Genomic DNA, 144,179 nt, shown 5'->3' with positions numbered 1-144,179 from the left:
CATCTGAACCCCATAGAGAGTAGAACACCTAACACGGAGGGCAGTGGCATACATCGCTCTGTCACCCTACTAACCTGTGTGTGCCAAGGAACTAGCAGGCAGAAAACTCCCGACTGTCCCATGGTTTCAGCTCAACCTGGCTCACACTGATGAGTGTGGCTTCATCCACTTGTAATTCACTGGCTTCTTGCTTGTTTTTCCTGGATTTCACTCTTGCACCCTGCCTCTGCAGCTCTACGAATACTTGAGGTTCAACTTAATTCTGCAACCCAGAATTCAGCTCCTACTGCTCAGCACTGTGCCTCCAGCAGTTCTTCAACGGGGTTATCTCATAGCTAAAGTGACTTTTTATGCATCTCTATCATCTCTTTAATTCTGCCTCCCACAAAGCCTCTTAGCACTCATGAAACTCCACTGTGAACTTTTAAACCAGTCTGCCATGCTGTAACTGGCTTTCAGACTGATAGATATATAGATAAAATGAATCACTATGCGATATGCAATGTGTGAGCTGAGGATAAATATTAGTAGTTAATATAAAAATAAAAGAGCCTGCATTTGCCAGGGATCAGTTACTAAGGTTCATCAGGACAAATTGGAAAATTGTAGCCAACAATACCAATAGAGCTTGAGATTTATTATTAATAAATTATTTTGTGGAACACACAACCATACTCATCTGTGTTTCTAACAGCATAGTTGTGACACTTGGGATCCCAAGTTACTGCGCTGTTTATAACCTCTTCCTGGCTTTCTTTAAGAGACTCAATATCAGTGTAAGTTTCTGACTTTTAGACCAATAAAGTTCGAAAGTTGCTTCAACATCTTTACTGCTCTCAACTGATCCATCACTGGGGTAGATGACTGAAAGATAAAGCAAAGAAAAACCTCGACCAGCCTGAATGATATCCTTACCAAGTTGTCATAGAAGCACCCCCATCATAAGAATGTGGCGCTTGGAGAAGCTGTGTCCGAACAGACGAAAATACTTCTGTCTGTACATTATGCTTAAGATCACATGTGTTAACAGTTTACTTACTTATTTTTTTAAAAAAACTCTAATAGGTAGAGTTTGGGAATGAACATATAAACTAAATCTTCTCAAAGTTGTCAATGAATTTTACAATGTATAAATAGTGCAAGGATTTAGAGAATCAGAAAGTTTGGGTAGGTAAATATAATTTTGGAAACACACTTAAATGTGGACAATTGACTTTGTGCCTTCTGGAATCAGTATCTTGTATCGGTGGCTGTTTGTTTCTCTGTATTCTATGCTACATTAAGGGCACTGACTCTGACATAGAAAGAATGGAGTTTCAAAACAGCTTTACTCTTTAGAAATTTAAAAATGCAAAACTTAAAACACAACAAAGCATACATCTAGATTGACAGCTGTGTACCCTCTGTGGAATCGAACTGGGTTCTCTGTATGGGAGACATGGTAAAGCTTGAGCTATATGAGGGATATTTATTTGTAGTGAAAACTGGTTTCTCTATCTTAGCTCCACTATTATTTCTAGTAGAAGCAGTTTTAAGTTTTTATGGCTCAACGGAATGGTGCCTTTAATGAGCATAGAGAAACACTGACCACTTTGATTAGGTCAAGGCCACCCCAGCTGTAAATTAAACAGTGAAGCTATGAGCTTCATTTATATGGAACAAACTGGAAGCTACCATAAGGACCTAAAAGTCCCCTATACCCCAAATATCAGTAAAAACGTGGAGGTGTGTAAGGGAGAATCAGCTTCACCAAATGTAGAATATAAAACTTGTTCCTTTCTATGGCACAGTTGTTCCTAAGTCCTGAGACCCCAAGCAGACCACCACGGAGCCACATACTTCCGAATGCAAAAGCAAGGTTTTGTTTATTATGTATGGGCTAGCACAGGTCCTCTGCCTCACAGTCTGGCACAGCAGATGAAGGGAGAAGGACCCCACCTGCTACTGCAAGGGGTTAATAAAGACACAAAACACAAAGAAAGCTGGGCGGTGGTGATGCACGCCTTTAATCCCAGCACTCGGGAGGCAGAGGCAGGCGGATCTCTGAGTTCGAGGCCAGCCTGGTCTACAAGAGCTAGTTCCAGGACAGGCTCTAGAAACTACAGGGAAACCCTGTCTCGAAAAACCAAAAAAACAAACAAACAAACAAAAAACACAAAGCAGTCACAAGATTACAATCTCAAAGTACAAAATTACTTATCCTATATCACAATAGGCTAAAATTTAGGTAAAGCTTAGCTGTTAGTCTCTGATAGACTGTCGCTGCCTAGGAGTGTTTCTTCTCCACGCCCCCACATCTATCCCCTGGTCATGTACTCAGGACCTCTGCTGACCCTTTGCTAACCACATGAGCTGCTTGGAAACTTATCTGATTGGTCCCTTGTTACTCAATCGATAGGGGAAGTTAGGTGGTCATCTTGTCAGCAGTTTTGTGTAGCTTGGGTTTTTCCCATTAGGTAATATTTCCCCTAAAAGAGGGCTAGCGATCTCTGGCTTTCCTCAGGGGTAGGGGTGAAGCTCGAAGTCCCACAAGGTCCCAGCACAAAAATGGAATCTTTTCCAGCCTCGCAGTACATTATAAAAATCCTGTTGGTGATAACTGAAATATTCTAGGACTAAAGTTGAGAAAATTCTGCCATCTTTCTACACCTACCGTTAACATGGTGAATATCCACACTCCATTAATCCTCTCAGGTCTTATTTTCTTCATACAATGAGGTCTCGAGTTTACATTTCTGAGCATGCACTGTTAATATAGTCAATGTATATCCTTAAATCTGACAGATGAGTAGCCTCACTTTGGAAGCTGTGGCAGTTTTCCCTCACTCCTCCTCTTCTTTTCACCAAACGGTCTTAATAAACGTCCTCTTAGTTGGTAGTCCTAACATTTAATGGCAGAAAACATTTTTGCAAACGCAGTCCGGAAAGAAGATCCCATGTCGTGCACGCAAACTGAGACATTGTGACTCACACGGATTGATGCATCACAGCTCAGTACTGAAGATAAGGAAGAGTTGGAACAACAGTTTGAAAACACTGAGATCACCATTAAACCATTCTCCCACCTATTATTTGTTTCTTCTTCTTCTATTACATCTGCAATGTGCTAACTTCATTGGGATCACATTTGAACTTCCATTTATAATTATATCTCAGTCAATGTGAAATTATTGGACTATATGGGACATATATTAATATATACATATATTTAAATATCATAAATATCATAGATTAATTAAGATGCGTAATTATTACATAAGTAGAGAAAACTTTCCAGAGTTTTTTTCTTACTTTAATTAGACACTCACTAACTACTTATTATAGTACATTATATTCAGAAGTCTTCAAGGTTTTAAAACTGATCTCTGTGAATGCATTTCAATATACAAACCAATAGAGAACCACGTCTCTATATTTTATGGTAGACTGTGTTTCCCTACAGTCTGTGTATTATGTTGCTTTAAATTTTTATTTAATCCAGTGAGACGTTTTCTGCATTGAATGAAAAAGTTACTATTATTGTGCGTTCAAACTCAACAGGCAATATTCTGTTCCTATGATCCTAAATATAGAAAGATGTTCATCACTTTGAGTGAATTAAAGATTAATTAACTTTGCATCCCCTGAAGGCCACTGATTTGGAAGTTCTCTATAATTGGAAGCTATAAGTTCTGTTTCTGTAAGCAGGAAATCATACTCATAGATAATATGTGAATACATCAGACACCCACTCATCTACAGCACTGATGTACACATTTACTTATAAAAAAGCAAATTTTATGCTCAGAAATAAATTGAATCAAACCGATTACATTTAAAAGATTGTATACATAATATTATTTGATCTTTAATGGGAAATTAGATCCCTAAAACTGTTCTTGTCCTATTATAAATTGACTCAATGCCATGCCCCTGTCTCGCCTCACCTTCCTGTGTACCCTCTCATCATGGCAATGAATGAATGCAAAGGCTTCCGCAAGTCCTTGGTAGAACCTGCTGACATGGGTGTGCTTTTGAGATCTGTCTTTTATGACAGTCACAGGGCAAAGGTGTCACAATATTGGTGAAATACCTTGCCTTTATAACTCTGTATTTGATTTCAGATTGAGTTTTGATTATTGAATTTAATAATCATTAATTTATGAGTTTCAAAGCTTCCTTAACGTGGCCTTTTGGCAATGATATTTGTAAATTCCATTAGTAATATGCATATCCAGAAAGGACCATCTCAGCACTGGAAATGCTGATCTTAATTACTCCCAGTTACAAAGATAAAAATTATAAGAAGTATCTAGATAGATAGATTTTCTCTGGGGACAATGGAAAATTTGTAACAAGAAAGCTAGTGACCAATAGCCTACAAAACTCTTTCTCTGGTATGCACAAAGGTATTGAATGTCTAAGAATAACAGAATACCAAGCCACTGAGAAAAAAGTTACATTTTTATCCTTTTGGCCAGGGAGTGGCCCTAGAATTTGGAGTCTACTAAATAGACTATGCTTTGAATATTTTATGGTTCTTTTACCTTCCCTTAGGACCTGTTTAGACCCTGTACTTTCTTATTTTTAATTGTATTATAAATAAGATTCCTCTAAATAGGCAAATTACTTTTACTGAAAGAATAAAAAAATGCATAACTATCACAGGAAGTGTTAAGAAAAAAATATGCCACAAAATTCAGTAATCATCCATGATAAAAATAACCCTGTATTTATATATCCAAGAAATATGCATCAATACAGTAAAGAAAACATATGTGGTAGGACCAGAGCTAAAGTAATATTCGACAGTGAAATTTTTGCAAATTTTTCCTTAAGGTCAGGGATAGAAACAGGCTGCCAGCTCACATTTCTATTTCATGTAGTTTCAGAAGTCATGGTCTAATCAGTTAGACAAAAATAAACCAAACAAACAAATCAAAGCCATCCAAATAAGGAAGGAGTATGCAAAATGAGCTATAATTAAATCAGATCCAGTGGAGATGGTGTTAAAGAGCTCAGCCAGGACTGCTGGAAGAGCAGGGCCTTCTCTCAGCCCCATGTTTTCATATATGAACAACAAGCAACATAGTATTTTGGGAGGCAATAAGCATATCTGTATTGTTGGTTTTTTTTACTTTATTTTGTTTTTAAAATACCTATATTTTTTTCATTTTACATACCAATCCTAGTTCCCACTCCTTCTCCTCCTCCCATTCCCACCATCTCCCCCAGCCCCATCCACTCCTCAGAGAAAGTAAGGCACATTGCTTTGAGGAAGGACCAAGGCCCTCCCTACTATATTTAGACTGAGCAAGGCATCCATACAAACAGAATAGGTTCCAAAAAGCCAGTACAAGCAGTAGTGATAAATCCTGATCCCACTGCCAGTGGCCCAGCTATACAACTGTCACACACAATCAGAGGGCCTCATTTGGTCCTCTGCTGGTTCCTTCTCTGTTGGGTAGAGTTGGTGAGCTCTCATTACCTCACATAAGCTGTTTCAGTGGGCATCCTCACCATGGTCTTGACCCCTTTGCTCATATTCTCACTCCTCCCACTCTTCTTTGGACTTTGGGAGCTCAGTCCAGTGCTCTGCTGTGGATCTCTGCCTCTGCTTCCATCATTTGCTCGATGAAAGTTCTATGGTGACATTTAATAGTCATCAGTCTGACTACAGGGCAAGGCCAGTTCAGGCATCCTCTCCTCTATTGCTTAGGGTGTTAGCTGGGGTCATCCTTGTGTATATCTTTCTCTAGTGTCAAGTTTTTGCTGGCCCTATAATGGCTCCTTCAATCAAGATATCTTTTTCTTTGCTCTTCGTCGTCTCTGTCCTTCCCCCATCTCAACTATCCATATCCCATTTGCTCAGGTTCTTCTCCCCCAATCCCTTCCTCCTTCCCTTCAACTATCCCTTCTCCCCCCATTCCCATGCTCTCAATTTTCTCAGGAGATCTTGTCTATTTCCCTTTCCTAGGGGGAATCTATATATGTTTCTCTTAGGCTTCTCCTCGCTACTTGGCTTCTCTGGGGTCTCACTATCCTTTTTCTTTACAGCTAGTATCCACTTATGAGTGAGTACATACCATGCCCATATATCTAGGTCTGGGTTAACTAACTCAGGATGGTTTTTTCTAGTTCCATCAATTTGCCTGCAAATTTCAAGATGTCATTTTTTTTTTTTTACTGACTAGAAAATATGCCACATTTTCTTTACCCATTCTTCAGTTAAAGGGCATCTAGACTGTTTTCAGTTTCTGGATATTACAAATAAATAAATACATCTTTTTTAGAGTAAAAAATAATTATATAATTTCTCTCCACAATTTTCTCCCTCCAAAGTCTTCTACATTCTATTATTTGTTCATTTCTGACTCCATGTTTTTTTATATTTATTATTATTATTATTATTATTATTGTTATTATTAATTTTTATTAACTGCATGTTGGAGGAAATGCCACTTCTTGGTTCCCGGCTACCTGGCTGGCTTAGACCTGAAATAATCACACAGAAACTGTATTAATTAAATCACTGCTTGGCCCATTAGCTCTAGCTTCTTATTGGCTAATTCTTATATTAATTTAACCCATTTCTATTAATCTGTTTATGGCCAAGTGTCTGTGGCTTACCTAAGTTCCAGCATCTGCCTCCAGTGGCTCCATCATTTCTCTCTTACTCCTCCTCCTTTTTCCCAGAATTCCATTTAGTTTCCCCACCTAGTTCTGTTCTTCCATATGTTCTGCCATAGGCTCAAAGTAGTTTCTTTATTCATTAACCAATAAAAGCAACACATAGACAGAAAAACTTCCTACACTACCTGCATGTATGTATATATACCTATATTAATAAATACAACCTTCTAAGTCTGAATAGTATTATTTTATGTATGTTTTCAATGATGACCACTTGGTACTAAATAACAATTTAAGCAAAAACTCATATACCTCAAAGAGGAGGAGAATATTGCAAATTATTGTCTTGTATTGCTCTGCCACAATTTAGAATTCTGAGAAGTTAGAGCTATGAGATTGAAATATTACAGAATGCTAAATCAAAAATGATTTCCAGCCTAGTACCCAAAGAAGGTTTTATTATCAGATGGTTGGAGCAAAAAAAGCATTCTCCACATTGCTTCCTGGACAGGAAAACAGGCTTCTTTATAGAGAAAAACATCTAGAGAAATATGAAGCAAATAGATACTTTGAAAGGTCAGAGGACCAGAAAAAGAGCAGTACTGTAGCTTTATTTCCTATGGTTAGGTTGACAAAGGCAGGTTCTTTGCCGCTTCTTTTCTTTTGTTCTGTTTTAAATAGCAAGGAAGGGTTTGTAGAGATGGTCAGCAGTTAAGAGCTCCCACGACTCCACAAAATCAGAGTTCAGTTACCCACACCCACAGACACCTGTTTATAAACATTTATGCCTCCAGCTGCAGGGGATCCTACAGCCTTTTCTGGCCTCCTCAGGCACCAAGAACCATGTGCCTATACAAATACACACAACATATATGTAAATATAAAAAAAATCAAATTCTGACTAAAGAAAAAAACCAATGTCAATGGAAAGGCATAAGGGAAGAAGAAAGGGGCTGCACAAAGAGAAGTCAAAACCACTGTGCCCTGAACTTTGAAGTCATATTTGAGACACAGCTTCTTTGCTTACTTTTTAGTTAAATTAGTTCCTGTGGAAACACTGTTAATTGGAGAAACCACTGAAAACCTCCCATAAACTTCAGTTGGAAAATCAGAAGGAAGGACAGATGTTGATGGCCTCTAATAAAGTATCTTGGTTTAATTTCTACACATTGCTTTGACTGAAATTTAGCCAGTTTGTGGCTTTAGTATCCCAGGTTCTAAAGATGATCATAAACCATCTAAGTACGAATGGAAGACACAGCTGACATCCTTTGTCATGCGGCTCAGTCTCTTCCTACCCCTCACCACCGGTCTCCAAGAACTGTTACCCAAATAAAATGGATTTCCTACCAAACATGATTTTAGTGCCATAGTAAAAAATCTGCCAAGATATTCCTCCTCAGATGTCATTCACATAGGCCAAGTGCTAAGGTCTCAGGTGCATACAAGGGTCCAATTTGTTTCTATCACTCTCTGAAGGGAGAAGGACTTGTCTCCACATGACTGGTAACTGATATTTGATGGTAGCGTAGGCTTCATACGCCATGTGTAATCATTTCAATTAAAAGAAGCATCTATGTGTCTTTCTGATTTATTTCAGAGGATAAGGTATGTGATAAATATGTAGCTGAGGTGACCTTACAAGTTTCTAGAAAGTTTAGTGATTTGTAATACTGATTTGAATGATACTTAAATTATTCTCTTTTCTCTTCCCTACACTTAGAATATATGTATCGAGGGGTGTGTGTGTACCAAAAAAGTCTTGTTTGGTAATTTCTGTACTGAACTTAATATGGAATTATATTAACAAACAACAAGTCTAATAGAAAGCACTATGTAATTTGATCAATTGAATACAAGAGAATACAATTTGGAGAAGTGTAATGAAAGACAATATATTGAGAATCATGTGTAAATGTATCAGAAATACAATAAAAATGATTTGTTTTCTGTTATTCATTCTTTTGACTATACTCTTTATTTTGTTTCTTATGAAAGATCATGTGAATAGATATTCATATTTCACCATGTTCTGACACATAATCTTTTACCCTTGTGTTTATGATCTTATGATGTTTATATGATACTTTTTATTTTTCCTGTTACAAGACATTATCATTTCTGATCCATTTACCTAATGCTTGTGTTGCAGAAATATAATAAAGCATAACACTATAAAAATAACTATACATAGTAGTGTAATTGAGGGAGGGCCTTAACCTTCCTTGATGTATGTGAAGCCAAAAACCAAATAAATACACAATAAAGCCAAATAAAATAAAATGAACAGTAATAGACAAATCACATAAAAGCGTATCTCCTAAGACAAATTGCATATCATTCTAGCAAGACACAGCCTAAATCACAGGAATGTTGCAATACTCACAGATTATGATCTTCCTTAAGACAATATTTAATGTGAGCATATGTATGGCCTTGTTTTATATTCTCAGCTGCAGTTCTAATGCTGTGATGGAAAACCCTTAGAAAAGGAACTTAAGGAAAAGGAGTTTGTGTTTGTTTGTATTCCCAAGATATAGCCCATCATTGTGGGGGAGCCAAAGTGTCAGAACCTAAACAACTAATCAGATCCTTGCTCAAGAGTCAAGAGAGGACCAATACATGCATGGTGGCATTCAGGTCACATTCTCTACCTTTAAGGAGTTTAGGATTTCTTAGCTAGGGAATGATGCTCCATACAGTGACTGGAACTTCCCAACCTAATTTATAATAATCAAGATAACACTCCAAAGAGAGGTCCACATCCAACTTGATCTAGACACATTTTTACTGAGACTCCTTTTTCAAGAGATTCTAGATTGTGGCAAGTTGACTGCTAAAATTAACCATCACTTTGGGTGTCAAAAGTAAAAAAAAAAAAAATGCTCTCCTATTGTGGGAAGCTTTTTTATTCCTCAGGAGAAAAGGGGAGGGAGGAGTGGAAAATCACCCCTTTACAGCCTGCTTTGTTAAGTCCCTGAACAATAAGAAGTGGCTTTTGTCTGAATGTGTGTTTGTTTTTGTCAGAAAGGATTAAATTCACATGAGTTGGACATAAGTGGCAGGTTGTTTGGAAGGATCTATACTCAAGCCTCTTCATCAACTGCCTTTGCTGCTTTGTAACTGCAAATGAAGCCGATCCCCCCAGATTTTTTTTTTTTTTAAACAGAGCCTCTTGTAGCTCAGGAATGTGCCAACTTTCTGTATAGTTGCTTGAACTTCTGAACTTCCTGCCTTCCACATGCTGGGAATCCAACCTCACCTCACCAGGCCCAGTTTAGATGGCTTGGACGTTGAACTCAGTGCTTTGGGCATCTGAGATAAGCACCCTACCAACAGAGAAATATTATCAGTCCTAGCACTTCACACGTGCAATTTTGTGACTTGTTACTTTTTTGACTAGTAAAATATGAGCTAGGTGATTCTGTGTGAATTATGATGCTAGGATTTAGGATGAATTGTCTCAAATTGTGGTTTGAGAACAACACAGTCATGTGATGAAAAACATGTAACAGGTGAAGTAAGAGCACATTTGGAGGACATAGATGTTGATGGTGAAGGTCCCCAAGATATCTTGCCTCTCATAGAAACACAAGATTACTTATAGTATATGAGTAATCTCAATAAAGACCCAAAGATCTATGTTCAACCTATGCTGGAGGTAAATATGTCTATAGGTTTTAGACATAGGAGACATGTGAATCAAGATGGAATACACATAATAGACTTTACTACAGTTCAAAAGATGGTTTGCTGCTTTTGCAAGGAGTGTTTACTAGTCTGCCAGTCTTCCCACTGGTTTGTTTTGCTAAATAGAACATAAACAAAGTTGTTATTTGTTCCCTTCTCTGAGATACTCAATATTGTGCAAAACTGTGGATTTTCTTCAGGTTATGCTTGCCCCGAGATAAATTTACAGGGCCCATTTGTAGGATGAATGATAACCGTGCACCTAGGTAGAAATTGAACAGCATGTGTCTAGCAGTACCTATGTTGCACAGATTGGTAAGTTTCTGGGAGTAGGAAGGATATCATTCTGTGACATGAAATTCTTATGACAGGAAAATAATATTATTAACTTTAGTATCTAAAGGCCTTTGAATCATATACTTATATAAATACACACACACATATACATATACAAGAGTTTGAGCCTATTTGAGATAAAATTTACCCTGTTGAATTCCCTAAAATGGCCACTCTCATCCCACCCTCAGGCGACGTAGGCACTTGCCTGAAATTAGCAGAAGTCTTCCTTGAGCCTCATTCAGTTGTCTGATGCCTTAGATTAGAAGTATATGCAATTCTCACAGCTTTCTACCAAACCTCACGTAAGCAAAAAAAAAAAAAAAAAAAAAAAAACGGTTCTATATGTAAAATATTTATAGACATCACTGGAAACTTTTTAAGGGGTAATATTAATATAAATGTCCTGGGAGTCATCTGCAGGCAACTAGGGCTAGAAAAGCTTTTCCCCTTCTTTCAGGCCTAAGTCACTTTTTCCATCTGCTCAGTCAAGACCTTCATTATGAATTCTATATTGACAGGCACCCTAATGTCCTAGGGCATCCGGCTACCACTGTGGAAATACATCATTAGTTGCCATTTATCAAGACATATGAAAGTCAGGCAAAATTAATAAAGTTATAGGGATTGTTTATCATGTTAGCACACGTCTGCAATTCCAATATTGGGTAAATAGAGAAAGGATACTCACATTCTAGGCTATCTTTGGCTTAGTAAGGACCAGAGCTACAGAGTCATCCACCACAGAGAATGCAGAACTCCAGTTAAAGGATTTGTCAATCAAATTCTGAGCAACATTGTAGAAAGTGGTCTGATGATATAAGTGGATAAAGCCGGTAAGTTGGGTGTTTTATAATAGAATGATAAAACAATAAGCATGTTGTAGTAGAAACAGTCTGACATGTTTGTGTGGCAGTTTTATGTGGCTCTTTCAGGGGCAGTTATTTATCATACACTCTCACTTCCCTTTTAGACTAGATAAAAAACATTATTTTATTCAGTTAATTATCATTATTATTAATTTTATGTTACACACTTTATGTCACAGCTAATTTATCTGTTTTATACATCTCTCTATGCATCGTAAAGAATGACTGCAAAGTATTTTAAGAGTCTGCATCAGAATACAGTGATTTCTAAAGATATGGGAAGCCAATGGAATGATTATTTTATTCTTACAAACCTGAGAGAGATCTACTGAAGGCACCTGTTTCTGAGTTAACCTGCAGAGTCACACATTTGAGCTCAGTGTCAGGGTTGAGCTGAACAAAGGGGGAAAACTACAAGATTTAAAATCACAGAGAAGACTAGCACATGAACCAGATGGATAAATTGTCAAATGAATGAATGATAGAAGTAGGTAAATTATCGGGTAATGATCTGACTGCAATTCATGTAGGCCATGCCAACATTGGGGGCCAAGCTTAGCTGACATCCCTGGGACAATTGAGAAATCTCTACTTCTCAGTGCATTAATATGTACACCAGGTGGTCAGATGACATGTTGATGGGTACCTTGTCTTCACAGATTTAGACAGCTTCCTTTTTAGAGTCCAGATAAACGTGTTACAGGATTTCCTCAGTCTGGTAAGTTTAATGAATTCTTGGGCCTGACTTTCCTGGTTTGATTTTTAATATTTCCATATGTTTGCCTGATTCTGACTAGCTACAATAAGTATTCACTTTTAAGAATAAGTAATTTTTATGATCGTGATTCATGGGATTGTTGAGTAGACGGTGATGTTCAATGACCACAACAGTACAGAGTCATCTTTTCTCCATGACTATTCTAAAAAGTGAGCAAAATCGTGCTTTCTAAATGGAGCATCTACAGGGCAAGTCCATGCTGCAAAAGCACTGTTTCATGATATAGGTTACTTTAGATTAGGAACAGTGTGATCAAAATAGAAGAAAAATGATGCTGGTTTTGCTTAATTTAAATCATACTGTAGGAGCAGACAAAATGCTCAAAATTTTTGAGTTCAAGGACATACATCCAAATATTTATGCTATTCAGTAGATTTCTGTTATTGACAAGTGTTGACTATATTCTTTCCAATAGGGAAGCAGGTAGTTTATGGTGTTTAATGCCTAACATTTTTGGGCAGCATTCTGAGCATATGGCTCTGGTGACTTTAAAGTGAATCTTAGATGAGATGACATATGAGAAGAGCACAGTTCTTCATATTTCTTCCTCACAGGACATAAAAGCATCTCATTTCCCTTCCCTCTGAAAGTCTTGATAGTAAACCACAATTCCCTTCAGCAGGCTCTAGAGTTGCTTTTTATTTATAGCAGGTAAAGAAATAGGTAGGGACACTGTCGATGACAAATGACGGCCATTATGTCCACTTTCCAGGATGGAGATTTGCAATATGAATTCGGTGTTGACTGTCCGCTCTGCTGAGTGTGTGTGGAACTGCTTACATCTGCACTTTCCTACGATTGTGATTGTCATTGTCTGGCCACTCTCCAGTTGACTGTGTGAGTGTTGAAGACTCTTCTCCTAGGTTGAAGCGACTTCCTGTGTATCATATTGGTTGCTATGCTACCCAGAGATGATCTTGTTGATCTCATTACAAACTCAAAAGATGTTGTCCTGTAGCACTTTTCAGAGCATCTCTCTGGCAAGTGGAGTGTTTCACAACTTCCAGAAACAGACAGAAAATAATGCCACTTGATCATGAGGCTAAGCATAATTTAAAAGAGAGAAGCAAAAGTAGCATTGATGGGTATGTAAAAATATTCAGGAGGTGCCTCCTGCATTCTATTTTATCAAGATTCATTTTATTTATTCAATAGCAGGATTATCATGTATAAAAATGTGACTAATAAAATATATTATACATTAGAAGCCCCTTCTTAAAATACAATATAATTAGTATATTTATTCTGATAGCAACATAAATATACACAATAGTTAGTACAGTCTACTGAAAAGAAAGCTAAATCTTCTAGAATTTTCGATCCTCCTCATACTAGACTTAAACTGGTTTCTTTATCTCTTAGCACCCAGTCATATTCTTTCCTCTCTTCATCAGCTCAGCCAATGACTGATGTGTTCAATTTGTGATATATTAGTTACTCTCATCTTCATATGTCTGTAGAATTTGCCCTCCCAACCGGAATCACTCAGGGTGGAGGAAGTGGTCCCACATTTTCCATTCCTATTGTATCTGTGTCTGGACATGTGAATGAGTCATCCTGAGACAATAGGAGATGATTACCTATATTTATATATCAATAAATCTCCATTGTAGTCCACCGTGGAACATCTGCTTTGCCAGTACTGTTTGACTGCATTGTCTTGTGTGAAAATGTCCCATGAACAGGACCCAGGACCTGAATCTGGCCTTCAGTAGCTTTCAGTGACAAAAGCACAAGACACAGCTGTGTTCTTTGTTGTTAATCACAGCCTCATCTTTCTGCAGTAACCGGTCCCGGCTTTGGGCCCACAGTAGGTGTTACTGCAACTGTCAACCTCTTGATGGAGTTCAGTTTGCAGTAAGCAGAGATTTTGGCTTTGTCCCCTGCCATATTTGTATTTAGCAAATATGAGGCAATGCATTTGTTTTGAGTTAATTTTGTGATATTTATTTTTTTTAGTAATAGATACTATATCAATCCAGGTTACCTCCTTTTCTGTCAGGATTTATTTCCCTCCCCCTCCCTGCATCTTGCAGATACGTGTGATGGGTGCACAATGCTTTAGACAGTCAACCACTTTGTAGGGAGCAAATATCACTTGTCTTCCTTAAAAGTCACCCCTTCGTGTAAATCAAAGAAGCTTTTGACTGTCATATGCAGACACTAACAGGTATTTAGACAACGTATCACCTGCCTTCATAAATCACCAGCTTGCCTTATGTTATTTATTACTCAGCATTGAAACAGACGAGAAGACTCACCAAATACTTGAGTCCTGTGCTGACAGCATTCCACCCTATAAAGGCCTTTCCACTGGTGAGTGGTGGCTGCCCAAAAGGAAAGAAACTTCTGAAGGTGCTGGGGTGGAGGGAAGTAGAAGAGAAAAGACGAGAGCACCCAAGAACAGAAACAGCAGTATCTTGAAAAGTTTCCTGCTCCCAGGTTGAGTTATTTTTCTCTCTGCTACCTGGAAGAAGAGAAAGGGGTTTTGAGTATGTCGTTCCTTCATCAAAAACCTCAGGGCAACATCTGCATCACAGTGATAAAATTACACAGAAGAAATATGCATCTCGGGAGAGCTGAAGTATTTCATTTACGGCCGCCTGAACTAGAAATGGATTTCGGGAAATGTGGCACCATTTCTTCTTCCGTAATTAGAAATAATTTATACATAGCTATTAAAAATACACAACAAAATCACATCTTTTAATTGCTCACTATTTTATCCGATACACATAAAACATTCAAACTGAGTTTAATTCTGCCCTACTTTTAGCCATCCTTCCAATATGTTCCACGAGTAATATGAGATAATTACTAAAATGTACCCTCGAGAATATTTTCTGCAACAATTTAATGTCTTGGGCTTTTTGTGTTTTGCTACTGAGGTTCACACCTGCAGATAAAAACATAAGGAAAGACTGTCATGATATTGCCCCTGAATGTTGTGTGCAGTTTAGATCAAAGTTTGACATTCTGAGTTGTTTAATTTTCTCGAGGGAAAGAATTTCCCAAGTGAAAGATCTTCAAAGTTACATATCCAGATCGCAAGTCTTTCTGCAACAAATCTAGACCTTGATAAGATTATTTTCAAATACCTCACCACTTGTAGGGAGATAATGAATAAATTGTTTCAATAAGGGCCTTAGGCAAGGATCACAGTCCTAACTCTCTTATGTTCTCTGTGTAGAAAATGTTGAAAAAGCAATGCTGGTATTATAGAATGTCCTTTATCCTATGTCCCATGAGATATATATCATTCTTATTACACATGAAAGATTTTTGTTGAAATTATAAAGTTGATAATTCAAATTCTAGAGTTTGTTTTAATTAATATTTTATTTTTTCTATTGAATGACTTGGCAATCAATGTCTTACAGAATAATCTGTTTTTCAGAATATTTGTTATAAAAAATATCTTCTAATAATAGAACATCAATCCATTAGATACCTTTGTTTTCATTTTAACTCAGATTTGAATATCGTTAAGTTGTTTAAAATGAAAAGGATTGGCAAGTCTGAAGTAGCAAGTGGTCTTCAGCAAACTTAACAGTAAAATGAAAATTCATGCAATTTGCATAATATATTAAATTATCAGCTAATGAAATCGTGTCGTAGAAAATGGTTCTTTTAATTTATTTTTGTTTCCAGCTAGTGATTTCATAAATGAACTTCCTAGTTAATATAGACCAACATTAAAAAAAAGATATGCCAATATTAAACTAAATAATATTTTGAAAGGAATATTCAGAAAAAATGTACGGCTTATTTAATTTTTGATTAGATGGAGTAATGCTAAAATGGATCACTTAAATAATACATGTGATACAGCTCTTTTAGTTTTTCATTTTGGGACTTGTGGACAACAGATGAGGAATGAAGCAGATTAATGACCCTGCCACCTGTGACCCGAAGCATGGAAGCTTAACCTCACTAGTGTGTGGTCAAAATGTCACTGGGAAATTTTAGGATGTACATTTAGAAGTATGAACTGCTATTCTCATGATAGAATCCAAGGGCATAATTTTTGTTATACACCATTCAATAAATGTCATACCTGTTAAGACTTGTTCCCACAGTTCGTGTTACATATGACATCCATGAACTGTGGATGAACCAACAGTGAAAATGGAACAGAGATGGAGGATTGGTACCAGTGTATACTGTGTCAATGAACTGTAAAGAGCTATGATGATTCTTTACCAGCAGGAGAGAGGAGGCTAACACACCACTGAAACCACTTTTATCATCAGAATAAAATACTTGAATCAGACTTGTTCAAATTATGTGTTCGTAAGTGGATTTTATTTGCACTCACCAAAAAGACCTAATTCACAATGTTTTAGTGTACTTGTTTTGGCCAAATTCTACAGCTGTGACTGTGACCTTTTTAATTTAAAGAGATTAAAGGTGCTTAAATGTTATCTGTTTAGAATTGTACTTTCACTTTCTGAAGAGTTTACTTGTTTCGTTGTTCAACATTTGTTTACTTAAAGCATAAAGGTAAAAGAGCCTAGCATTATAAAGATTTTTAAATATATTTTTTAAAAAAATTTGTTTGTATTTAAGTGTGTGTGTGTGTGTGTAAGAGAGAGAGAGAGAGAGAGAGAGAGAGAGAGAGAGAGAGAGAGAGAACAGATGTCCATGAAGCCAGTTACAGATCCTCTGTAACTGGGAATACAAATAATTGTGAGCCACTTAATGTGGGTGCTTGGATCCAAATACAGGTCCTCTATAAAAGCAAAAATCCTTCAACACAGTACCGTCCTTCCAGCCTCTTATTAAGACTTTTATTGAAACTTTACCCTTTGCTACTATGCAAAAAAGTTGATAATGTCTGGATAAATTTTGTAAAAATATTTAACAATTGAAAATAATAAGATAATTATAATTTGATTTATGATTTAACTTTATATCAATAAAACTTTTAAGAGTGTTTTTATAGAAAGACACAGACCTTTTGAAACGTTTCCCTAAACAATACAATGTATACATTTAAAAATCAGAAATTCAAAACATTTAAAAATGTTAAAATGTTAGTTTTGATTTTAATGGAGAAAAAATTTTTATATAAATGAAGTGACAATATAAGAAAATGTAGAATTATCATAAACTTAAAACTAGCATATATTTATTAAAATTTCAACGTTCTATCAAAATTTCTATCATCATAAGATCAATGAAACTAAAAAAGACTATTATATGACAATATTTTTTATGATTCAGTCCACATATTTAAGACTTATTGAAAAATATATTGATGTCATATTATTTGAAAAGTAAATATAACTCATTACTTAAATATACTACTGATGTACAACTGATAAATGATACTTAAAATGTTTACCTGAATTAGAGCAATGTTTGGGCCCCATAAACAGAGGACGGATTACAGGATAATATTTAACAGGCTTTCTGTAAAGCCAACTTTCCTTTCAGTTCATTAACTTCTATTGCCATTCCAAACAGATGTGATTTATATGAATCCACCTATGTAGAAACTAGATCTCCCAACATTGCAGTTTACAGCAATCTCTAGAATACTGACACTTCTAATCAGGCCTCAACAGTTCCTTTCTTCCTTACCTCCATTTCAATATGGAATCATATATACAACATCTAAATGCAAACTCAAAAACCTCAAGCCTTCTTTTGTTATCTAATATGTCAGTACAAACTAGTTTTTTAATAGAATTTTGGCACAAAGTCAAAAGTTATCTGTAAAAACAGAAGAAAGTTTATTAAATGAGAAAGGGGACCTGTGATGACTATTCTCTCTTGTCAACTTGATTACATCCAGAATGAACTAAAGTCCACGTGCCTGGTATGAATCTGCATCTTTTGATGTGAAAAGATACACTTTTAATCAGGGCCACACCTTCTGTGGGAAGTCTAAATAAAGGATGTAGAAGCTGGATGCTTGCTCTTTGCCTGCTTGCTCTCACTCCTGCCGGCAAGTGGATTCTTAATAGGCATTAGAATCTACTGCTTTAAGATTCTGACATGTATTGAAGATCAGCTGTGATATCCAGTCTGGCAGACTAAACTATTAGATTCTTGGATCTTTCATTGGTAGACAACTATTGTTGGACTGACTGGACCTCGGTCTGTAAGCCATTATAGCAATAATATTAATGATAATAAATATATAACATAACAAATAAGTTACGCATACATATAATATTTATGTTATAAATTGAAAATCGCCTACAGGATGATGAGATTCATACACACACACACACACAAACACACACACACACACACAAACACACACATATATTATTAGCAATGCATGGGCAGACCATATATATGGCAGTTCTGTTGAACTTGTCCATATTGGGTTTCATGGTCTAAGTTGATGAGGAAGACTAACGAGGTCTCTTCCTCAAGGCAGCACCAGATCTCACTACAGATGGTTGTGAGTCACCATGTGGCTGCTGGGAATTGAACTCAGGACCTTTAGAAGAGCAGACAGTGCTCTTAACTGCTGAGTCATCTCTCCAGATTATACACACACACACACACACACACACACACACACACACACACCACACACATTCTGTTCCTCTAGATAAGCCTGACTAATACAGGAAGGATCTCCTGACTCACAAATTCCATCCCTAGAAATTCTTAGTACTTTCCACCTGACCATCCTAGACACAGATGAACTGAATGAAGGTTCAGCTTCTACACCACTGCTACTAAAGTTGACTTTGTAATATGCAGATTACAGAAAGCCACAGCAACAGCTAGATATGAAGAAAGCAATAAAAGAGGATATTTGATGGATTAATATTTCAGTGAGAAATAGAATTGTAGTATGAAAGTACTCAAAAGAAATTTCACTTTTTTTTTTTTTTTTTTTTTTTTTTTTTTTTTTCAAGACAGGGTTTCTCTGCAGCTTTTTTTTTAGAGCCTGTCCTGGAACTAGCTCTTGTAGACCAGGCTGGCCTCAAACTCACGGAGATCCGCCTGCCTCTGCCTCCCAAGTGCTGGGATTAAAGGCGTGCGCCACCACCGCCCGGCTTGAAATTTTACTTTTGAAAGAGTATTTTTAACGTCTTTGCGATTATAATACAACTGTATCTTTCCCCCAAATTAAGTTTGTTAATTTTACACATGCATATAAGGCATTCTGATTGTCCTCACTGCTACAACCCTTTTATTTCTTAACACCCGTGCCACCCCCTCTCCTCTATACTGGTCTTCTCGATAACATTCCTGTATTGATATTTTAATTTGTCTTTTTTTGGATGAAGAACTTCCTCAGCGCCAACTCCTTGCTTATCAAATCCATGTGGTGTGTTAGCCCTGCTTTAACTCCCTTCCCACACAGCAGGAGGTTGATTTGACACTGAAATGCTCATTGCCATTGCTCTGCTAAGAAGGAAGCTGCTCAAAGGCGTGCCATTCTCAGATCCAATGATGCACATCCAAGCTGCAGGCTCCTGACTCAAACTGAAAATATCATTCTTACAAGGATGCAAGCCAGAAGCCAGGTTTCTTCCACGTGAGTGGGGGGAGTATCAGCAACCAGTTCTTGGAAACACATGCTTAAGCAAAAGAAAAGCCACCGCGCTGACCTCGGGCTCCCATTTAACTTCCTAGCTGCCATTTAACTGGTCTCAATGGGACCTGTCAGGCAGCTCAAAGGTAAGTCATTCTGCCTGTCAGTTTATAACAGTTTGAGGAAAATGAACTTCTCAGAAATCGAGCCCAACTAGTGATCATTTCTGATTTATCCTTTGCTGTGGCAGACACTGGCTATGCACTATTGCTTTCTTCAATTGTGCCATTCCATCAAGAGGCTTAGTCAAAAGAAAGGAGTGGTGAAATTGTTTATCAGAACTCTAACCAGTCAAATGTCTTCACAATATATTACAAATACACATTCTTGCCTTGAAATGTTGACCTGGATGTTGCAGAACTGACTCAGTAATCATATTCAAATTAGTCATATCATTGATCTCCTGGAAAAGCCTGAGCAGGACAAAGTTGTTCAGAAACTAGATCTCATTCATTCATGCATGAAACAAAATGAAATTTGGGTTGAAAACAAAAGGCAGTCAAATACACATGACTGGAAATTGGCATAATACTTTTGTGATTATTCTGTTGTTTTTGTGGGGCTCTTTTTATGATGCTGGCATTAAACTGACTACTTTCATCTCATTTGTTTATTTCTAATAATAATGGAGCTACATTGGGTAAACATTTCAAGGAAAATTTCTGTGTCATGAAGAACATAGAAAAAGAATTTAAATTAACACAAATAATATATTTTTATTTATCTAGACATGTCCAGAGACATAATACTAGAAATCTAACTCTTCAAATGATGGATCATGGAATTTTATCTATGTGTTATATAAGAGAATTTATTTTTGCTTCCAATGCCACAAAAATATGTTGACATCATGTATATATGTGTACAAGAAGCCAACTGTAAGTTTTTAGGATGTCATGTAGTTTTGTGGATGCCTGTGAGGCTCATGATGTCAGAGACTTCAGTTGAGGGCAACGTGTTTTCACCATAGTCTTGATTCAGTAACCATGTATATAGCTCAAACAAAGTTTATAGATGTGCACAGAAGCTGATGTTCACTACTGTCTAAGTTTTTGAGATGCTTCTTCTCATGCCTCCACATAGCTTTTACCCAACATTCCTTAGGTTTGTTAATACCAATTCTCATCTTTCAGGTTGGTCCATTTTCAGCCAGAAAGAGTGTTCAAGATAGGTAGTGGCACCACACCTCTTTCATTCAGGTACTAGGGAGGCAGAGGCAGGCAGATCTTTGTGAGTTCAAGGCCAGCCTGGTCTACAAGCAAGTTCCAGGACAACGAGCTGTTATATAGAGAAACCCTGCCTTAAAAAACTAAATAAGAGAGAAAAGGAAAAAAAGAAGTGTCCAATCAGGTTGGTTTGTCTTAACCTAGTAACAAGGACTTCTTAGAGCCTTCACCATTCAGGAGGCTGTAACTACTGTAGACATCATTGGAGTGTTGTTTATCTTTAGAGATGACATGTTATAGAGTTTGCGGGGTGGTACAACTTGCTTAATAATAAGACAATCTAACTTCCCACATGAGCAGAAGGTTTTATCAATATGCTGATAGATAAAAAATATCAAAGACAAAATCCTACAGTAAATGATTGTCACCAAATCTACCTCCTAAAGCTGAGAACTCGTGGGTAACAACAGCAAAAGATTTGGTTCTGTTTTTTTGATGTTCCAGTGGATCCAGCCTCATGGCACAGTCTAGCAACATAGTCACATGCGAAACTTTGAATACAGAGATCATAAAGTGTCTCACCATTTGAAAACACATTTTATAGTCTCTGGCATTAGTATTTAGAGATTATTACAGCTAATATTTTAAAATATCAATGTTTTACAAAGTGAAATTTTTTTCGTATTTATATTTTTCTATCTTTTATGAAAGAAGGCAATAGCAAACCATATAACAGCCTTTTATGGTCACTCTTCTGGGTTTTTATTATAAACTTTTAAATATATCACACAGATGTTAGCATATACACATTTGTTTTTATAAACTAATTACTCAAGCTCTTTGGGGTGAATTTTTAAAGTTATATAATTAATATATTTATGTATTTCTGTGCATGGGGGTACATACTTGTTGGCAATGCATGAATGTAGAGGCCAGAGGACTACCTTCAGCAGTGGGCTTTCTCCTTCTACCATGAGTCTCTGTGGGATCAAACTCTTTTCCTCCAGATTGGTGTCAAGTGTTCTTAGCTGTTGCGATACCTCACTGGTATGTATGTATGTATGTATGTATGTATGTATTTATTTATTTATTATTGAAAAGGGTCTGTGCGTCTAACCTTGCAGTTGTGGTCCTTCTGCCTAAGATTTGGGTTTAATTTAAAATATTCTTTGTGCTCTAAATAATGATAGTAATAATTCATTTAAAAATCCTGATACCAACTTCTCTGGATAATCTTAATGATTATATTAAATTAGGAAAGCATTTCATAAAATCAGTGGCACATATAAAATGTATTTTCCCCAATTAGAAGAAAGTCATCATAGTATTACTGACATAAATATAATTATCTTACATAAAATATATTTAGTTATTATAAACTCATTTTAGCCATTTATCATGCTGGCAAAATCATGGTGCAAAAATCTAGATAAAGTTTCTATTCATTGTGGAAGATAAAAAATTAATAAGTCAAATAAATATAAACAAAATAAGGAAGCAAAATGCAAGTGCAGTGCATCCTTCATATCTGATTAAACAGAGAAAATAATCATTAAAAACCTATTATGCTCTCAGAGCCGTCTATTCTACTCACTGTGCCGTCACTGTGATGGCCACAGACAGTGGAGTCAACAACAAGGAAGTTGTTTTCTCGTTCATTCCGTGATAGTCACCATAGTAATCTGGGAAGTGACAGTAGCTTAAGATAACTTCAGGTTTGGATGTGTATAAATTATAATTCAATGCAAGGAAATGACAGTAAAATGATATATTATTTGTCGTTATAACACAGCATATTATTTAAATAACATGGGGGCTACTGAAACTCTACGCAGGAAGTTTAATCAGCTATGGACTTCTTTTTTTTTTTTTTTTTTTTTTTTTTTTTTTTTTTTTGGTTTTTCGAGACAGGGTTTCTCTGCAGCTTTTTTAGAGCCTGTCCTGGAACTAGCTCTTGTAGACCAGGCTGGCCTCGAACTCACAGAGATCCGCCTGCCTCTGCCTCCCGAGTGCTGGGATTAAAGGCGTGCGCCACCACCGCCCAGCTAGCTATGGACTTCTTATCCCCAAATATACGCTAAGATGACATGTGCTGAAGAAATTACAAGTTTTCTTAAACACAGCAGAATAAGTGAGCAGGATCAGGCACATAATTTGAAGACTTAATCACATGGTTCACCTTTATCTTTTCCCTATGTAATAGTTTACCCTAATCATCAATATTCATTTAGCTATTCCATTGTTATTGTTTTTAAGGAAACTGTGTCCAGATCAAATACCAGTCACTTACCAAATGCCATATCACATTTGCACAGGTGAAGTTTTAACTATTATGTTTGAATATCTATGAGATATACCAGAAGGTGTTTGGAAACTACTCATATTTAGAGGTTGTCTCTTTTAAGAAACTTATTTAATTATATCACCCTTTCTATGTTTGCTCCTTGTGTTAGTGAAATAAGCATCTGGGATAATGAGCTTTAAAAATGGGGAGTTGGACTGCTGAGATGATGATTCACCAGGTTAAAGCTCTTGCCGTACAGCAGGCAAATCTGAGTTTGAATCCCCAGCATCAATATAAAATTCTAAGAGCAGTCAAAGTTGGTGTGATCTTAGAGCATGCTAGAATAGAGGAGGGTCACAAGGGCTTGCTGTCTTACAGTTTAGCTTCAGATTCAGGGAGAGACTCTTTCTCAAGGAAATAAGACGGACATCGGGTATCCTTGTCTGTTTTCCCAATGTAGGAGTATTCCCCGCCCCCACACAAATATATGCATGTGAATACACAGACACACACACACACACACACACACAGACACACACACACACGAGACACACTTGAGAAGTTTACCTTTCTTTAGTTTCTGAGTTTTCAGTTCAGTGCATAATTAGGTGGCGCCCTTGCTCTGGGAAAGGCATTCGTCAGGTTAAGCACGTGCAGAAAAAGGAAAGGAAGGCTCTGACTGGACACACAATCAAGAATCACATATAAAGTGTTTCAGTTGATTAGTTTGGTCTGAGGGCAGGCCTGTGAGAGACTGACTTTATTGATTGATGTTAAAGACGGTTCAGTCCATTACCGGCAACATCATTCCCTCGTAAAGCAGCCGTGGACTGCGTAAGAGTGTTAGCTGAGCATGAGAATGAGAGCGAGCCAACAAGCAAGTTCCCTCTACAGATCCTGCTTCTCCAAATTCCCGCACGCTGACTTCCTCCAATAGTGGTCTGTGATACTAAAGAGTCCACCCAACAAACGCTCTCTTTGGTCAGTGCTTTATCACAACATCGAAATGACTCTATGACATTATGCCTCTCATCTTAGTGTCTACTTGGCTCTCAGTAGCATCGGGACCCAAGGCAAGCAAATGGTCATTCACATTATCCTTGCATGGGGGTCACCATAAGCTGCTGCTTTAGAGAAGGGTCACATGGTGGCTGTATCATCATTTATCCAGTTCACTGACGCCTAGAGTTGCCTTCTCTGGCAGAGGTATCCTTGGATGGGCATTTTCTGAGTGTCTTTTGGCTTCATCGCATGAAGACATCGAATACTGGCATCTTTCTACTAAGATTTTCCTAGAAGCCATCTGCCTGAATCGTTGTTCAGATGTGTCTGTCTGTACAGTTCACTTAAAATGGAAGCTGTGACCATCAAAGCGCTTGAATTATGGTCACATCATGGAAACAAAAGTAAAACTAAAAGTTTTTAAAAGACTAGAAAAGTTCAAGTCTCCCCAATACTTTTATTTTAAACTGGATGTTGACATTCTCCATTCCACTGTTTGCCAGTCACATGTGTCTTGCTATTCGCCAGCAAAACTCAGCAGAACGTCCATGTTCATCACAAAGTGAGTCATTATTCAAGTTTGCCAGGACATTCTAATTTGTTTCTTCCAACCTATGTTGAATTTTAAGGAAGCCTGGAAGGAATTATGATTTAAATTGAAGTTGTGTCTAACTTGTTTGTTCAAGATAAAATCCACCATTAAACCTATTACATGTGAATTGTTCACAACCAGAGCCAGCAACTGATGACATTTCCCTGAAAACCTGAGAAAAACTTATTCCAACTTCTGCTTAGCATACATACATGAAAAATTAAAACTGAAAGGAAATTATGCAGGAAAATATCAGAATATAAAGTAAGAATTCCACAGAGTAGGGCAAATGGCTGCTCACAAAGTGTATGCTAATATTTTTAACTACTCACAGATTCCCAAAAGTATTAATTTTCATTACTTTCAGGTTGTAGTTTCTTTTAGAAAAAAAGCTCTCAAAGAAAGGTATAATGCAAGGAATGTATCTCTTTGCTTACATGTACATGGCTTTAATATTTATGTAGTTTATTTTATTTCATCTATAAACTATTAAAGAAAATTCATATATACTATAAATGTTACAAAATGTTGTTAGATAGAATATGTCAATCTAGTATAGGAAAAATTTTTAATTATTCTGCTAAAGGTAAACAAGTAGGAAAAGTTACCATGATTAGCTAATAAAAATGATAACAAAAATGATACATTATAAGTATATTTCAGTCAGGTAACTTGGAAATAAAAATTATAAGTTAATCATATTTAGTTTAAGATGTATGAATAAGGTTTCAGTACATATAAAAGACAATGCAAAAGTCTGTAGTTAGTACTCAAAAGAGTCAACTCTGTCTTAGTAAAGTGGCATTAATAAATGCACAGTTTTTGAATATCCACCTCTAAAATCTAATTCACCTGCAGGATGGAGAATCCATTCATACAACGAATGCCTGGCTCTCTTTTCACTGCAGTGATAAGCAAAAGAAGGGAAGTCAAGGCAGCCAATGCTTGAAGCAACAGGTCATATTGCGTCAGGAAACAGAGTAAGGAATGCAGCTCAGTTAGCATTTTCTACTCACATCCTCCAGGATCTTGGATAGGGAGAGGCACAACCCAAGTTCTCCCTAAATCATTAAACCTCATCAAGTTAACTTCCTACAGGCAAGACCACAGTCCTCTCTCCCAGGTGATTCTATATTTCTTCAAGATGACAATAAACACTAAACATTGCAGTGAAGATTTAGTAACAGTTTATTATTTTTATTTTGTTAGAAACTACATGAAAGGCCTCTTTTCCTTCCAAAATGGCCCCAAGATATTTAAAAACTAAAAAAAAATAATAATAATGTGAACAACGAAATGTCCAGGAGAATATCATAACTTTGAGAAAATTATCTTCAGTGTAAACAATGGACAGAAGCAGGAATTCAATCAATTCATTTGGAAGATGACCTCTGTTTCTGATGCTGGTAAAAGTTCAAGAAGATGCATCATGGTTTTCATTTATTAATTAATTACTGATGCTTAAACTGTTTTTATTTATATTGAGAAACACTCTAAGTGAATGTCTTATTTTTCTTCCTTTTCTTTGACAGGATAAATCACCACCGAGGGGTTTGGAGTGAGGGCTCACACCTATAACCCCATAATTTTGGACGTGTGGACAGAAGGACTGTAATGAGTGCTAGGGGCAACCGCTGCTGCCATTTAGAAAATGTCAACTATGTTCAAAATAATGAATAGACACAATTAAATTTTAACATTGTGTTATGCATTCAAATACGGTCTTTTCTTTTTACCCCCTATTGTTTTTTTAATATTTTGAAAATAGATTCTTTTCTCAGATACTATATCTTGCCATAGTTTCTCCTCCCTCTAATCCTCCCAGTCCCTCCCCCTATCCCCTCCCCTCTGGATCCTCTCCTTTTCTGTCTCTCATTAGAAAAGAACAGGTTTATAATAGATAACAGCAAACCTGACAAAATAAAATACAATAAGATAAAACAAAAGACATCACACTGGGCCTGAACAAGGCAACCCAACTGAAGGAAAAGAGCTGCAGGAGCAGGCACAAGAGTCAGAGAGCCACTTGTTTAATACGCAGGAGTCCCATAAAAATACTAAGCTTAGATCTATAATATATACACAGAGGACCTGATGCTGCTTCACTCTCTATGAGTTGATATTACCCTTGTTTAGTTGATTTACATGGCTTTGGTGTCCTTCATTCCCTCTGACTATTACATTCTATATGCTTCCTATTCCCAGTGTGTTCCAAGGCCTCTCTCTCTCTTTAATGTCTGGCTGTGGGAAGAAATATTCTATCTTCTAACTGAACAATTTGAAAGAACCGAAAAGATTAGTTCAAACAAAATTGCAACAGCCATTAGTGATTAAAATGTGACCTTCAACTGACTCTGAAAATTCCAAGTCAACATTAGTTGTTAGGTAATGTAAATTTTATGGCTTTTAGTGTCTAAGTGTATAAGCGCAAGTGTGTGTGTGTGTGTGTTGTACCTACAGGTTAATAGTAAATATGAACAGAAATCATAGATTCTGAGGTTCTAAGCCTACTGAAAAGCACTTGAACCCATGGTGTGGTGTAATATACTAACAGCCACACTTCTTTCACATCTTTCATTCCTTCAGCAGGTTTTCATCTTCATATCACCATAGCAAATAATGAAGTGTCTAATTACTCATGTCGAGCCTAATGAGTAGATGCTATTTTCTTGTAATTCCTTTCACTCTAAAAAAGAATCAGCCTTACAAATTTCGAGACGCCTACCTTAAATGAGCTCGTAAGTTGAAGCTGGTGGAGAAAGTCAAAGTTAATGATTCAAGGTTGTTGTACCTTGGTCCCTGTAGGTGTCAGCTCAGCTCAGAGGAGCAGCCAGTGCCCTTGTTTAGCGGGCTATGGAGATGTTTGGTTACCTCTATATGAACAGAGAAGGAGAAGTAGTTTTCTTCTCTTTTATGTTTTCTTTAAGGTATAAAGCATCCGCTTGAGAAGATGTCTATAAAATAAACTGTGTTACATACAAAAAATATTTGTTTTACCTACTGTTTTAAAAATGCTCATCTGAATAATGTAGCTCAGCAGGTGTTGAGCCACTGTGTTCAAATATGAATGTGTGCAGAGAAGCTAGAAGTCAATGTTAGGTATCTATTGTATTTTTCACCAACTTAATCTTATATTTCTGGTTATAAGCCTAGCTTTTAATGGCCAAACTATCTCTCTAGGGCTCACCAATTTATTCTTTTAAGACAGAGACTGTCACTGAGCCTAAAGTTTGGGGTTTCTGCTGTAGTGATTGGCCATCAGCCCCTGACATCTACCTGTCTTTGTTTTGCAGTACTGGGGTTATTGATCCACTGTGATGTTTGCTGTTGGGTTTGGGGACCAAAACTCAAATCTTCATGCTCACATTGCATCTCTTTATCCAATAAGACATTTTACTATACCTCATAGTGCACTATTTAATTAAAATCTTCTGTCATTAATTTTTGGTAAGTTAATGTTTTAGATCATGAAGGTCAATGTTCAATTATTATATTACAAAATCCTTTTAGCTCAAATCTCACAGGAAAAACAATGAGATACATAGCTAATAAATGAAGTATTGGCCCCATTAAAATACTTTCTAACATATTTTTTTAAAAATAATCAGAGTTGTATTAATTCCCAGTTCAATATATTCATATCATAATAAGTTGTTTCTTTTTGCAAGGATATAGAATTTTATATTATTAAGAGAAATCATATGTGTTATCAAAATAAAGACTGAAATAGCCTATAACTCTTGTCTTTATGGTTCATGAGTTCAGAGATCTCTAAAACAGAAGACTGTTATAGTTACACTGGCCACAAATGCTTCTGTATTAAATTTGAGTATTGTTTCAAGATCTCCTTTGAGAATGAGAAAGTACATGATTTGAGACATACATCAGTGCTAGCCTCAGGCTTCAAGATACATTGTAGGTGACTGAAGTGAGAATTAAGGCTGATGTATCCTAAACTTAACATGTTTTAATCCCCTGCCCATAGCTTCAAAAAATGACAAATTCTCTCTAATCATCAGCAATAACTAATTACTATAACATTAGGAATTTTAAAAGTTCCACACTATAATAATGAGACCAAACTTGTTTACATAATGTATTCAAATATATCTACAAAGATATGGACATACATTAGCTTTTATTCTACCATAAATGTAAAGTCAAATGACATAATTGATACTTCCTTTGCAAGGGACAAAAGTATGTTTAATAATAGTCCAACTTTAATTGAAGAATTTGGGATAATTTTACTTTGGCAAAAGTACATTAGGGAAAAGCGGACCTTGTAATGAACTCAGGACTCTGCCCGGTGTTGAATGTTCTAAGTGAAATCAGCATAACAATTGCTTGAATATCTTTGCCACAACCTCCTTATTCCTAGATTGCCACCCAAGGATATTACTACTTAAACATTGACATTAAACATAAATAGAAATCATCTAAGTAGATGAAGATTATTTTTCCTAAAAGTATACGTGCTGTGTAATTTTTGGTCTTAATAAAAAAAAATTTGGAGTCAGATATTAGGGGGTTGAAAGCTGAAAAATCAGAGAAGCAGAACAGCCAACCACTAGTTCTTACCTTTATGAAATCCTCAAAGCTAATGGGCTATCCTTTCTCTATAAGTCCTCAGACTAAATGCCTTGAACTCCTGTCTCCCCCTGCTTTATATTCTTGTGTCCTCCTAGCCATATCCCTTCCTGTATTCACCTCCCTAGTGGTGGGATTAAAGGTGTGACTTCCACGTACTGGGATTAAAGGTGTGAGCCACCATGCCTACCTAGCTCTGTTTTTATTTGAGACTTGTTCAATCTTGTGTAGTGCACGGTAGCCTTGAACTCACAGAGATCCATCTGTCTCTGACTCCAGAATGCTGGGATTAAAAGTGTGTGATAAAACTGTCGTCTGAACTCTGTGTCTAACTAGTGGCTTAACTCCACGTTGTGATCTTCTAGCAAGCTCTATTTGTTAGATCACAAACAATATATCACCACAGATATGTCCCAATAAACTTGGAAATAATGACTCAAATAATGTAGGCTTGAGTTCTATCAATGTGTATGAATGGCTTTGATCAGATTTAAAGATATCTCACCTTACCTGATATACTACTTTTCACCAATAATTGTTTTTAGCTGTTTCAAAGGAAAAATTTATTTTAATCTCAAAGCCTCACAGAGAGATGTTGGGGGAAGCAATCTAAGAATATCACCTATGTATTTCACTCTAACTTCTGGTTTTCAATTGTTATTCCTAGCCTTCTGCAACATATGCTTCAGGTCATCTGGATGCTTCTTCATTCACTTAGAGAGAGTGACTCTGTTTTCTTTGTTTTTATCCACAACATCCATTCTAAAGTTTTCCTCTTTTAATTTGTTCTTTAGTGGTAATTTTAAGTTTACTTCTTGCCTAGTATTAAAAGACGTAGGAGATGGATGGTGGCAATATTTAGCCTCATTCTCTTCTTTTTATCTCTCCCTTTTAACAAAGTATCCCCTTAATTACTATCAATCTCCACCACCTTATTTGCTTTAAACATAGAGGAAAGAATATTATTCATTATGGTAGAAAATTGAATAGTGTAGCACTGGGGGTTTTCTCAAGCAAATGAGCCCCATTTAGCTATGCCAATAATTACAAAAAATATTAAATCATATAAGTAAAGATATGGTTTGTTAAGAGAATGTTATTTTTTCATTACAGATATCATCCCCCCCCCCCCAATGTTCATTAATTTGATTTCTGGTCACTTAATACCAAACTTTCAGTTTCCACTTTCACTGAGTGAAATGACTAAGAGCCAGAAAAACAAATGCTGCATGCTCTCTCATATATAGGTCCTATACTTAGATTTTCATGCTTGGCTTGGACTACCTATAGAAGACATGAAACCAGAGAGAGACATTAGGAAAACATCGACATTTGTAAGGAAGTGGGATTTTAAGACACACATCACAGGAAACGGGGAATGGAGAATAATTAAACCAGGAAGATTAAAGTGGGCTCTTAAAAGCATTTTCTATCTTTGCTTCCTTCATTGTTCGTTTACTTCTTTTGGGATGCATTCTCACTATGTGGCTCAGACTGGACTAGAACTCAGCATTAAACCAGGAGAAGAAAGTAGAGAAGGAGGAAGGAAAGGAGGAGGCGAAGAGGAGAACAAAGAGGACAAAGACCTTGAGTCAGGAGGTAGAGAAATGAGGGTGGGTCTGGGAGTAGTGGATGAGGGTGCATGTTTATGATCAGAACTGATTACACGGAATTCTCAAATTTACATAGTAAAATAAATCACTATTTATGATGTGAGAGTATCCTATAGTGAGATAAAGAGGTAAGCAGAAAAGAGGAAGGAGAGAACGTGAAGGCATAGGAATTAAATAGGAAGCTCCATAGGCAGAGAGCCCGGGTCTACAGGAGGGAGTGGGAATACTAGTGTGAGATGGAGAATTTGAAAAACACTGCGAAAGGAGATGTTTCACAAAGTTGCAGAAAAAAAAATAAACTTCAAGCAATATAGTCTACGTAGGAAGGAAGTACATCACTACTAACTCTATAAAATTATTTTCTTTATTGTTACATTGCATTTCTTTGGCAATCAGTTTCATAGATTAAACCTGCTTCCAGATTTACATGGAAATGGGCTTGGTTTTGTTTTCACTGCTCCACGGTGTGCATATTGAATCATGGTGCCATTTACCATTTGAGCTGCAGGGACTGTAGAGGGAAGTAACTCAGTTAGCTCATGTTAGGGACTTAAAGACTGAGCTCACATGAAAAGGGCAGGAGCTGAGCTAGAAGGGTAATCTGATTGGATTCAATCACAAGCCATTTCAAAACTGATTCCAGGTGTTTTGTCTTTTATATAATCCTGCAGAGGTCTTATGGGAATGATCTCTCTCATTTTTTTTAACACATTTATTTTCTGGTTAGCAACTGAAGATTGCTGCTCATGCACTGTACCCATCCTATTCTATTTTCTGCCAAACGGATACAGATAACTTCATACAATGAGGATTTTTAAAAAGAAGTTATTGCGTACACAGAGAAGATAATAGAATATATTAGGTCAGAGATGGAAATTATCTGTTAGGTTCCTTTTTCTTTCTTTCCCACATTTATGCTTTCTCTTTCATAGATTATTTTGCCAAATATTTAAGTGCTGTGATTTGACAGCAGCTTCAGAAATGACATTGTTCATATTCCCACAAGGTGTTTTCTGGAATCCTAACCTGTCAACTACTAAATATTTTCAGAGAGGATATTTTACTTTAATTTTATTTTGGACTAAACGCCTTCCTGCTCCATTATTAGTTCAACATAATTGATGTAATTACTGAACTTTCTGCTCATGTTTACTTCATACTGTGTTGATCTTTGATTCCTTAAATACATTATATCTTTGGTTGCTCTCAGGTCCAAATGAAACTCCATTTCCCTAAATTCTGTCAGTTGGACAAAAGACAGGATTCGTCAGGAACTTGTGAAGCCAATTCCCCAATACCAAAAGGAGCCATTTCCTTGATCACTCACTAAAAGGACAAAGCGCAATCTGAGGTGCTTATTAGCATACGCACGTGCCTGCTGGCCTTCAGGCTCATCTCCTGTACCAGTTACTCATTTCAGAGACCTTTTCTGGATTCTTGACTCTGCTCTGCTCTTCTCCCCAGCTAATCATCCTATAGCCCTGCTATTTAGGCTATTCTCTCTCTTTCTCTCTCTCTCTCTCTCTCTCTCTCTCTCTCTCTCTCTCTCTCTCTCTCTCTCTCTCTCTCTCTGTCTCTCTCTCACACATACTCTCTCTGTGTGTGTCTCTCTGTCTCTGTCTCTCTCCTTTTCTCTCTGTCTGTCATTCTCAATCTCTCTTCTATGCTCCTACTTCTTTTATGGCCAAGTACAACATGGCATTACCTAATTCTATTTAGTTGTTCCCACCAACAGCCAAGAAACATTTCTGAAAATTCACAGAGAAATCCTTCTTGATAGATCTGCTAAGCACTTTCAAAAATGAAAAGCCTTTGAACATTTTCCATTCCTGTTCGTATCAGCTTCATTGAAAACATAAAACATCAAGCTTACACACAAAGCAAACTAGATTCTCAGTTCATCCATGACAGTAAGTTTTTCAATAACAGAAGTTTAAAATAAAATATACACAGCCCTTCGCAGCTGGGTAAGAGGCAAAAGTTTGTCTTTTTTCATCCTCCCAGTTTTCCAGTAAGATTTCAACATCCTTATAAATATCCCCTTATCCAAACAGATTATTTTTTTCCAAACAAACTTCATCTATATTTCTATTCCTTCTTTAAATGGGAAAAATCAAGATGCACATTTATGGTTTTCTAAACTTCAAAATATTCTAATGAAAGTCAGACATGGAGCCACTTAAATACACTCTGCTCATATGTGCAGCCTGCCTGTATTAAGCTCTGTGCACATTCATGTATTTCACAGGATTTGTGATCAAGAAGAAACAGAACAAATTCAAACAAGAGAGAATAAAGTTAAGAAACCATGCTAGAGCCAGGTGATGATTGCACCTGTGGTGCTAGGTGTGGGCTTGCCTGGTGTGGGCTGAAAGCTTGGATACATGTTTCTAGGAGATAAAATCCAAAGAAACAAAAATAGATGATTCATATTGTCCAATAGAGGAAAGACAAACAGGGAACTCTGTTGAAATAAAGCTATTGTTGATAATAAGTTTCTTTTCTATGGAAGAAAAATTACCTGTGGTTTTTGTTAAGGAGAAAATGTGAATATGAATGCAGATGTGAATATGTATGTGCATGGTAACGAATGTCCAAAAACGTTTGTCATAAAAATGAATTAGAATATAAAATGGAGTGGCTACTGTGGATGACAGTTCATTTTATTTTTTTAAATCAGCATATGATTACCATATAAGCCAGCAACTCTGCTGCTGGAATAGTAGTATTTTTCCCAAAAGAGTAAAAGCATATGCTCAGAGATTTGCACAGTGTTTTCGCTGAACAAAAGATGAAGGGCATAAGCCACACAATGCACTTCTAAGGTTGAAAAACACAACTTTTCACTTAATACTAAATATCACTTAGCCACCAAAAGTGAAGGCAATTCAGACACAGGCTAATTGTCAATTATACTGGAGGGACTAGGCGAATCACAAACAGTTATTGATTGAGATAGTAACAGCACGCTGATTCAGAGACTGGATCATAGTTTAAAGGACTGGGATGAGGGTGGTGAGGGAGAGTTTCTTCCTAACCCTCACAAGTTGGTTGGAAGACGGGAAATCTCTTGCGGGTAGATGGTGGTGGTGGTTACACGGTGGTGAGAATTTACTCATTGCACAGAGCTGTGAGCTCGGAGTGATTCATGTGGTTGATTTCACGCTATCTATATTGAGACACTTTGAAAGTGAGTTTTGTAACACTCTTCATTATGACATCTCTAGGCTTAGGCTCATAAGCAGTGTTCTGAGTGTTGTTCCCTGAGAGCATTTTATGCAGGCTATGACAACATGAGCTGATGATACAGCTGTCAGATGAGAAAACGATTCAATATAGAGATGTGACAGGCATGGTTTTCAATACTGTGCATGAATATATGTGTGTGTGTTATCACTGTGGGTTTAAACAATGTCATAGAGCTTGAATATGAAGTATTTACCAGAGTTTTTACTATATAAAAATAAAAAAATTCACCTTTAACAAGTCTGAATGATAATTTTGTCTTTATGGATATCCTATTACCCTATCTTGAGATCTTCAGCATCAAATGATAAATACAAGACATGAGTGAGGTCTGCTTTGTCATTAGTAAGTTACTTGAAAGGCCACATGTAGACTCTCATATAATGCCATTTTTTAGTAACTGAGTCTTTCATTCCTAGCTGAATTGCTGAATCCCAAGTTCCTTACCTTACGTGAACGGATCACATAGAGCAAAGTCTGTCTAGAAAGAGCTACTTCTCAGAATTATTCATGTTTGGCTTAGTCAAGCACACACCTTAACTTAGCTTTGGTGAGACCTGTCACTATGTGAGATCTACAACAATGTGCTCGAAATGGTAAAAATCACTTTTAAGTAAAAGCCCTTTGAAAAATCCACCCAGCCCCCCCAAAATAATTATCTACTATGCTAGCTCTCACATATTCCAAATATAGATAAATTATGAACACAATCAAAGAACTAACACTACAATAACCTTCCTATGTTTGTGTTTGGCAATTTCTGTGTGTTCTGTGGTTTTTCTAAATAGCATTTAAATCACACCATGGTATAATACAACTATGTTATCATCAAAACCACTAGATTCTTATGTTTAAATGTTTCTTATATCTCCGGATAATCATGCTAAAATCAATAGCCCCAGAGATCTAGGTAACAAAGAGGGCCAAAAGAGAGACACATGGATTTCCCTGGGAATAGAAATAGAAGAGAATTTCTGGATAAACTGGGGGCAGGTGAGAATGGGAACATGAGGTATTGGATTGCAGGTGGAATGGAGGGGGAGATTAATAAAGGAGATGTCTTGACAGTGGAGAGAGTTTTGGGGTCTGGTAGTAACTTGGTACAAGGGAAATGTCCCTGAATCTATGAGGAGAAACCCAACTAAAACACCTAGCAATAGTGGATAGGAGCCTGAACTGACCATCTCTTGTAACTATATTGGTTACTACCCTAATTGTCATCAGGGAGACTGTCCAGTAACTGATGGAAGCAGATACAGAAATCCATGGCCAAGTACTGGGCCAAGCTTGGGAAATCTTATAGAAGGACAATGTCATCGCAAAGGAACTCACAGAAACAACCAACGTGGACTCATAGGAGTTCACAGACAGTGGAGCAAGAGCTAAGGAGCCCGCGTAGGACAGACCTAGGTATTCTACATAAGTGTGACAGGTGTATAGCTTGATACTTGTGGGACTATTAAACAGTGGGAGTTGGGGCTGTCCCTAAAACATTGAAAGACTTTTGGTAACATTTCCTCATACAGTGTTACCTTACGAAGCCTTAATAAGAGATGTGGAGTTTAGACCTACCTCAACTTGATATACAATGCCTTGTTGACACCCATGGCAAAGCTGCCCTCTTCGGGACAGAAACAGAGGAGTAGAAGGAACAGGAGAAAGGGGAGGTGGGTGGAAGGAATGGAAGGAGAGGAGGGAGTAGAAACTCCTGTCATGATGTAAAATAAATGGACAAATTTAAATTAAAAAACAAAAACAAACAAAGCCCCACTAGATTATAAAATTTCGGGTCTTTGAATACAATCTGTATAACAATAACTTAGAGGTCCAAATGGATTCTAATTTTGCTTCCACACCTAGAACACAGTTTATGTATCAGCTACAGGAGTTAGTCTAATAAGGAGACTCTGGGGGTCATTATTTTTAGTTCCAAATCTAGGGAAATAGATGATGTGTAATGAGGGCATTCTAGGAAAATAAGAGCCAGCATCCAGATGCTTATCAATAGGAGAGTAGACACTTTCTGACAAACTGTGGTCAGATGGTGACAGACCATTAGGTACTTCAGAAATATTCACCCTTATGACTTCTCTGCTTTAGTGTGAAATTTTTGCATTAACAAATGCCTTGTCTTTGGGATTTAGATGAGGGAGATGAGCTTATTTGTTTAACACAGAGTAATGGAATGAGAAGCATTCTCCAATGTAATGCAACATCATTTCAGACAAATACTAATGATTAGTCATAGTGGACAATTAAGCAATGTCAATATTTTTATTGGTGTCAATGATATCCCTTTATAGGTACATCAAATTACTGGGAGTGCCACATCCCACACACCTGAGCTTTGCTTGCAATTATTGATTTGTTTGTAACAAGCAGGGCTACATACTTTATTAAAACTGAGTAATATAATAGTCTTCTGTTCTTCTCACTTGTTGCTACACTCCCCTGTTTTCCATTAATAAAATGCCATGTTCCTAAAGATAATAGGACAGTAAAAATTTTTCTATGTTTATAAACTTAAGTTGTAAGGTAAATTTGTTCTTCTTCCCCCCACACCACTTAAATGCTTGGAAATGGCTAGTGAGGCCTCATATTCTCAGATTTCCCCTTGATAGAGTTTTTTCTTCTCACTTGTGGGAATGTGAACAACACTTACAGACAGCTCTATCCAGTGTTTGCTTTTTAATAAACCAGCCATTCCTCAGTCAATTCTACCATTGTTCTTCAGTATGTAACATCCTCTTTGCTCCATGCTTCTTTTATTTCATAAGAATCAGATCCATAGTAGTAGGGCAGAATGTTTGTGATTTGTTTCTCTACTGGCACAAGAATCAGTGAATCGAGAGAGAACCTCAGTATGTAGTTTTCCTGACTGTGTGTGATTTCATCTTGTCCCCTCAGATTTAGCAATATCTGAAGCATAAGTCAGATTAAGTTGTGTGCCCTACTATTTATGTATTTCAATGTGCAAAGGTGATTGCATGCTTCTCTTGACCTTTTACCTTACCTTCTCTCGGTCCCTGTTCTGCCACCTGTGATATATGCTTAGATGGAAGGTTAGATTTTTCTTTATACATTTTGCTGCCCCAGTATGTTGGCACCATGAATCAAGCCAGATTTTCATCTATGGTCATGGTGGTAAATGTGCCTTTGTTAAATGACTTGTAAACTTTAGCTAAAAATCTAATATCCCCCCATGCTCCAATATTAACAACATCCTGAATTTATACGCTAAGCGCAAATGTTTTAGAAGAAAATATAACATTTATTTATAATTCTTTGGGTCTTCTGGGGGTAAGTTTGAAATGTAGTGGTAACTGTTTGAATGGAAAATAAGTTTTATACTCTCTGGAAAAAATAGAAATTAGGTTCTGCCTAACATATCACTATATCAGCAGCTTAAGGACAGTTAAGGACTTGATTGTTTGTTCTTCATTGTCTGTCATCACAATACATTTTCTGCTGGTCCCAGCTTTTCAGACTGCCCTGGATTTGAAAGTGGGTTGCCTGTTCACTACCCCAAGGAGCACCCATCCTTTAAAAGGAACCCACACAATTTGAATATCCTTGCCCCCAATTTCTGATAGTAAGGCAGACAATAATGTTCCTTGATGAGATCATATTTTGCCCAATTTTTCAATGTTGTGAATTAAAAAGTTCACTTCTGCTCAGAAACAATAGTAGCTCTGAAGAACAGACTCCTCAGTCCCCACTTCTAAAATTTAGTGGACAATGACTGACAGTTTTGGTTCTGACAAAATAAATCCAAAATCAGGTCTGATGAGACAGCTAAAAGATAAAGACATTAGCTTCACAAACCGGGTTCCATCCCTAAAACCCACGGAAAGTTGAAAGGAGAGGACTCCCCCAATAAATCTGTTTTCTGACAACATATGATTACACATGCACCATGACACACAAGTCATCCCACACCATATCTAACCTAATAGTAATAACTGTAAAATAAAATTGAAAATCACTATCAATTAGCCTCTTCATTTATGTTGAAGAATCTTCTTATAAAACTGCAGTGAATCACAGGAGTTGGTGACAGCCATGCTTTTGCTGCTATTGAGTTAGTTCCTTCAAGGCATCGTTATGAGTAGTTCAGGGAACCCCAGCTTTTGAGGCATGCTGTTGATGACACACCTTGTTCATTTGGGGTGTGTCCAGGCACAGACCTGAAATTGCTCTTTGGCCTCAGGCAAGCACTCTGAGGAGTTGTGCTCATTCCTTTTGCCTCTCTATAGTTAGAGTACATCCAGTTTCACATTACACATAAAAGCACATTACTAATGTCCTAGCCCAAGTCTTCTAAATGTTAGGCATATTACTCAACACCCTACTAGCACCAAGATATTGACATAAAAAGATTTGTTCACCTTGTCTATCAGATGCCACCCAACAACAGGATTGTTGATCCTACCTACCAAACTGAACTCGGCCACAAGATCATTGTTGCTACCTGTCTTAACAGGTCATGCAGGTCACAGACCACATTTTTGTTGGGTAACACTTCTGGTTTCCTTCTTAATGTTTGACTTGATGTTGAGCTTCAGTAGGTAGGACAGACACCTAAATAATTCTTTTCTGTAGTTTCTGAGCCCCAAGTGCACTAGGGCTGGTTGTAGCTCTGGCAGCTGGCTTTCCATGAGTTGGAGATATCATGAGGATGAAGGCAGATATTAAGAGTGCTGCTTCTGTGAGGGAAGGCACAGCATTTGCCGATTAATAACCAGAAGTTGAGACATTGACAAAACTTCCGCTTCTGCCCTTAGAGGGAGTCAATTCTACTGATAACTTGACCTTCACTTCTAGTCTCCAGAACTCTTGAAAATAAATAAATTGTTTAACCACCCACAGTGAGCTATTTTGTTTTGACAGTTTGGTCAACTACTACCATCCCCATGTGGTATGAGTTTGGCCGCACAATTTTTACATGGCAATGTTATCTGAGGGCTATCTATCACATTCTCACAAAACAGATCTCAGGTTAAACTTAACTCTAATTTATGTACATCCATTCTGCCTTTTATTATTATTTCCCAATAAATATATCCTATGATACTTGTAGAAAAATGCATGTTTCCTAGCAAATTAAAGAAACAATATTTAGGCTTCACTGATAACTGTTTACCAAGTAAAACCAAACAATAAAAGCATGGTTATTACATCTTCTCAGAGAAGATTTATGGAATCCTACAAAATTTGTTTATTGCCGAAGTAATATGAAACTCGTATAGGTTCAGCAATTAGATTTTTCCATGCTTCTTACTCATGATGGATTTACATTTTTATGCTGCTGACATGATATAAATTTCTTTATGAAGAATAATATATAAACTTTAGGTTGTTTAAAATAAGTATGCTCCTTAAATCTCTGAATCTCCATGCCCCTGGTTGGCAATCTTTTACACTTTGTACAGTATTCAGTATTATAAGGTCTTGTAATTTTCCTGTATTCAAAAGTTACTCAATCATTGTTAAACCACAATATGTCTATTAATTCATATTCATGAGTGACATTTGTATCAAGTATAAGGATGTATTTGAAGGAATTAACAATTACAGTATCTCAGTAATTATGGGGAAAGTACAACAAATAATTACTGGTTTAAATAACCAATTAAAAATGTATAGTTATTGAGATAAATATGCTTACATACCAGAAATGAAATTGTTTCAAATGGCTCCACAGCTTCATCCTTTATTCATATTCATACTTTCAGAGTATAGCTGCTTTGTTTATTGTAGATATTAATGTGAAGAAAGGGCCTACATGGAAGTTTATTAAAGTGAATCCTCTCCGAAGGTGCAGTATGGTAGTGAGGCTTAGTTGACCTGTCAGCATAAACATTCTGACCCCTTATAAACAACAGAGACTACTTCTCAATTTCTTCCTAATGTTGTATGCTTATTCCGTGTTGAGACATGTACCTGCTGTGACAGAGAGTGTTGTAGGACAAAGAAAGAAGCCATGGGCCCATGCATGGTCAACTGGCATATTTAGAACATGAAAGCCTTGACCACAATATTGGTAAAGAAAGTTACAGATGACTGTAAACCATTTTGTGGGGGCATGGAATTGAACTTGTGTCCTATGGAAGAGCAAATAATGCTCTTAATCGTTTATCTATCTCTCCAGCCATGACTAAGATATTATTTTTAATGATTGTCTTCTCTGACACAGGTAACTAAAATCAGCTATGATGCATTCTACAGATATCTTTAATTATTTGTATAATCAAATAATCAAAATATATTTGTTTCTAGAATACAGTATGTTTAATTATTTATTCAAAAAGTTTAAGTAGGTTTGCCCCATAAGGGATTTCTTTGGAGTTTGTTTTCATATCCTAAGAAAATAATATTTTCTAAATCTCTATATACACACAAAAAAATCAAGTCATAAGAATATTACTAAAAGTAAAGAAGAACCAATCTCATAATGTCAAGTATATGTCATCCCAGATGTAGTCATATAAATTTATACTAATGAATGTACAAGACAGTAGTCCAAAGGATGGATGAAAGTATTTCATAATAAATATCATTCAAATTATGAAATTGAAATTACAAAGCATTATGTTAACTTGACTTAAAAACTGAAAAAATAAGGGAAGTATTATCAAGCCATATTTCTTAAACATGGTATTATTTTCTAATGTTAAAGAAATGATTTCTTATAGACTTTAAACCTGTTTATGCTTTTTAATTTAAAAAGTGTTTTGTGAGGCAGGGATTTGAGATAAAAACATGTTACTTTGTAGCCCAAGCTGGACTCAAACTTATGGCAATCCTCCTGCCTTAGCCTCCAGAATGATGGGATTATGAGCATACTCTGCTCACCCAGCTGTTATGTTCTTACTTTTGATTACTTTTAACACTAGATACTTTCCCTTAGGAATGGGCAATAACATATAACTTCACAGTTCTGAACATCCAATTTTTTGTCAGTTACATGAGGTTTTGCATTAATTTCTGTGACAGTGTTAGGCCATTGTACACAGTAGTGCTGATGCTACTTTTTGCACTGTTTTTATTTATAATTTGATTCTGTATGTAACAGATGTAATGTTAGCAGGAGTCCTCAGTCATTAAAATGATTTTCTTTAATTACTTTATGACCATCTTTAATTGACAAGGAAACCTTTTCATTGTTGCCAGGTTTACTCACACTGACGCGATTCAGCTGTGCCTCTGTGGAAAACAACCTTGGGAGAACAAAAACTTCTTGCTGAAAATCTGGGTAGAAAAAGCTCATTTAACAAATATCCATGGCTGTCTGATTCTGATTTTTCTCTTCTCCATGACATAGGATCGCTGACTTCTGTGCCTACAAAGTGAGTAGACACATAAAGAGGTCACGCTCTGGTTGTAAAAGCATGTCTAACTGGTATAAGAAACTGTATGTGTGATGTGGTTAGAATCTGTAGTGAACAGGGTTTACAAACATCAGATGGGAAAGCTGGTGGTAATTTAGGTATGGGGGGGGGAGAGAACACATGAATGATGAGACTGTAATCCCAAGCAGATCATCTTTCTAGAAACAATAGGAGGTAGACTGAGACTAGAGCAGTTAAGATGTGACCAGGTTTTGGCAGACCATGAAAGCCATAGAGAAGATTCAGAGTCATAATTAAATGACACAAGGAACTGTTGTATACACACTGAAAAAGTCCAGAAAATAAACTTGTGACATCTGTGTAGACCTGTGAGATGAGAGTGAGACCCAAGATCAAAATATACCTGGGCAGGGTGAGATAATATTCTCCACAGGGCTTTTGTAAAGGGCAGAACCTGAAACAGTACATATTTATGTCCTTTTATTAGGGTTGATGAATTTTAACTAATATTAAAGTGATTTATATTTTGGGGCTTATACAAAAATGTCATAATCAAAGAAAAAGAGTACACAAAAAATGTAAAAAAATTAGTGTTCAATTTCAGATTAGACTAATGTTTTCTATTATATTACTTTTCATTTCATGAAATCTTCATAATAGAGCCTCCCAGGTTTATTTTATGGCCTCATGATTTTTCTTATCTGTTGCTAAGCTGTTTACATCGCTTTTCCTTTCTTCAGCAGAACTTCCTGTCAAATTACCCGGTCCCTATATAAATAGATTCAAAATGTGCTCCTGACACCAGCTTCATTAAATCACTTGGGAACTTGTTCAAACTACAGATAATTTGTCAGCTTCCCTAAGACCTCACAAGTCTGATGATCTGGTAACGGGAGCAATCTGTGTTGTTTTGAATCTTTTTTGACTGAATTTTATTTTGCTCTCTTAATATCTAATGGTAATAGTAACTGCTAGTTGACATATTTTTTAATTTTTAAAATTGGCTTAATAAGATAATTGGCTTATGTCATTCAGAACAGAACTGAGGATCCATAGTCTAAGAAATGATTTTTTTCTTTGAAGACAACTACAGCATTCTATTTGATATTCTACTCAGTGATTATGAAAAATTCGGTGTTTCTACAGGGCTAGAGGTGTACGCCGTGTTAATTACCTTCATAATGCATGCTTCTTAAGTCACTGAGCTTAACATTTTACCCAGTTCTGATTTATTTCACTTGACATTGTTGTTTCATGATATTGTAGCATGTACAGTAGTTTTATTAGTTTTGGTTTTATTCATATTCAAATGTCAATACAAACTATTTGTTTTAAGATTAAACAGGATTCATCTTTATATTGCTACTGACATATCTCATAAAGGTGTGTCTTTCTCTAACCAGCATTATAAAATCTACTTCTTTTGTTTCCCTGTAGGTTGTCTTTTCCTTTGTGGGATGCTGGCTCCCCATCAATAATGACACTGAAACTTATTAATTGTGAAAGTTTGGCCTTTAGCTTAGCCTTGTTTCTACTATCTCTTATAACTTAAATTAACCAGTTTCTAATAATCTACATTCTACCATGTAGGTTATTACCTCTCTTGCATTCTGTACATCCTATTTCTTGCATCTGGCTGGTGTCTCCTGTGTGCCAACATTCCTAATCTCTGAGTTTCTCTCTGCCCTTAAGTCCAGCATAGCCTCTCCTGCCTTGCTGTTGGCCATTCAGCTTTTTATGAAACCAATCCCAATGACACATCTTCACACACTGCAAGGAAATATCCCACAAGGTGTCTCATTTGGTTCACTGTTAGATAGAGCTCTGCCAATACACACTAATATAACCTCAAAAGCACCATATAAACTTTTTTTTTGATTAACATTCTTCATTTGTGGGGAACTTTCTGCTCTTTATTTCAAGACACAGGCAAACAATGCTTACAAATGTTGCCCTTATGGTCATTATTCAAGTGCACTTGGTCTTTAACAAGTCAACAAGCAGCTGTTAGTATTGCAGGAGAGGACCTCTGCTCTTCTGCTCTTCAAGAGTAGGTGTGCTCCCTATGAAGAGAAAACCCACTGAGGCTGTAGAGTACCACACAAGCGATGGATAACATCCACATACAAATCTGAGCAAATCCACTCATTAACCAGAATTTTAAAACTATGTAAGAGTATGAGTTATTTCAATGGTATCATATGAGAAAATGAAGAAAGTCATATTTATACAACTTATCAATTACACTCTTTAATGATTTTTTTCCGAATTTTAATTTATCCATATAACCCAAGAAGAATTTTGATATCTTCTTTTTTAAAAATACATTTGTTTATTTATTTTACATCCAGGCCACAGTTCTCATGCCCTCCTCCCTTCCAGCTATCCCTCCATCTCCCCTCTGTTCTCACTCCCCAATCCACTCCTCCATTTCTGTTTAAGAAAATGGGGAGCCATTTCAGGGTTGGCAGAGACTTGACTCTAGAGGGCTTCCCAGGTGTCCGGGGAGACGCCCCCAGCTAGTTCCTTGGGCAGCTGAGGAGAGGGAGCCGGAAATGGCCAGATCCTATAGCCATACTGATGAGTATCTTTCATATCACCATAGAACCTTCATCTGGCGATGGATGGAGATAGAGACAGAGCCCCACATTGGAGAATCCGACTGAGCTCCCAAGGTCCAAATGAAGAGCAAAAGGAGGGAGATCATGACCAAGGAAGTCAGGACCGCGAGGAGTGTGCCCACCCACAGAGATGGTGGGGCTGATCTAATGGGAGCTCACCAAGGCCAGCTGGACTGGGACTGAAAAAGCACGGGATAAAACCGGACTCCCTGAACATGGCAGACAATGAGGGCTGCTGAGAAGCCAAGGACAATGGCACTGGATTTTGATCCTACTACATATACTGGCTTTTGGGGGGGGGTAGCCTGTTTGGATGCTCACCTTCCTAGACCTGGATAGAGGGGGGAGGACTTTGGACTTCCCACAGGGCAGGGAACCCTTACTGCTCTTTGAACAGGAGAGGGACGGGGAGTGGAGTGGGGGAGGAGGAGGTAAATGGGAGGCAGGGAGGAGGCAGAAATTTTTGATGAAAAAAATAAAAATAAAAAGGTTTAAAGATAAAAAAAGAAAAGAAAAGGCAGATCAAATGAGTATCAATGAAGCATGGCTTATTATGCTGATGTAAAATCAAGCACGTCCTACGTATTAAGTCTGGACAAGGTGACCCAGTATGAGGTGTACCGTCCCAAAAGCCAGTAAAAAGAATCAAAGAGAGCCCCAGTTCCCACTGTTAGGAGTCCCACAAGAGGACCAAGCTAGCCAACTGTAACATATATACAGAGTGCGTAGGTCAGTCTCATGAAGGCTCCCTAGTTGCTGGTTCAATCTGTGAGTCAATCCCAGTGATGCCAGGTTTGCTGATTCAGTGGGTTTTCTTTGTGATTCCTCTGGCTCCTACCATCCTCTCTCCACTTGTGGATAATTAGGGACTAATTTGGTGGGACACACACTGGAAACATACTGTCTCTGATCATTCTGTATATTTGGAATGTATTTGAGAAGGAGTGTAACGCTCTTTGCATACAGTGACACATCTCATTTTTCTCCTTGAAAATTATCAAAGTTTCTGCAATCTTGCAGATTTACATATTAGTCACTTGTAGGTTAAGATAATCAAATAATTACTTAGTTCATGACTGAACTGTGAGCAATGTCTTTTTCTCTGAACTTCTCATAAATTCTTTCTACTAAACTTGAATATATAACTTGATAGCTCTTATTCACATGTTGCCTAAAATGTAGCTTAATTATTAAAAGAATCACAAGGTCCACCCTCAAAGTTATGTACAATGAAACAGTTGCTGAGGAAAGGAGATTTACAGCAGTCAGCTTTTGTAAGGAGCTTGAGGAATGTATCTTTGGTGAATTTTCGTGAGGCTGTGGTGGGCTTTATTTTGATGATGCAGCTCCTCTTGTGTTATCCATTCTCCTGCAAGTAATTCCAGTAAACTTTTTTTTTGTTCATTAGTCTATACAGGGGCAGAGTTATTTGTTTCATCTTTTTCTGAGAGTCTACCAAGGGTAGATAGATATTTGCTTACATCTCCTCAGGAAATGCCATTTAATGTATATGTTCTCTCATGATGATTTTATGCTAATCATCTGCTACTTCATACAACAGCATAGAACTTACGATGCAGAATATTCTGTCACCCTTCACATTTCGTCTCAGATACCTGCTGCTTCTCTAGCTTCTGATGCTGGGGCTCCAGGGCCCTCCACATTTGATGCTAGGATTTTTTAAAAGTAGACAGTGAAAGTGTCATATAAAGAGAAAACAGCTCCCTGGGTGGATTCTATGATACCATCCGCTATGCAGAAAAGCTGTGACAGGTCACAAGAATCTCAGATCCTGTCCCATGCCGGTCAGTATCCTGCACTATTGTCACCACACAAGCTGGTTTTGTCTACTTCCTGCCTCGATGTGATAGAGAATAAGATCTGTATCGAATGCCAAACAAAAATCAGACACATAAATTTGAGTCACTGTTTGCAAGATGCTCAAACTGAAGGAATGAAAGATAGAGTTACAAGTCATAGGGAGGGAGTGTAATCAGATATTCTTAACTTACCTATCTGTTTCCCCAACAAGATTGACAAACTGATTGTCTGCTGATTGACAAGAAAAAGAAATACAGCCTTTGTACAGAGGAAAATTTTGAAATTAAGAGTTTGGAACTCAGAGTCTATGGAGCCCAATTGGGCTGCTTACAGGACCATGTTAGAGAGTGAAGGAGAAACACAGAGATCTATATTAAATCTACTTGAAATGCCCATCAAAATGCTGTTACCGTACCCAAGTATGGAAAGTACCATATTCTGAACAATGATCAATTCTAGAGAATGAAACAAACCTCTGTTCAAGTTCACACTAAAAGTGACAAAATGACCCATAAAGAACGGCATTATAAAATCTTCACCTAGTTCTCAGTAATTTATTCACACTTTATTGTATTAAACTACTATAGAATGACTCAAGAAATAATAAATCTAGACTGTAAAGAGACAGCTTGTTTCTATGTAACTTAACTGTATTCTAGGCACAAATGTAAAAGATTACTAGGGTCTGATTGGATTCTATAAAGCAAAGATATTTAATATGTAGCATAAACAAAGCTCAAGATGTCAGGCTTCCAGTCATAGAAGATGAGAGACACAAAAAACCCCCAAAAAGTCAAAATGGAATTGGGAACCACTGACATCACTGAGAATTGAATATAATGACAGATTTAGCAGACTTGAGATTAATAGCTAATTAATTATCCCAAGAAGAAATGTCATTGAATTTGCATTGATTAATGATTAAATCTGTATAAAAAATAATATCCTAGGAACACAATTTCTAAATTTTGCTAGAAGGGCTGAATTCTCCTTTTAAGCCTCGGGGTTTAAGAGCTGGTACTGCCCTTGCAGAGCACCCAGGTTTAGTTCCTAGCACCCACACCAGGTGGATCACAATGTCACATAGCACTAGCTCCAGGAGACTCTGATATTTTTTCTGGTCTCTGTGGACACCTGCACACATGTAGTGCACATAACTCATCCAGGCACATGAATACACACCTTGACATACACAGTTTCCGGTTTCCAGTTTAGGTACGTGTGAGCATGTAAAACTAGACTTGTGTTTTCACAGAAGCAGCTGTGTACTCACTGGCTTCAGTTGGCTGTCAGATTTTGTTGCTCTTATTTTTCAATTACTAGATGTTTATAACTATATTTTTAGGATCCATAGGTAATCACTATTTTAAAAATAATGTTGTCATTGCTATTGTTATTAATTTATTATTTTTTGCTTACTCTCCTTGGTGCTAATAAAAGAAAGGAAAGGCAAAGCTGCAATTACTGAGGCATTCTGAAGTGGGCCTGGCTGCTGAAGGTTGAAAACATGGGAAGGGAACATGTGATGATTCTTAGAGAGAGTGATGGTGTAGACACCCTCCTAATGACACGAGTCTAATGCCTCTGATACCAAGTTCAATGGAAACAACACCCAGACCATTTTCTTGCTGTAATTTATTGTTTCAATGTATTCCTGTTATAGAGAATCAAGGTCAGAGCCTCACTAATGTAAGATTACATCTGAGTGAACCACTATTTTTAAAAATAATAATAAATATTTTTATGTTTATGATTTTTTTTTTAAAATTATAAATTATAATTTCAAACAGTGTCAAGCAGCTTATCCCAGACTGCCTTTAAACTTCTGATCATTTGTCTTCCTGAGTCCCTGAATACTTAAATTACAGGCTTAAATGAAGATAGCTGTGTTTTTCTTCTATTTAAACCAACAAGTTCTTGCTAAACATTGCCTATTATGTAAAATCCTTATTATCTATAATCACATATGTAAATGAGAAATAAATATATATAATGTTTGGTTTGCAGAAATTATATAAATTCCCTGTAATATCCTTGAGTTCTGTTGAAATCCATGTTTCTCAGATGGCTCATATTTCAGTTCAGCAAGCATCTGCTCATATTATCAGGAGAACATTAAATAAAAGTGAGGATATGTGCATCTATAGGACACTAGACAGGACAGCTGTTTTATATTATCAGAGTCCTTTTGGTAACATCTGGCTCTCCATCAACTTTGAGGTTAAGAGGTTTGGGGAGTGGATGGGGAATGACAGAATGGGCAGCAGGCAAGGAGGTCTATCTGGAAGAATTGCTCGGCACTCTTGTGTGTCCTGAGACAGCCAGGCTGCTGCCCCAGCAGGTGGGCATGCCTTGAACCCACATCCATATCTAGGAAGACAAAACAGTACATGGATCCTTTTCCAACAATGTTTTAGAATGCAAGCAGTGGAATATGGTTCTCAGTAGAGAAAATCCTCGTGGCCACACCATTGTATAATAAATCATCTGGAATATGCATTGATTCCTACAGGGCTGCATGAGCAAACTTTCACACTTTTTCATAGCTGAATGTTTTAAAATTTTTCTGGAATTTATGGGATTATAGAATCTCTGGGTAAATAGAATAATTAGATAAACTATTAAAAATGATACTCCTATCGGCATTACTTACTAAAGCATCTTCCAAAGTAGTTCCACACTCAAAACTTATTTTAGACAGGAATTAATACCATATACTGAAGTGATTTAAATCCATCTGGGCATACTCGTATGGAAGGGAGTCTTCTGTAATGATTCAGATCAGGTGGGTTAAAGTAGGCCAACATCCCTGCCTCCGTTCTATGTACTAATGAATGCTCTGAGAATCATTTATGCACATGCACTTCCAGTTATGACCATCAGGTTTTCATTCTCTGATATAAAAATTTAAAGTGGAAAGACACAGTCTGGTGCCACTGACTACAGAGTTTAATGAAACATAGAATTTCAAAGCAAAAAGCACACATTGCTATATCTATATTTCCTCCATTTCTTTTTGCTTTTGCTAAGCTTTTATTACAATTCTGTAAGTGAATACAGTTACTCCCTTCTAAAAATATTAGGCAGTGTCAATTTCTGTTGCATATAATCCATAAAGCATTACTAAAACATGAATCAATACAGAGGTTTTGCCATTATTCTGAGCCACGTGGATATAAGTTGTCTTGAAAATTAATATTTTATAAACTTTGTTATATGTCAAATTCATACCCTCAATATATTTTCTAGATAAACTTTTTGTCTGAATTGCACTTATTTTTAAACTCAAGCTAATTCTTTTATGAATATAATGAATGAAAAAAAATTAAGAATCTCAAAGATAAAGGTCATGATAAAGGAAATTGGTGAGAAGAAGGAGATACCATTTAATCCCAGAGATCCCAGAAAGGCTTTAAAATATTCAGAGTTGAAGCCGGGCGGTGGTGGCGCACGCCTTTAATCCCAGCACTCGGGAGGCAGAGGCAGGCGGATCTCTGTGAGTTCGAGGCCAGCCTGGTCTACAAGAGCTAGTTCCAGGACAGGCTCTAAAAAAGCTGCAGAGAGACCCTGTCTCGAAAAAAAAAAAAAAAAAAGAAAAAAGAAAAAAAATATTCAGAGTTGATGTTTGTCATGATCAGATTTGTATTTTCAATCAAGGAGTAGTTGGGAGGGCCTGTGAAAGACACGGTAAAAATCGGATGATATATTCCAAATGAGGTTAAATGGTTGCTATGGTGGTATGGATGAGATACCACCCATAAAAAGCCTCTGGTATTTAAATAGTTTGTCCCCAGTTGGTGGCTGTTTGGGGAAGATTAGGAAACATGTCCCTGATGGAAGAAATATATCACTGGGACTCACATCTTTTACCACAAGCAGAAAATTGATGAAGCACAGAAAAAAATGCAAAAGTCTTTTGAAATTCTGAGTCCTCTGCTGCTGCTGTTATGTGCCACCTGCTACCTCGGCTCTTCCATCGCGGCTTCCACCCTCTGGAATTTTAAGGTCCATATTACCTCTTTTCTTCTACACGTTGCCATGGATACGGTGTTTTATCACATTAGAAGAAAAATACTGAAGACAGTTGCTTAACTTGTGCAAGAGGTACAGTAGGGGCTGGGGGTGTTATTCGGTTTGAGAAAGGCATTCCGGTTCAGTCTAGAAGTGATAGTTATGTGTAGGTTACAGAGTTATGGGAAATACATGAATGCAGACTAGCTAGCTGCACTGGCTTCTGGATTACTGATGTATAAATACATGAATGGCTTCTGGATTACTGAATGTATAAATGATCTAGATTAGGAATGAGGCGGAGCAGAAGATAAATGAATAGATGACAGATTTGATGTGAGACATTTTTAGTTGTGTGCTCCTTAAAGATTAATAGCTGAGGTTATTTACTAGGCTGCCAGAAGCTAAGGGTAAAAAAAATTTTTGAGAGGAATATGTGTACCTGTTCCAAACTTACCCTTTTTGCTTGTTATTTCCTCTTAGCTATTGAGCCAACTGCTATTAGCAGTGCTGTTAAATTAATTAGAGACACAGAGGTGAGAGCTTCGGGAAGTTTGACAGTTCCATGACCCCGTATTCTTCCTGTTTGTCATCACAATTTTTGATCTAGTACCATATCCATTTCAAGGAACATTTCCATAGTGCCCAAGTTTACGCTTTGACTTTCTAGCTCTGGGGCTGGGACTGAACTTTGTACAGGCACCTCTTCACTGCCTATGCCTGGAGTTCTCTGAAGTACCAGCTTTTCTCCTAGGACACTACTGCCTTTGTTTCTTCCATGAACCAAGTAACTCTAATGCTAGATGAATATAAAAGGGTTATACAGCAAGATGCTGTCTCCAAAATAAACGGGGGGAATCATAACTTATTTTTTTTTAAAATAGAATTTTTAACGAACCTATCCAGAGCACAAAGGAAAACAGAAAGAGAAAAGATATGCTGGTGAAGTAGCCAGAAGAGGTGATGTCATACGCCATTACAAATACCAGACTTCTGGTAGAGGAGACTGGAGAGACAGAGGTGCTAGAGCGAGCAATCACTAATTGCACTAAAAAAAAGCTGGTGGTTTTCACAATGGTTTCCTAATACACAGTCAAAACCCTGCATTACCTCCACTGATGCATATTTATAACACGGGGGATTAATAGAGAATGCAATAAAGGAAGGAGCAGAGGAAATTCTCATCATGTTTTACATTATTATTTCAACTGAGAACCCAAATCACCAATGCTAACTTCATATATCTCATTTGAGGAGCAGACAGCACTAGCAACCTGGAGGAAGACATGAACTGAGGAGAAACATTTTGTTTCTGTACTGCCTTACCTCCTTCACGTTATGGGATCAGATCAGTCAGGCAGACATCCAGACTCAGAGTCTGGTGGGAATTGTGGTTCACACTCACAATGAGGTCTGCTGTGAGATGGTGAGACGAGGGGCAAGTCCATGCTCCTTCCCATTCCACTATTACCGAATCGCTGAGTGAACTGTAACAGAAGGATGTGGAATTCCAATTCCCACACTAACCTCCCCCCTATAAAATCTGGTTTTTATTAGTAATTTACAGCTAATGTACTTTGCAGAAAGTCCCCCTGTTCTGAGGTTATTCACACCTGGAATGAAATTCTGAACTATCCAAAGGGAGGAATAACTTTACCCAGTCATAAAACTCTCAGACTTCAAGACCTCAAAATTTAACTCCTAATAATGTTTTAAAAGTCTCCTTTTTTCTTCTATTTCTCCATCTTTCTCTTTCTTCATCCATCATTCCCTCCCTCCCACATTCTCTCTTTTTCTCTTCTTTCCTTCCTTTCTTCCTTCCTTTTTCCCTACCTCCGTTTCTCCTTTTGTTCCTTTCTAATGGCCTTCCTTTTTCCCGTATTGTAACAGCAAAAGCCTTGAATGGGGTTTATAGTGCACTAATCTTGTGGTACATATTCAGAATATGACCTCTCCAAAAATAAATTATTAGATGGACTCAGCTAGTTATTTCATATACACAGTTTGTATGATGAATTTAAGCTTAAAAACTCGGTCAGAAAAATAAATTGAAAAACAAAGTTTCTTTTAGGTATTTTGGTTCTCATGGAGATTTCAATAATATAAAATATACCTTAAAATTGAAATTGGAATACAACTCTTATTTATATTTAAGATATGCTTAAGATAAAGCAAAACTGCTATAGTCTTACATTGGATGGCTACAGTTAAGTATTAATACTTTGGGAAAGCAGTTTTCAAGTTTATGAGTATATTAAATAATATAGTGGTCTCTCTCTCTCTCTCTCTCTGTCTCTCACTCTCTGTGTGTATGTGTGTGTGTATGCATGTGTGTGTAATTTCCGACAAAAACAAAACTATGAAAAGTTATCATGTTCAAGAACTGTTGTCAAATTGGTATCATTTACGAACATAAGCTGTTTAATGAAAAAATGCTGAATATTGGAAATTTATAAATTGTGTGTTCTGTTTATATTATGAAGCTGACACACACACACACACACACACACACACACACACACATATATATATATATATATATATATATATATATTTTTTTTTTTTTTTTTGTTTTTCGAGACAGGGTTTCTCTGCAGCTTTTTTGGAGCCTGTCCTGGAACTAGCTCTTGTAGACCAGGCTGGCCTCGAACTCACAGAGATCCGCCTGCCTCTGCCTCCCGAGTGCTGGGATTAAAGGCGTGCGCCACCACCGCCCGGCCAAGCTGACACATATTTGAGGCAAGCATTTTCCTCTACTTGGGTGGTAAAGTATTATGTAAAATGGCGTCCATTTGTGAAGTTTTTAACACAGCACAAATTAACCCTGGAGATAGCTGTCTGCATCAACGTCCAGCTTTACCAAATCGACAGCAGTGCGATTTTAGACAAATAGACACCAATTCTGCATTTGGGGTTAGAACCTCGTATCAGAATAGCCTCATTGAATATTGTATCATTTATTTATGCATTAATATGGTTTTGTGTTTATATATATTACATATGCATTAACAAATAAGAAAAACTCTGACAGCTCTCTTTCTTTTTAAAAAAAAATACATTTTAAATTGAACAGAAATTAGTTATGTAGATTTGGGTGCCAATAATGTGTCCATATCTTTATTTTGGGGGTAATACATTTTGGGATGTTTAAGTCAAACTGATTTACAGTTTTGTGAAGGGAGTAGACTTATGGGGTATCCTTTTACATGGAGATAACTGTGTTAAGTAAAGTATGCCCTCCTTCCATTGGTAATATATCTGGCAGTGAAGCGGTGACCACTATTTGTCTAGCTGCAGAAATGTAAATCATTGCTGGATGCTCCATACCTGTACTGCTTACATCTCCCTTCCTTGGCCTCCAAACAACCAGATGACATCATCACAATCAGCCAGGTGACCTCATCACATCATGCACTTTTCTTCGAAGGAACCTTTGATGATTAAATTGTTCTCATGACCCACAGATGGTCTTTTAATACTGTCTACTCCTCTCTGCTCATTCTGGGTAGGTTGAATGCTTTCTTCTACATCCAGTTTGTTAACAATTAGCTGTTCGTTGTATCCTTTTGATTCCTGGGTAATTCTGAGTTATCAGCTTTAATGTTTCCTCTTTCTAGTCTATTAAAAAGTTTAATAGTCTTTGGATCCTCACCTTCCTAGACCTGGATGGAGGGGGGAGGACCTTGGACTTCCAACAGGGCAGGGAACCCTGACTGCTCCTTGGACTGGAGAGGGAGGGGAAGGAGAGATGGGAGGAGGGGAAGGGGGGATGGGAGGAGGGGAAGGGAAATGGGAGGAAGGGAGGAGGAGAAAATTTGTAAAAATTATAAAATTTAATAAAAAAGGAAAAAAAAGAAAACAGGCAGAGCAAGTCAGTAAGCAACACTTTTCCATGGTCTCTGTATCAGCTCTTGCCTCCAGATTCCTTGAGTTCCTGTCCTGACTTCCTTTGACAATGAATAGCAATATGGCAGTGTAAGCTGGATAAACCCAGTCCTGCACAAGCTGCTTTTTTGTCATGGTGTTTCATTGCAGAAATAGAAACCCTGACTCAGACAGGTAGAGTCTCTTGTTCTCTGCCGTGTAAGCCAGACTGGCTGGCCTGTGAGCACCCATGATTCTCCTGTCTCCCGTCTCACAGCAGGTAAATTGCATATGTGCTGCAATGCCCAGCTTTACATGGCTTGTTCTGCAGCACTCAGCTTTCCGTAGGTCCTGGGGAATTGAACTCAGGTCTTCAGGCATGCCTAGTAAGTACTTCATCCACTGAGCCCAAGATCAAGTTGCTGGCTAAGTTGGGTCCTGATAAGGGCTTTTTTTCTGGATTGTAGATGGCCGCCTTCTTATTGTTTCTTTTCTTGACAAAAAAAAGAGTACAATTGTCTTCTTTATTAATTAAAATGTTATAATAATAATAATAAAGGTTAATTGATTTTTGTTCATGACTAATATTTTTCTAGCCACTAATTTTTTAAAAAATCTATATTCTTATCTCTGTAATTTTCTTGCTTCTACTGGGTTTGCATTCGTATTATTCTTTTTAATACTACCTCAAATCCAATGTCTTGATAAAGAACTACTGCCAATAATTCTCAAACATGAAAAATTAAAAGAAGGAACATTTCCAGACTCATCTCATGAGACCAGCTTAATGCTGATGTGATCTGTTGGTGAGGTTATATTTCGCTGACCTAGACAACACCATGTTTACTGAGAATTATGAATTAGTGAAAAAGTATTACAGTGAACAGGAAGTATCCACATGCTGGTGAGTAAACAAACAGGTGTTAGTATCCTCTACTGAAGGACATTATTTAACAATGAAAAATAAGCAACTCTATGTAAAGTAACAAAAAGTTGGAGCCCTTGGTGAATCGAGATTATAGAAAAATAGCTTCTTATAATGATCAGGTGTTAATCAATAGACGTTTTTTTCAAGGCTGTCATTTCTATGAGCTGCAGACTTCAACTTTGTGTTATAAAATATAATAATAAGCAATTACTCCCCTACAATGCCTTGTGAGAAATCATTTCAAGTTACCCTACTGTTTTGAAATGTTTCTCCTCATTTTCCTTACTTTCTCACAATGGACGCTCTTATAAAATTCTAGTTTTAGAGCTTCCCGGTTTAGCACAGAGGTTATTTGTTCGCTGTACCACAAATTTTGCTCTGGATGCACAGGCTTGATCGCACCTTTTATTTTTAGCCCATACCTCACCCACTGTGCCATCTGGAAATATTATTAGAAGACTAACAATTATGTTTCTGAAAGACTAGGGATTATCTGAAATCTTATCGGATGATGGATCATCCTACAGGATGCAATACTAAAACTGTCGCATGTAGTATCACAGGAGCATAGACTATCGCATAACACCTGCAGGGCCCCTCCATCAAGTTCTGATTACTGTCAACAAGAGGTTAGCAGTTGAGAGGGAGAGGACAATTTGCAGAATAATGGCCTCTGACGTGTCTCTGCAGCTGGCAAAGAAATGGAATAGATGAAAAGCTCGCACGTAATATAACTTTCATTTCTCAGCAAAGACACTCTCTACTGTGGAACATTTCAACAACTGCTTATGACTTCTGGTCGCCTTGACTTTTTCTCCAAAAATGCAATTAAACACAGGAAGGCTGTACTGTGTTTCATAGAAATATTAGTGACATTTCAATCAAAACGTCCCAACTATTCTATTCACATTGGACTGAATTTCATTCCCCCCCCTTTTTATTCTGGGGCAAATGCCCTTAGTCGTACCTGTTCTGGGGTTCCATATTTGTGGATGAAACTTCTCCTAGACATTTCAATTCATTCATCCTATCTCTATGCTATGCTTTCGTCTATCTACACAGAGAAATTGACTTAAGTGGGAGAGAGAGAGAGAGAGAGAGAGAGAGAGAGAGAGAGAGAGAGAGAGAGAGAGAGCAAACAAATTTATTTTTCAGCAAAACCATCAAAAACTTTCCTCTGGTAGCATATTTTACATGCCTACTGGTTTACAACTATGTCCCTTTGGAACTGCAGCTTGCATTTTGATTTTAACTCTTTCTTGGAGAGGCAACTGTGAAATACAATGGAAGAGCATATTCCTCCTTACTATTATAATTTCTATTTGCCATTTTTCCATATTATATATAGAAAATGACTCACAAAGAACCTAAAATACAAGACTCACTTATAGCCATACTTTTCAAGAATGTGCACTGACTATGTACAGTCCGTAACCATGTGTATAGATGCTGTGAGCCTCTACTGTCAGTTTATTGTTTATCTGTCATTGTTTGGAAAATTATTATCAAGAAACTTACTCATATTGCAATTGCCTCGACTATGTTGAGTTTCTGAAAACAGATTTTCTATGTTAAGAAAAATACATTAGAGAGTAACGGTTATAACAAGCCACTGAAATATCAGAAGTTTAAAGCGGCAGTGTTGCAAATGGAATTTGTATTCTTACATTGAACATGTGGTCATGGGACTTTCTGCCAAGTGTGACCTAGAACTTTATTCCTGCCAGCATGCAGCTGTCAAACAGAATGAGTAGATGTTCAGAATGAGCTCTCAGCTCTGTTAAATATGATGCATTTTGAAAGGCTGATAAAGAAACTTATTAATCACATCATACAACATGGGGGAAAAAATGAAGATTTTGCCACAGCGTGGTGAGGAGTTGCAAAGTTAATGTTTTGCAGGTTGATAACCGTTGCAATGCTGCGTTCATGGAGTAGGTGTGCAATATGTGTTGGCAAGCTGTGCTCATAAAGTAAGACAACTACTTCAACATTTTAGACATGGTGTATATCAAAGCCCCGAATGTAACTTTTAATGTTAAGAAGCACCGGTTAAAATTTTAAATATGCTACTAATATAGGTCACTGTTTTGCATGTGATTTTTATGCTCTTAGCAAAAAGAAAAACCAGACCTCTGCCTCAAATAAGATCTTCAAACAATATCAGGAAGGTTTATGGCAAAGCCTTTGATCTCCCTATACATAAAGTAAATACAAAACGTTGCCATGTTTTAAGGATGTGAGGACCTGCTCATACTATGCCTTTAACAAATGTTTAAAGCTGTATTCTGGAGGTTATTGACTTGGTAAAGCTCCAAACACATCCCACTTAGTTTGCAGGGCTCACCATTTGTGCTCAGCGTAGAAGCTTTTGCCCGTAAGTGGGTAACTATGCGTTTAACGCTCCACTCTCTGTCTCGCAGATGCACTGGGTTGGGTTTCAGTGCATAAAAGTAAAAAGCAAGTAAACACAAAAATGAAGGAATGCTTCCAGCAGCTACGATGAAAGCACCATGGCAGGATAAGCCGACACGTGAGGCACAGGATTAGTTATACAGTGCAGAACGCTCTGTAAAATGTGCAATATTTTAGTTATGCTGTATTTTTCAGCCTTAGTAAGCTTAGGAACGTTTTACGGTTATGGGAAAATTTTTAAAGAGATATTTGAGAATACTGTTATCGTTTCTTGGAAGTTATATGTCACTTCATCCTAATTTTTTGAGGACTAGAGTCACAATATTTAGCTCAGGTTTATCAGAGATACATGGGGAAGTTAGCAGCATAAAAACAGTAAGTCCACTGGTCTTTACATGTTTATTCAGAACGTTTTAACAAGTAAGTGTCTCTAAGTATTTAGAAAAATGACTCAAAACATTAAAAATATAATCTAAGGACAAGATACACTAATATGACTTTGATGAAGTATAATTTTTTTGAGTCATAGTTATAGGTGAGACATAAATCATTGGATAGTCTATTGTTATTGTTTTGCACAGAGTGTGTGACCTTCCCTGCAGGGTCTCACGGACCTAAGAGACAGCAGTGTAAGAAGTTGACAAATAAACCAGGCCAGGTCCACAAGTATTTTTTTTTTTTATATTGCATGTCTTGTAATTGAGAGAGAGAATGAGAATGAGACGGAGGGGAGACGTACAGAGACAGACAAGGAGATACGGGGGTGGGGGCATTCATTGCTCAATATTGTGAATCCAATTATCGTCACACTCTTTTTTATTTGTGAGTTTCACACACTTATATGAATCATGTTTGTTTTGTTCTCTAGTTCTTTACTACATCATTCCCATCACCTTCCCTTCGCAACTTCACATGTGCTATCACTCTCTTGTTTTATTAAACCTAACGAATCCACTTAGTGTTTCCTGTTTGTGCATGGATATAGGACCATCTACTGGAACATAGGTTGCCACTTGTGGCATTGTACCCCCAGAAAATAACCTTATTCTCTCTCCATCACATCCACCATTTATTTGTCAGTCATGTCTCTGCTTATGATAGGATTCTATATGCCAGTCCTTGTTTGGGTTTCATTTGGCTTGATTTTTTTTTTTGCATGGATTTCTGCTTTTGTTGTCATTTTGTTTGATTTACATGTATTTACTTTTTAAAAAATAAAAATTGCTACATTTTGCAACGAAGAGCAGGGATGATATCTTTGTGTACTGTGCCAGCTTGTTTAACATTATATTATGGTCACCTTATCCTGCTGTGCATTTTTTTAATCTACATATATTTCTTTAAAAATTTGGTGTGTATAAATTTATCATGACATATCAAACTATTGAGTTTTAAGCTATTTAATGTGTTTTTTATTGAGACAGAATAAAATAACATGAATTTTGATATGCTACTTTATATAGCCATTAAATGAGTCATTATATAGGCTTCTTCTTTAGTAAATGCTCAGAGAATAACTGTAAATTGGGAAAACTCAGTAAAGTAAGTTGCTACCATAAAGGGTTCTAAGAACCAGGAGATAAGATCCACATACACTGAGATTTAAAAATAGTATAAGAGGCTTTATATAATATGAGCATGTGATGGGCATTTAAAGTTGCTAACTACAAGGATGGATACCTGAAGAACAGAAAATGGATACTCTCTGTTCTGTCTAGGAGAGTGTTTCCAGAGAAAACGTGGTGATGTGTCAGTGTACACAGGGTGGGACATCTGTCCCATACGGGACCGTATGCCTCATGTTCTGGGATCCAGGGGAATGAAAAAAATCAGCAAGTGCAGCCTTCCAGAACAAGCACCTCTTTCTAATGCTGAGATCGTCAGTTCTGGCTCTTTCAGGTTTCATCTTGGATTTGCACCTTTGCTCTGCAGAGAGCTTTCAGGCCTTCAACCTAGGGCTAATGCTGCCGCTGGTCTCTGTTCTGAGGATTCTAGCCTCCTCGAGGAAAGCTACCATTTTCTCTGTCTCTCGAGCCTGAAGGTGGCCTCTGTGGGAATATTTGGTGAACCGGGTTAATAAATCTCTTCTAATAAATAGTATTGGTTCTGTTTCTCTAGGGAATCCAAATACAGCTGCAGACTCTGAGCTTCAGCTTTCTAAGTTTCTAAGTTGTAAAATAGAGAAATGAAAATCTACTTGAGTTTATTCAGGCCTCATGTCTCAAATGTAATCAAAAGATTTAAGTACAGTCTATGAGATCCAGGTGGGCTAAGCAGATCAAAGAAGAGAAAACATGAATTTTGGAAGAGTCAAAATACAGAAAATCCTGGTATGTGTTGGCTTATCAACCAAACCGTGCTTGCACCATGAAAGCTGCCCCTTTTCAAAGACCTACAAAAGCATATTCTTTGTGGAATCATACATAAAATCTATTCACCAATCTCTCTAGCATCCATTTAATGGTAGTTTTTAAAACTTTGTTTTAAAAAGTGTTTGTTACTTGAAATTTGGATGCTTCAGGCTGACGGTAAAATGCAGTGGTAGAGTATTTGTCTAGCACACACGAGAATATGGGTTTCAAGTGCACTAGGAAGCATACCTAAATGTTTCATTAGAGATTTATATTGATAGGTCAGAATATTAAAACAAATTAATTTTAAGTCCTCTACTTAAAAAGTTGTGATAACTATTACAAAAATAGAGTGAACAAAGAAAGGGAAAAATTGTAATCAAGGATGTTTATAAATTGTCACGATGTTAACTAAATTTAAGAGACATACGGTTATTTCTACATATCTATTTATATTCCTGTCTGTGTACATGACATGGATAGAATTAAGGGTCTACTGATAATAAATTAAAAATCTCAATTCTAGAGAAACTAAATGGAATGTTTTCTAAAGAAACTTAAAGAAGGCAGAAACATACTTTAATACTTTTGGTAAGTTCATGCATTATTTTATATAATTTCATACTTTTTTATTTCTTTCAGTGGTAATTTATATAACAAGTAAAGTTGAGAAATATTTTAATCAAGTACTTGATTTGTTGAAGCAGTGTGCTTATAAAGGGAACATTTTTTAATTTTTTTTTTGTTAAAAGTTTCTATTGAGAGGTTATTTAATGGGCTGCTCTGCCATAGAGAAAACATTGAAGTTGCTTTCTATTGAATGTGTTGAGAGAGTGCTCTACCTCAACAGACTAAGCCTGGCCTTCCATGAGGACAGTGCCTCATGAGTAGTAGAGATAACAGAAATCAAAATTTGGCGGAAGTTTTTCTCAACAAAAAAAAAAAATCTTTTCTCATTGAGCAGCAGATGTACGGACACAAAGATCAGCTTTGATGCAGTGATATCAGTGGTTCTCATCTGACACCAAAGACAGAAACCATTGTTCTGTGTTTGCTTCCATAGGGATTATGTAGTGGAATCACTGTGTTTGGGTTTAAATGTAAGATCTTTGCTTGTGTGACATGACTTCTTCTGTACATGAATTCAAGCTATTTTGAGAAAGGAATTTAACTTTGAGATAACATTCCTGGAACTAATAGATGTTTAATAAAATAATTTTGTTATGAGATAGTCCATAATTTAGGTTTGGACTATTTTAGGTTGAGGCATTAATAAGTGAGCTACTACAGTGGCTAGTAAAAGTGAGCAGGAGGTCTTGGAGCTAAGTCAAGGATAAATACTGAACTATTTTGAGGTTCGTCTCAGAAGAAAGCAAGATTACTGTAAAATGACAGACATGTTGATATAATTAAGGATGTGGGAGCATTTTTTGATGATGTCTCAGAAATAGGAATGGGTTATATGAAGCTAGAAGAGAGTTTATCATTAATAGAAGCAGCAGGATCTGCGATAGCTGGGTTCTAGTGTTTTGTGGAAGTTAAGATTTGCATGTGATGAGATCACATATTATCAGAGGATATTTCTGAAGAAAGTCAAGGCTTGGTTTGGTCCTCCTTACTGCTTCAAGTTAAATGCAAAGGAGAGCAGTGATTTGAAGAATTTGCTAGGAGGAATGCCTCTTGTAAATCTAGAAAACTGCCAGGAAGCCACACTGTTCACAATGAGAACATGTGCTCAGAAGAAAGCAGTGAAGGTATGGATGGAGAGCTACTTGGAAGATATCACAGATGAGACTCCCCGGAGGCCAGCACTGACACATAATTTAACATACTGTGTCACGTGATGTACTTATCGCTCTGAAATCTCAGCTCTTGGGTTTCAGTGTTTAGATTGTCACCAGCATACAATTATTACTTATATTTTCTAATTCCCCATTTACCTTACTATAATAATTAACATTTTTTCTTTTCTTTTTTATTATTTTTATTGAGCTCTATATTTTTATCTGCATCCCTCCCTACCTCTCCCTTCCCCTTCAACCCTCTCCCAAGGTCCCCATGCTCCCAATTTACTCAGGAGATCTTGTTTTTATTACAGAGATACTATATATTCATATATATGATAATTAAACAAAAATAATCATCATTGATCATGTATGTGCCAGCCACTGATGTGCAATTTATTAACAAATAAGGGAGAAAATGTCCCTGTTATTGTTCATAACACAGCCTTATAATCTCACAAGATAAACTTGTGCTCATAGCAATGATAAAAATATATTATTTATGTTTTAGTTTTTACTATTTTTCATTCTTTATTTTTATTTTTCCTTTTTGTTTTTGCATGCTGATAATGAAAGAAGAAAGTTATGACTAATACTTCTGTTTTAACCAGGACTTCTGATGGACCTGTGCGAAAGCTATAGATTTTATTAAAACAGTTCCCACCCCAAATGGAATGTCAGAGTTTCTGTATAGTAGAATGCAGTTCCTTGAGAGGACACACTGGAAAATGACTTAGAGAAATGAAAAAGGTGGGATATTACTATTTCTGCTGTGGGCAGGGGGAAGTTAAATATTAATATGCAAATTATAAATAAGAGATATGCAACCAGAAAAGAAATATAGGCACAAATACAGAATTCTGAGATCAAGGAAGAGAAATGTTTTAACCTTGGAATCATTAATGTGGCTGTCATGTTTAACCCCTGAACCACACTGTAAACACTGCAGGAAAGTAAGGAATGTTTATCTTTGTGGGTCCATTCAAGACAGGAAATAGAAACAAGGTCATCTGTCTTGTAGTTCTTGTGGGATATTTACATGGAGATTTAGATTATAGATTATGATGGACTCAGGGAACCAGAGCCAAAAGTGACCATAATGTCCAGAATACCAAATCTCCCTGGTCTATATTTCATGAGAAATCAATGAATGAAGATTAAGTGCTTCTTTTTCCAAAAATTCATAAATGACCAGATAAACTAATACTTAAATAGGCTCACTCATGACAATGTAACTTAGGTTACTTATAAGTGTACGTATTTGAGAAATCTATCTGGTGAGGGTATCTCCGTAAGACAGAACATTCCAAAATATTATTTCAGAAACCATTGCACATCAAAGGGTGGTTTGTGGGTTATTTAATTACCACAAACACTTATTAAGAGTTTAACTTATTCAAATTATCAAGGTTGGTTTTGGAATCTCTAACATTCCAAGGAGAAAATGCTATAGGTCTGTTTAGGACTTTGTTTTCTCAGTGATCCATGTCTCCTCTTTTGTAATGTCATCAAGCAACAACAACGCTAAATATTGACTGAAGAGCACGATTACCAATGACTACACTTGAGTTTTTACAGAGCATATTTACATTTTAGACACTTTTAGTGTCTGTTTATCTTCATGGGTTACATGTGTTTTAATGCAACTAGACTAATAGAAACCAAATTAAGTGTTTATTGTTTACCAGCTTAAAATTTAATACATTTTAAAAGATAAAATATATTCTGTCCTTAGTATATAAAATCTAGCATAAATTGTGGGTTTTATTTTTGCTGACTATTATTATATTGTTGTTTCAAATATTTAATAGTAAATAGTACAAATTTCCCAAATATTTTAATGAAAGCTTCTTTTAGAAATTTTATTTTTGTATCATAAAGTGTTCATAGAAATTTGATACAGAAAACTATTTTTTTATCTGATCTCTCCTTAAGCAAACTTTGCTCAGCATTTCACTAATGAATCATTAGCTATATATAAGATTCTGCAAATGAGGTGACTCTTGTTTATTTTTAAGTCACCATTCTCATCATGATATCTATGTGATTGTTTAGGACAGAAGCTGAAATACTGAAATACAAAGTAGAAGGAATCATACAGTTAAGCAGGGAACACACAGAGGTCAATGAACTACACAAATGAGAAAATGTAAGAAGCAAGGAAAGGTTAGAATTTTCCATGATCTAAAGCCCTTGGGTGTTGTCATGCCAAGGTTGCAAAAATCCAGGGCTTGGTGTAGTGCAAACCATTACATTTTAAGTTGCTAATGTTGTCTAATACTTTATTTATTTATTTATTTAATTTATTTATTATGTATACAATATTCTATCTGTGTGTATGCCTCCAGGCCAGAAGAGGGCACCAGACCCCATTACAGATTGTTGTGAGCCACCATGTGGTTACTGGGAATTGAACTCAGGACCTTTGGAAGAGCAGGCAGTGCTCTTAACCTCTGAGCCATCTCTCCAGCCCCTGTCTAATACTTCTAAACATATTCTTCAGAGGAATACTCAAGCCTTTTCTGTGTATCTCCAGTTCATGAGATTCTTTCTTATAAAAATGAAATATATTTAAAGTAACTTGGAGCGGTCCAATTTAATATAAGTTAAATTGGGGGATGGATAGATGACTCAGTGTTTAAGAGCACTGGCTTCTCTTCCAGAACAACTAGATTAAGTTCCCAACATATACTCATGCACATACACATACACAGATACACGTGTGTGTATTTGACACACTAAAATGACATACAAATGGTCAACAAAAGCCATTCAGTCCTAACCAACATTTGGAAATATTGCTTTCCTATACAATCAGAAATTCATAGTTTACGCAGGTATATCTGTTTAGAAATCCATACTACCCTGAAGGCTTTGTAAGATTGTTTGTTCTTATGTATAATTATCAATGAAAAGGAGACAGAAACACACACACACACACACACACACAAGTCTGTGCAATGCCTGCAAGGCTGGAGTATAAAACCCTAATCTCCTATTTCAGTGCAAACTTGTAGACAAACTTAAAGGTCACTCCAGAATTCTCAGGCATGTGCACGCACCCACTCACGGACACACTGTTGTCTGAAACAGGTTCCAACAATTCTATTAAGAAAACATGTTCTGGCGTCAAGCCTCTCTAGTGCACATCTGAACAGAGCTCATAAGGAATACGGATGTTGATCATACTCCTGTGGGAGACATAAAGAGAACGGAGGATTGACAGCAGGCTTGCACTTAGCAGATTGGGTAAAACAGTCATGAATTTCCAGCAAAACTATTTCAGTTTGCAATGTAATATTTTCTTCGATTATTTACTTTTATTGAGCTATTTACTAGTCTTACAATAGGGTTCTATGACCAAGACAAGGTAATGGGCAATGTCTGAGAAAGGGAATGATGAGGATGAAGGTAACACACAGGTGCAGTAATGCAATTGAACCATTTATTACATTTATTAGCTTTTTTTTATTGCACATGCCTATACAAAAGCTTCATTGAAATGAGGGGAAAGTTCTAATACAGGCCAAAAGCAGGCAAATTTACTGTTAAGGATGCACTTTTCCTTTTGAATTGCCCCACTGGAGAGAATAAAGACATAAAAAACAGAATTTTATTCCTCCAAAATGAAAAACAGTGCCTAGAAATTGGATGAAATTACTGTTATAAAAGATACAGTATATCATGAAATGATATTCAATGAAGGTAGGGCAAATTTTATTTTGATATAAATAATGCTACATATTTACATTTGATTTCTGGGATAGCTGACAAGAAGATATATTTTATTTATTTTATCAATTTGAAATGAACTGTCAAGAATCATATTCTAAAACCGCCTGCCAGTCTAAATAAGGGTTCTGCAGTGTACCACGGTTACAGCACGACAGGAAAGGTGATTGCGTGTGACAGGGCTAGGGTGGCCTTCAGCTAGATATTTACCGAGAGTTTCTGCCTCAGTGCCCAAGGTACAGCAAGTGTTAGACCTTTTCTACCTCCAGCCAGCTGTCCACTCCACCACTCCTCCTCCCCACCTTCTGTGTTCCCCGCCTTCTCCTTCCATGCCTCCATTTGGTACTGAAGAAGGAGCCAAGAGTTGTACATCTGGATCCATAGACAGTAGGAAGAGAGAGAGAGAGAGAGAGAGACTGGGCCTGGTTTAAGCTTTTAAAAAACCCAGTGACATATTCCTTCAAAAAAGCCACACCTCTTAATACTGCCCCTCTTTATGTACATTTGGGGGCACTTTTCATTCAAAGCATTACAATATGTGAACTCTCAGGTGAATTTTTATTACATATGAAAAGATGACAGACAAACTTATTCTGCTCATTCCTATATGTAGGTTTTTAAATTAGCATAGTTTTATAAGTAAAATATTAAAAGTTGAAACAGAATAAAATTACGAAAATTAATATTTTCTGAAATCTAAAAACCATACTTAGAAATATTATGTTTACAACTGAAAATAAATCTAAAATTTTATGTATGGCACTTTTTGCAACACCATATTATTGTTAAAATTTCCTTCACTAAGTTTCTTGAAATTTCTGAATGGTCAGAAACTAATTTTTTTAATTAGATTTTTTTAATGGGGTAGTTATGCTGACATTTGGTTGTGTTCTCCCCCAGAGAAAGGGTACAACTGCCCTACTGCAGATTCACTGTGGCATTTATTCCTACATATACAAACAAAGCATAAGATGCACAGATCCCATTGAATACCCTGACTCAATGTAATTTAACATGGATTTCTTTATTTATTTAATAATTTTCCATTATAGATTTTCCATATATATTAAATGCATTTTTAAATAACTTATGATGTGGAAAACTTCACAAAAAACCAACGAAGTTGAGAAAAGTCAATGACACTCAGGATACTTTCGTGTTAACATTAGAACCACACCTCAATAAACAATTTCACAACGCCAACCATCACAGTATAGGTTAATCCCAATTCTACTACTGTGCATCATAACTTAAATTTTTATAGACATCTCTTGCTTCAAAAATTCCTGAACTTTAGAAAACATAATTTTATAACTTTTATATTATCTACTAATCTTTTCTCCCGCTCATTAAATCAGCTGAAAACCTTAAAAGTTGTTTTCACGTATAAAATTAACAGCTTTCACAATAAGCACTAATTGCTGCAGCATTACCAAATTTGAAAACTAATTATACATTTAAACTGCCACTGATGGAAAGGCTTCAACACAGAAAGCCCATTAGCAGGTGTTCTCTGTGAGTTGCTAGGAACTATGTATTGTGAGAATATTCGGCCCTTAATGCTAAATTCAAATGGTCTCATTACTGACACTGACTGAAGACACTTGGCTTTTAATTCCTCGGGCAGTAGGTGGATATGAGGCTGTGTAATAGGTAAAGTTACCCTGCCAACAGAGAGCTTGGAATTCCTAGTGCTTCCAGGGAACCAAAAGCCACACCTCCCAATTTCATCCAATATGAAATTAATCACAAAACCCTTGGGAAGAGATCTGGCTAATCTCAGAAAATGTCGAGGAAGCAAGTTCACTCTAGAGGTTAGACAGTAATTAGCACAGAACCTGACTGTAGCCAGCACTGTGCTCCTCCAAGCAACATCAGAGATGCTTCAGTAACAAATATCTCATGGATTTTAACTGACATAGCATAACTAAATTTAAGATCCAATGACTATATAGACTAGATAATATATTAGCTTTGAAATCATGAATCTTGAACTTTAACCTTTTAATGTATTTGTTGATTTGAGAGAGAAGGTTAGGGTCTTACACTGAAATCCAGATTGGCTTTAACTCACAGCAATCTTCTTGTCTCAAATGTAGGACAGCTAGACTTACAGACATGGTACAGATGCCATGCAGGGTTCTTGAGGAGAAAAGATATATTGGTCTTCCCTGGCACTGGACTCTGCACTACAATACCATTCTACCAGGCTAGACGAGCACACTAGTGCAATGCTGTCAAGATTATTAATGTATATAACCAACTGCTCTGTCGATTGAATTTGAGGTTTGGACCAAAAGAGAGAGTTCATTCCTGGCACCGTAAACATGATCAATGCCAAGGAATAGATAAGCCACAGACCCAAATCACGTTGCCACACCACCTCCTGAAAATGTGTGTCTCTAACCATAAGGTTTGCGTTGTTCTCAGTCTGGGTCAGAGAAGCTTCTCATTAGTGTTGGTAGTGGTTGATACAAGGACCCATGAGTGTTCAAATGTTAATAGATATTCCCATGGAACATAGAAATGGGGACAGGGAGAAAACCATGATAATACTTCAATAGATGGCAATCGTTAACCACCTCAATCCTAGAGAGGAGAAAGTATTAGGGCCCATGTTACTATTTTCCATCAAAGCTCCACAGAAGAAAAGATTAGTGTTAGATTAGCTGTTATCATTGGTGTTTTTGCTCTAGAAGGCACTATCTTTGGACTATAAACAACATGGAGTCTTAACTTTCTACCAAAAGGATGCAGAAGATGAGATCCCGCTACATTCTAGAAGAACAGCACTGAGACAATGAGACAACACGCTGCACTTGTTCTGCCTCTCATTTCCAGAGAGTACTTGTGTTGGTTAATGTCTCTGCCATAGTAATCAGGACCACCCAGTTAGTCACTTTAAGCTTTCAACCCTCTCAGATCTCCAAGTTGTTTATCAAGGATTTTTCTAACTCAGGCGTAAGTCTCAGGTGGGTTTTCAAACCCACCTCTGCCACTGAACAACTGTTGATGAATTTTATTTCCTTCACAACCCACTAGATTGCAAACGAGTCTTATATTTTAAACCGCTTGTAAGACCAAAAGAAGTGTTATAGAACACTCCAAACAGCAACTTAATAAAATATAAAATCAGAGGGTGGGTATAGATCTATGGCTGAGCACCTTCTTATGGTGCAGTGAGCTCTAGATTCAATCTCAAAAATAAGAAAAAAATAGTAAATACAAGTTTATATTCCCTCCAGGACATTTTTTTTTAAATAACTAGTTTTAAATTGGCATTTTTGTGTGTGTTTTTGTCTCCATAGACCATACCAACCCTTTGTTTTCATGTACAATCCCAATAGAATAGCTGTTAATCTACGTGTTCCTAAAGAGCATGATACAATGACAAATATTCCTACCCCCCTTCCTCCAAAATGCAAATAAAAATAGCAGCGCCTGCAGGTAATCTAAGATCTTAAAAGCAAACAAGGAACTGTGAGCATAAAGTTCTTGAGAGATCTTCATGTTGTCCAAGTGATAGGGCCATTTTTATACCTCTGTAAGAGGAGTCTGCAAGTTATACTTGGGAAAGAGAATTGACTTCTAACTCTTAGGAACTCTTGGCACCTAAGCCACAAATATCTGTACAAACTCCTTTCTGTCTGTTGCCTGAATCGATTCTATCCTATCAACCATAATGCTTTCCTATCCAAACCTACTTCTCCAGGTACAAACTCCTCCTCCAGGCAAACTGTATATAAGGAACAATGTAGATCAAAGAGTTTACTGGTGACAGTCAGGGAAGTCTGTCTGCTAGCCTGTCTGCTGACCGTCAGACTTCTGCCTTCATCATCCCAGGAGAGAGCCATTGTTGTAATACTATGGAGATGATTTCCCACACTTTTATTTTATCCTGACATGTTCATCTGCCTAAATCAATCATTTAAACGTTTCCATACCTAATACGGCTAAGGTCTTCTACATGTCCTTTCATAAGGTAATATAATTATGAATTAAGCAAAATAAAGAGATAGCTCTAGTTCACTTTTAAAATTATAAAGCTTCATGAGGATTGGGAATTAATTTCCAAATGTAGAGCTAAGTTAGACATATTCAAAGATTGTATTCCTTATCTTTCTGTTTCTGTGATAAAATACAACCGAAACCAACATATATAATAAAGAGTTTATCTCGATTATGGTTTTCAAAGGGGAGTACTCAGTGATGGTGGAAAAGGTCAAAACAGAGATGAGAGATTACAGCTTCAACTGCAAACGTAAAACAGAAAAGTGAAGGTGTAGAACTCCAAAATAACTCTAAAGCCATTTCTGACAACTCTGAGGCCTCTCAGGAGTAGTGCCCCCCTCCCTTGGGAACCAGGAATCTAACAGTTACCCACACATGTACTGAAATGTTTGGAACTTTCCATTTCCCTCAGTCTTTGTGAATGATCTCAAGAAATTGGGGCAAGATAACCTTTAAGATGTAGACTCAGTTCCTGATGTACGTGCCAGGTGGGAGGTCTCCTGGAGACTTGATTTGACTCAGCCCCTGGGAAAGGGGTCAAAGTGATTCTCAGATGTTTCCTTTTACCTGGCAACTGCTCTCCAGCCAATTATTGGTAGTAGCCCTTTTGAATAAGCCAATCATAATAGTCAAAGAAAAACCGCCAAACAACCCCCTTGCTTCTGTGGTTTTTTCCTTTAAAAGTAGCCTGTACCAGCTATTTGGGGTCTTTCTAGCCTCTAATGCTGAAAGACTCTGTCATGACAGAATTAATAACATCAGCTGTGGTGTGAGAGATGGTCTCTTGGGACTCCTCCTCCTCGGTGATTGGAGTCTAGGGTCCAACAAAGAGAGATTACGGACTCTCAAAGCCACACAATTGATCTAGTTTTCCAGTCTGGCTATCTATGATGAAGGTTTCATTGTTACCAAAACTGGATCACCAGTTGGGGACCAAGTGTTCAAATACCTGGGCCTATGCAGGTTATTTCTCATTCGAGGAACCATAGAAACTCTATAGGTATAGCTAAATGTTGAAGTGCCTGTCTAGCGTGAGCAAGGCCTGGGTTCAAATCTCTAGCACCTAAAAAAGGTTAAGGTTAGGGTAGGACTAACATAAATAACAGGTAACAGTAAAAATAAGGAATATGGAAGCAGATGCAGAGATCCACAGCGGCGTACTAACTGAGCTCCCAAAGTCCAATCGAAGAGTGGGAGGAATGAGAATAGGAGTAAAGAGAACAAGCCCATGATGAGGACACCGACTGCAACAGTTTACCTGAGCTAATTCAGTGAGCCCATCAATTCCAGCCTGACCTATGAGGGAACTAGTAGCAAAGCACCAAACTTGGCCCTCTGAATGTGAGAAACAGTTGCATGGCTGGGTCAGAATGTGAGGCCACTGGCAGTCAGACCAGGATTTATACCTACTGTTTGTACTGGCTTTTTGAACCCCATTCTCTTAGGAGGAATACTTCTGTCAGCCTAGATATAGTGGGGAGGGCCTCGGTACTGCCTCAAAGCAATGAGTGTAGTGGCATTCCATTTGTGTTTTAGTAAATAAAGCTTGCCTGGAGAACAGAGAGTAAAACAGCCCCACTGGTCAGCTTTACAGACCAGGTAGTGGTAAAACACACATTTAATCCAAGTATCACACTAGTTGCCATAGAGACCAGGCAGTGCATGCTTTTAATCCCAAAGGTGCACACCTTTAATCCCAGGCGTAGAGAGGATTATAAGAAGGGAGAAGACAGCTCTCAGACACAGTCTCATCCTGAGATTCCTGGAGGAAGTATCACTGTTTCGGATTGAGGTCAGTGTAAGAGCTAGTGGCTGACTGCTTTGCTTTTTGGGTCTTCAGACTGAACCCCAGTTTCAGTTTCTGAGTTTTAAATAAACAGCTTCAAATGCATTAAATTTTATTGACTCCCCATGGGGAGCCTTACCCTCTCTGAGGAGTGGGCGGGCGTAGGATGGGGGTGAAGGTGGAGGAACAGGACGAGTGGAGGGAATGGGAACTGGGATTAGTATGTAAAATGAGAAAAGATAGTTTTTAAAATAAATAAACAAATAAAAGTAGTAAAAAACTCCACAGAATATGTAACTTTGAAAAAAGTGAGCTACATTGTGTTATATGGAACACATACAGTACAATACATAATTGAACAGATAAATTAAATATAAGATATATAGTTTAAGTAAACACTGCCATAAACTTTACATATAAAATCAACAAAAATTAGCTGGATGCTTAAAGTAATTCCTTAATGTAATATAAGGTAATTCATCCAGAAATGATCTCTCAGGAAAATATTGTCATTTATTAATTAATATACTGGGTAGTACCTATTAAATGTAAAATGCAAAACTAACAGGATTATATAAACTATTTCATTCTAATCATAATTTTACAAACGTGTTATATGAGAATAATACTTTTCACCCACACCAAAAGTATCAAATTCATAAATATGTGAACACAGTTAACGATATAGATCAATCAGTGTTGCAAATAAATATACAGCATGTAGCTGCAACACTAAGCACACATGTACATAACTCTTTCCCACACAAGAACTGAAATAATATGTTCAAATGTCCTGTTTTTCTTTTTCTTTTTCTTTTTTTGTCATTCTAGGGAATGAACCTAAGACCTCTGCATTCTGCCCTGAAATTATGTTCCAAGCCTGTGTGTTGATCATTTTTAATAAACTTATTGTTTTTAGGGTATGGGAAATGAGTTAAATTCAATAAAAATACACTTACACAAATACTATCAGAAATAAAAAACAAACACACCTCCAAGGAAAATGACCCATTGAACAACCCACACTTATATGCAGAAAGTTGTTATGTGTAGCAGAGACTTCAAAACATGCCACATAATTATTTATTGTATGCTTCTATTCGAATACATTTCTAAAAATAGTTTAATTAAAATTACAGAATGAATATAAAAGCTGATCTTTATTTACAACTCCAGTAGACATGGCTCGTCACTGAATATAATATATTTCTCATAATGATTAGCTTAGAATAAATGTTTTTTAAAATTGATTTTGGTAGAGAGATTTAATAACCTGAAAGTTTTTTTCCTTACTAATTACAACTTTATTAAATAATCCTATTTTAGTGTTACTTAGTACTATTTTAGTGTTACTTAGTATGTAAACAATGTTGATATACATGAAAAAGGTACATTTTTAAATGTTTTTCTTTATTCTTGAGATCTTTATAGAATATATTTTCATTATATTCTTTCACCTCCCCCATTTCCTTCAGGGTCTACTTTCACCTCCCTACTTGTCCAATAACATATTGTTTCTTTCTCTTTCTCTCTAAAGGTAGTCTATTTTTTCATTAATTAAATTTAGTTGAAGTCTGGTGTGCATAGGTAAACTATTCCTGAGCATTGACCAATAGTGCCAGGCGGTTGATATATTCCATTTCACTTCATGGAACAAGACCAATTACCTTTCTCCCAGCGATTAATAGCTTCTTAGTGGGGAGACTTTGTGACCACTTTACCTACTCCATGCTGGGCTTTTATCTGTTTGTGTGAGTTCTTATGAGCATCAGCCTTCTTGTTTCTAGAAAATGTTTCCTTGGAGTCATCCACTGCCTCTATCTTTTACAGTCTTTCTGTATCCACTTTCAGATACATCCCTGAGCCTTGAAAAGAGGGTGGGTGTAGTGATATCTCATTTTTTTCTGGTTTTTTTTTTTTTTTCAGACAGGGTTTCTCTGCAGCTTTAGAGCCTGTCCTGGAGCTAGCTCTTGTAGACCAGGCTGGTCTCGAACTCACAGAGATCCGCATGCCTCTGCCTCCCGAGTGCTGGGAGTGATATCTCATTTGTATTTTAATAAATAAAGCATGCCTGACATTCTGAGAGTAAAACAGCCACACCGAACAGGCTGAGTGACCAGGCAGTAGTGACACACACGTTTAATCCCAATAGCCACACTAGATTTGCCATAGAAACTGGGTGGTAGTGGTGCATGCCATTAATCCCATCATTAGAGAGGAATACAGGAGGAGACATCTCTCACACACAGTCTTATTCTGAGACTGCTGGAGGCTGGATCGCCATTTCAGGCTGAGGTAGAGGTAAGAGCCAATGATTGACTGTTTTGCTATTCTGACCTATAGGTTGAACCCCAATTTCTATCTCTGTGTTTTTATTAATCGTGCTACAGGTGGGAAAGACATTCCATTTAAACATGAGCACTCTAAGGCATCCCACTCTCTGCACTTTGTCCAGTGTTTGTCTCTGTGTTAACTCACATCTGCAGGAAGAACAAGTTTTAATCTTAGCATTCAGGATGCCCAGCTAGATAAATCTCTGTGTGTTCTACTAGTAAGTTCTAGCCCATCAATAGCCTCTATTTTACAATAAACAAGCAAAAATAATATATACAGTATTTCAATAAAGGTTATACCACATATAAGCAAGAAAAAGTGATACAAAACTTATTAAGCAGAGGATGATATCTAGAAAGTTGGATACTGGTGCCTCAAAGCAATTATGAAAATTCTATAGTGTTCTGCTCTTTAGAAAAAGGGTTGCTACCGAGTTTTTCTCTAATTAATTTCATTTATAGGTCAAATACAATGGGTTCTTAATTTTGATTCAAATAGTAAAGCTTAAGCTGTTACATGAAAATCAATAATTATTTCACTAATATAAAACAGTTTGTACTTGCAAAATATGATGGTTATGCTTTCTGCAACAACATAATGACCTCAAGTACAATGATCTGGATACAGCAGTAAGTTGATTTTAGCTTCTATTACATTTTAATTGCATTGGATTCATTTCTTGGATTTCTTTTTGCTTGAAATATACCCTTAGGAAACAGATTTTTATACAAGTGAAAAAATATCAGTTGGTTTAAGTGTGCATAGTTCTTTGCTCAGGTCACCTTCTGTCACCTGACTATCACAACTTTTTGCCATTATTTTATGATTGCAACACCAGCCCTCTTTGATTGAATCTCAGGCAGGTCCAGACATATTCAAATTTTGTGACTGTCTTGCCAGCGTTTTGGTCCAAATTCTATGTTTAGGTTTAAATAATATAATCAAATTTATTTGATAAAGTGTTTGTAAAACTACAGTGGGGTCTTAAAGCTTCTAAATTGTATCCAAAGTCAATTTAAAGCACTGCTGAGTGTGTAAACTTAATTTAGAAAGCCAAGGGTGTGCAATTAAATCAGAGTCATTCATTTAAATTAATTGAAAATGTTCCTAACTTCAAATATTTACAGGATGATATTTTCTATGTATGAATGTAGAGATATTTAGAGTGAACTCATGTGTTTTAGTTTTTTAGTTGCAAGAATTTGCTTATTTTGTTTTTTCTTTTCTTTTGTTACCAACAGGGCTCTTCAATTTCATATCAAAAGCTCATAAAAAAATTTTCTTGGTCCCATACATTGATTGCCTCTTATTTTGCAAGAGTTCTATTTCTACTGGTAATGAAGCACATGACAAACAGACATGCTTTTCGTTCTGTGCCATGTGAGTATCATTATTTAATATTTCTCTTTGATCTGTCACCCATGCTGGCCTTCCCTCCACTCCAGTTCCGTGCCATCCTCGTTCTCTGCGGCTCATCCCTCCACTAATTTGGTAACTCTGGCAAAGCAAATAAAAATGTCACCCTTCTTAAGAATCCTCAACATTTTTCATTGATGGACTTTCACATCTCTTTCCAAGGGTTGAAAGCCCTGGGCAACCCACACCAACCAAAAGAATTGAGATTTTATAGAATGTATCATAACTTTTGTACTTTGTGACTTAGCCTTGGGAGAACAGGCTAAGTGAGAGAACTGAGGAATATGCATGGGCATGAGAGGGGAAGGAATGAAGAGAGAGAGAGAGAGAGAGAGAGAGAGAGAGAGAGAGACAGAGACAGAGACAGAGACAGAGAGACAGAGAGTCCTACTGAAAACCAGAATACTAGATCAGAATGCTGAGATCTAGGATGTGCTTGCTTGTTGCTGAACTGTGATGGTTACCATTGTTAGTATAACTGTTCATTCCCTTATATCAGCCACATGCATGGTTACAAAGCTATATTTGGAGAGACAGCTCATAACTTCATGTATTGTCCAAATACTGTTGCGAACAACATAATGCTTGGTTTCAGGATACACCAGTGCAATGCTGGCACAAAAAGAGGCCAGTCACATAACAACCCCAAGCCACCCTAAAGCAAAGGAACCTCCTGGCCAGGTGGTGGTAGTGTATGCTTTTAATTCCAGCACTTGGGAATTAGAAGCAGGTGGATCTCTGTGAGTTTGAGGCCAACCTGGCCTACATGAGCTAGTTCCAGGACAGGCTCCAAAGCTACAGAGAAACCCTTTTTCAAAAAACAAATACCAAACCAAACCAAAACAAAACAAAACCCCGAAAGAACAACGTAACCCGCTGAATTCCCTGTTTTGGAATTAGGTCATGTGCATAGATGCATATATTATATAGCTCTATATATCATGTGAGTTTATCATTACACACGCAGAGATATCATTAAACACATACACACAGAGACACACGCACACAAAAGCTCTAGAAGACATATGCAAAAAAAGGCTCAAGAGTCCAGGTTTCCTGCGTGTCATAGTACTGTAGGGTGTTCACATGGAGTGATTCCTAATGATGTACTTCACCACCAGATTCTGACACTTAATCAATGTACAACTATAATCATATTTCACATTACAAGCAACATAACTAAGTAACAATGATAAGACTCATGAACACAGCCTAAAGTGTTTTCAGCCTATGAACACACATGCTTATTCTTGCAAGTTCTATTAATTAGAACTTAATTAGAAATTAACACATATGTCAAGGAGAAATCAAACTTAACTTATATTACCAATGAAACAGCAAAAAAGTGACTTCTAAACAAGTTGCAATGAAGTCTGTACATGCCCCTTTGCTCAATATGACGTAAGTCTACAAAAATCTAGACACTGCATTACAGTTAGTCTTGGCATCAACATACACATTTTGTCACCCTCCCTTAAGCCTTGGGCACTTTGCATCCCTAATTGAGGAAAAGAATTTAGGCATGGTTTTAAACTTAGTTCCATTGGCCGTGTTTGCTGCTACTCAGTCATTAGTCTACTAAGTATTCAGTTTCAGACAGGAGTTTTATTAATGTGTTCTTATTAACACCTTTGACAACTTCATAAATAACAATTATAAGGTGAAAAACTGCAGTCTTCATCCATGAGAAATGACTAGCTGCTTGGGATGGAAAACAAATTTCATGATTGTAAAGAACAATTTTTTGGGTTTTTTTTGGTGTATAGAAATATTAAGCCTCAAAACTTAAAAATTTTTGGAAATGAACTCTTATTTAGTTTTAACTGAGCAGTATTTTCTTTATGTGTCACTCTTCATTAACTTAGACAGACATAACTCATTCTCTAAAATGTTTATTTAAAGCCCATAGTTCTCATGTTTGTGTCTGCAGAATTAAGTCCATTTTTATTTGACACAAAGTTTAGTAGCCTGAATGTAAACTCTGCAGCTACCAACCATCTTTGCCAAAGAAGTTGGATGTGTTACTGTGTTTCTGACACGCAGCAGAAACATTTAATGTTTGTTATCGATTTGTATCTTTGTCTAATACTACACATTCTAATAGCTGCTTTTTAATACATTTTAATACATTTAAGGTTTACTGATGATTTATAACCGTTTCAAAGACCACCTTCTAATAACTGCATTTTACTCATGCAACCTGCCCCTGAAACTTTAAAATAGAATATGATAAGATATATGCCCTCTAATGGCCAAGAGCCCTGTGTTTTCTCACAGTAATTTTGTGGGTAAAAACCAATGGCAACAAGACTGGGGTCCAATGAAACATGTCAGAGAATAAGCCATACCCCAGTATTTCTGGATTTTTGTGACTGTATGGTAGGCTCTCATTTCTCAGAAAGTACTGGATAGTCAAGTCATTCATTAATTTGTGTATCTCCTCATTCATTCTATCTCATCACCAAATAAACAAAAGGCTCACAATCCTCAAAGGCCTTTCCGTGACTATCACTCTTTCTTTACAGGTACTGTTTGTCAAGAGAAGAGGGATTTCTGCGCACACCAGAGTTCTTTTATGCAAGATACATAGTTTTAATTTGGAAGGGCCACCTTATCCCATATATAAATAAGTGACTTATTAATACAGGGAAGAAAAATAAACTTTGCCATTTTGTAGATAAAGCAATAAATATAACAGCATGCTCATCTAGACAATGGTGGACGTAACAGCGACCTTCCTCAAGAAGACAAAAGAGAAAACCTAGAGGGATGGCTCATTGGTTAATGGTATTTAACTGCTCTTACTGAGGAGTAGGCAGTTCCCAGCAACCATATAGCTGCTTCAAACTATCTGCAACTCCACTTTCATGGCACTGAAAGCACACACACTGTTTGTAAAACATGCAGGCAAAAAAGTAATGGACATACAATAAAAATAAATAAATATTACAAAGATGAAATGGGCGATGACAGTTGGCCTAGGAGGTGGGGTGCATGCTCCAACGTTATTTGGCCCCTGCTTGCTTACAATGTCTATCTCAGGTTTCACATTGTTGGATTTACCAAGGTTCTACCTTCCTTCAAGTGTTTTCTGTTTGCTACTGATGTGAGTTTCCTTGGTAGCTATGGTAATAGACTAGAACCCAAGTTCTGTTTCTGTCTAGCAATTCTTGATATCAAGAATGGATTGAGGGCTTGAAAGTGAAATTTTTGTCTGTTATTTATAATTTGAAGACAGTGGCCTAGGTTTCTAATGGTTTAATACATTTACATTTTTTATGTAGTCTATGTAAGGATTTTTAAAGGATTATGGGTGATAGCTAGTGTCAAAGAGACATCATGGAATGATATGCAGTGTCATGGAAGGAATAAGATATGGCATATTCTTTCTTTTTTCTTTTTTTTAAAGAAAGCATGTTATTTGAAAATGTTATGTAATATGTTTGATTAGATATATTCCCTTTAATATCCGATTCAACTCTTCTTGCACTCTCCAAACTTGTCCCTCAACTTCTTGTCCCCTGGGTTATCCCACTAAGTCTACTTAGTGATTTCAGAATGTACATGTGTGTAGAGCCGTTCACTGGAGTGAAAAATAACCTATCTTTCCCCAGCGGCCATCAAGTACAAATATCTCCTAAGCTAGGGCTCGGACTCTGTGATCCCTGTCAGTTACAGTGGACAGTTGTTGTTTGATTGACATAGTAAATTTTAAGGCACAAAATGGGAGACAAGGATTCTCAGAAAGAAATTATGTCAGAAATGGGAGAATTGAATGACTATACTTCTTTAGTATGCACTTTCTCTAAGAAGGACATTCAACACAAAACCTGCCTTGATGATTGGAAAACACCCTCACCACCCCACCCTCTTTCTCAATATTGTTGCTTCCTCTAGGTGTTGCTTTCCTTTCCAGGGAGTCCCATTCAATCCTTTAGTGTAGCCTCCCTCAGTGATATCTCTCATTCAGACTCTCCTCCCTAGACACTGGTTCTGCTCCCTTAATGAGAGGCAGGGGATGTTGCCGATCTGTTAACATCAAATATTGCTGAAGTCAGATGGTTAATAACTCACACGGGTGTACAAATACGAGATATCCTCTGCCCTCTGCCACATGCAGTTTCCTCTGTCCACTTAATTTCCCACAGGATTCACTAGGCACAACATTCAAATGGGTTTACAATGACCTCAACAATTGAATTGGTGTAATTGTCACCCACAAAAATAGGATAAATTTCTTACCATGGCATTCAGACCCAACCAAAGAACACTTCCTTCACTTCCACATGTCAGCTGCAACTCCTTCATCAGCCTAATAGTGGAATCTGTAAGATAGTAGGGAAGTGTATTGGTTAATTTACCACCGTTACAACAAAATGCTGCCCCCCAAAAATAACTTACAGGGGGGTTTATTTTTTTTTTACTCACACTTCAAGGGTACCATTCTTCAAGGTGGAGAAGTGATGGTGGGTGGAACTTGAGGCTACTGGTCCCTTGGGGTCCAGGAAGGAAAGATAAATGTTCAACTTGCTTTCAACCTTCCATTCTGTTGAAGACTCTAACCCATAGGCTGATGAGGCCCATGCTAAAGAGGAATCCTCTCACCTCAGTTAAGTTAATGTATAAACAACTTCACAGAGATTCCCAGTAGTTTGTGTATCACGTGACTCTATACTATGTCAAACTGGCAATATTATTCATCATGAGGAGACTTAACAGACAAAGAAGGTAGCACCTGGAAGGTCCAGGGACAATGAAGGCATCAATAACAGAAGAGAACAAGACACAATGATGCATATATGAGTGCATAACGATAAAAACCCACTGTGACATCAACTATAAGCAAAAATAATGTTTAGAAAGGAAAAATATTGTTGTGACAGTTTCTGCAAAGATTTGACACTTGGAAGTTATAATCTTTACCATGTCATGCTATCTAATTTGGGTAATGGAGAACATGTTGTCTTAAACATTATGACATTGTAAGAGGCGATAGAAAGTTGCATGGGCTAAGCCTATAGAAACTGGGGCCAAGTTCTTTTCCTATAAAAATGTCTGTGAGCTTGGGTTAAAATGAATCACTTTTCAGGACTTCAATTTCTTCCTCTATCAATTGGGCATGATAACACAGGCAATAATGTCCCTACTAAATAAGATGTGCTGTCATATAGTGCATATTCTGCAAAGAAATAGGATCTTTGAGCTGACACAATTAGTTCATCTATCATAGGGTTAAGAAAGTGAGACTATCAATCAAGGAAGAAAAGCTGCCCCGAGCTTACTTTTAACGGTATATAAATTGATTCTAAAGACAGAAGTAAAAGAGAATCAGAAACTTTGTGAGTGTAGATAGAAGATGCAATGTAAAGAGAAGAAAAGTACTAATTACTGTGATGTGGTAAGTCCCAGAACCAAGAACACACATGAACACTTTGTCATCTTCAGGACCGATCTCTACCCTGTCCTAGTTTCCTCTGACGATCATTTGAATAATTTGCTTGTGAAGTCCTGTAATCATATGGAACATGATTTTCTATTTTCAGAGAAATTTTTTCTATTATATTCATATTTTATTTTCCAGTGAGTTCTTTGTTCACAAGTGTTTGGATAAAAATGCTTGCCTTTTAGACAAACTTGCCGCTGGGAAGAGATGAATGATGGAAGTGCTTGCAGATGAGGTGGCTTTATGTGTAGGTCAGGATTTGAGGATGTATCTGCTTATTTGGGATCAATGATACGGTGTTGCAGAGTGAGCTGGTGTGCATTGTCATTGTATGAGGAGCAGCACGTACAAAAACCATGACTATGGGCAGAGGTTGCATATTCCAAGTGGAGAGATAGGATTGGGAGATATACTTCAGAAGAATGATTGAGAAGACTAGAGATATAGAGTTATCTAAACAATGTAGAGGTTCACATGTCAAATAAAGAAAAAAAACAATATATTATAGTTGTTCCTGCAATTATAAGATACTTTTCCCCATGATATTTGATCTTGTAATGATCAAAACTGATAGTTTTGTAACTGTTTATATGAACAAAAGCATTAGTGGATATTTCTACTTTTAATATTTCTATTAGTAAACTATTTGAAAAGTCTAAGTAAGGGAAGATAAAAGGGTGCTCTATTTTTTTGTAAAAAAGAATTATGATTTTATTTATTCACATAATGCAGATGAAAAATGAAACTATAGTGAAAATTTTAAATTAAAAACACTTTTATTGGCTTAGGATATATCACACTGGCAGATTCTCACCTAGCAGGTGCCGACTTAGATTCCCAGAACCACAAAAGAAAACAAAGATAAATCTGTGTCAAAATGTATGCTATATTTTGTTCTCTGAGGATTTAACATCAAGTAAATAACTGTTTCCATTTCCAATGTAAAGAATGAAGTCCTGTCTCGCAGGAAAATAGATACAACTGGAGTTAATCATACTAAGTCAGATAAACCAGTTTCAGGAAAACACAACCTTTATGTTGTCTGTCAAGTATGGGTTCTAAATGATTAGATACATAATATCATATAGGTACTGATCACACGGCAATAGAAGTGCAATTGTGTAGAGAACAAAAGTTGGGGTTAGTGGAGCATGTTGGTGAACCTCCTTAATTTGTAGGATAAATTTTAATGGAAGTAGCCTTATGTGCATATATATATATATATATGAAATACATATATATTTTCATATATATATGAAAAGATTTTCCAGATAAACTGTGGAGAGCTCATTTCAACATGACATTACTCAAAGTACAAAGTTTAATACGTTGAAGACATACCCCATTCCTTCCGTGTCTTGATTTTTGTTGAAGAGATGCATGGTTTTAGGAATAGAGAGATCGTTTAGTGGGTAGAGAAGTTTCCACATAGACATACAGACCTGAGTTTAGATTATTAGCACCCTCTTATGATGTCAGGTAAGGTTTCAAAATGCTGTACTTTGGACTTGATATGTTCCTGTACTGGTTGTAGACAGAACTGGTTCTATGAACAGTTAAAGAAGGCAGAGGGATTCCAATGTCCACCCCTTTACCTACAAACTATTGGCTACTGACAGATTTCTGGAGATAGAAAAACACTCTCTTTAGTTGTGTGTCTATTTTTGAGCTCTCTAGGCTTCAAAGGATAGGTCCAAACCAAGGATTACACAGATAACCATATTTAATCTTGATGGGTCACAAAACAAATAGATATGAATGAGAGAGAGAGAGAGAGAGAGAGAGAGAGAGAGAGAGAGAGAGAGAGAGAGAGAGAGAGAGAGTGAGTTTGGGAAGGAAAGAAAAGTAAACCAGATGGCACAGTATGGGGGTTAATTTTTTCAGTATTCAAGGTCTATAAAAGTTAAATTATGAGTATAAATACACATATGAATAAATAAATAAGAATTTTTATGTGTCTAATACATTTGTGTCTATGCCCTGGATCTTGTAAACATGAATGAAAAAGAAATGTGATCCAGGTTTGGTCATTGATCTAGAAGCATGATGGGGCCTCCTGATAAAGAATACATCATCCTTATGGGCAGAGCAAATGAGAATGCACCCATCTCCTGTGGATAACTGGATCATCGAGTGACTCCTACACTCAGAGAGTGAACTAGCCCATTAATGTTTCCACAGCGGTAAGGCTCCTACAGAGTCTTGCTGAGCAGACTCTAGAAATGGAATCCACGAGCCCACAATCACCTCTGACTAGACAATTTTGCTGTAGAAGATAAAGAAACTCACACACAAAAAAAGTATAGTCTTTTCACTCCAGCTTTCTTTCCATTATCTGTAGTTCAAGGCCTGTTCAAGGCTATAGGCTGAATACAGGCTGATTCAGGTTGTTACCAGGGAGCCAAAAGCCTTCACTCCAGGGCTCGAAAGTACTGGCAAAACTTGCAAGAAAAGAAAAAAAAAATGTGTGGAGTGAGAGGAAGAGGCACAAGGAACAAAGAATAGTAAGGAAGTAAATAACCTTGATTTCTTGCATTGCTATATCAGCATCCAGGCTCTTAGGAGATGGTTTATGGAAATGCTTATTGAGCACAGATGTTATCTTTCTGCTTTCTTCACAACCTGAGTGTATGCTCTGTAAAATCATCAAATTGTGATTGCAGAAGCAGTTTTAACAGATGCATATCCTTGTGGATAAATCATTGCTTAAATATTAGATCATTTAAAATAATTCTTCTGTATTTAAGCACCTTTTTGGTTTATTGATTGTTTTGAAAAAAATAATCTCCAATAAAATTATTCTGAAATAATTCAAGCTAGTAGCATCTCTACTTTTCAGTTGCACTGTAGGAATTGAAATTAACCAATTGTATGGTTAAACCAAATGTATTTGATTTTTACTAAAATAAAATTAAAGATAAAGCAGAGCCAAAAAGCAGAATTTCCAGATTAGGAAGGATATAAAAAATAATTTTATCTTGCTACCATGATGCACCGCTTCCTTGATTGCAAACATCTAGCCTAACCATAGAGCTCCATGAGATTCCCAGGTTCATCCCCTTCTCATGCTTTCTAAGTCCTATGAATCTCACCCATCTCTCCAGCTGCCTTCTATGACTGCAAGGCTCTTGACTAGGCCTAGCCTAAATGTGTGTCACCTTTTAAATGATCTTAAGGATCTCTGCTACTGGGAGGAAATGGGGGCATAAAAGTGTCTCTAGAGTGAGTATCCTGAAGCGCAGACAAAGATGGGTGTCCCAGGTCAGAAAGGGACCAAGCAGGCTCTTCCTGTACCTCTAGATTCCCTTCATCCCTCCTGGAACATCACAATCCCTACCCCCATGTTCTTAATAATGACAACAGTTTTCTAATTAATCCTGCTGACTCAAATATTTGTCTTCTCAAGGCACCCTGTCAGACAGACTTAGTAATAATATTTTTACCAACTATCCTTTAGCCCAATCAAAAAAAAAATCTTTATTTTCAGAGAATTCCTGGAAAAATGATGTACTAATTCCTTAACACCACAAAATACCATACTATGAAAAACTAACTTTTATTTTTCTGAAAGCATAATCTTCATATTGAATTTTACATTTAGATGAATTATACCATCGCATATTCCAAAAACAAAAAATATGATTACTCTATATAAATCTCCTATCAAATCAGTAAGCAGTAATGTTTCAATGCAAATGTATCAGTGACTTCTTCCTCTATACATACCTTCCATCAAACTTCTTTTCCCTTAAGTGTAAAATCTGGCAGCTAGTCTTCCTGTTTCATTTAATTCACCAAGTTTCTGTCCAACTTGTTTAATTTCTTTAGGAAATGTTCATACAATTTCAATTAAAATGTGAAATCTGTCCTGTTACATCCTAGTACAAAACCCTATTTCCTAACATAAAGTCATTTAAATTATGTGGACCAATTTTCTCAGGTAATTTTGCAGTTTGTTATTCTTCCAAACTTGAAGAAAGGTATATCAATGCAAATATGAAGTTAATGGTAAATTTCTTATGAGCAGCTATACTTGTTTACCCTGAAGTATCTCAAATTTACCCCTTTCGTTATGGCCACCTGTATATACTGGCAATTGTCTTTGTCTAAGCACAGCTTCCAAGTCATATGTCTTAAAAAACTTTAAAGATGACGCATAATCTCTGAATGAATCAGTCTCTGGCCCTGTCTCCTCAGCAATCGACTCATTGCATTTTTTAAAAATCTTTTGTTGTTGTTGTTGTTGTGTCTTTAGTCAAATGTTTAATGTATACTATTCTCTCAGTTTTTAGTAAATATGTCTCTCGATAGGTATACGACTGACAGAAACCATGCACTAAGAATCCATTTTGGGAACTTAGTAGAGTTGCACATTTTTGAAAATTAGTCATAAGTCTGCATTTTCATAACTTCTTTCAACATTTACTACATCAATACATGTAACCAAAGCAAGATTTTATTGTCATTTCCTGCTTAATGCATTAAGGCATTTTTTTTGAAAATGTAATTTTCTCCTTCCTGTTTTAAAAATAGCTTCAGATTTGATTTAGTTTATTTTTATTTGTGGGTGTTTGCCTGCAATTGTGTATGTGCACCAGGCATATGCGTGGTGCCTGTGGACACAAGAAGTTATAAGATTCATTGGAACAGGAGTTAAGAATGTTTGCTAGTCACTTTTTGGGTGCTGGGAAAGGAAACCAGATTTTCTGCCAGAATAAAAATTTCTCTTAACCACTGAGCATTGCCTTCAGCTCTAAAGCATAAACTTATTTTTCTAACAAAATAGGTTGTTTGGTTGTCCGCATTGTCAAACCTAGCAGTAGGTAGATCTTTAATTTTAATATTAATAAACATGATTTTTCTAATACCACAAACATTTTATCCCACTGCAGGTCTTAGAAAGAAGACTTAACCTGTGACTTCTAGTAGATGCACATTTGGAACAGAAGAATGAAGAAAGCGGGTGCTTGGTGTTGGTAGGAACAGGCTGTATTTGTACTAAGTTCTGCTACCCAGGAAGAAGGTGCTCACAGGTTTCATTTGTCTTGATCTTGCGTGATTACAGCCATCTGCCGTGTGCTGCAGGCAGCAGTTATCAAAGCCCATTATTGTTACCATGAGGTCATGGAGACAAGCCATGGTTTCACCGTGCCCTGTTTCCTGCCTTATTACCAAATGGGCTTATATGAAATCCCTGAGCTGTCTACTTTGAAGGATTTTGACACAGTGGGCTTTTAAGCCCTGGTAATATGCAAGACTTTGCTACAATCCTTTACCTCACTTACAGATGTAAAACTTTACAGGGATGTAGCAAAATGTAGATTCCTGCTTCTTTGTCTATGAGCACTGGAAAAGATCAGATATCTAACTTTTGCCAATCAAGTCCTCATTGCTGTTCCCGGCACTTCACAGTGTAGGCCAATGAGGAGAGCAACAGATTTTCCAACCCAAGCTGTGACTAAGGGGTTTTCAGTTCTCTCTATTCCAATAAAGTATGGCCAAACAGTATTGCAAATAATGTTTTTCTGAGTGGTGATTTCGTGGCTGGACAGCGGGACGAACAAACAACCTTCTCCCAACAATGATTGTGTTAAAACATGGTAAACAAGCTGGGCAGTATTGGTGTATGCCTGTAATCTGGAGGCAAAGGCAGGAAGAGCTCTGTGAGTTCTAGGAAGCCCGTACTGTTACACTGAGAAACCCTCTCTCCAAAAAACAAAAGAAAAACAAACAAAAAATTAAAAAAAAACAACCGAACCTATAAACATTAAATTCTTAAGCTCAGATCTGGTTCCATAAGCCCTGGTTTACACCAGCAACAGCTAAGGCACAGCCGTGACTCTGGCTGTCCCTTTAAAGCTGTCTTGTTCAGCACATCTTTGACACAAACATTGCTGGCAGACTAAGAGAAACTAGAACACAGACATGAGTAAGGGTGGCAGGCAGAAGGCATGTCCTCTGTCAGACTCACATAGGCTTCCTCTGCCTAGGGACTGTACATAGAAGCTTCTAAAATGCCTGCAAAGTCTACAGTAGAAAGTACATGCATAAAATAATGATGAGCTCTAGAGACAAGAAAATAAGACATATTTACATTCTGAAAGCTGGAATAGAAGGGCAGAATGACCCTTCACTCCACTTAATCTGGAAACTGTCATGTTGATGAACTCAATTTTTTCCCCCACTGGTCTCTGCTGTGTCTGAGAATGACTGCAAAAGAATTGTGATGTCCTGGTTACAGATTTTAACACATGGTGGATCTGACGACGTAGACCTGTGAAGGGTGAGGTTGAATTGGATTTGTTGCCGTTGGCCCATGCCCCTCCCATCTCATTCTTGCACAGCTTGCAGTAGTTTACGAAAGGGATCAGTTCTTTACTCCACGTGCTGCCCGTTTGAAACACTCTTCTTCCAAATAGTTTGCTCTGTCTGCAGCAACAAACAGAGGAGGTTAAGATGAGGACTAGACAGACCCATCGATAAAACTGAACTGTCAGTGTATAGTCTGTGTCTTCGGTGGACGTTTGGCATGTGAAGTGTTGCGATGGCTTTCAAGTTGGGTGAAAGTCCAGAGGAAGAAAAAAAGAAAGACACTGAGAGGGAATGCAGAGGTTATCCATCAGTGGCGCAACCTTTATCACTTTCAAAAACCCACGTATTGCCTTTATTCTTAAAACCGAAGAGCCATCAACTCTACCAGCTCTTCTCTCCCCCACCCCTGCCAAGATCCAGGCAGCACATTTTCCTATGAAAATCCTTTGGATTGAATTCTTCCTCCCTCGGTGCTAGAATGTCACCCGTCTTCCACAGTTACGTTTTGTGTCCAAAACTCCTGCTCTGAGAACCATGACCAGTGCCTAGATTTACTTTTAATTTGGGTCAAGACCAGCTTAGAATGTCCCTTTTTTGAAGTCAATACCACTTATGCACAAAATTGCAAACAGTAAATTAGTCTAAGCTCCTCTAACCCAAACCTTGAATGTCTATAAATGGAGATTAGTTCTAATTCTTGCTTACTTTGGTGCTATTGTCCTCAGAAAAATCTCATATCAGAGACTAGTGTGAGTATTTGAAACTCTTCATGACCTCCAAGGCTATTTCTTCATGTAGAGTATCTGCCTCATTGTTCACTCCGCTATGGATAAATGAAGGTGGCTACTGAATATCAACTCAGCAATTACAGAGGCTGCTGGTAAAATTTTACTTGGTATGCTATTGCAGGTGTATCTGGGAAGAAATAATAAGGCAAGCCAGGCACCACCTGCACTACAGGACTGGTGTCTCAGATCTTTACACTTAAATTAAGACTGAATTGCTATTAAAACTTAGACAATAAATGTCATATTTCAATTGTTAGATGTTGTATGTGTAATATACTCTCAGTGATATATTTCTTTATTATTATATTTGACTTTTGAATTTTATTATAATTTCATTCTCTGGAATTAGATGACACACTATTGTCACCTAATGCCCAAGTCCCATTCACATTTTGTCTCTTACACAGCCTGCAGCCTTGATCTTCATTATGAAGGACCCAATTCTCACTCACATGCTGTCCTTTGTTCTTTAATTCTTCTACACAAGTTTTGTCTTTTCGTAACTCTTGCTACATCTTTCAACATATCACTTAGTTTGGACTTTGGCAATATAAAACTCCTCCCCCTCCTCTGCTGCTTCTTCTTCTTTTTTCTATTCTTCCCCTTCTTTTTTCCCTTCCCCTCCTTTCCTCCCTTCCCCTACCCCTCAAACACAATGGACATGGGTGGAAGTAAAATCACTCCTGTGAAGAAGCTTTGAGGCTCTCTGTAGTTCACAGCAGGTGAAAGACTTCAGATGACAATGGCCCCACACAGGTCACTTAGGAGAAAAGATATTCTGAGGTTCTTCGTGTCCACCATGCTGTGGTCCCTTGGCTCCCTGTTGCTCAGCTCTTCACATATCATTAGTACAACCCAAACATGGAAAACTAAGTCTAATTTAAATATATGTTGCTTTCCAAAGAAAAATAAGTTTGACCTTCATGAGCTTTTCATACAGCTTACTTTGTAATGTATATGAGGAGGTTTATAAAAATGTATGGATACTAATGGTGTATGGAAATTAAAATGAATTTTATTGAAATTAGTAATCAAGACATATGCATGCACACTATAAAGAAAATTTCTATATAATTGCAATGTCTTACAATGTTTGTGTTTATGTATCATCTGGGAGTGTTTTTAAATGCAGATCTGTCCTCACTTATTCTGGAGTAGAGAAAGAGCTTCTCTATTTACAATAAACCCTTGCTGTGTGCCGTGCTGTGCACCCAGGTGTTTTGGAAGCTCTCAGTCCTTTCAGCAAACAAGCAAGTAGGGAACACACAGGGGTACCGCACAATCCTTCTTTCATTCTCTTAACAAAGCAACTCCACTACAGTCAATTCCCACTCACATCATAAATACATCTTCAAAACTGAGTACATATTGTCCTCTAGGGTTTGATTTTGCTGTTGTAATGTCTGAAAGTTAGTCATTCTTTTAAAAAGTGTATAGGGTTTTTTGTTGTTGTTCAAATAGTGCATTCTAAGTAGGAAAGTAGACTGCTGTATTTTTGGCTGGAGATGTAACTCAACAGAGAAGTCTTTGGCTAGAAGGGAAAAAGCCACTGGGTTAGAACCTGTGCATCGCGCCAATAAAGCTAGTTGTGCTATTTTCTTAGAAATCTCTCCCAAAAGTGTCTTCTAACTTCCAGTCTGTTACACAAGAAGTTTGGAAGAAATAAAAGGGTCAAGAACAACAAAAGAAACCAATGGTAATTTTCTTCTAAGAGACATAACAGAAATGAAGTCAATAGACGGAGTCTCTAACAGGTGAATTCACAAGTCACCAAAGGAAATGTTGCAGAATATTACCACCCAAGGGATTAGTGTTTTGAGAAAAATCTGAATAGTGAATGATGATTAGAGCTATAGTGAGAGAAGATGAGGGACAAAAACTTCAGGGAAACCCAGGCTTGGTGGAGGCAGGATACACAGGGGGTAACTCTCTCAGTGAAGTCTCCTGAGTTATCATACAAGGATCAGAGGGGAGAAAAATCGCCTTTTGCTCAGACAGTGGAATGAATTAAAGGAAAAAAAGAATGGTAACAAATCACATATTCTAGTTTGCTTTCTGACTAGGATGAACATCATGACCTAAAACAACTTGGGAAGGAAGAGGTTTATTTGGCTTATACTTCCAGGTCACAATCAATTACAGAGGTAAGTCAGGACAGGGGCTCAAGCAGTAACCAAAGTAGAAAACATATAGGAATGCTGCTTGATGACTTATGTACCCTGGTCGATGCCTGATCACCATTGTTATGGAAGCCAGCACCACCTGCTCCTGGGTGGCATTAGCCATATGGACAGGATATTCCCATATTCAAGAAAGTCATCCCCATAGATGAACACGGGATAGTTTGAACTTGGCTGTCTCTTGAGATTTCTGCTTCACAAGTGAGTCTCGATTGTGTGAAGATTCTGATTTTTCTGTCAAGGAACTTTAATCTCTTTCAGAAGCCTAACTTTATGGATTACCTAAGAAAAATCGAGTCAAGGTCAGACTGCTGATGTGGGATGCCCTTTTGTGTGTTGTGAATATATTTTATTACCATTGGTTAATAAAGAAACTGCTTTGGCCTATGGCAGGGTAGAATATAGCTAGGCAGAAAAACCAAACTAAATAAGGGAGAAAGAAGGCTGATGCTGGGAGTTGCCAGCAGCCACAGGTGAAGCAAGATGTGAGATAACAAGCAGTGAGCCTTTTGCTGAAATATAAAATAATAGAAATGGATTAATTTAAGTTGTAAGAGTTAGTTAATAATAAGCCGTAGGCATTGTCCAAGCAATTGCAATTATATTAAGCCTCAATATAGTTATTTGAAAATTGGCAGGTGGGAGAAAAAGCTCCAATTATAGACTCCAGTTTGTTATAGCATACTGTTCCACCTATGACCAAGTATCATGAGCATATCCAAATCCCTGCAAACAAGTGTCTGAAAAGCAATGATTTAATCACAGCATTGTATATCTGCCTACCCTTCTACAATTTATCAATAGTTCACCTGAGGCTATGTTTAGCCATGCTTTTCACTTAGTACATCATTCCTAAATATCAAGAAAAACTTGCAAGTTGTCTTAAATATACAACAAATGGGAAAACAGCTTGAAATGACAGAGCAAGCGCACGATACAAACTTCTGTGTAAAAGGGATGTTGGAATTGTTGTATGTAAAGCAACGATGATTAATGCACCAAGAGTGTTAATGGATAAAGTTGTTATCATGTGATATAAAGTGAGAGGACAATTTTATGAATGAAGGAAAAAGCCTCAGAGAGGAAGAATGATTGTTCTCAGCTCCTCAATAGAAACTTAGGAACTTGCAACAATCACTGGTTCTAGAAAGCAAGGTCTATTCAGCAGATTGCTTTTTCGGTGGTAAATACAACATTGCAATATTTGCACTATTTCCTTTAGACCTCAAATTCTTACAGGCCTTACATGAGTGTGCCAACTTGAAAAAGAATGGGGTGGTAAATATGTTAGTACTATATAAACCCAATGATGCTTCTACTATAACTATGCTGGAAGAATAATAAGAAAATTGTGTTTAATTATGTTCTTAGAGATGTAGATATGCCTTGGAGCCTAAGGGAGGCTCATGAACATGCTTGAGAATCACTGACACACTCAAATAAACAAAGGGATCTGATACATATATGTGCTCATTCTGGTGTACAATGTAATATCAATTCCATATGTTGAATTAAAAGCATGTATTGTATTCAATTCTAATTGCCTAGAACAACACTGATAGCAACATTTTTGAGGTTGGTGGTGGAATTATTAGATTTTTAGAGGAGAAGACAGTTTGTTTTAAGAGAACTCTAAGGAGGAATGAATCCATGAGCTTGTATTTACACTGTGTAATTTCACTAAGAGAATATACTGTATCTCAATTCCAAGCCACAGTTCTTTTGTATTATCTGTTCTTTGTAATTAAAGCACACCTGTATCAGTGTTTGAAAAGGTAACATTGTCCTGTGTCTAGGTGCATTCACATTATAGTGAAGCTTCCAGGCTTCCAGAGTGAAGAATTTCTTCACAGAGTTAAGAGTCCTGAGTTAGCTGGAAAATGTTTGTCAAGAGAAAATACAAAAAAAGAATAATTGAAAGAAATTTCAAGAGAGGTGAGGTAATACGCAATGGAGGTGTCTCTGTTTCTAGTCAAGACTTAGGAAGTAGAGTTGAAATTTCAAGATAGAAAGAAAGAAATGGCAGCAGTTGCCATGTGATACTCATACTCCTCAGACACAAGATTTGTCAAATTAATTAACATAAAGAAAAACTTTTGGAAGCCGGGCGGTGGTGGCGCACACCTTTAATCCCAGCACTCGGGAGGCAGAGGCAGAGGCAGGCGGGTCTCTGTGAGTTTGAGACCAGCCTGGTCTACAAGAGCTAGCTCCAGAACAGGCTCTAAAGCTGCAGAGAAACCCTGTCTCGAAAAACCAAAAAAAAAAAAAAAAAAAAAAAAAGAAAAAGAAACACTTTTGGAAAAACCTATGTATACATATACATTTGTATTTTAAATGAAATTTGTCCACATTGGATGACAATATCCCTCCTAAAAGCTATAGAATATCTAACATGAATCCCAATAATAGCCCTGAGAAACCACCTTTAGATTTATTGATCAGGGTTGTTAAGGAAACTCCTAAACCTTATAGGCTATGGTTGTTGCTTTTGGATATTTCCCAGAGGCTGAAGGTTATTCCCTGTTGTTGGGACCTGGAAGAACTGAGTTAAATCTGTCCTGGAAGTGTCCTTTCTAATAACTGTCTTTCATGGTAACTGATGATCACATGCAAGATCTTTAAGAGACAGAGGTCAATGATCCTACCCTGCTATGAGGCCTCTGAAGTACACCAACCATCAGCATGGCAAGACAACCACAAGAGTTTGATAGCACCATTCATAACTTGGCAATAACCAACATCGCTCTAATTAAACTGAAGAGTTCATAATGAACACTTAGCAAACTACCCAGGGCTAGTAAAGTCATGAATATTGGAAAAAAAGCTGTGACCTGCACTTATAAAAATAACATAATTCTTAAGTACATTTTAAATTTTTATCTTTGTATCCACAGTAGTTCTCATGTAATGGAAATGACTGCTCTTTGTTTCAGAAAATGGTAAAAGAAATTCAGGTAACAAAATGACTACATGGTATACATCCCGTTATATACATCTACCATATTTCTCCTGAATTCAATATTCAAGGACAATGTGGAGGAAAAGGCAAAGAAGAACAGAAAGTGCGGTGACATGTTGCATTTTCTAAAAATGTCAGCAAAGCTACACCCACAATTCATCAAATGGTTGCCTGAAGAAGTCCTGAAAAAGGTGATACTACAGAAAGCTACTATGCTAACAAAACAGAAATATAAACACCAATCCAACCACAAAATCTTTGATCTAAAATGCTGTCCTGCCTGCAGGATATGCTAGTGCAATGTGGCACATTCCCTGTGGGAGTAACCATGCAATGTCTGATTTGACACAAGGCCATCCCAGGAGGCAGAATACATAACCTCACATTGTTCAGGGCCCGTGACAGGGACTATACAGTTCAGAGACCTAGGGGAAATATATTACTTGTCTTAGAAGAATGTGCTGATTACATGGTGCTTAGGTATGTTCTGCTATACTAGTAGATCAGAACCTTGTTCAACCATCTTGAAAGAAAATCTTCCTGAAGCAGAAGATACACCCACAGTGAGACATTATATGGAGAGAGAGAGAGAGAGAGAGAGAGAGAGAGAGAGAGAGAGAGAGAGAGAGAGAGAGAGAGAGAGAGAGAGAGATTCGAGCACACTTCTCTAAATGCAATGTCGCCATCAAATTCCTCCTGTCAGAGCCTATGGATCCTGAGCAGAGGAGGAGGTAGAAGAACTGTAGGAGCTAGACAGAATGGGGCACCAGGCCAGGAGACTAAACCTCAAATGAATTCACAGAAACTGAAGCAGTGCTAAGGGGTCTGAAGCAATGTGCCTTGGTCCTTGGCATGTACATTAAAGCTTTCTCTTTAGTATTTTTATGAGACCTCGTGTGTGTGTGTGTGTGTGTGTGTGTGTGTGTGTGTGTGTGTGTGTGAACAAGACTGTCTCTAATTCTGGTGCCTTTACTTGAACTTCTTTTCTTCAGTTGGTTTGACTTGCCCAACTTGGATATAATAGTTTTATTTCATCTAATTATATTCTATTAAGTTACCTTTTGTTATCTCTTAAAAGCCTGGTCTTGAAAGAGGATGCATCTAGATGGGTTGGAGGGGAGGTATGGGGAAGATCTGAAAGTATTAGAGGGAGGGGAAACTGTAATAAATTTATGAGAAAATGCTCTATGATAAAATATTTTCAATAAACAGGGAAAATAAAAACAATCAGTATACTCCATATTATTTCTGTAAGTAAATATTTCACAATGTGTAGCTAATACAAAATTTTTAAAAAAGAGGAATTTAATAAGGAAAATGAAAAATCCATTTAGTTAAAGTTGATAAGAAAGCATACACTGAAAGACAAAATGAATCTTTTATCAAATTTATACCTTTGCCCAAGTATCTTTATTTTTATAAATTCAGGTAAAGAACGAAGAGCTGTTGTGGGAATTACATGATGCAATCTTAAGTAAGAATAGGAGATTGAAGACAAAACTCTGTAAGACAATCTTGTTTTGTTAGCAATAGAAGGAAAATTCACAGCAAATACAATACATCTTGCACATATGTTTATAAAAGCACAGACTTTTCATAAAATAACTGAGTACAAATGAGAGCAAAATTGAACCAACTTTAGCAGCTTTGTCGATGGCACATTCAGAAAAATGCTCATTGTATAAACATGAGGACCTAAAAGACTGAGCCCCAGAAAGTCCAGGGAACATGTGAAAATTCCTGGGGTGTTTTTATCACCCTGGCACTAGGAAGGCAGAAACTGAGAGATCCCTGTAACTTGCTAGCCAGTCATTGCAGTGTAATTTGTTGTCTAAGCTCCTGTAACTGACACCCAAGTTTCTCCTCTGACCTCTACAAACATGTAAACACTTGTGCAGGTAAATATCCCCTCACACAAAAACATGCAGGCACACACACATGTGTAACACAGAGTTGTACAAACAAAGTGACCAAAATGTTGTGCAGAACAAGATGAAGAGAAATTATTGAGTATTTAGTATTATTTAGACTTATTGATGTTGAAATGATAGAAGAGAGTTATCTGTCTATGTTACTTTCATTGGTTAATTAATAAAGAAAACTGCCTTGGCCCTTTAAGAGAACAGAAAATTAGGTAGGCGGAGTAGACAGAACAGAATGCTGGGTAGCAGGAGTGGGGAGACACTTCAGGCAGTTGCCATAGTGAGTCTCCATGTTTCTCCTCTCTGAGATGGACGCAGGTTAAGATCTCTCCTGGTAAGCCACACCTCGTGGTGCTACACGGATTACTAAATATGGGTTAAAGGAAGATGTGAGAATTAATCAATAAGAGGCTACAGATAATGGGCCAGGCAGTGTTTAAAAGAATACAGTTTCCGTGTAATTATTTCGGGTGTAAAGCTAGCTGGCGGCCTGGTGGCAGGACACAGCCCCGCTGCTCCCTTCTACAGATATGCATATTAATATGATTCAACATGATGGAGTTAATTATAAGTATTAATACATTATAATTTTTTGAGTTTTATTGCATACATTTATTTACTTATTTATTATTTGTTGAGTGTGTATGGGCATGCAGGGCACTCATAAATGCCATGGTGCAGGTGTGCAGGTCAGAGGACAAATTGGGGATTTTTTTTTTTTTTGGTTTTTCGAGACAGGGTTTCTCTGTAGCTTTGGAGCCTGTCCTGGAACTAGCTCTTGTAGACCAGGCTGGTCTCGAACTCACAGAGATCCGCCTGCCTCTGCCTCCCGAGTGCTGGGATTAAAGGCGTGCGCCACCACTGCCTGGCCTAAATTGGGGATTTTTTACAACCAACCATGAAGAGCTAGAGAGCAAATTCAGAGCATCAGGCTCGGAAGAATGTGCCTCTAACATGTTTGAGTCACCTCACCGTTTTATGCTAACACTAATTCTAGTTCAAACTCTAATTCTCGAATATTTCCTCATGATTAAGGAGAAAAAAATGTACAAATTATAAATATGGGGCATATTTCTCAAAACAAAGAGAATATTTTGAGGCAATCAGAATCCATTATATTGTCCCAGATATGACGTCATTAAAATTTATTTGAGTTTATATAATCTCTTTAATGGTATTGGAAATTAATAACAGACTGTAATTTTGACTGATGGCGTTAATGGGAAAATTTAATGAAGTATAGAATCCAGACAGTCATCAAAGCTCTCACTTAATCTTCTGCCTGAAGCTGGCTATGGCAAAACTTCCCCATTTTTTTATTTATATTCTTAGAAATAAGTAACTGAAACTAGAAATACAAGTTTACTGAAGCAACTGTCCTTCTCTCAAACCCATGGCTACTGTGTTTTACTCAGGTCTAATACACAAAATATTACAACTTTTCTAATGTATTTTAGACATCAATCAACTCCAAAGATAATGAAAAAAATCTAAGTAGATATCACGAAAGACCTCAGTTTGCACAGAGATATTGCAAATCTGGTTGTGATGGGAAGATATGTCGACAGCTAAGGCAAAAAAAACGATGATCCACTTAGAGTTGAACGCACCTCTACTCATGCTCCTTTTGTGAACTCTCAAGAGAGGAATGTTAATATCAAAAATCAATGTCTTATAAACTGAATTTAACTTATATAAGAAAAACAATATAGTTGCAAAAATAATCCCTACAATAAAATGGACTTGGCAGCTCAACCCAAATTCGAGCATTTTTTTCCTCACTTCATTTTTAATTCAGACAGAAATTTCATCAAAGCTTCCCCCCATTCTCCGTATACTATTTATTAAAAAGCAGGTGACATGCACCCAAAAGATGAACAGTCACCAGTGGCTTCTAGGAAAATGAGAGTAACCTGCTGGTGAACTAACTAGATGTTAGGCGATGAAGCAGAACGAAGCAGAAGTCGGTGTTTTTCCCCCTCATAGAAATAACTGCCTCGGGTTATGGTACTGCAAATTACTTTGAACTTTCTTTTATACTCAGCAGGGATAATCAAAATAATATTGCATGAACTGTGTTATCACCCACAAAATTCACATTAATAATAATAATACTTCTGTATTTTGATAGAATTTTAACCACAAAGTATTTGTAATCATTAAAAAGTCATCTATGAAAGAATCCACAAGACATGACACTGGCAGATACCATTTTAGCATAAAATTACGGGAAGGCAAAAATAAGCTATTTTAATGTTAATTTGATACCACAAGAAGTCTTTATTCTCTTTTTAAGATTTACCTTAATTATTAATATTATCTTATTATTATTATTATTATTGCTCTGTGTGTATGTCCTTGTGTGGGAGAGGCCTTGGAGGCCAGATGAGGTTCCTGAAACACTTGAGCCTGAGTTACAGAGAGCTGTGAGCTGTCACACGTGGGTGATGGGAACCAGCTGAAGTCTTGTGCAGGAGCAGCAAATATTCCTAACCACTGAGCCATTTCTTCAGATTCAGAAATATTTTTCTTATGCAACATGTTTGGGGTCTATGAGGGCCTGTCTTTCAGCATTTGAAATGTCAGATCATATTCCATAGGAGGGGTGAGATGGTACATGATTCCATTACTGGCAGAAGAAGACTGTAACGTTTGTTAGCCTGAGAAGAGCTTACATCAGGAAATGCAGCACTTACTACTTAATACAAGAGTCAGATACAGGACACACCGATGCACAGAAAATGAGATGAGACTAGTCCCTCCATTGTTCGATATGAAAGTCTCCCATCTCTCTTTTTTAAATAGATTGGTCCAATGAGGGCAGGGATGAATCTATCTCATAAAGTAATTTTTTCTCATCCGTCAGACTCTCTGTAGTTTTACCAGTTCCATACCAATTAACAGAAAACTACAACAAAAGCATGAAAAACAAATGAACGAAATCCAAAGACTAAACAAAATAAGACAAAAACAGATAAGTGATTTGCATAGTTTAAGATGAATTTATCTTAGTCCTACACACTCTCCTGGTGGTCTATTTCCAAGTCAATCACAATGATATTTATAATTTTGCTCCCTTATAACCAAAGTGAAGATTTGACGTCTTGGATCTGAGTTTTCCCAAACTGTACTTAGAAGTCTTTTCCTTAATCACAGGAAAAGATTAAACATGTTTCCATGCTCTCTCTCTAAAAGGTACAAATTTTTCTATCACTAAGTTTTACACACTTTCCTTTTACAATAACTTCAATAAGTGGATGTATATATTGTGCCTATTGACTGGAATAACTAGTACTATAATGATAACTTATCTTCAAATGCAACTCAAGATTATATGTGATCTTTAGGAAAATGCCAAGCAAGGAAAATTTTGATTTTGTGCAGCTCCAAAATTCTTATTGAAAACCCAGGTATAATCCCTAGTAGGGAATATGGAAGGTATTCGCAGGTACAAGCACTTGCCTTCAGGGATAGCACCTGAATTCCATCCCAGGGTCCATTATAGTGGAAAGAGAGAACAGAATCTGATAGGATGTCCTCTGATCACCTAAGTTTACTGTATTATGTGCATGCCTTTTTCCTTTAAACCCACTTCACAGACAGATATATAAAAGATTGATAGGCAAGTAGATGATTGATAGATGATAGATTGATGGACAGGTAGATGATAGACACACAGATTAATAGAGAGATGATAGATATAAAAAAGCTTTATGATAGATAGATAGACAGATAGATGATAGATAGATATATAGATAGATAGATGATATATATATATATATAGATGATAGATAGATAGATAGATAGATAGATAGATGATAGGTAGATAGATGATATATAGATGTTAGATAGATAGACAGACAGACAGACAGACAGATAGATAGATGATAGATAGATAGATAGATAGATAGATGATAGATAGATATAGATAGATAGAAGCATGTGCCACAATCAACTGGCTCTCCTTTTTACTTTTTATTAACAGACTTGCTGCATAGTGTAGACTGACTTTAACCTCATTTGTTGTGTAATGTTTTATTCTTTTGTCTTTTTAGGGGGCTCACCACCCAGCTCCCAAATAAATCACATACGGAAATGAATTCTTACTTATGAATGCCTGGCTTTAGCTTGGTTTGTTTCTTGCTTGCTTTTCTTAAATTATCCAAACTACATTTAGCCTCTGGACTTTTCCCTTTTCTTTCTTCTATATATCATCTTTCAGTCTTACTCCATGACTGACTCGGTGACTGCATTACTGGCACCTAGCATCCTCCTTCACTTGTTCTCTTGTTGATCCTTTCTTTTATTTCTTCTTTAATTTATGCTCTCTGCCTTCCAGGCCCCTCTATCCTTGGTCCTGCCTCACTATTGGCCACTCACATCATTATTAGACCATCAGATGTTTCAGACAGGCAAAGAATCACAGCTTCACAAAGCTAAACAAATGCAGCATAAAAAAAAGTCACACAGCTTAAAGTAATATTCCCCAACACTCATTCTTCTACTACCCCTTCCAAGGTGCTGAGACCAAGGAGTGGGCAACAGAATTCTCACTTGAATATTGATGTTTATAATTACAAGTCTATATATGGGGAATGAGGAAATTAGAAAAAAGGATGATGACACATGTATATAAACTTTCATAATGAAAATCACTCCTTTTTAAGTAATCACATATCTGTGTGCTTTAAAAATAAATAAACAAAAAATGTCTCTCCCAGGATACAAACAAGTAAACTTTTTGGTCTCAAATATACCATAAATGGAGTGAAATAGTAAACCCTTCAAGAAAATCACACAGGATAAGACTACATTTTAAAAAATGTAAGGGTTGAAGTTTATACTTTTTCTTTTCAAGTCTAGTCTCCATTATTTATGAAATACAGAAGGACTTTAACTAGCTATAGTTTAGGAAGAGTCTGTGTACAATCTAATCCCAGAAGATTATTGTATAGTACAAACATGCTTTGTTATTGTCTTGAACAAAAGAACAGAATAGTAGAAAGATACCCAGTATTTCTAAACAAAAACTGACAAAGAGGTTTGAAGGCAGTCATTACATTGAGAAAAAAATTATGTTTTTTATAATATAGATTCTGTGCTAGGAATGACTGACTCTGTTCATTTAAGATCCATAGTACTCAACTTGGGGATTTTAACAATTAAAGGAGCAGAGTAGATACAGTTACAACACAATTAAGTAAGTTATTTAATAACTGTGACAACCAACAGGAGAACTATTGGAGAGAAAGAGCGAGTCATGGCTCAAAGTAGTTGTGAAAATATCCCTTAGGGGTACTGAGTCAAGCTCTAGAGAGATGAGGGTGTTTTTACTAACAAGAATGCAAAATTCTCCATGTAATTTTGCAATATGAAAGAAGTAAATATGCTTCAAGACATACAATGCAACCAGTATTGAGTGCAGAAAGTATGTAATGAGACCAAGGTTGGGGAATGGGCAATTTAGACACTTGAGTTCAAACCTACAACCATGAACTCTAAACTGTCACTCAAAATATGGAATCTCATATTTAGTGTTTTGGGTTTGGAAGAAAATTATATATTCTTTACTAACAACTGAGCTAAAAAGTAATCAGTATATTCTATGTGTACTCTATCAATAATCAGAGAATGTACAAAGACATATAGATTTGATATATGGCTAATGAAGAAGAAATAACACTTATTCTCTAGAGTCCAGATTCCTGTTTCATTATCCGGTCCTGTTGACAAAAGATTCTGCCCTGCCCTGTAATGAAGCCATTTAGTCCAAAATAAACACACAGAGGCTTATATTAATTATAAACTATTTGTCTTTTTGCTCAGGGTTATTACTAACTAGGTCTTACAACTATGCCCATAATTCTTGATATGTTTAGTCATGTGGCTTGGTAACTTTTCTTAGTAAAGCATTCTCATCTTGCTCCCTCTGCTTCTGGATGACAACTGACTTCTGGCTTTCATCTTCCCAGAATTTTGCTAGTCTGGTTGCCCCGCCTATAATACCTGCCTGGCTACTGGCCATTCAGTATCTTAAACCAATATGAATGTCAAATCTTTACAGTGTACAAGAGCAGTATCCCACAGCATTTCTCCTTGTTTTTCTTTTCAAAAGAAAAATCCTCAATCTAGTCCATTTTGTTTAGCTTTTTGTCCTGACCATTACCCATAACTACTTGTAACCAACATGCTAAACAAAAACAAGCATCCACAATACATATTTTTTAGGAATGTTGGCATAGTTTTCTAGGGTACTTCCTGCTAATTGGGGGCACTGGTAATTTTATGGGGACCCAATGAATATTTAGGATTATTGTCAAGTCCTGACTGGAGTATTCTGTGAGGCTTGATCATCTCAACCAGCAATCTTGAAGCTTTTCTGGATACAGAACACAGAAGAAACTGCAACAGAGGTGCTCTGAAATGTTGGATCATTTGGGCTATTTATTCTCACTGATTTTTAGGGGAGTTTTCCTCAATCAAAGCTTATTTTCCTTAACCAAGAATGAACCTACAGACTCTCATTTCCTGTAGAAACAAAGGCAAAACCTCTTCTCCAAAGTAACATATCTTTTGACATAAATTTTGAAGTCAAAGCATTTTCAAAATATATAGGTTGGATTAATCCAGCAGAATTTATCATTAAATGCCTTATAGTAGTTATTGCTCATTCCTCAGCATTGAAAATATTCATAGACAACACAGTAACATACAGTATCCAGACTTGATTTGAGATTCTTCTCTGTATGCTGTGAATACCATTGGTTAATGAATAAAGAGAACTGTCTTGACCTGTGATAGGGCAAAAAACTAGAGCTAGGCAAAGAAAACTAAACTGAATGCTGGGAGAAGAAAGGCAGTTTAGTTTCTTAAAGGAGAAACTCTTCTGCTTGTCACTATCAAACACAACCTACTGGAGTAAAGACATTTACCAATAAATTGCACTTAAATCTGTTCTTACCTGTTGAGATTCCTTTCTATTTTTAGTGTTCTCAGGCTTTATGTAAAAATTCTTGCCAAATATTTGGGTGCCATTTATAGATCCAAGTTTCTGTCCTGCCCATTCAGGCAGCCGTTCAGTTCCAAGTAAACACTCAGAGGCTTATATTAATTATAAACTTCTCCATTACTTGGCTTATTACTAAATAGCTATTATGACTTAAATTCATCCATAATTGTTGTCTATGGTTAACCATCTGGGTTGGTACTTTTTCTTAGTAAGGCATTCTCATCTTGCTTCCTAAACTTCTAGATTCTGATTGGTTCTCTGCCTTTCCTCTTCGCAGAATTCTTCTAGTCTGGTTGCCCCTTTTATACTTCCTACCTTGTTACTGGCCAATCAGCATGTTATTAAGTCGACATGAATGACAAATCTTTACAGTGTACAAGAGCATAATCCCACAGCATAATCCTATGTCTCAACCCTCAGAACATGATTCTCAACACCAGATGGATTCAATAAGTTGTATAAGAATATATTTGTGTGTGTATGTACACACATATACTTACATATAAATATAACTAACGATGAGGAGATAATATTCTTAAGTGAATATTTGGAATACACCAGATGATTTTAATGAGGGTAAACGGGAGGTAAAAACAATATAGATAAAATTTTCATATATAAAAATCTCCGAAGAAAGTTTTTTTAATTATGAAAGAGTGAAATGAAATTTACCTTCCTAACTCCACCAAATGTCACCATCCATATCAGAGTCCTCCTTCATTTTTGAAAATTGTTTCTCTATTCTATATAAGCAGCTGCTTTTGATAACATGAAACTTTAAACCAGTTGATTTCCTCTGAACAATTCCAGTGCAATGCTTCAAGCGGTCAAATGAGTTGTCTGGTGAGGAGCAACACAATGCTTATAAACATAGGAATTAACAATGGAGCCATGAGATGCATATGTGGATTTTTGAAGATGTATTGTGAAATGAGGACAATCTATATCCACCATAAGAAGCTTTCACAATATGAAGGAAGTTCAGAAATTTCTATCATAGTAACTACTAGATCAATTAGTCATTTTGTATTTTTTCTCAAGGATTGCTACCATGTCACAAGTTACTCAAATTTTTTTCCTGTTCTTCAATAGTGTTCCTTCCATCCAAACTATTGGTTCCTGCTCATATACTGATGTGTCCTTGTGGTCTTACAGACATTCTCTTTTATGAACTCCCCAGAGTAGAATGAGCATAGTGTCACTAGCCTTTTCTGGGCCATACTAATATATCACTAGACATGAATTGTTCCTTCACATTCTCTCTTCAAACCCAACAACAAAGAGACTGTCCATGCAGTGAGTGTATACATGCCTTGTGGGCTTTCTCCACTCATATTCCTTATAGAGCAATAGTACTTTTTAATGAAACATTATAACCCACCTTTAATTTTCTGAACAGGGTGGATGATAACACCATGGTATCTTACTATTCAGTGATGTCATCAGAGAAATTGGCAGTAATAGACGAGTTAAAGAGCAGCATGTCTTGTATATGTTCTGGGTTCAACCTCTAACATTAAGAAAAAGTAGAAATGTTTTTAGCTATAATAACAGGACCTTTCATGGCAAACATTTCCACCTATACTCCTAAGTAAGAGTTTTTCTACTGCTTCATTGAATTTGAACTATTTAAGTAATCCATAAAATTTTGAGATGAAATTTAGGTAACAGAGTGATACTCATAACCAAGATATTATGGACTGGTTTATAATAACTTCTTTTCATGGTCACTGTCTAAACCAAGTGAAAGAACAGCTTCAATTTTCTTTGTAATATGTAGACCAAGTTATTAACCTGTCCATTGTTTGTAGGGTTGAAAGTCAGTCGATATCTGTCTTGTCTATTCATCCAGATTTGAGGGAATGAGAATAAAAAAATATGTTTCTAATGCTTCAGATGGCATTCCATAGAAAAATTGCCCTGTTATAATTTATAATTGTATTATATAATTTAAATTTCTTAATTATCATTGTTTTAAGGTTATTTACTCAACTTATTACCTGTGATTATTAGTAGAGTATATATTATATTATATACTAAGAAGAAATGATTTAGTATAGACATTGATGGATTGGTAATAAAGCAGGATAGATAGGCACACATACATTTTAGCGTATTTGCTTTACTAACTTATTAAAATATCTACTTATTTTCTTGTTTTGTTTTGTTTTGTTTTTTGAGACAGAATTTCTCTGTCTAGCTTTGTTTGGCCTAGAACTAGCTCTTATAGACCATGCTGGCCTTGAACTCACAGAAATCAGCCTGCCTCTGCCTGCTGAGTGCTGGGCTTAATGGCATGCACCATCACCACCCAGCAAATATCTACTTAGTCTTAAGCATACATTTCATAAAGGATAAAGGAGTTTCATTGCTTTTAATTAATTCATTAATGACCATTAAAATTAAAAACTGGAAAAAATTCTCTCCTTGCAAAATTCCCTTCTTAAAAATATACAAACTAATGTGTTCAGCATACTATACTTGTTTGAACTGTATTTACAGAAAAAACATGCGAATGAATAGTTTTATAAACAAGCGCATAGGCCGGGCGGTGGTGGCGCACGCCTTTAATCCCAGCACTCGGGAGGCAGAGGCAGGCGGATCTCTGTGAGTTCGAGACCAGCCTGGTCTACAAGAGCTAGTTCCAGGACAGGCTCCAAAGCCACAGAGAAACCCTGTCTCGAAAAACCAAAAAAAAAAAAAAAAAAAAAAAAAAAAAAAAAAAAAAAAACAAAAAAACAAGCGCATGTAGTTTAATGTCAATAATTTTAGTCCCGAATTTCTATTTAAGAACAAAATAACTTGCAACAAATATTTTAAGTATGTAAGATTGCTTAAAATTATTAATTTTATGAAAATTCTTGAAACTTAACTGCAAATTAATTTTGTTAAATAATGTATCAGTTCATTTTTAAAAAACTTGTTGGCAACCAACTCTTATTTATTCATTTTATTAGCATTAAGTAATCAGGTAATACTGGATCTTGTTTTAATCTTTAATTCATAAACATCCTAAATGAAAGTGAAAAACTGATTCATTGCATCTTATATGTTTTTCCTTTGTAAGTAGAGATATAAATTCTGCAATAGTAAAACAATTGGTAGTTGAGAAAAGGTTAAAAAATTATTAAAATTGAGAATTTTTATTTCAATTTCCCACTTAAAATGCAGAATTTCCTTAGTGCTTCAAATTAGGTCCAAAAGAGTGTTTACAAATGTTTTACTAAGAGGCCAGACCTGAGTTCGGTACTGAGCATCAAGTAAAACTAATTTATTCTCATTATCTTTTAAAGTCCCCATCTTGTTACATCTGCTAACCAAATTCACCCAGATCTTTATTATTTTTTCCTAAAATCACTGAAAATATATTTTAGACAAATGATATATTTATGCGAATACATTCCACATATAATCATGAATTCCGATATAAAACAATTATGAGAGGTTATAGATTTCTGTGAAATCATCTTGACAACCTGGGTCTTTTGCCTTGTGCTTCATTCTGGCAAGTACTCTGCCAGCTCACTCTGCACCTAATGATGATAAGATAAATGTAGGATACATGCCAAAATAATATAAGCTACAAATGTTGCTGCACAAAGTACTGTGCCTATTTAACACACCCTTCTTGTCCCTTATTTGAAACTCAATGGTTTTATTGTCGTTGACTGAATCTGCCCCATTTGTGGTAAATTATTTCATGTATTTTTTTTTTTACTGGTTTTCAGATATTTTGAAAGTATGTTTAATTTAGATATACTTTTTAAAGCAGTCCTCATATGGTAAACACCCAGATTTCCAAATACGGAAGGCCATAGAAGAGAAAATAGAGCAAGAATATTAATCAAAGGTGGCATGCAAATTATGTCCTAAGAGTCACACTTATGTGACTGGGATGTTGGTGTGTGAACCTTTTCCAGATGTTTCACGCTAAAGCATCTACTCTTCAAATGATTTTCAGTTTAGCCATTTTTTTAAGTGTGTAATAAAAGATACCAAAAGAGCAAAATAAGTTTTCTTATTTAGATTGAATTGGTTTTATTTGTTGACTAATTTGATTAACTTCAAGGGGTAGGTTATTAGCAATTAAAATTTTAGTGACATTGAATACATTCAGTAAGTTCTCACCAGAAGTGAAGATTTAGGGGTTACTCCTTGAATTAGTGATAATTTTCATTTCTATGACACATCTGGCTAGTACATTATAGAAGTAAAATAAGCCAGGCTTTTTTTAAAAACTATCCTCCCCAAGTAATTTTTAATCATTTAAGGTTTTATGCGATTTTCTCCCAGGATCATTGTGTAAAGTAATGACATTTTACTTCCCTGACTTTGATGGGTTGGCTCTGCATTTATTACTTAAAATGCTGCATGAAGATAGGAAAAGTACCTTTGTAGTGTAATTACCTGGGGTGTCTTATTTAAATACTCTTAAAATAGGTACAGAGAATGACAATCTTCCAAGGAGTTCTTTTTCAGCTTTTATAGAACATGCAATACGGAACTTTCCTCTCTGTAGTCAATTGTGCTTTCGTGACAAAAGCCAACCGGGTTCGCTAAAAACAACCAGAATTTCTCATGATTTCTCCAAACTGCCTAGGATTAGATTTCCATGTTAAAATGAATCTTGCTTTAGTACATTAATTTTATGAAGTGGGGCTTCTTTTAATATTTCTTTTTTTCTGAAAAAAGGATTTATGAGTGAGGAATGCTCTTTTCTAATTATCAAACCTCATTTACTTAATAATCAGTTGAACTTTAGCCAGAGCCACAGTAGATATCAAACACTATCTTATATTAAATTATAATATATTTATCAATTAGAAATTCAATACATTCTGGGCAGAGCATTTTCTATTTTCTTTATTGGGAATGCATTTAAATAATGAAGAATAAACTGTAATTAGAGTTCTATCTTCATAGGTTTGTTATTATATGTTTATCTATTAAATCTCTGGAGACTTTTTTCTAATTTTTTCTGAGATTTCATTTTCTCATCCATAAAATTTTTCCCTCAAGATAATTGATATATTAAATGTAAAGGCAAAACATCATTAAAATGTTAAGTGTAGTTATAGATAATGCAGAAATAATTAGCTCCTACCTTCAGATATCCTCTGGGAAATCTTTGTCTTTTTTACTTGACAAATTTCTAACTCCTCAGATTTGAACCAAAAATAAATGGTTTTAAAAGTCAAAATTCATCAATCATGTTTAAAATGATTACAGAATGTTTAAATTGTACCATGTTTTTATAAGATTATTCTTTGTGTAAGCTGATATCAAGACATTTGGGGAGGAGTCCTTAGTATCACAAGATATTTTCCCTGATCTCTAAAATCCTCTTTTACTTTCTCACAAAATATAGAATCATAACACTAAATAACATTTCTTTAAAAAAAAGTTTTCTCACTTCTGTGTTTACTTATAAATCCTGGTGTTTTTAGTTCACTGATTATAAATAAAATAAATTATTTATATATGCAAAAAGTAAAATATTTGAGCTCCCTCTTACTCAGCTCATATTTAATCCCCTCTACCCCCATTTATGATATAGTCTATAATATATTTCTTATTTTGATGTTTTCTAATTTTGTATTTACCCTCAACCTTTTGAATAATAGATGCATTCTGACATTTCTGAGATCAGATTGCCTTCCAAAAAATTTACTATTGCTGAGGTTTTTAGAGGTTTTTGTGAGAAAATTCTAAAATTTCTGTAATGCATGTGCCTGAAGTCCTTGTTCATCAGCTATGTTATATAGGGACCTATTATAAATGGCCGAGTAGTCTTTCCTTACCTAGACTTAATATTGTTCAGTGTGTGTGTGTGTGTGTGTGTGTGTGTGTGTGTGTGTGTGTGTGTGTGTTGAACCATGCCTTCAACCTCAATCATGTATTCCACAACTCAGAGTTACCCTTCTCTTCTCGTAGAAGAATTCTATGTTCCTTCCAAGGACCGTGGTTAGTATTCACTCTCTTCTCTTCACTAACATTTTCAAATTCCATTTACCACCCTGGCTTCCATAAGAGAAAGAGGCAGACTTTCAACTATCAAAAAAAAATGAAATTTCTCGCAGTTAAGACTCCCGAATACATGTTTACAATTAAAATAGAGCTGAAATACTCTTTTTAGGTGAAAAACCTTGATCCTGCAGGGCAGTGGTAGCTCACGCCTTTAATCCTGGCACTCGGGAAGCAGAGGCAGGCAGATCTCTGTGAGTTTGATGCCAGCCTGGTCTACAAGAGCTAGTTCCAGGACAGGCTCCAAAGCTACAGAGAAACCCTGTCTCAAACAAAAAAAAACAAAAAAAAGAAAGAGAGAAAGAGAAAGGAAGAAAGAAAGAAAGAAAGAAAGAAAGAAAGAAAGAAAGAAAGAAAAGAAAAAAGAAAAAGGAGGGGAAAAGGGAAAATAAAAAGAAAACATAACCCAGGGTAAGGAGCTGTACCCCAGAAAATTCCAGTGAGAAGAAAGAAATTATATTTATCTAAGAGGAAAGAATTATGGGCCTGATCTCTGTGTGTACTATTTCTGGTCTTGATTATAGTATTCATTCATCCTAAACTGTTTCTTCCCTATCTATTAGATGCCAACAACTGTGTTCACTGAGATGAAAAGCATCATGAGATATTCCCATATGGCACAGGTTTCCCTGGCTGCTGGGATTTTGCAGGAATATAAGAAGCATTTTTCAAAACAGACACAGAGATTGGAAATGAAACCTCCAGAGTGTATGTCAAGCCTCTTTTCAAAGATCAATTGTAGGGGGTTGCAGTTCATGCAAATTAGCTTAAGTTTGCTACTTGTCTCATCAGAGAAAGACTCAGAAGTTTGTGGTGTAATAATGCTTACTGAGGAAATTGATGGGCAATGTTAAGCAACGTTGATGATTCTCTCTTTAATATTGTAACATTCTTAGTCAGGATAAAAGGCTAGCGGAGAAAATTTTTGTCTTACTATAACAAACTAAGTCTCAGTTTTGCTTATGATTCTGACTATCATGAGAAAATAAGCCCTGTGTTAAATTCTGGAGGTAGTGAAGTTGTGGTTCTGAAAGCCTGGTAGAGTTCAGAGTCATTTCCAGACACTTGGCTGCAAAATCAGGCATATTTTTATTCTTCTAAGCGAACTTTATATTATGCTCTAGAGACTCCAGGTCCACTGCCTTTAACCTAATAGTAATGCTATTTTTCCTATGAAACACAAAACAAACTAGTGGACCTTAGTATTAATATTGCATCAGTGCTTAATATTACTAATTTCAATGTGCAACTTAAAAAATGCAATCTTTTACTTAATGAGAAACTAACAAAACAAATAACATTACAATTTACTGGGCTTAAATTAGTAACTTTTATTTATTTATTTTTACAAATAGTTATTTCTACTGAGCCTGTCTTGTTCAGGAGTTAAAAGATGTGGGGTCTGAAACCTTAGTTTTGAAGCTTATATGTTTCAGATAATTTTTAGCATTTGGAATTTCAAAATGCTGCTATTTCAGAGTGCATGTATACTTTCATGCTTATAAATGTAGATAATAGTCAAATATTTACATGCACTTCATGTGTTGTTATTTGTATATGTACAACATGTATGTGAGAACAGCTGCTCTTAAAATATTTACAGTTGTTCCACCCCCTGTAATTTGAGTGACAGTCACTTCAACCACAGACGCATGGTTGAAAATAGACCAGCCAGAATATGGTGTGTCTGACTTCTGGCTCAGAAAGAACACATTTTAAATTATTATAGGTAAAATAAGCATTTTGTTTGTGTTCATTGTTTGTTTGTTTGTTTTTGCAGGGGTAGAGTCTAGAGAGATGGCTCACAGGTAAGGAAACTTGATGCTCTCCATAAAGACCTGTGTCTGTATCCCAGACCATCTAAGATGGGTCACAACTGCTTAGAAGTGAAGAGGCCATGTGAAATGTTCACTGACCTCTGTATTACAGGGTTGCACGTGCACGCACGCACACACACACACACACACACACGCACGCACACACACACACACACACACACCCAAATTAAGCTCATGTGCCTCTTTGCGGAGTTCTACCCCATGTAAACATGCACTTAGCTTGTTCTTTGTTTTCTGGTGTGAAGTTTTGAACCCTAGGCGGTGTACATCCTGTAGTGTTGAGCTACATTCTCAGGAGCAGGCAAGCACTGCAATTTTCCTCTTAGATTTGGATTACAAGTGCATTCGACAAGGAAGAAAGTAATAAACACAATAGGAGCCAGGTTATAATGATCTCTATTGTGCCCGAGACCAGATAAATCCTGGTTTCCTCTGATAACCTGTGTCAATAAAGCAAAATGATTTAAATTCTATTTTCTAACATTTTCATTCAAACATGCTCAAATGTTAAAAAAAAAAGCAAGCACATTTTTTTTGACAACTTCTGAAAGAAGAGGTTAATGATGCATTTGTTAACTTCATCAAATGTACTTCACATAATCCTATGGATTCAATTGCATTTCTCTGGAAAACCCTATCTGCTGTCAAAGCTACTAAAGTGACTTAGGATTCTTTTCTTTAGTTTTGCAGGATAGCTTCATTTTAGCAAGTTATTCAAAGAATTGATTACACAAGGATTCATGCCATTGAAATTTCAAGAGGTTTAACGTATTATTGATTGTATGAACATGATTATTTTGTATACCCTGAAAGGGAAAACAAACGTGGGCTATTGACAAAATGAAAACCAATGATTTTTCACATGCATTTCACTTTCAAAAATGTTAAAAGTTGCAATCAGTGAATGATGCTTTCCTCCCTGTAAGTTCATCTATAACACAGATTCTTTTTCCTAACAAGGCTTGTGCATACTTATAGTGAGGCTCTGAACATAAGCTGAGGTTTTTCATTTGAAGTAACTTCTCAGAATTTTACAATTTGCATAATAGTGTTTATTTTCAGATACCACCAAAACAGATTTTATGATTTCAAGGAGATCAAGAATATAAATATTATTTTGGATGGCCAAGTAGTAATATTTCTCATGATTCTGAGTAACTTCTGGAAAAAGTTAATTGTTAAGAAAGGCTACATGTTGATTTGTTAGATCCTGCTCAACACATTTGTCTATATTTTGGGGTGTAGACTGTGGATTAAGTCAGAAATAGACATGAGACAATAGTTGGAGTCAGGAGGGCATCTAGGAAATACTGAGATTCACTTCCTGTTTATTTCTAATAGCCGCTATATGACCCAGTCCATAATGTGGGGGAGGCAAAAGACTTTATTCTCAAGATGAACAAAATACCCAAAACATCAAGTAACAACACCCTAGATCAAAGCATCCTGTTAGTAGCCACACCTTAGGTCAAATGTCTTAACATATATCCTTGAAGGAGCAAGAATAAGGTCTGAATTCTCTGACCTTTAGTCGAGGTTGAACAGATTCACTTCTGTGGGCCCCCTCATTGGTTCAGTATCAGGACACAAGCTTTACATTCTAGTCTAAACTGAGAATGTAAGGGCGTGGTTGGGAATAAGCACCAAGCTTTTACTTTTTTAATTGATATTTATTGAACTCTACATTTTTCTCCATCCCACTCCCTTCTTCTCTCCTCCCCTTCAACCATCTCCCATGGTCCATGCCCCCAGTTTTCTCAGGAGGTCTTGTCTTTTCCTACTTCCCATGGAGATTAGATCCATGTATGTCTCTCTTAGGATCTCCACAATTGTCTAGGTTCTCTGGGATTGTGAATTATAAGCCAATTTTCTTTGCTTTGTGTCTAAAAGCCACTTATGAGTGAGTACATATGATATTTGTCTTTCTGGGTCTGGGTTACCTCACTCAATATGATGTTTTCTAGATCCATCCATGTGCCTGCAAATTTCAAGATGTGATTGGTTTTTTTTTTCTGCTGTGTAGTACTCCGTTCTGTAAATGTCCCACATTTTCCTTATCCATTCTTCAGTCAAGGGACATTAGGTTTTTCCCAGGTGCTGGTTATGACAAATAATGCTTCTATGAACATAGTTGAGCACGTGTCCTTGTGGTACAATTGAGCATCCTTTGGATATATACCCAAAAGTGGTATTACTGGGTCTTGAGGTAGGTTGTTTTCTAGTTTTCTGAGAACTTGCCATACTGATATCCAAAGGGCCTGTACCAATTAGCACTCCCACCAGCAATGCAGGAGTGTTCCCTTTACCCCACATCCTCTCCAGCATCTTTGTTTTTGATCTAGACCATTCTTATAGAAGCACCAAGCTTCTTTTTTTTCAGTAAAATTATATTATATTTTATTTTTTTCCAGTTTATTTATTTTTTTATTAAAAATTGCCATCTCCTCTCCTCCTCCTTCCCCTTCCCTCCCCTCCCCTACTCCCATACCCCCACTCCCTCCCTCTCCAGGTCAAAGAGCCATCAGGGTTCTCTACACTATGTTGAGTCCAAGGTCCTCCCAACTCCCTCCAGGTCCAGGAAGGTGAGCAACCAAACTGACAAGGCTCACCATGTGAGACATAAAAACTCATATCTGAAATGATCCACATATAAGAACATGTTTTCACTAAATATCAGAAAAGAGAGAAAAAATGTTTCTGGCCTTGAGGGTCAGCTTGTGTCATATTAATTAAAATCAGTTATTTACATAGTTCTACATGGAAAGAAGAAAGAAACAGAAAGGTGGGAGAATCAGGGACACTCTGATTCTACACTTTGCTTTGAATGGTGATCCCAGACACCTTATTCCACCTACTATAAAGAGAAACAAATATTCTATAGAAATCACTTCCCATGGTTAGAAAAAGAAGCAAATGGTCCTGGGAGTTTCCCTGGTACCAGTTTTCTCCCAAGCCCAATAATATTCCCCTCTATCAAGATATCTCTTTCATTAATCTCCCTCATCCCGCCCCAACTCAGCCATTCCAATGCTTAGTGTCCCCATCCCCAAAACTCACCCGTCTACAACTTCCCCCCAAGCTTACAAAGAACATCTCAACTAATTCCTCTTCTCTTGAGATCCACATGTCTCTCTTAGTGTTCTCCTTGTTACTTAGCTTCTCCGGGATTATGAATTTTAACCTGCTTTTCCTTTTCTTTACTGCTAATAACCACTTATGAGTGAGTAAATACCATGTTTGTCTTTCTGGGCCTGTATTACTTTACTCACGATGATTTTCTGTGGTTCCATCTATTTGCCTGCAAATTTCATGATGTCGTTGTTTCTTTTACTGGGAGTAATACTCCATTGTGTAGATGTACCACATTTTCTTTATTCTTTGTTTGGTTGTAAGCCACTGTCACGTGGCGATACACAAATTAATGGAGATGTGCTAAAATAATATGTAAGTGTTAGCCAATAAGAAGTTAGAGCTAATGGCCAAGCAGTGTTTCTTTTCTTTCTTTTTTTGTTTTTTCTTTCATATTTTAATTAACTTTTTATTTTTTTTGTGTTTTGAGACAGGGTTTCTCTGCAGCTTTAGAGCTTGTCCTGGAGCTAGCTCTTGTAGACCAGGCTGGTCTTGAACTCACAGAGATCGGCCTGTCTCTGCCTCCCGAGTTCTGGGATTAAAGGCGTGTGCCACCACCGCCCGGCTTCTTTCATTTTTTGATACTTATTTATTTATTTAATAAAATTTTCCACCTCCTCCCCTCCTCCCATTTCCCTCTCACTTCCCACCCCAAGCAGTGTTTTAATTACTACAGTTTCTGTGTGAGCTGCCGGGCAGCTGGGACAAACAAGCGGCCCCTCCTTGCAACAGGTGGCAGTTGTGAAACTTGATCTTTTGGGGAGCCTTTAGCAGTAGAACCAGGACCTGTCCCTGATGCATAAGCTAGCTCTTTGGAACCTATTCCATATGATGGGATGCCTTGCCCAGCCTTGATGCAGCAAGGAGGAACTTGACCCTGCCTCAACTTGATATGTCATGCACTGTTGATTTTCATGGGAGGCCTTACCCCTTCTAAATGGAGACAGAGGAGTGGATGGGGAACTTAGAAGGAAGGTTGGGGGGGGGGGTAAAAGGAGAAGAGGAGGGAGGGTAAAATTGTGGCCAGTATGCAAAAAAAGAGATTTAATAATTTTAAAAAAAGTAAAAAAAAACTCTTGGAGAAAGAAATAAAGCTAATGGTCACAGTTTCATTATTATTTTCTAACAGGGCAGAGCTTGATTACAACCACAGCATAAATATTGAACACTCTACCTAATCAGTGAAGCCTAGAAGGAAAGTAGGCTCTGAGGATACTAAGCATCAGACTGACAGTGCATGGCTCATGATATAGGAGTTTAACTATATGTGAGTCATTTGACACTTTGCATATACTCACTCTCTTATGTTCATTACATATGGTAGAACCTAGGCAAGAGGCCTCCTCAGTTTAAACAAGAGCTATGACAGCAGGTTTATTTAAATGCCTCACTTCCCTTTGCAAAACAACTTGGGGTTCAGTGTTACTATTAAAAGGAGAGGACTCCTTCTTTATGTATGGGGGAAAGTGTGTCAAGGTACAGGATGTTTGCAGGAAGGAAGAAATGACACACATGCTAAGAGAAGGGATAGCACTCCAGCTCTGCTAGATGTCCAACCTGCTGAGGTGGATGATACAACTGTTTTTGAAATTATTTTTTTTTTGCTTTATTTTTTTTTCATTCTCATGGTTTATTTTTTTTATATATATATTTAAAAATTTCCATCTCCTTCCCTCCTCCTCCCCCTCCCTCCGCTCCTCCTCTCCCTTCCCGCCCCTCCTTTTCCCCCTTCCCTCCCCTCCCCTCCACCCATACTTCCCCTCCCTCCCTCTCAAGGCCAAGGAGTCATCAGGGTTCCCCACTCTATGCTAAGAACAAGGTCCTCCCAACTCCCCCCAGGTCCAGGAAGGTGATCGACCAAGCTGAGAAGGCTCCCACAGAGCCCGTCCATGCAGAAGAATCAGAGCCCAGCGCCAATGTCCTTTGCTTCTCAGTCAGGAATAAGTTGAAATTATTTTTATTCATGTGTGTAACTCCTCATCCATATTTCTGTAAGTAACCCAGTAAAACACATTGGTTCATCAAGTGAACTTTGGTGTTATCTGTACTTTGGTCCCTCACCAGTTCTCTCTCTGGTTGATTAGATGCTTGTTCATGATCCCCACAAATAGTGTCAAACAAGAGGCATGCATGAGAAACTTATTTAATCCTTATTTAAATCATGATTAGGAACTTAAAATTTTTCCCAGGCTCCAAAATCCTGCTGGATAAACTTTTCAGGCTTTTTGGAATTTCCTTCTTTTTATGCATTGAGTAGAAATTAGAAAATAAATTATATAATACAAAAGCTTTTACAGAGATGAGCAAATAATGTAGAAGAGACTTGGAGTAATCCCAGTATAAAGCCTACACTAGATTCCTAAAAAGAAATATATTCAGAAGATCAAGTATTAAAAATATTAAATGAACTTATAAACAAATTTAGGATATATTTGTGATCCTTAACATTATTAAATATTTAAGCCTATTCTTTGAATCTAATTTTATATAAAATATTTCCTTTCATTAGCTTCAAGATTTCATTATGGTATTTTTTCAGTTTCTATATAGTTTTCCTCTTATCTTTGTGCATGTAGAAATTCATATGTGTTCATCTGTGTGTGTATGTCTGTGCGCATGTATGTTTATGTTCATGTGTAGGCCAGAGACCAATGCCATGTGTCTTTTCAGTCAATGTCTTTCGACCTTAGTTTTTGAGACAGGTTCTATCATTCATTGCAAGTGGAAATCACCAATCATACTAGACTATTTAAGCAACAAAGCAAAGCATCTTTGTGTATCTCCCCAACAGCCCTGGAGTTAGAAGCAGTGACATCCTTCCCAGCATTGATGTCTTCGAGAATTTTATACATCCGTATAATATGGTGTTTTTAAGACCACCTTTAATGTCCTGTCCTCTATTTACTCCCAGTTTAACTTCTAATATCCTCTTTAATGTCATATACTCATTTGAATTTTGTTTTGTTTTGTACTGTTTTGTTTCTAACTTCCTCAGACTTAAGTATTTAGATTCAAAAGTTAGTTTCAATTTGGGAAAAAAAAAAGCACCAAAAACCCCCAAAATGTAAACATCGTATTCCATCTTAACAATAGGCCACTGATCCTTTTTTCCTCCAACTTATACAAAACGGATCCATGGTTACTATCCATGTATTTGCAGATTAAACCTTTCTTTGCCATGACAAGATTGTTTATTGATATGTAAGTTTAAAATGTTGTAAAGAGAGATTAACTAGGTATCAGTTCCACAAATATTTGAACCAATGTTAACAGTTGAAGTTGAAGTTGTCCTTGGCAAATGGATAAAAAAATACCACATTTAAGTCCCTTTTAGAAGTTATTTAGTAATACAATGGAGAATAAGGTTAGTGTGTGCCTACTTGTATTTGTGTGTGAGTGTGTGTTTATAAGAGATAATGCTATTTATTTACAATTGGTTTTACTTCCACCCTCCCACCCCTTGGATGTTGGGAAGCTTACATTTTTCAAATACTCACTTGGAAACAAGGGGCTACATCACCATGGCCTGATTATAGAATGGCAGCCTGTCCCCGACTAGACTGTTCCTCTGCACTGCGCTCCCATATGCTGGGCTTGAGGTCTTCAATGCTTCCGGTGAAGATTCCTCAGCTGAGACAACAGAGACATTACAAATTCGAACTAATTTTGCTACATTCTAAATCTCAACCACATCATCCTGCTGGATTTTATTTCAAATAAAAATCTACTTGTGAAAAAGCAATTATTTTAGTCATTAAGACAGCAGGAGTGATACCTTAGATATTTGCATTCTCTGACCCTTGTGATGTGGAAAAATTGGAGAAGAAAAGTGGATCACTGAAGCATTTCGGTCACTTCTTAGATAGCAGATCGATTTAAACAAAACATGAAAAAAATGACCAAGCATGCCAAGAAAACCAGAATGGGCTCTCTGGGACCACAATGCAGGGTTTGACCCTTGAAACTGTTTTTGAGAGGAAGACTGAATTCTGAGCTGAGTACTGGGTGCTAAGGTTGATCACATGGATGCCCTGAGTGATATTCCATATGTATAGACTTCTGAGAATGGCTGTGTCATGGCCTGTATACAATCCTCAGTCCGCAGAATACCATCTGTCTATTACGTTCTATCACAGATCAGTGTTACTGAGCTGTCAATGTTTTCTTTCATCATTATAAATCATTTTCCTGAAAATTCTTGAATTCGGCTTTATAAGAGTTAAATAAAATTTTCCCTTATGTTTTGTATACAACTCACTTATAATATATGTCTGTATCAGTATGTCTGTATTTCCATCCACCAATTCACCTAAATAGACAGGGAGACACAGATGTGCACGTAGTGTCTCTATCTCTATTCCAGCCATCGTCCAATATCTTTGTATTTGGAAAATTGGTAGACTGCTTCCAAAATAAATACCTTGTCACTTGTGACTGATTTCTGTGTCATAGGGTACAAACAGGATCATCAATCTGAATCAGGTTAACTGGGCCATGAAATGAGCCTGGCATGAGATTTGCAAGAGTACATTCCTAGCCCATCCAGAGACAGCATTCCATTTCTGATAAGAGATCAAAATAATGCTAGGCTTTTCAAATGCAGTACTTGAAATCCTAAGGCTGTCTAGTTCGGTATCAGGTGGCTAATGCTTCTTCCAATCGCTGCACTACCATATTCTTTTCATAGTGAAGATAGGATTGCACAAATCTTTGCTAGCCCTCAATTCTGCGGTGTGAAACTCCAAAACCTTCTTTCCTTCCCAGCAACAGTGTGCTTTTGTCATTGTTCATTTGGAGTGTATAATTCTCCTTTGTGCTTATCTCTGCTGACTTTTCACATGCTTTCCCTAAACATTCCAGATCACATTAACCAATGTCAGACGGTACTTCTTATGGAGTTTCTAAGGTGTATATAATTGCTTGCATTTGAATGTTAAAATGCTAACTCAACAATTCATACCATTCACCAAAAATCCAGTCAGTAAATAATTGATTCTCTACTCAAGAGGGTATTCTAATTTATTTCCTTTGCATAGATATTTACAATTTATAGACATCTTTGGAAACTTAGAGTTCATGGTGGGTATCTTATGATGTACCAGCCGTGCTGAAGTGATTTACATCAGCAGTTGGTATGCAATATTCTACATGATTTGAAATGGACTGCTATTTTTTTAATGAGAGATATGACTGCTTGTGTTTCTTGAGTTCTCCAAAATAACGGCACAAATCATGTAGGATTTTTTTTTTTGGGTGAAACAAAGTTGCATAATTGTATGCTTAGCTGCAAAATTTTGAACAAATTTTAAAAAATCAATGGAAGGGTATCTTGGCGTGTTTAAAATGGGAGCGACAACCACACAATTTACCACAAAATACACGAAACACAAACAGGTGCTAATTAAATGTGCCCTTCTTAAGACTAGGAAGCTCAGGTGTCTGTGCATCCATACTAGCATGCTGGCACTGGGGTAGGATGTCACCAGCGTCTACCCTCAGAGCTTGATTTGTAGCTTCCTTTTGCGCTTGGAGCTGGAGGAGGCACACAAGACTCTGGGAGAGGAGCACAAAGTAGGAAAGGAAGAACGAGAAGCAAAAGCCAGCAGCTGAAATGAGGTGAGTGACTTCCTTTACATGGCAATCAGATGATGAGAATCTGTCACTCCAAAGAGGTTTAAGCTGTGTGAAACTAATGACAGGGGGTAGTAAGAAATTTCTCGGCTGATATAATATTTTCTCTGAAAAAAAAAATCAATGGAAAGTAGAGACAAACAACTGGTTTCATTACTAAAAGCCCGTCTTTGGCCTGATACAATCATTTTCTCTAAGAGCAGAGAAGATTGTCATTTCCTGTAAAGCAGCCTTGTAGTTGGTTCAAAAAAAAAAATCTATCAGCCTGAAAAAAAAATTTCACATGTCCTTCCCACGTTTATCAATGTCAGTCTGGTAGCTTTCTCTGGCTTTTCCCACACGCGTCAATGCCATAATGACATTGTAATGAACTAGAGGATGCTTGAGATACTTAGCACCAATCCAGATTCTGTTAGTTATATTGATTTTTAATGATTTCTATTAGACTCATTTCAAATTCTTTAATCCTAAATAAATACTAATAGGATATATTTATTTGTTTCATTATTTTTTGCAGAGTTAATCAAATTATTGTCCTCAAGAAAAAGTTGTGTAACATATAATTTAAAGGCATGAAGTATTGAAGTATTTACATTAGAGAATTTATATTCAGCTATAAATTTTTTTTCAGAATATTTGACACAAATAAAAGAAATTATCTTTTGGCACTAATGTCCAATTTTCTTTTTAAATAACCATCCGGTCATGTAGGTTCTTCTTTAATTGACAAGTGAGCAAAAAAGAGATTGTGCTAAATCACTTAATATCACAATTTAATAAGAAATTTAATTTTACACTAGTTTTAATACTTGGTTACTTTAAGTAAGTTTTAATTTTTTGTATGTTCATGTGATTTAAGTAGAATATAAAATAATAAAATTCTATTAGGTGGTATGAAAAGTCTTTCTGTACATTTGTTGGTTTTATTTGTTAATGAATAAAGACATAACTTTGGCCTGTGATAGGGCAGAATAGAGCTAGGCCGGGAAAACTAAATTGAATGCTGGGAGAAAGTAGGCAGAATCAGAGAGAAGCCATATAGCCTCTGCCAGAGACAGACGCTGCTAAGCCACAGCCACATGGTAAACACAGATTAAAAGAAATGGGTTAATTTAAGATGTAAGAGTTAGCTAGAAACACACATAAGCTGTTGGCCAAAAAGTATTGCAGATAATATAGTCCGTGTTGTTATGTCATGTCTAAATGGCGAGGAATGAAAGACCGGCCTCCAACTACAATTAGGAATTTATTTCCTTTGACATTAATTAATTAATATAATTAGAAACATCTTAAGACAATTATGCAGGAGAGGGCCATACACTTTCCTAAGCATTTCAAAGACAGTTGATTCTCTGAAATTACTTATTGTCCTTTGATATTTCTGTCAGTGATGATAGCTGAGTTTCTGTGATATTTTCCCTAAGTTTTAATAATTTATGTTTTCCAATCTATTCTTTCCTGTTTGGGAGCCAATTCCATATTGCATTGAGATGAAGACTATTTTTATTGGCATTCAATTTCCTGTGGTCACAGAACAATCATAGTTTTGACCTTCCTTGCTAGCCTTTTAACAATCACAGAAAATCGTTGAAGGCTCTAGGTGTAAAAGTTATTTCCATACGAGTTTGCGGATCTACGTTCTATTCCTGGAACCCATGTAAAAATAATAATAATAATAAATAAGTAACCTGCCTGCAGTAATGTCCACCTGTAATCCAACCTCTCCAGTAGTGAAATGGGAGGTATCTACAAGAGAACTAGAAAAGGAGACTAGAAGAACTCACAGGTCAGGTATCTTGGAGCATGCAGCAATGAGAAAAGAGATTGGATGCTGTATCAACAAGGCGGGGAGGTTAATTGTCATTTAGCCTTCACATGCACACTGTGACACATGGAAACACACTAAGAAACATGTATTAACACGATTAAAACCTCAATCTATTAGTTATCCAGTCATAACACTACTATGATGATTATGTTACACAGACTCATGTAAAATTTGAGTGAAGAGAAAGTTAAATATCGGTGAATCTACACGAATCTGACTTAAATTTATGAAATAGTGTGTAGTGCCCCCTAACTGCAATTGCGGTGTGTGGAAATCAAGACAGGCAATGAATAGTGAATCACGGGCCAGCTTTTGCCACATAGAGGACTGCAGGCTGGCTTGGGGTATAAAGTAAGGCCTTGTGTTAAGAAAAACATTTTACAAATTAAGAGAAGAAAATATGTCTTTGTAAAATGAATGTGCTATATAAATGAAAGGTGTTATCACACCTGTTAGCACTTGGGTTGGGGTCTGGGCAGTGTAGCTGGAGAAGACAGAGATAGAAACCGAGGAATGGGATACTGAAAAAGTCAGTGATCAATGCTGAGGAGTTGAGTGACCACAGGCTTGGAGCATAAGCCACTTACTACAGTGATATCGTCCTACAGAGTGAAATAACAAACAGAGAAAACGTGGTGGAAGCACACAGCACCTTACCACATCTCAACAAAGGTAGATCACAGTTTCATATATCTGGACTGAAGGAGCTTTCTCACCACTGTGCAGTATTAAAGCTACTGAGCATCCTTGGCCATTACTTAGTATGGCATCTAGGTACTCTCTGCTAGGCCTTAATATTTATCTCTTTGACCTGGAAGTTTTTTCTTTTTCATCAAAATGTTCACACACATACTTTATGTCACAGTGCAATAATACGTGTTTGACATTTTATTAGAGTACAGATTGGATATTTGACTCTTCTCCATAAGACATGGCTTGGAAATTTTGTGCTGCCCCAACTTTTAACAAACATTAGACATTCTATGGTGATATGATATGTACTAGACTCAATGATATAGAAAAGACAACATAAATGCTTTGATATGTTTGGTCGATGGCCTATGTGGGTGAGAGTAGTTTATACCTGGAAAAGTTAGCATGAGCACGTGAGAAACAAACACATTCTACAGAACCCTGGTGTTCCCAGGAGCAGTGCATCCTTTTCTGTTCTGGAGAACTCTTTGTTTGTTTGTTACTTTTCTTTTTTCTGTTGTTTTTCTAGACATATTTTAGAGCTTTTAAAATGCTAAGCAGCTTGGTCCTAGTGGCACTGGGTTCTGACTCTCTCTCTTTCAATCTTTAAATATGGTGGAAGTAGTTCACCTCAGGCTCTAGACCGCCAAGTGGAAATCATCCTGACCACATCAACTCTAGGTAGGCACATGCAGCACATAACCCCTTTTTATCTGAGTAATAGCTAAATCTGCCATGCAGCGCACTGTGTGGCCTGAAAAAATATCTGTGTATGGCTGCAACAATCATCCATGCTCTCTTGCTTCTGCATGCCTAGTAGACCTGATTTCTCTGCTTGCCCAGGCAGGGAGTGCCGAGCGATCAGCAAGGTCTCACCTACTTTCCTACTGATCCCAAGTTGGCACACAAGCACCTGGGCCCACAAACACTGAAGTGCTAGGGCCTCCTGGAAGATATGGAGTGGTTCATGCTGCCCTTTTGAAACCCCACATGTTTACTACCTATTTATTTATTTTTGCTACTACTGCTGAATCAGAAAGACCTCTCTTAAAGGAATTGCAGCATGCTGTCAGCAAGCAGAGCCCATCTGGGGGAAAAAATGTGGCTAAACTTTGGTTTTTAGTGCCTAGAATTCTTTTCCAAGTCTTCTCAGTTTTTATGTGGATTTAGTTAGCAGAGGTTCGAGTGCCAGCTTCTTTATTCATTAGCCAATGAAAGCAACAATATACAGAAGGACTTCCCATACCACTATGTAGATGTGGCAATGCCATGGTGAGTTGATACTTTCCACACCGTTCATTAATTAAGAAGACAATATCCCATAGACCTGCCTACAGGTCAATCTTGTGGAGGGTTTTTTTTCAATTAAGATAACTTTTCCAAGATATATCTATGTTCATGTCAAGTTGACAGAAACCATTTATCACAATACTTATATACTTCTGGGAGGATATACTGAAGTGATTTTACTACTTCAACGTAATGTCACACCACTAATTACTAAGAACTGTGGAAAATATCATGGGATGCAAACCAATATAAAAAAAGTAAGTTAGGTCAAAATCAAAAATACTAGTATAAACTCAAACACATCTGCTATTTGATAAAAAGGTTTAAAAAAATACCATGTTTGTAGAGATGAATGAGAGAGATGCTTATCTGAAATATCTCAGAGATAATGTGGGAGTTTCAGACTTTCCTAAAAAGTGAACGTTTAGTATTAAATTCATAAGCCAAACTGTCTGTTGCTTTCATTTTTGAGACTCTATTTCTCCCTCTTGTTAATCTCTCATAAAGCTTTTTATTATTGGTTCCTTCTGTGCATTCTTTTTTTTTTTATTTAAAATGTATCAGTATGGTGGGCATCAGCCCAATTTGACAGATTTTTGCATATTGATCAGAATGCAGACATGTGGATGGGATTTTGTCATACCCTTAAGTACATTCATTCACTGAAAGGCAGTTGACAACTTAAGATTCTGAAATTCTATTTAATATTCAAGGTCTTCATTTTCTTTTGTTCTGTGTATTAATTACAATGGCCTGAGCACTGCGAAGAGCAGATGACAATGCAGATGTGTGTGTGTGCCACAGAGCCTGCATGCAGTGTTAGTGGTAACTATGTATGTAACTGGGTTAGTCCTCTGCCTTCAAAATTCTAAAAGGATGTAAGAACAAACTGGAAGTGTGAGCCCATGTTTAGGAAATAGTTTGGTTGTCGTTTGTGAGCAATTGACAACAGTGGAGCAGAAATAATATCCCTGTAATTGTAGTATTATACAGGGCTGCTCCCTCAGATTTTATTATAATTCATAGCTTACGTGGCCACATGGAGAATATCTAACTTGTTACAAAACTATATGTTTTGAAAAATCCATTCTTTATTATTATCTGCGGTTGAAACTCTACACCTCATATTACTATTACTCAGAAAGAATTTAAGAGCTTTCTTTACTATAATTTATGTGTCACAGATATGACTAAGTTTCTAGAAGTGATAGTTTTAGAGATATAGGAATTTTATTTTTGACAATTACAACTATGGGGGCTTGTTTTGTGATTACCCAAATATTCAATTCTTCATTAATTTTTTTATTTATCTATTTATTTATTTTCAACTATTCACTGATATTCATAGGTTAACTCATGTATGCCAGGCTAACCTTTGACTAATTAGCTGACTATCAGGCTATCTTTTTACTTCTTCCTCCAAGGACTGGTTTCACACGTGTGGCCCACATCACCTGATCTCATTCAATTTGAATAATAACCTTGCAGCTTCCCACAATCAAACCAGGTATATCTTAGGTTTTATGTTGATGCCCAGGTGTGTGTGTGTGTGTGTGTGTGTGTGTGTGTGTATGATTGGTTGAATTGATTACATGTTGTTTCACATCATTTACTGTTTAAGTAAATATGTTAATTTAATAGAAAAAGTAGTACATTGTATTCCAGTTATATTTAAGTATAATTATTCATTACTTAAAATTTTTTATGACACAATGTAAAAAAGTATGCTACCTTTAATATATTCTTTAAGCATGAGTTTTATGTAATATTCATTTTTGTGAAGGTAATTTATATCTAATATTATAAAATTAGAAAAATATGAGGAAAATAATACATGTATCTAATACTATCCAAGATTATATTTAATCTCATGGTTAAGATTTTGGTCTTTTTCTGTTTCATCCAGTGATGTGGAATTCCCTTCTGTATGTCGTGAATACCATTGGTGAATAAAGAAACTGCTTTGAGCCTATAGCAGAGCAGGACAAAACTGAGGTAGGCAGGGAAAACTAAACTGAATGCTGGGGGAAGAAAGGCAGAGTCAGGGAGGAGCCATGGAGCCGCTGCCAGAGACAGACATGCTGTAACATTGCCAGTAAACTAGGAGCCTCGTGGCAAAATGTAAAATAATGGATATGGGTTAATTCTAGATGTAAGAGTTAGCTAGCAATATGCTTAAGTAATTGGCCAAACAGTGATTTAATTAATACAGTTTCTGTGTGGTTATTTCAGGAGTCTGGGTGGCTGGGAAACAAACAAGCAACCTACTACAACAACCTAGAATGAAGCATCAAGACAGTATTTAATTATGTTTCTCTGTGTCTTTGATGTTTGTCATTTTTATCTTTAAACAGGCCTTTTGTTATTTTGATTTCAGTAATTTGTCAAAGAGTTTATCATTATTTATATATCAAGTTCTCAAATTAATTTGTACTTCCCACATCTTATGTCTTTTAGAAATAAAATATTAGAAATAAGCATAACATTTATCCCAAATCTTGTGTTTTTGTTTCTTTTCTGGTGTTCTACTAATGAGAATATTTTTACCATTTCCAGATATATATTAAACAAATATCACACCCGCAATAATTTTGTAATAGTTATACAGGCACACTAAGTTTTCAGAGTGTGTTTGACACTAAACATCTTTGATAAAAATCATGCTAGCTTACACTTTAAGCTTGACTTGGTTTAATTACAAAATATTTCCCATTTGGTCAATAGGATTATTTTTATTTTGTGAGGACTGATTTAAATGCTGCATAGGTTCATGAGTGTTATTCATGCTTATATTTTCTTGCTTATATTTCTATATTTTTATTTTACTGTGTTTAAAAATACTCTTGTTAGCATAAAGTGGGCTTAACTCCCTAGTATGCCTGGTTAATTTCAACTTGTCAGTCAATGAATGTTTCTTCTCCAGTTGTAACACCCTTATAATCTATATTTTTTCACAAGAAGGATGTAAGGTCCATCATTAATCCTTTTCTTCCTTTCTTTTTCCCATTTCTTTCCTTCCCTTCATGCCCCATTACTCAGTCTCCCACTTCTCTCATCCCATATCTCCCCTCTGTTTCCCTGCCTTCTTCATTTCATTTGACATTTTCTTTTTTGTTACTTTAAATAAAATTTAATATTTGCAGATTTAATATAAGCGGATGCATGACAATCAGTATCAAAACTCTCTGTAAGCTGTAGATAATATCTACATTTAAACTAAAATAATATTGAAATAAACACATTGTTTTGGAAGGAACCTTAATTTGAAAAGCATTTTAACTGATGTTATAACACTCAGTTCCATGTTATGATGTTTTATTTTCATTTCTTGAATAACGTATATGTCGTTCACTTGTGTATGCAGTTTTGCTGCTGTAGAATTTTATTTTAGATAGCTTATTCTCAACTTCTTTTAATTTTTTTTTTTTGGTGAAATGACCAAACCTCAAGCATTGTTTAAAACCATAGTTTTGAAATAATTAATCTCTAACTTCTTTTCATGTTTCTGGATAGTTTATTTTATAATATTATGGTTTAGTTTTAAAATCTTTAATTTAAAAAGCAAAACTGAGTTACTGCATTTTACATTAATCACGAGGTGTTTGAGAGTCACAAAGAATTGGCTCTCACTGTTTTTGCTAGATAAATTCTCCATTAGATTTAAAATTTAATGCATTTTACAACAAATTGTATTACCATTACTTTCACCAAGAAGTATATTTAACAATAATAACACTAGAATGTGTTTTACAAAAATCTCTAGTATTCCACTAAGTACATAGAAATGCCTTGCATTAAATACAGTATTAGGCTTGATCTTTATCATATGCCAAGCAATACTAGCTAACTAATTATGTAAATTGTCTTATGAAAACTGGTGTCCTATTCGATTTCCTAAATTTTATATAATAATAAGATAATTACTTCCCTCTAGTGGTGTCATCTTACTTGAGTACAGCTTACGACAACCTGTTTTGTGCTAATTATGAGTTGCTTCTCTAGAGAAGTGATTTGCATAGGTTTGGTACATAAATGAATTGTTGAAAAAGTGCTTTCCTGTAAAAATGTATGAAATTCCCCTGAAAGTGTTATAGTCCCAGCATCTCATGAGGTGCTTTAAGCTGTGGTTTAAATCAAACCAGATCTTAATCTGTGCATTGGTGTGAATCTATAGAATCCAAGCATTTCCAGGCTGGAAAGCTTCTATCAGACATGGGTGAAACTCCTTAAGGGTAGACAGTTATATATTATCATTATCCAGTGTTATGGCCAGCTGGGGGGCTGGGTAGAAATGTCTAGATAAGGGTATCTGGTTTGAGAACCAGCATATGAACAGCCCTGACAAAAAATATCTGGTTTTCTTCTCTGCAAAGGATTCTGGATTCTGGATCAGTCTTGAAGAATATTATTTTAGGGTGTGTTACATCTGTTTGTGCTGTGGAAAATTTGTTTTAACTATTCAAGGATGTGTTGCATTCTTTTATGCTGCATTTGTTTAACTCTGTGAAGCTGTTTTACTTTGCCTGTCTATAACACCTGATTGGCCTAAGAACTGAATGGCCAAAAGCAAGAGAGCAGAAAGGATAGGTAGGGCTGCAGGCCAAGAGATAAATAGGAGAAAAAGAGAGAAAGGAAGAGAGATCAAGAAGTGAGAAAAGAATGGGCCACCCACCCAGCCAGCCAAAAAGTGAAAGTAAAATATACAAAAGTAAGAGAAGGTAAAAGCCCAGAGGCAAAAGATAGATGGGATAATTTAAGTTAATAAAAGCTGTCTAGAAATAAGCCAAGATAAGACCTGACATTTATAAGAAAGAATAAGATTCCATGTGTGATTTATCTGGGAGCTGGGTGGCAGAACCCCAAACGAGTAAAGAGAAAGAAACAAACGCTTTGGCATTCCAACGTGGGGTTAGGGTGAAAGAAAATCCAGAAACAGTTAGGGAACATCTGTTAGTCTCTCTGGCTGAGAACTGCTTGTTTTTCACATTAAGTTCACTCTGTGTGGTCACAATTTTCTCAAGGTTCTGGCTAATGGCTGTTTCTGCGAAAACTTGCCGAAGGTCAGTAGCAAAGCAAGCACCAGCTCCCGCTGGTGAGGTGTATCCTGAAGCCGTAGTTAAGATGACTTTCCCTCCATCCTCATCCGCTCTGAGTCTCTGAGCACTCATTGACCTGGATTCTCAACCCAGAAGTTTCAGGTATCCTTATTAGGAGATTGTACATCCACTTGCCTGTACAGTGAAGAAGAGCCTGAGAATACCGAGAGAAAGTCATTGGTGCGGTGCAAGGACGCGTCTTCACTGTGTGGACACGCTCAGAATCCTTGAGATGAGGATGAGTTAATTATGTCACAATCGTCTTCCTGGCTCTGTCATCTCTCCGTTTCCATGCAGATGAGAGCAATCTAACAGAAACCAAGACTTAGTGTAAAGTAGATGGAATAATTCCTGGGACCACGGAACATGAAGATAGAGCTTGAAGACTGTTCATTACTTCATGTTAATGGTGATAAAACAGTGTCCCCAAAGGTAACTTAATGCGGCGTTTATTTTGTACATTTCCAGACTCCTAGATGTCTATAGTTAGCAAGAAAACAGTGGTAGGAAGCTAGAGCAGGAAGCTAAGAGAACACACACCAGAGACCCAAGGCAATCAGAGAGAACTAGAAGTAGAAACCGGATGGGGAGAGCTTGGGGGAATGGGATGGTTGGGATACAGGAAGGGTAGATATGGGAGCAGGGAAGTATATATCTTAATTAAGGGAGCCATTTTAGGGTTGGCAAGAGACTCCACTTTAGAGGGGTTCCCAGGTATCCACGGAGATGTACCCAGCTTGTTCCTTGGGCAGCTGAGGAGAGGGAGCCGAAATCGGCCAGATCCTATAGCCATACTGATGAATATCTTGCATATCACCATAGAACCTTCACCTGGCGATGGATGGAGATAGAGACAGAGCCCCACATTGGAGCACCTGACTGAGCTCCCAAGGTCCAAAGGAGGAGCAGAAGGAGTGAGATCATGAGCAAGAAAGTCAGGACCGCCAGGGGTGCTCCCACCCACTGAGATGGTGGGGCTGATCTAATGGGAGCTCACCAAGGCCAGCTGGACTGGGACTGAAAAGTCATGGGGTAAAACCGTACTCCTTGAACATGGCGGACAATGAGGGCTGCTGAGAAGCCAAGGACAATGGCACTGGATTTTGATTCTATTGCATGTACTGGCTTTATGGGAGCCTAGCCTGTGTGGATGCTCACCTTCCTAGACCTGGATGGAGGGGGAGGACCGTGGACTTCCCGCAGGGCAAGGAACCCTTACTGCTCTTAGGACAGGAGAGGGAAGGGGAGTGGAGGGGGGAAGGGGAGATAAATGGGAGGCGGGGAGGAGGCAGAAATTAAAAAAAAAAAAAAAAAACCCAAGCCATAGCCACAGTGAAGTACTTCCTCCGGCAAAGGTTCTAATCCAAAAGTTTCCATCAATCTCCCAGGCAGTACCATGAATTTAGGAAAAAGTATTCAAATGCATGACCATATGAGTGATAGCTTTTATTCAAAATACAGTAAAAATGCTTTGACAGACATTTTTCCTGACCAAACCCCCGAATGCAGCGAAATAAGGGAGACCACTTCTACTGTGTTCAGACCTTGAATTTACATCTTATATCAAATTTATCCATATATTTTCATTTTTACTATGTCTGGATTTTTATTTTATAAGATACTTAAATTTACAGTAGCAATAGTTTCATTTTTTTATTTCAAACTAACTTTTATAGTTTTCCCAATTTTTAGTGAGATTTTTTTAAAGCACACAATTGCCTAATTAATTTATCTTTTTATTCTTTATATTAGAGTAGTGCTAGACTCTTTAGTTTCTTCTTGAGCAATCTGGGATGACACAAATTAGGGCAGAAGGGAAAAATTCTTCAGTGACCATTACAAAGATGATGTGGTCATTATATTTTTAAGGTTTATTGAGTTTTGTTTTATGTGAGTATGTTTGCTTGCATGTATGTATACGCATCAGGTATGTGCTGGGTGCTTGTAGAGATGATAAAAGGGAATTTGATTTCCTTGAATTGGAATCACAGGTAGTTTTGAATTGCCATGTGGCTACTGATAACGAAATCTACGTCCTTTGGAAGAACAGCCAGTGTTGTTAGCGGCTGTGCCACCTCCCTAGCTCCCCACCCCAGTGAGTTCAGAGTCCATAAGGCATAGAATTCCTATACATATGGTTTATATATCCTAAATTATTTTATCGAAGTTCTCTCATATCTTTTTTTTTTACTTCATACATCAGAGAAAGAAAAGTATATAAGAGCTAGTCATGACATGTATTTCTTTAAGTCCTTATATAGTACATAATTTTAATATATTTCTTAGTGCTTCATTCTCCATATTTAATATTCACATGTTGAATGTTTTATTATTTTTACTGTCTCATTTAATGCTTTCCATCTTGTACTCATGTTTTATAATACAAATACAGATAACCTCATTCACTTGTCTAACATATGTCTCTAGATCTAAATCTTGATATAAGAATTACCATTGCTTTTGCTATGTCTACAGCATATTTACCTACAGTTGCCCTGGAAACAAGCTTTTTAAAAGTAAATCTATATAAAAATACATGAAGATCCAATCCATAATTGTGCAACTCAAAGCAAAGTTTTCAGTTAAACATCAACCATAATAATAAATGAAACTTTTTTACATACAAGTAACTAAGGCATAAAATTCCTTTATTCTTATTGGCATTAGTTTAACTCTTACATATTTTCATGGTAATGCAGGTTTTATACTGGCTTTTTAAATATTAAGTGGCATTTTTTTCATTTTTGTCATTTTTTTCTTTCACAGTGTGTAATATATTTTTCTCCATTTTCTGATGTCAAGAGGACACATCCTATACTTATTAGATTTTTTTAAAAGTAATCTTTATATTTCTCAAAAAATAAGTTTCTGGTTCCAGGTGGAGTCAAGTTTAGGTTATAGAGAATAAGTTTTGAGTCTTTTCTAAATAAGGTAAGGATGTGAGCCTGCATTCCCATCTCTCATCCTCCCACTCTCTGACGTTAAGAATATAAAAACCATTCCCTCAGGAGCCATCATATGAGGACACTCTGCAATATTGTGTACCATATCCTCAAGGAAGCATTGCTACAGTGGAAACTGATCTGATCGTAAGGAGGCTGTTTCTTCTATTATCCTTGAAAATCAGTCAAGCTCAAAGGGAAATTCAAAACACCATAACTCAAACAGATTTGAAGGCTCTAGGTAGCCATTATAACTGATCCACAGCTGTGAATATTTGGGTGCAAGCCTCCTAGGTCTCATCATAATGGTCACCTAGAAGATTCTTTGAAAAATATCCCCTTTTTGTTAGAAAAGTAAGGTGAATAAATGCATAGATATAGGAAGACAAAAACGGTAATGTGGTGTTCATGAAATCGAGTATATAACACTTAGCACAATAGCATTACAGAGGCCAAGTAAAGAGAAGGAGAAGAAAAAAAAAGAATGAAGGTGAGCACCCCAGGCTAGTTAGAGAGTAGAAGGATTTCCTGTTGAAGAGTTCTTTTACTGCTGATGGTGATGGCTGTGAGCCTCAAAGCATGGCGAATTCTCAGTATGTGGCTTTTCCTGAGCTATACAGTTTTGAAGAAAATCATTCTTCAGTTCAGTTGCAAAGTGAAGAGAAATGGGATATTGTGCGTAACACTGAGAATTTCATGGAAACATTTTTACATACAAAGCTAGCTCCCCTGTAGATTGTGTACTAAGGAAATAAATGCAATTTATTTTGATTGATCTCTACATTTTCTTAAATATTTTTTGCTATTTATGCATTGAGGTTTTTTTTTTTCTGTAATTGAGTGTCAGATAATAATGGCTTAAGAAACATTTGATGAGTAGTAGAGAGATAGTGGAGATGATAAAGGAATGTCTGTGGACCTCACATTAAATTTCATTTATTACTAACCTTTGAAATTTGAGTGGTTTATTTGTTCTAATGAAACAAGTATTATTTTTACTATAAAATAATGATGGCATAGTATTCTTTTGTCTCATCTTTTTAAAATTATATAAAACCATTCAAAATACAATTGTTTAAATTATTTTCTTAGACATAGCTTCTCATGTGCCAGTTTTTAGGCTTTTTTTCCTAAAAACAAAAAATAAAAAGATGTATTTTATTTTTGTTCATGTGTCTGCATCTGTAAGTATATGTTCATATGTTCACTTCTATGTTGGAGCAGCAGAGGCCAAATGAGCACACTGAACAGAGGGCATTGAATTCCCAACATAATGTGGATGCTCAAAAAATGAAAAAACTTGGGGTTTTCTGCCAATCTCTTTGTTTTATTTGCTTGGTTGCTTGTTTGTTTAAAGTTCAGCAAGAGCTCTTATTGCGGAACCATCTCTCCAAACCTGACTTTCTACTTTTTGTGCTTTGGGGATTCTTGAACCCTTTGAAGAAAGCTTGGCCTTTTATGGTCTCTTTGTAGGATGCAGACACATCGGGATCTGTCTGATATTTTCTAACTGACTAGAATGTGCTTATTTATTTGAAGGAAGACGAACACACACACTGTATCAAAGACATTTATTTCTTCAGCTATTAGCCTCAGGCATTGAACATTTGCCTGGGGTGCTGGCCAGGAATGTCCACTTAAAACTCTTGGACATTCTAGCGTGAGCTCTCTAAAAGGAAGCTGCTATACACAGCCCTCATTTAAGAAATAAACTCCTATAAATTTAATGGGATCAAACCGGACTCTCTGAACATTGTGGAAAATGAGGGCTGACTGAGAAGCCAAGGACAATGGCACTGGGTTTTGATCCTACTGCATGTACTGGCTTTGAGGGAGCCTAGTCTGCTTAGTTGCGCACCTTCCTGGACCAGGATGGAAGCTGGAGGACCTTGGACTTCCCACAGGGCAGGGAACCCTGACTGCTCTTTGGACTGGAGAGGAAGGGGGAAGGGAGTGAAGGGAAAAGGAGGGAAACGGGAGGTGGGGAGGAAGCAGAAATTTTTAATAATAAAATATAAAAAAGAAATACTATAGAAAAAAAGATATATACTCCTATTAATGGGTAGAGCACATCTGTGAAATATTCAGAAGTGGCCTACAAGGAATAAATATTTGTTTTTCTTCACTTATTCTGATATTCATCATTATTTGTGGGAGAATGTTTTTGACTGTGTTTATATCCTAATATTCCCAATCGTTCTTCATTTGTTTTTAGGAACATATTTTTTCAGTGTTTGACCCTGTGTGCTTTTCATTAAGGTTCTGGGATTAATTGTTTAATTTCCATCAAGATAGTGACTTTTTGTTGCTGTTGTTTTTGTACTTCTTTAGGTAAGGATATTGTAAAATTTTCAAGTTTCATGATTTATATATTTTTTCATTTTTTTCATGAACCTTAAAATTTTCAGTGATCCCTGCTAGTTTTCATCTGACAACAATATTAGTAAATAACAATTTTAAGCTGAGTGTCCACATTGCTGTGAGAGTAAAATTGCTCCTAGATCCTCTGTTAACACATAAGAAAGTATGTGTGTATGGTAACTATGCATATACACATATATGTCAATATTTCTATATGTAGCCATCTGTATCTATACTAAACTAAGTAGGAGTTCACGGTGATATTTCCTTCTCCCATGCCTACCACTTGGACCGTTCTACCCTCATTATGCTTGTCCATAAATAACCTCTCCGGCAGTGAGCAACTAGAGAGCCACCATCTGCCATTCACTGACCCGTTAAATTATGGTGTACACTTAGTGTGTATACTTATTATAAATGTAAAAATTTCCTAAAATAAATTGGTTAATTTTGTTTAATTGAAGTTTCTGGTTTTCATCTTGACACATTAAGAATTTCGAAATAAGTTAGCTCTATTTTAAATATGATGGTACAATCAGTAGCTGTACAGTCTGGATCAAGAGGGCCACGATGCAAAGACTTATATTCCTAGAGATAATAAGGTTGGAAATACATGTGAGTCTTCCATATACAATGGTAGCTTCCTGCATGGGAACTGATGGATAGTGAGAAGTGCAGATGGACATTTTATTCTGATGTAATAAATGAGAAGGGTAGTGACCATAAAGCTCATTTATCAACACCCTTTACTTCAATAATGTGTTTCCTCCTCCTCTTCATCTTCTCCTCCTCCTCCTCTTCTCCTTCTCCTTCTCCTCCTCCTCCTCCTCTTCTCCTTCTTCTCCTCCTTCTTCTCCTCCTTCTTCTCCTCCTTCTTCTCCTCCTTCTTCTCCTTCTCCTCCTCCTCCTCCTCCTCCTCCTCCTCCTCCTCCTCCTCCTCCTCCTCCTCCTCCTCCTCCTCCTCCTCCTCCTCCTTCTCCTCCTTCTCCTTCTCCTTCTTCTTCTTTTTGGCTTTTCAAGACAGGGATTCTCTGTGTAGCTTTGGAGCCTATCTTGGAACCAGCTCTTGTAGACCAGCCCAGCCTTGAACTCACTGAGATCAACCTGCCTCTGCCTCTGCCTCTGAATTCCTAGGACTAAAGGCAAGCGCCACTACCACTCAGCTCAAATTATGTGTTTCTATGACTGAAACTGGTGGGTATTCTTCTGCACTGGTGTTTTGGAATTCTTAGAAAGGCAAATAACAGTAATGTTGTTTCCCCACTCCCAAGATATATCATGGCATAATCTACTAAGCAAATTGAATGAAAGAGTAAATGTATTAGAATATAATTCACTGTGTTTGAGTACCCATTCAAATCAGCATATTTGCTATTAAAGTTGTGTGTGTGTGTGTGTGTGTGTGTGTGTGTGTGTTGTAAAAAGCTGCTTGTTTGTTCCTGGCCACCTAGCTAGCTTAGAACCAAAATAATCATACAGAAACTATATTATTTGCAATACTGTTTGGCCAACAGCTTAAGCATATTTCTGACTAATTCATACCCTAAACTAACCCATCTCTATTAATCTGTGTATCGCCACATGGCAGTGGCTTACTGGGTAATGTTGATAGCCTCTGTCTCAGGTGGAGGATCGTGGCTTCTCCCTGACTCAGCCCATTTTTTCCCCAGCATTCAGCCTAGCATTCCCTGCCTACCAAAGTTCTGCCTTGCTATAGGTTCAAAGCAGTTTCTTTATTCATTAACTAATAAAGACTACACATAGACAGAAGGACCTCACGTACTGCGTGTGTGCATGTTTGTGTGTGTCTCTGTGTGTGTGTATGTGTTTCTGTATGTGCGTGTCTGTAGGTGTGTGTGTCTGTGTGTGTGTGTGTGTGTACTCATTTTTGTTTTTCTCTTTGTTTTGTTTTACTGTTAACTAATTTGTGATATTATTGTGAAAATTATTGGCTGGTTATTCCTAAAAGCAAAATGCCATTTTATGGGGCTTTATTAGTAACAGTGTATATAGAAAGAGATGTCGATGAAGATTGCATTAGACATTTTTTTCAGACCAAAGCACACAGATTTTTATCCCAGTGCAAGGTGACTAGATGAAGAGGCTATCTATCCATTGTACAATGACCTCAGCATTATTATGTATGGCTTGTTTTCTCAATAAAAAGGCTCCTGATTGAATGATAAATTATAAGGTCACCTGACCCAAATCACACAGTTTACAATGTGTGACTTTAGATGCTTTCTTGTCCAAGCCCTATTTAGTCTATAATATATTTTAGGGAGACCGACATGGGTTTTTTTTGCAACACTATTTATATTAAAATCTTATAATGGGTATCATTTTTTAGCCCTATGCTAGAAGAGCTATGCAAATAGATGTTTTTTCCATAGTTCCTGAGGATCATGTGATAGAAGAAAATCTGTACTCATAGAAAAGTAAATAACTGTCCAGCCCAAAAGCCTACCCTGAAAGCATGCAATTGTAAATCAAGAAAATAACAAAACAAGTATTATTAATGGACTACCTTGGAATTATGTGGGAGAAATTATCAACCTTGGGTTCCTCTAGTGTTAGGAAAGGACTTGTGAGTTAAATGAGGTTCACACTGGATGCAGAGGACAGGAGTTTACAGGCTGTGCTGAGTTTGCAAACACCCAGACATGCCAGAGAAGACTGTTCTCTCCCTGCTGATGCTGAGTTGCCTGATGCAGGGGCACATAGAAAAATCATCACAGTTTTCTGAGAGATTGCAGTACACTCATGGAGTCTGAAAGTAAGTAAATGACTTAGGAGAGAAATTTTTTTAAAAAGTAAAAAACAAAACAAAACAGCAAGTCTTTTACCTGCCTTTTTGCTTACCTTTCTGACATACATTCCATGTTTTATATTGTTCTAAACTATTATTAAAAATACCAATTACCAGAAATATAACTTTCCAAGCGGTATTGTGTGTGTGTGTGTGTGTGTGTGTGTGTGTGTGTGTGTGTGTTTGAGGAGAGGGATATGAATGCAATAGTGTGTATGTGGATGTAGGCATTTAACTTTGTGGAGTTCATTATCTCTCTCCCTCTTTTTCTAGGCAATGAAGATCTAGGTCATGTAACTAGGCCTGCATGCCAACCATCTGTACCTTCTGAGACATATCATGGGGCTTAAAGGTGATCATTTTGAAGAACAAAATTAATTACATATAAAATTTACAGTGTGGTTATATAACAACTTTATTATTTCTTTAAAAATATCATTTTGATAGTTTAAAACATGTAAACCAATGGATTCATAAATGTCACACATAGACATAGTAAATGTAGGTTCTTTTTTGTGACTGCTTGCTAAACTGAGCTCCTTTTTATACAATATGATCACATGATCCCATGGTACAATAAGTGACTAGGGAACAAAATACTGCACATCTTGCTGGACAAAAATAACCAAGTTTTGCCTCTCTCTTTGTGATCTAGCACATCATGGGGAACTCCAGAAGAGTCCTAATCAGCTAGAATCTTCTCTGCAATGCCCTTTTATTATAATTAGGTCCAATATGCAAGATTTAAAAATAAGGGAAAAAAAGGAGGTTCTCAAATACTAGTGAAGTTATCTGAAAGTGACTTCATATGGGAGTTTCTATCTTGCCTTTCATTCTGATTTCATTTGAAATAGCATTTATACCTAATGAAAAGGACCAAAGATATTATCAGGTGCCTGAAGTGACCTACTTTACCATTTAAAACCAAGTCCATCTATCCCAGATTATTTTAAAGACATAGCTTTTAAAATTTTTAATGGAAACATGGTTTTTGCCTACTTACCATGTACTTAAAAAATGAAATATTAGGAGAAAATAACATTGGAATTGCCATCCATGTTTTTCACAAGCCCTTTATTGCCTTCATTTGTTTTTTTGTGTATTTCTGGAATGTTAAGTACAGAAGTTCACAGGAATTTTTCACTTATTATCTTTAGACACTAAATTAGATTTATATTTGAATATAATCACATGTAACATGGATTCATGTACTGCTAAATAAATGTTTTGTGAGAATTCGGGAGTTTCTATATTTAAACAAAAATAACTATATAAAAGGAAATGCCTAGATATCCTGTCCTAACTCTGGGACAATTACCCAACCTTTAGAGCCTGCCTTGTGCTTTCAAGCAGGGGTGTTGAGTCTGAAAAAAAAAAGAGTCAGTGTTTTCATTCATGTTGGTGTTGACACATGTATTCGGGATTCTATTTTTAACTGTGTAAGCCATTTTGCAGTTCAAAAATAACATGGCTCTGAGCAATTTTTCTTGTTTGCTTTCAGTGTTCCTAAGACTGAGGGCCATGATCTCTGGCCATGAGGTCACTGAGAATGGCTAAGTTGTTCAAAGAGACTGTTGATAGAGAAATAAGCAGAGATAATTATCACTACCCAATCCTACCAAAGAACCATATGTCCAAACACATTGTCCTTCCATCTTTAGCTCCACTCTCCTTCCCACAATACCCCAGAATGAATTCTGATAATGAACAACATCCTGATACTATCTGGGAAAACACTAATAGAAACTCATTTTCTATGGAAAACAAATTCATTTTATGGGAAAAGTTTCTTAATTTCCTACTTAAATATTACACTGTTATAGTCTGCACTTGGGAGTCGTGAAAGCAGAATCTATAGATCAACATTTCAAATTGTTCAGGAATATTGAAACTCCTGAACGTCCCAGTGAGGTTACTTGATGGCTTCCAAAGCGATAAGGTCCTTGCTTACTGACTGTGCTCTTAATACCCTCTGTTATTTAGTTGAAATGGACATACCTCAATGCAGATGTAGTTATGGAAATCAGATTCCTATCACTTACATTTTTTAATACTATGAAAATAAATCTTCTTAAAACAAATTATTATTTTCAAAAACTAACATAGTCCTCTCCCATTTACAAAATGTACTAAGACAACTAAGGAGAGTGTCTTAAAATATAAATCAAACTAAATTACCATGACAGAGACTGTCATTTGTAGTAGACTCAAGAAAATGACAAGGTACAGATATTTTTAACAATAAAAATAGAGAGTAAGAATTATCTGAGGTATTATCAAAGGCAGACAATGTTGCTCAAAATGAAGAAAACAAAACCAAAGTAACCATATTATATGACAGGAATTTACACACGTTTCTTTGATGCAATATTTAATGTTTGATTTACAGATTATTTGATAAATTAACTTTAATATAGTTAAAATTTTTTATCATGAAGAAATTAATCAAACATTGGACTTACAAACAATAAAATTTATGTTGAGATATACTATTTCTCTCAAACCCCAGTTAATCATATTTGATTGTTCTAATATCTAAATTGTTTTCTAAGGGAGTAAAAATACTAAGACCAACACTACAAAGCAATTTAGAACTACAAGAGGCTTATGAATTCTCTGATTATTATATTTTAGGTAATACATAAACTTTATATCTGCTATGTTCAGTTTCAATTTTTAAAAAGTGATTCTTGAAATTGTGAGATGACTCAGTGGTAAGAGCCATGCCTCCAAGCATGAGAAGCTGAGTTGAATTCCTGGGACTAACACAATACAAGACAACTGAATTCTGCAAGGTTTTATCTTCTTTTTTTCTGCCTCAAGCTCATCATTGTGTGTGTGTGTGTGTGCACAAGATGAAAAAAATGTATAATAAAATATGACTCTTAAATTCATAACAGTTGAACTTTTTAGATGAGTGTTATTAACTAATAATAATGAAATTTAAATGTTAAAAAAGACAAGCACAAAAATATGATTTGCATTGAAAATTGTTGCTATGTAAATGGGAAAAAGAAGAAAGGGATAAATAAATTGGATTCTTTGCCAACAGTCTATGAATGCAGTTAAATTACAGAATTAATGGCAAACACAGCAATTACATATGGACATTTAAAGACCACAGAGGCAGATGAAAGGCTTTGGGACAGGAACACTTGCTGATGAAAAGACAACTGGCCACATGCTTGGAAAGGACAATGGCATCCCTTTCCACAGAGAATAAAAAAAGAGTTTAGCTTGGAAATTACCTTTTAAAATACTTAAGAGGTTTTGTGTCAAATTTCTATGGCTTTGATGAGGTCATGCGAAAATGTCTTCAGAGAATTATGGGGAAGGGCAGAGTTGAGGAGTCAATTACTATTCTCTTCCAGGCCCACAGTAAAACAATTCTGGGCAGAATAGTGTGCTTCTGATTTAGAGTTCAACATTCATTTATTCTCACATACCAACTAAAGCCCCTTCTGCACCCCAGCACTTCTTTGTAACCAACTATTCTTAATTCTTGTAATTCCGTGTTCACTTCAAATAAACTTCATATCCTTTCTCTTTCTACTAGCTTTCTAACGTTTTCTCTCCTATGTATATATGTATATAAAAATATCATGAAAATTTCATCAAAATAAATTTGACTGTAATGCTCCGTTGCTTACGCTTGCTTAGGAAATTATATTAACTGATATTTTTAGTGAAACTTTGTATTCTTTGTAAGTTCTTTGTCATGAGTGCCACAATGTTGTTTATCTTTTGGAATAGAAGACCCATGTGATGCTGGTTGGGTTTTTTTTTTTAATTAGTCAAGACAAAAATAAATAAAACATAATTGAGGTGGTGACATATTTGACTCCAGTTATAGAACATTTTAATTTTACTTATTATTTTCAGTTTTGATTATAACTTAATTGGGTGATGGATTTTTGTCCATATCTTATTTATCTATTATATATTTAACTGTATGTTTGCTCATCTATAATTCCTTTATCTCAACTATTTTTACTTTGGAAACTTATGAAGGAGATAGTTTATTCAACTTAAACTTTGTTATATCTTTTTCAGATTTAATAGTGATTTATCAGACATAAGCTTAAGGAGGTTTGATATTCTTAGGAAACTATTTCACTTTTGCATAGAAAATGTTTTACATCTTGGTTATTATTTTCTCTCTAAAATAGCAGCTATATAACTTACAATGTTTGCTCATTCCCAAGGTCACCTAGTAAATAGGAAGCAGCTGCCTGGTTCCTCTCTGTACTTCTTACAACTTGTACACACACACACACACACACAAACACACACACACAGTGTTACATTATTTCCCCCCCTTCATTTTCTCCCTCCAACCTCTCCTATTTAACTCCTGCTCTCTGGATTCATAGAATCACTTTTATTTTTTTATCTAGATGAAGATAGGTAGAAAGATAAATACCCTTTTAAATTGAATTGAATCTTTTATATAGATCTCCAAAATTTCTAAATAATGAAATCATATTTCTTTTGTACACATCTTAATTCTGTGCAAAAGTTACATCCTAAAATGTTGACATAGGTTTTACTACTCCTCCCCCTCAATCCCACAGTTGCATATGGTTACACACATAACTTAGATCAGTTCATTCTACAGTATATAACTGAATTATTTCTGATCATCAGAATCAAATACAGCAAACTTTGATTTATTATTTTCTTCTTATTTCTTTGTATCTAATGCACAAATGTTTTTACTAGACACTCTTAAATATTAGTAACTGAATTCAACTCTCTATTCTTGTTCATATTTGGTCACCTTATTCATGGAGGTCCTATAACCTTCTTCACACACTGGCTGAATGCCGTCTTTTATGGGAACAGCTCTTCCCCAACACTGGCATTTGCTCTATGCCTCCTGATTTTGCTGACTTCTGCAATATCATAGTACTCCCTTATAGAGAAGCTCATCGATATTTTATCCGTGAAAAAAACGAGAGTACAGATTGTGTATTGTGCATTGTGGTATTTGTTTGTTGTTTGTTTCATATCTGAAAATATTCTGTGAACATATAAAATTGAGTGCTTGGCTAGAAATTGCTTTCCTTCGTTAGTTTCAAACTTGTTTTTTTTTTTTTTTAGTTTTTATTCATTTTGCATACGAACCACTTCCCACTCCCTCTTCTCCATCCTCTCCCCCTGCCACCTCTCCTCAGTCCACCTTCCATCCACTTCTCAAAAAAGGTAAGGCTTCCCATTGGGAATCAACAAAGCCTGGCACATTCAAATGATGCAGGACCAAGACCCTCCCCTCTGCATCAAGGCTGAGTAAGGCACCCCACCATAAGGAATGGACTCCACAAAGCTAGTTCATGCACCATGGATAGATTCTGGTTCTACTGCCAGGGGTCCCACAAACAGTCCAGGCTACACAGCTGTTGTCCGTATGCAGAGGGCCTAGTTTGGTCCCATGCAGGCTCCCCAGTTGTAGGTATAGAGTCAGTGAGCTCCTATGAGTTAACTGTTTCTGTGGGTTTCCCCATCATGCTTTTGAACACCCTTGTTCATATAATCCCTGCTCCCTCTCTTCGATTGGACTCCAGGTGATTGGCCTGGGAAATGGCTGTGAACCTCTGCATCTGCTTCCATCAGTTACTTGATGAAGGGTCTATGATGTCAGCAATCTGATTACAGGGGAAGGCCAGTTCAGGCACCCTCTCCACTATTCATAATAGTCTCAGCTGGGCTCATCCTTGTTGATTTCTGAGGATTTCTATAGCACCAGCATTCTCCCGAATCCCATAATTGCCCCTCTATCAAGGTATCTCTTTCATTTCTCTCCCACTCCATCCCTCCCCCAGCTTGGCATACCTAGTTTTACTGTCTTATATCTTCCAGAATTGCTGTTGAAAACCTGGAATCCATTTGGTGTGTGAATCTTGTCTGTAAACTATCTTTTATCTATGGAAATGGCCTCTGAGGGGGTACATTTTCAGCATGGGTGAGCGTTGTTCAGGGTAGACTGGGTCTGGGTGTGTGAGAAGCAGGTCTGTGGGTGTCACAGCCTTGGTAGCTTAAAATAATATGCGTTTGTTTTCCCTACCTGCCTGGAACACAGAAATCTGAAAGGTAACCCCATGTTGCTGAAATCAAGGATTCCACAGGGCTGAATGTCCAGAGTGGAATCCATTTCTGTGCCTTCTCCATTGTCTGTGTCTGTGCCCAATGTTTGACTTTTCGACTTACGACAAAAAAACTCACTCCAGGTTCTGCATATATAAACTCTTACAGAATCTCTCATATCGCTCTCTCTTCTCTTCTCCTTTGTCTCTGTCTCTGTCTCTCTGTCTCCCTCTTTCTCTCAGGATATTAATAGAATATTCTTGGTCCATGGACCACTGCACAATGCAGGATAGCTGTGATAGCCTAAAGCTCTTAATTTTTTATGCTGTCTTATTTTCTTTTACTGTGTACAATATTATAGTCATATTACATGCATTCATCTTCATGTTCAAATGTTAACACAATCTTTTGAGAGGTTGGCTACAGCAGTGGCCAACCAGCGAGACTCTTCTTGAACTATGAAATCTTTTCACATATAAAGCCCAAGGAAAAGCATGAATTTAGATTACAAGTTGCAAATTGATTCATATTCTGGTGGTCAGTTCTCTCTATTTGCTAAAGTTTGTTACTGCTCTCCATAAAACCCATGAGAATCCTCAGAATCCTAATACCATTAGACTGGTATGTTAATTTCCATGTATTGCTCCTAACAGTGGTCATTATTAGTCAAGAGGAAGTGAAGGTGATAAGAAATGAAGTCCAATGTTATTGATTATGGGAGTCACGAATGCTAGAATTTGCTGTTCATTGATTCCGAGGCCTTCTATGATCAATATTTCACACGGCAACTTTCATTAGATTCTAACAGCAATCTCATTAACATTACTCCCATTTTGCAGATGATGGATTACTTGAATACCCCAACAGTCCATCGCAGTCTGATGCCAGGGATAGGATTCAGACTGAAGGATTCCGGGAAAGTCCACGCATAGCAGAGGGGAGAATGAGGGCTTATTTCCCTTTATAGTTCCTTCTCACTGCCATAGCAGTATTCAAGTAGGAAGATGGGTATTTCTGAATAATAATAATAATAATAAATAAAAATAATAAATAATAATAAACAATAAATGGTTTCTTTAAAAGAAACAATTTTGAAATTATTAGATTTTTAAAAAATAAATAGAGTAGTCTAAAATGTTTAAACAGAGAGGAACCATTTGTTATCACTGAGAATGACCCAATCCTGAAATACTGAGAAATTTTGGTTGGCTCTAATCATATTTTTCCAATTATTGAAATGACATTTTTTAAACTCTAGAGTCCAGAATAACTTCCGTGCTGAAAAGTTCCTGAAAAAGCTCTGCCAGAATACGTACTGGCTGTGGAGTGCAGTTTTGTTTTATTTCCCTGGGTGCAAATAAGGAAAAGAGTAAGCAATCCCCTTCGCTCTATTATTGTATTTCCCAACAGGAAAGACATTAGGGTTTAATTATTGCTCTTCAACTACTCAGAGCAAGTTAATTAATTTACGGGATTTAGCATGTTATAAAGTTGGGCACAGTAGAAGAACCTGTAGCTCCTTGGTCAAGCAAAGAACACAAATGTGGTCTTTGATTCCATCTGTTTACTTCAGTTTTACAGTAAGTGATCTTAATTTAGGGGACAGGGGAGTCTTTGCTGGGCTATTCCAATGAATTCATCTGCTTTTAGTTTGTGGCCCCTTCACTCTTGGCATTTCCAATTTTCCTTGCTCTGCAATTCTTTAGCCAGGGGCTAGATCCAGTCACTTCACATTGTGCCAAAGTGTTCCGCTGCTTCTTTCCACGCTCCCAAGCAGTACTTTTCCTTCCCTTGACTCTTCCATGTTCTGATTTGTCTCATACTTCTGATTTCATTTGTTGATGTTCTTCATCCTATACTGCATGGAGATTTTATCTTTGGACATTAACTATCATGTGCGTGTTGACCTGTTTTGAACTCCTGCCTTGTTCTGAAATACACAATAAGAGACCTAATTTTATTGAAAGAACCACCGTTCAGTGATCCCTCACAGAGTTTAAGCTCAATGTGTTTGCAGCACAGATAAGCAGTCTATTCTGCCCCACCACTCTAATTAATTAATTCTAATACATTGCCTTTTGTAGGAATAGCTTCTCAAATGACCTGGAGTTTAGCATGTGATGTAATCCCAGAATTCATGGAGGCCAGGTCATGCTAGTCAAAATGATACCGAGTCTGATGCCACCAGAGACCATGTCTTAAAAAAAAAAAAAAAGGCAGAAAAAAAAAACAAAAAAGGAGGAGAATGGTAAAATGGGGAAAGAAAGAAAGAACAGAATACAGAAAGATAAAGAAAGGACAGGGGAAGAGAAATATAAGTGAACAAGCTACTAATCACACTCAGAAAAAAACAACAACATTGTTTCCTCTCATGCAACAGTCAAGAGGTTACTGACTCCATAAATCACTGATGCACAACTTTTAGTGACGCTCTAACTTTCTTGGTAGCCAGGATGTACTTTGATGCGTGAACCTTATCTGTTTATCTGAAAACGGTGAAGGTAGCAGACTGAGTTGTATACTCTCCCAGATAAATGACCCCGATACCACATACTAGCCAGCAGTTTTGATAATATCTGTAAAATCTTACATTGCTCATTTGCTGGAAGTTAACCTCCCTTTGACTGAACCTTGTTACTGCTGCCAAATTTATTTTCTGAAAACAGAAATCCCCATCTGATTCAGCCACCTACAGTGGTGTGGAGTTTGTGAGATACAATTCTCTGAGATCTTTAGGTGCATTTAAGGAAAGAAAAAGTTGCTTCCAAAGAATCACGTAGCTTGTGTACTATACCATCTTAATTATACGCTTCTTGTCAACTATTTTTAACTGTTTAAAAAAGATAAACAAGGATGGTGAAAAGGGATTGAAGATAATAAATGACTCTAAATGCCTTTTTTGTTTGTTTTTCCTTTCCATATTTGGTACTGTTAATAAAATGGACTATAAAACAATGGATCTCTCATGACAAGAACATTTTCAATTAAGTTACAATAAAATAAACAAATAAATCATGATTACAATAAAATACTCTTAGTTTAGGGTGTTCAGTTGTTATGGTTTAAGCAA

This window comes from Arvicola amphibius, chromosome 4 (genome assembly GCF_903992535.2).
Source record: "Arvicola amphibius chromosome 4, mArvAmp1.2, whole genome shotgun sequence".
NCBI lineage: Eukaryota > Metazoa > Chordata > Mammalia > Rodentia > Cricetidae > Arvicola > Arvicola amphibius.
This window is presented reverse-complemented; position numbering follows the sequence as displayed.